This window comes from Clupea harengus, chromosome 24 (genome assembly GCF_900700415.2).
Source record: "Clupea harengus chromosome 24, Ch_v2.0.2, whole genome shotgun sequence".
NCBI lineage: Eukaryota > Metazoa > Chordata > Actinopteri > Clupeiformes > Clupeidae > Clupea > Clupea harengus.
The window spans coordinates 14,136,988-14,242,598 of record NC_045175.1 but is presented as its reverse complement, the minus strand read 5'-3'; the positions used below and the strand labels follow the sequence as shown (position 1 = coordinate 14,242,598).

At 42.2% G+C, this 105,611-nt stretch overlaps 3 protein-coding genes and 1 long non-coding RNA gene across 8 annotated transcripts; all 4 read left to right on the top strand.

The window, feature by feature from the left end:
- The first annotated feature begins 22,175 nt into the window (after positions 1–22,175).
- LOC105894087 (NACHT, LRR and PYD domains-containing protein 3-like) lies at positions 22,176–43,708 on the top strand. Its single transcript, XM_042703498.1, has 8 exons — positions 22,176–23,971; positions 25,101–25,271; positions 26,029–26,199; positions 27,586–27,756; positions 41,199–41,202; positions 41,813–42,324; positions 43,400–43,419; positions 43,653–43,708. Exons 1-8 carry the CDS (start codon positions 22,197–22,199, stop codon positions 43,706–43,708), a joined length of 2,880 nt encoding a protein of 959 aa, XP_042559432.1. The 5' UTR covers positions 22,176–22,196.
- Positions 43,709–46,173: 2,465 nt separating this feature from the next.
- On the top strand, positions 46,174–51,463 carry LOC122128734. Its single transcript, XR_006151584.1, has 4 exons — positions 46,174–46,534; positions 49,333–49,500; positions 50,948–51,061; positions 51,427–51,463. It is a non-coding gene; the product is annotated as an uncharacterized LOC122128734 (long non-coding RNA).
- Positions 51,464–52,480: 1,017 nt separating this feature from the next.
- LOC105896891 (NACHT, LRR and PYD domains-containing protein 3-like) lies at positions 52,481–74,646 on the top strand. Its single transcript, XM_031562275.2, has 7 exons — positions 52,481–52,705; positions 56,073–57,840; positions 70,920–71,090; positions 71,640–71,810; positions 73,025–73,198; positions 73,479–73,525; positions 74,069–74,646. Exons 1-7 carry the CDS (start codon positions 52,684–52,686, stop codon positions 74,605–74,607), a joined length of 2,892 nt encoding a protein of 963 aa, XP_031418135.1. The 5' UTR covers positions 52,481–52,683; the 3' UTR covers positions 74,608–74,646.
- A 7,982-nt stretch (positions 74,647–82,628) lies between these two features.
- Positions 82,629–91,573, top strand: LOC122128513 (neoverrucotoxin subunit beta-like). 5 transcript variants are annotated; one of them, XM_042703443.1, is made up of 5 exons: positions 82,629–82,692; positions 88,333–88,491; positions 89,275–89,448; positions 90,147–90,193; positions 90,724–91,573. In XM_042703443.1, exons 2-5 carry the CDS (start codon positions 88,346–88,348, stop codon positions 91,269–91,271), a joined length of 915 nt encoding a protein of 304 aa, XP_042559377.1. In that variant the 5' UTR covers positions 82,629–82,692; positions 88,333–88,345; the 3' UTR covers positions 91,272–91,573. The 5 variants fall into 5 exon arrangements, with proteins under 5 accessions (XP_042559377.1, XP_042559380.1, XP_042559378.1 ...); XM_042703444.1 differs by lacking the exon at positions 82,629–82,692 and adding an exon at positions 86,009–86,406; XM_042703446.1 differs by lacking the exon at positions 89,275–89,448.
- Positions 91,574–105,611: the final 14,038 nt, after the last annotated feature.

The following is a 105,611-nucleotide window of genomic DNA, read 5'->3' as shown; positions in this document are numbered from 1 at the left end:
TTAGGCATAGTTATTGTGTATTATTGTACATCACCAGATAACATTCTGAACTGGGTAAACTTGGCTGGCGTGTGTAGAAGCAGATGGGTGCACACATGTTGTGGTGAGATGGTGAGAAGGAAGCTTTGTCTTCTCCAGCATCCTCAGATGTGTGAGGCCTGTTGTATTTGTGCTGCCTGTATTTAGGGACATCAGTCCCTATCTATTGTAGTGGTTGTGCATATTCAGCTGTTTTGTAAATATAATTTTTTTTTTCAAGTTATATTATCAATCAGTTTGATTCCTTTCTTTCTCTTTGTTTTTGCACATGGATACTCTTAACCCCCTGGTGGTGGGTGAATTAAATGCAAGCCACTGATTTTTTTGGTCTCCATGCTCCTTTTTCCTGAAATACAATGTCTAAATAAATATTTTTAGAGAATGTAACATGGGATAGGCTTTATGGTGAAGGATATGTCTTCATTATTTGAGTTGATCAATGTTTAGTTTTTCTCTAAAGCCAAAACGAAGAGTATTCATTTGTTATTTTTCCATGTGTCAACTTTAAACACAGAACTATCTTTACCATCACATATATTGCAGTAGTACAATAAATAAGGTTACATTTCCACACAATCCATCACTGTAGCATGCAGGTAGATGAGTGAGGGCAGATGTGAGTTTGTCTCCAGAATGACTCTTCAGGCAGGTGTTGGAATGAAATGTGCTTATTTCACGTTAGATGGAAAGCGGCTCCTGTGCTCTGTGGCTTCTCACAGATCATCTTCATCTATTCAGAGAGATGTCATCTCTTCAAATAAGACCTTATAGAAAATATATCTCTCATACAAGCTGTCATCATTTCTGTTTTATTATGAAAGATTGATTGTATGTTTTTTGTCCTTGTACGCAGCAAAGGATGTGTTGGCAGTCATTTTGATAAGCTCTTTTGAGAAATCAACATTCTCTCTACTCGCTCTCTATTAGATAAAGTGTGAGGAACAATGTAAATTAATTATGCAGAAATCTAAATAAAATACACAAATGTCTTCAGACACAAACTACATGAGGGCCAAATGACATCCATTTTCAAATAGAGAAAGAAAAACAAGATGATCATAGAGATGCTGCGGGTGACAAACTATCCGGCCGTATGACTGTTTGGGTACATTTACAAATAAAGTTTTACACAAATAACAAAGAAATAATACGTTTTTTTATCTTCTCAATGAATGTCAGCAAAAGACAGATCAGTCTGCTGAATGGCTCAAGTCCAGTGAGTAACGTGTATTTCAGGCTCTTCAGGCTGCTCTCCGTCCACAGACATTAATCAATATCCATCATTCAGCAAATATTATCTGTACTGTGACTCTTAGTGTTCTGCTTGACTGCTTGTGTGTGTGTAGTATCAGTTTGAAAAAAGGAAAAGTGTGTGTGTGTGTGTGTGTTTGTAAATGTATAAGGATTTGTGTGTGTAGTATCAGTTTGATAGACCACATAATGCTGTTAAGCCAGGCTTCTCTGTCTGGGTTTGATCCTCAGGTACAGCTGTGAGAGAGAAAGACAGAGAGATGAGCTCCATTATAAGCAGTTGTTGTGGAAAATATGTGAACAGAAAAACTCATTATCCAATGTATAATAATCTGTGTCTATATTTAACAACCCATGTAATAACCAGTGTAAGTAGAACAATTAACTTACGAATGTATAAAAACCTGTGTTTAGATTAGTAACACTCTATAAAAACCAGTATAAGTAGAACACTCACACCCAGCATAACCACTAGGATATTCATGGTAACAAAATATTAAAGCTACTGTACTACTATAAAATAAGTTAGAATGCTCACTCTATGCTTAAATATAAGGCTAGGCACAGTGTGTGTAAGGAATAACTACACTGAGGGCTGTGGGGATCCTCTATATACACCCCCCCCCCCCCCCCCCCTTATACTGTATTAGACGTGGCATGGTTCCAACCCAGAGGTTACTTAGAGTACGTCTTGGTGCAGGTGGCCAATATCTGGCCATGGGGGGAGGGGAAGCAATGGTAGCTAACCGGAAGGGGTGACTCCAGATGAAAGAGATAAAAGAGGACTCCACATATGTCTGAAATTTCAATACTCCAACTGGAAGGCCTATTTGGAGGGCTATAAGTGATCTATGGTGACAGGAGAGGCACCACAAATGTATAAAACGATGTTCAAACCTTTGTGATATCAGTATAGTCTTGTAACTTGCTCATGTTTATGATGTTGGTATTGCACTGGCAAAAAAAATCTTTTTTGCTCCACACTGCAGGTTTGTTGAAGTTATTGAAGACTTTTTCCAAAACCAACAAGAACAATGAGTTTTAATCGGGTCAGAAAACAAAATATTTACCCTATCTAAGACCTACAAATCAAACACGACATTGTGATACTGTAACACACAGTAATATCTTCACATTGATATCTTCACTCTACAGCAATCACACAGACAAACAGACAGACTGACCCCCGGCAGGTTTCGGGGGATGTAGCCCTCCTTGTCCCCAGAGCGGGCCCACCACCACTGCGTCTCCTCCTGGTCCTCCCTGCGCAGGATGGTCATGCAGTCCCCCTCCCTGAAGGACAGCTCGTCCTCAGCCTCCACCTCATAGTCCCAGAGGCCATACACAACCCCTCTCTTCATGATGCCCATCTTCTCCTGAACACCTGTAAAACACACACACACACACACACACACACACACACACATTAATACACTCAGGCCATACACCACCCCTCTGTTCATGATGCCCATCTTCTCCCGAACACCTGTAAAACACACACACACACACTGACCGTAGAGGAACTGTGAGCACTGGGCGTATCCCTCCTCCATCTCCTCACACTTGTCGGCAGCCGCCTGCATGTCGCTGTGGGTGACGGCAAACACGGCCGCCCCGGACTCAACCAGGAACTTACACACCTGCACATTATTACAGGAGGCAGCACAGTGCAGAGGGGTCCTGGTTGGGGAGAGAAAGAGGGAGAGAGGGAGAGAGAGAGGAAGGGGAAGTCAGAGAAAAGGGCAGAAAAATGGAAAGAGAAAAGGAGGAGAGAGGGGTATAAAGGAAAAAGAAGGAAAGAGAGAGAGGTAAGGAAAGAAGGAGAGAACAAAAGTGAGATATGAGATGAAAGAATATTACAACATTATTGTCCCAGTACCAGGGGTGTAGTGGCCATTGGACGTGGAGGAAAACCATTCCCCCAGACTGGCATAGATGCTTATACTCACAACACACACACACACACACACACACACACACACACACACACACACACACACACACACACACACACACACTCCCTCTCCCCCTCCCTGAAGGACAGCTCGGCCTCAGCCTCCTCTTCAGGAAATGTGATCACTTCCAGGATAAGGGGAAGACTCAGTTGCTATGGCTGACATCAAGTCCAATGCATGAGCTTGCTTTCAGTGATCACGGTGATTGGTTGATGAGGACACAAGGAAGCAAGGAGCAGGGCTGGGGCTTAACGGGATGGAAGGGACTAGTTGAAGGGGAAGGGTCCTGAGGCTACACACCACACGTGAATATACAGCACTACAGCTCCTGTCCAGAGAAACAGGGAGGACCAAGCAACCAAGAGGAACAACAGTTAACAAAATCACACTGGGAAAAAGGCCAGCAGACAAACTGATACCAGCCGCTTCTTTGTCCAATACAGAGGACACTTATCTCTTCTTTTTCTAATACAGAAGCCACTTATCTCTTCCCTCCTGCATGAACACTGGCGTTGCCTTCCGGAAAAACAATGTACACCGGGCCACATGAATGCAACCACTATGGTCCACTGCAACTTAAAAACACACACATTAAACGCACACACGCACGCACGCACGCAGAGCACAGTTACATCGACATCTCACGTCTCTATGAAATAAGCTAGTTAAAGGGAACCTACTGAGCTTCAGCTGACATGGAATGCAGAATAACGTGAGGAGCAGCCGCTACGTAGGCCATCGACTCGCTAGAAACAACACAAGAACAGTGTGAACAGCATGCCTTAACAAACCAACAGGTGTTCATAAATGGGGAGGAGAAGGGTTAAAAGCACACCAGTGAGCAGTCCTTGATGGACACACAGCGATCCACAACACACAGGATGTTAAATGTGGAAACGGTACAGCAGCCTTAGACAGCTGAGACCAATGACGAGTCGTCTCCAAAGGCACCGACAAGCAAGCAGGTGGAGCTGGAGTGGCGGCTGACAGGTACGCAAGGAATCTAGAAGTGGGCAGTTCTCTCCTATGCAACACATTCCTCCCCTGACCCAGGCTCCCCCTGTTATAAGTGCACACAGGCTCTGGAGTTTATCTTAATACTTCTTGACCTGTTCGTCAATGGCAGGAAACACAAAAAGAAAAGTTTTAATAATGTCTTTCAAGTGGTTCTCTGGTTTCACAACAGAGTGGAGACAAAAGGGAAAAAACTGAACTTTTCAACTTCTCGCGGGTCAACTGAGGAGGGCGTTAGCAGGTTTCTAGTAGCAGTGAAGGAGTCAGGCCGATTTAAAGCATAGCTAACATTAGTGTGCCTGCCTCTCTCTCTGCCTCTCTCTCTCCCTGGGGAAATAAAGAGCTCAGCCCACTCCCTCTCATTCCTGCCATGTGGTTCACTTCTCGCTCTTGACGTGTTGTGGCTTGTCGTGCTTCTGTTGCACTCCGGCCCTCAGCCCCACATATCACCACCCAAGGCCCTAGAACGAATGCGCTCACACACAAGCACACACACACACGCACGCACACACACACACGCACACGCACACACACGTGCACATACACACATGACTGTCTTCAATCAATCACTAACCCAGCAGCTGGGTTACAGAAAACAACCCAGCATGAGTTAAAATAACCCAACTAAATGACCCAACAGCCTCAACCCAGCGTTTGGGTTGAAAAAACAGCTCAGCATTATTTGCAGCCACCACTGATGTGTCCCAGTCCAATCTCACCCTGCAGTCTGAGATAAAATACCTAACTTTATTTGGGAGAGACTTTGTAGGCAGCTACCAACAGGTAAACAAATGGTTAAAGGTGGTTTCTGCCATTCTGGGTAAAGGTGGTTGATATTTGAGTTCAACAGCCAATCAAATTACACCTTACCTTTCCATGTTCCTGATTGGCTGGGATCATTTATGGCTAGGGTTGAGCCACTACGTGTTTGCCTCCCAGAGTCAGGACTGTGTACAAACATGATTCTCAAGGGGTGTACACAGACAGACTGCTAGAGGACTGTGAGGAGCAATTTCACAGAAAGTATATTGGAGTAGAACTGTGGACGCACCTTTAACAAGGCTGTATTTGTGTAAAGATGGCTTTTCTGGGAAAGGACTGAAAAAAACATCTACATGTTTTCACAAACGTTCTTCAATAAAATCAGACATACAAATAAATGTACACCTTCATGTACGTATATTAAACACAAATGCATATGGAAGAAAAAGAAAGGGGGAGGGGGGATACCTATTTAGTATTTGACCTTTCTTGTTACTGTAGAAAGAGATGAGTGGGAAAGAAAGAGTTAATCATTCATGACCAGATCACTGTTTTGCCCTCGACACACCTTAACCTTCTATGACTGAACAAGTTCAGCCTGTTCTGTACAAGGAGTGTCTGAGCTTCAAGGAACTGGATTCCAGTAAAACAAGCAAACGGCACCTCAAACATACTCTTACTCTACTCATACAAGTTAAATTCACTAAATACAACTGGAAGCGCCTGATATTCAAAGGAAATGGATTTCACTACATTAAAACAGATGGGTGAAATTTAAAACACACTGTAAGTACCTTTATCCTTTATCAATGTGTGTGTATATTGTTACGGCTGGCTCGTGGGCAACATAAAAGAAGGGAGACAGACGACAAAGCTATATTTCTAAATGATGTTGGTATTTATTAAATCCATACAAAACTATAAAGAAAAGGAAGACATGTCTAGGGGGTTGATGTCTGTATGGATAGGTGTTAGTGTTGTGAGGGTGGACAGGAATGGATTCTAAGTGTGTGTGCATCAATAAGAGGAAAATATAAAATGAGGTGAGCAGAGAGAGAGAGCCACAAGTGTGCACAGGTGTGTTCATCTCCCACCCGTCCCCAGGTGTGGGTAATCAGTCAATCAGTCAATCATCCTCCCCACTGCTGCCTGCAGGCTACCCAGTCTGTAACACGTATATTCAGTATGTTTATTGTTTTCCTTGCTTTTTGTGGATACTTGAACTGAAAATGGAGGAAATAATAGTTTGATGGTGCTACACCTTCACCACTCTTTCATTTTGGGGGGGGAATCAGATTACAGAGCTTGAGGAAAACACATTTTGATATGTTGAATCAGGGGCGTTTCTAGCTGTTGAAAAGGTCAGGGACAAAGTCAAGTTTGTCTGGGGCTTGTTATTTCTTTTTTCTTTTTTTGAAGGGAGATTGGCATTGGTAGGTTGGGGATGAATATTTACCTAGATATTAAGATTACATGCATGACAAAAAAGAAAAAAAATGTGTTTACTTTTTTATATTTATATCGCCTTGTATGTGTTTTGTTCGTCAAGTTTTCTTTGGCAATACATATTTGTGTGGTCATGTCAATAAAGCGAGTCAATTTTAACCCTCCTATTATGTTCAAATTTTACCCACATCTATTATGCTTGGGGTCAATTTGACCCCAGTAATTTAAACCTCCAAAAAATTATTATAATTCTTTTTTTTTACCCAAGTTTTTGTGTCAGGTACTTTAGGTTTGTTTGTTGACTACCTAAATAGCCCTTAAAAATAAAACAATACCCCCACCCACCCTCTTTATACATCCAGAATACATGTTACGCGACTATGGAGAAATATGCAGATCCCCATAAAATCTCACTGATTGACCTAAAATTGGAAAGAGATATCCTTCTGGTGTTTTTATGGCTTCATATTATTTCTAAGTACATATTGTTGCTATCTATAACATTTGGAGTAAAAAACTATTTCTTTTATCAAGAAAAGTAACAATGTGATGAAAAAAGTTGATATTTCTTGTATATTTTATACAATTTAAACAGCCTGGGGTCAAATTGACCCCAAACAACACCTATGCGTAAAGTATGTGTACAGGACATTGAAAACATATCATCATGTTAATTTTGTCTTTACCCAGTTGTCCCCATTAAATTAGGAAAAGTCATTAAATATGAAGCAAAAAAAATTATGTCAAACATTTATTTAGAGACGTTAACATTGAATGGGGTCAAATTGACCCCAAACATAATAGGAGGGTTAAATGAGTGAGAGAGAGAGAAACCCTCACATGACAAACTTGGCCGTCACCGTAGACTAATTATTGGTGTGAGGGCTATCTAGCTTGGGCTGCCATATAGTCACGTCAGTAAATCTTTTTTTTTCTGGCATCAACATAATTTAATACATTGTAATGGTAATTCATTTCATACCATACATTGGAGATCCAGTCTTAGATTTGATCAGTCAGGATTCAAGTTGAATCGTGTACAATGGTGGCCATTCCAAGGGAGACAAAGCCTGAAGTTCCACTCATAGCTTCACCTCAGACTCATCTGATTATCCATTGAAGGATTGCTGTTAAATGCACTCTGAGAATTAGGGGTGTACTCCTATATTCAACAGGCCTTGGAGACAAAGCCCTTTGATTTGACATGGGGGAAGGTAGTGAGACCACTTGTCACACCTCACTCATCAGGATAATCTCTCTTCTCTAACCAGAAATGATTACATTCTAACTTAAGTCCAAATAAAAGTAACAATAACAACTAGGTATAAGATACATTTAATTATTGACTATGGCATATCCTTAATAACTATAAATCTTAATTCCGGTTACTTCAATTGGTACATGCCCAATGAAGGCTACATACCCTCACTCAGTGATTTACCTTGAGGTTTCTTCTTTGAATAGCCAAGAAGGCTAGATTGCTAGTGTGTGTGTCTGTCTGTTTATCTCCTCTTATGGTGTGTGTGTGTCTGTTGGGTTTATCTCCCCCTATGGTGTGTGTGAGGGTTCAGAACATTTGAGGTCTGGGAAGTGAGACACTTAGTTTACTTCACTCTTTTTGTAGATGTATCCTTTTAATGTCATATCATTATGTGTATTAGTTTAAATTGTGTTACTTGATGACTGTTTATTCAGTAATAAATCCTGTGAGATTTTGGCCTGTGTTTGGCAGTCAGTAAACTCCCTAACAGAGCTGGACCTGCGTCACAATGATACTGGAGAGCCAGCTTCTCTCAAGTCTAGTCCCTGTAAACCGCAGGCATTAAAGTTGGCGTCACACCTCAACTTACTAAAATGAGATTCCTGTTTGGGAATGTAATACCTCACATCATAACTATGTACTCAAATATTCAGGATTTAATTAAAATCAAGAGATCTCTATGTCTGCCACCACGGTATGTACAGAATGCATATCTGTCAGGCAAGGCAAGGAGAGTTTATTTCTATCGCACATTTCATACACAGAGGCAAATCAATGTGCTTGCCATGAATAAGAGCCAAAGGAACATTCATTGTAGAGATAAAGATAATTGGACGGATACAAATACATAAAAAAAAACATAATTACACAAACAGACAAAGTACATTTTAAAGGAGTGCACATTTGATCAGTTAGCAAAAAGCATCTGAGAATGGTTGGGGCTTCAGTCTAGCTTTGAAACTGGCTACAGTAAAGATGAGGTTTTTTTTCCCTTAGTAAAAAGAAGGCCTCTTAAACTGCTGTGACTGAACAAGTCACACAAGTTCTCTTCACAGAGTGCTTGAGCTTCAAGGAAATGCATCCCAGGACAAACTAAAATCTCAAAACACACTGATTAATTGGTCTCTTTCTGTGACACATTTAGTCATTCTGCCACTTTGTGCTGTTGAACTTTGTTAACCTCCTCCTATGGTGTGTGTGTGTGTGTTGTGTTTATCCCCTCCTGTGGTGTGTTTATTTTTGTTGTGTACAGAAGTGAAAGACAGGGGAGGGGGGTTGTTGGGTGCCACCCTGCACAACAAAATAATTCAAATTTAAATTCAGCAGTTTTGTTTTGTCCTTCCATAAGATTACAAAATGATGGACAGGTCTGATTAATAAGTAATTTGTATACAGCATAGAATAGCCAACTAGATGACTGGTCCCACATTATGATCCTAAATATGGCACACACACACACACACACACACACACACACACACACACACACACACACACACACACACACACACACACACACACACACAAACACACACAGACATATCTATATATACATGCACACACAGAGAGGGAGAGAATGAGTAAATCTTTCATAACAGGAATAATATGTTCTATGACACATTCAGAATAGCTTCATCTCAGGTGAAACATATCCAGGCAGTTAGGCAAGGGAGTGCCCAAAGTTATGGGCAATGGAATGCAGGACATTTCTTCAACATTAAAGCTGCACATTTGTCCTTTTCCTTTGTCCCTCGGTGAGTCTCCCACTGCTGCTAGGATGAGTGTCTCTCAGGAGAGAGAGGAGGATGAAGGTCACACTAACATACTCAGGGTCTAGTTGATTGATAAAAGACTGAAACATGCACATGTATATATTTTCACAAACATCTGTCAATGAAAACACATATACAAATAAATGTGCACAAACATGCAAAATAAACACAACTGCATTTAAGAAAATAAAGAGGGCAGGAAAAACAAAATCTGTTTCATCTTCCTTGATTCTATAGAATTTGTCTGTACAATGGAGAGAGATAAGTAGGGAGGAAAGAGTTACATGTTCACAACAAGATCAGTTGTTTTGTCTTGATACTAGGAACAAGTCAAACCAGTTCTCTAAAGGGAGTATCCGAACTTCAAAGAAATGGATTTCAGAAAAACGAGCCAGTAAAATTCAAAAACAAACTATAAGTTTGTACAAGTTAGATGTCTATTTTCCAAATGAACTTGGATTCTGGTAATACTGCACATGATATTGGTAGAGTTGTATTCTAGTAGTAGTTGGAAAATAAACAAGCTTATGAGAAGCCACCTTTAAAAACTGCGTGTTGCTTTAATCTAATTGTAGCTCTAATATAACTTATATTTACCTTATTCTTACTGTTTTTTTTTTAAAGCTGATACACAGTTATTGCACTAATGACTGAAGTTTTTAAATTTAAGTCCTATTTTCATGCCTTTCATGTTGATTTATAATTGATGAGGTCATATTGAAGGACTTTTCCAACCTAAAACTCATGTTTAATCGTCAGTATGTATCTACATATTGTTCTAGCACACTGGGTCAATTAATATATAATTGCATAATCCTTCCCTGAACTGTGCAGTACATGTAGTAATGGTCAAAGTAAGGTTTTGTGGAACACTGAAACGTTCAAAGCAATTGCATTGCAAACCAGAGAATTAGAAGAATTCCATGTTTGAAAACCAATGCAATCATGACACCTATTGACAGCTTTGCATTAATGTTAAATATCATGAACTCCAACAAGCAGACTATGATACGACAGCTTGCACTATAGCCTACTGAACAAATGTTGAAGCTTAAGACAATGTTATATGTTGCTGCTTGTCTAAAGTAGGTTATAAAAAAAAAAATTTTTAATAAATTTATAAATGACCGGTATTCCCTGTTATTATCCTATTGATTCCATAATGCAAAGGGTTTTATTCTCCTGTTTAATTCTCTTTTTACAACTTGTAAAGAAAAACTTTAGAATCCAGCATTTAGAGTAATATGAACAGCTCTGGGTGTTTACTGGCAACATAGATAATGAATCCAATAATATATCAGCTACAGAAAAGGAAGGAGGCACTCGTGATAATAAAAGCACCAAGTATGTCTTATTTTCGAAGGGAGGGGAAATCACGTGACATATGAACAACTGAACGACGCCCAGAAGCAGTGTTTTGATACATCTGCATTTCAATCATTCGACACCCCGTCAAAACGACTGTTTCGACCTTCCCATCACTACCCATTTGTTAGACAGAAAATTGCACTCCTTCTCACTTTAGACCTCTTAATTATTCTAAAAGACATTAGGCTTCTTCAGAGTGTAAATAGATGAATGATGCATTGATCAGTGGTCTAAACTGAGAGAGGCCTATGTTGTAAAACAAAGAAAACATTCTTCTGTCTCACTTTTTGCTGCACTTTTTTGTCTGCTAAACCTACACACCTGTGTGTCAATGTAAACAGATCTCATATTCCAGAAAGTGTAGGTGGTGATACTGAATCATGGCCTGAGGAAATATTGTAGCCAATATGCAGAACTGTTTCAGGATTGTAATGGATGTGAAGGATCTCTGTTTACAACAACAACAACAAAAGTGCATTATATCAAAAAAAAAAAAATCTATCTATATTGACACATTAATGCAGAAGAGAAAAATAACTGTGACAAATACCTAAAACCTTTGCACAGTACTGTGAAATCACAAGCTTTCTTGTAAAGCTCCATGTTTCTCCTATTCAGGTCTGAAGAGACTCTGTCACTACTGCTAGGATGAGTGTCTCTGAGGAGAGAGAGGAGGCTGCAGGTCACAGTAAGACACTCAGACCAGAGTCTGCACGACACAGCGGCGTGACCATGAAAAAGGACAAGGACATGGATGAATCTCTGACACTCAATGATGAACCAGCACATTCTGATGTTAGGTGAGTTAAGAAACAGATTATCACTATCTACTTTAATTTTTTTTATTATGGCTCAAAATGATGTTGCCAGAATGTCTGTTTTTTTTTTCTTCTTCTTCTTCTCAGATCAAAGAGACACAGATCTCCATCTCGTTTTTTGCCAAAACTGTCTGACATTCATTAGAATGTAATAAAATTAGGCAATATCAAGGGCAGCTATCACTTTGAAGGACCCCTTGCCTCATTTTACCTCTTCAGAATAAAATCACAGTCAGACAGGCTCAGATTAGTTTTATAGCTTTTGATAGTGATGGAAAATTGTGTTGGGAAATATTAAAGGTTATAATATAGAGGTTTGAAAACCAATGCAACCTCTTGGTCGTTTTGCGTTAGTTTTAATCATCATAATAAAGTCAAACAAATAGGCTATGAAACACCAGCTTGTTGGTGCTAAACAATTGTTGAAGCTTAAGGTTTGCAGGTTTGAAAGGAACTGAAGGGAATTTAGACTATATGTTAACCTTTTAAGTGTTAACCAAGATGCTCTGACCTTTTGCCAAGACCGGTTAGGCTGTAGAATTAGATACCATATCCAGGGTTTATGTGGAATTAATTATTCCAGATTATTAGCTTTGATTAAATCGATTCCATAATGTGAATGGTCTCGTGCGCTGGCTATTTCCCAATAGGTATTGCTATATATACAAAAAAAAATGTAGATATTGAATTCCGCATTTGGAGAAGCCTACTATGAACCATGTTTGGAGTATACTGACAACACAGATAACAAATTAAATCATGTCTAGCCTACAGACAAGGAAGGAGGCACTGGTAAGAGAAAAAAGGTGCCAGGTATCGCTCACTTTTGAACTATTTGGAGGCTTTAGTCAAGGAAAATCATGTGACGTGTAGGATTGAGAACATCTGTTTCTCACTGGACGAGTGTTGAGTTCCATAACCTGTGGTGGCGGTGCTCTTGGTTGTTCCTCCACTGTATGTGGCAGAGACTGTTGTGCCCACACTCAACTCATCGAAGTCCCAACATGTTCCTACACAAGAACAGTTCCCTCCCTTTGTAAACTGAGTTTGATTTCCCTTCGTGCTCAGAATCTGAGATTTATTTTCACAGATTTTCCATTCGAGCAATTTCACACTGTTTCCATTTTGAGAAAGATGATTGGTAAGATAAGATCAAATATTAAAGGCTGAAGCTTCCCCTTCATAACAAAGCAAAGGTATAACCTAAACTCCATAATGGGAAACATGTAGAGGTGTATCTGTTATAGAGAGGTTGTGTGTGAGAGATAAAGATAGAGAGAGATAGAGAGAGAAAGAGAGAGAGTTTCATTCTACATTGGTGCAGCTATTGTTATATAACATTAAGTGAGGGGGGGGGGTCGGTGAGAGAGAGAGACAGAGAGAAAGAGATTAATTCGGCATCGGTGCAGATATAACATTAAGGGCCTCATTTACTTACAGGATTGCGCCCATTTCAGGCGTAATTTCTGCGGGTAAAGACATAAAACTGTATTTCCAAAGGAGGCGCACCTGAGTAAAAGCGCAGATTACCGCTGCTGGGAGGGCATAAGGGAAAGCGGGTGTTCTTCACAAAGAGATGGGAGGAGATGCGTAAAGTGTGCCTAATTATGTATAAGTAACGAAAAAAGAGGTGTTTTAGCATGACATATCAGCTGCTAAATGAAAACGATGTTCCTGCGAGAAATTTGAGAAATACGAACATCATAAATGTTATTTATTTAATGTTATACGTGCCCCTGTCCACGCTACAACTCCAGTTTTGAAAAGCATGGTTTTCAGTGTTCAGGAATACGCCGTTTTAAAGTAAGGGGTTTCGTGTATTCCTACCAAACTATTTAACGGGATGCTATGGAGCAGTTAACCTGGCTATTAACTATCCTAGCTATCTCTAGCTTAGGGAACCATCTTAACAGTTTGCAGTTGCCTGTGTGTGATTAACTCATGTTAATATGTGTGAATATGAACTTGTGAACATAAACTCGTTAATATGAAGCTGCACAGGCACCCTGAGGGGTAACCATAGCAACCCAGAAACTCAATGCTCATCCATGGTGGAACACGCAGGCTCTTTCTTCCCTATTTTAGCGGAGCGCTAAATAACACTAGAGGGCGGTGTTAGGCGCAGATGACGCTACGAGGTTTTTTGTTTGATAAATAGGATGCAAAATACTGTGCGCTATATGCGGTTTGGCAAAGGCGCTGATTGCGCTGCGGTCGCAATGTTAGTAAATGAGGCCCTAAGTGCGGACACAGTCAACCATTCGAAAGATACATTTGTTAATGTTGATTGGTTTATTGTGTCTCCTTGTGTTTGTAGACACACACACAGACCTCCATCTCCAGTGCCCAGCTGTGAGTCCATGAAGAGTGACCATTCCAAGGAATACCTACCCAATTTCAGCAGTGAACCAGTCCCATCAGATCTGAAGTGAGTTATCTGCCTTTAGATTTTATATATAAGTTGTTCAGACACACACACACACACACACTGTTATGAAAGTGGATTGGTAAGATAACATACAATTCTAAAGGCAAAAGCTTCCCCTTCATAACAAAGCACAGGTATAACCTAAACTCCATAATGGAACACATGTAGAGGTGTATCTGTTATAGAGAGGTTGTGTGTGAGAGAGAGATATAGAGAGAGGTAGAGAGAGAAATAGAGAGAGAGAGAGTAAGAGAGAGAGAGATTCATTCTGCATTGGTGCAGATATTGTTATATAACATTAAGTGCGGGGGGAGGTCGGTGAGGAGAGAGAGAGAGAGAGAGAGAGAGAGAGAAAGAGATTAATTTGGCATCGGTGCAGATATAACATTAAGTGTGGACACATTAAACCGTTACAAAGATACATTTGTTTATGTTGACTGGTTTCTTGTGTCTCCTTGTGTTTGTAGACGACAAACACACAGACCTCCATCTCCATTTCCCAGCTGTGAGTCCATGAAGAGTGACCATTCCAAGGATTACCCACCCAATTTCAGCAGTGAACCATACCCATCGGGTCTGAAGTGAGTTATCTGCCTTTAGTTTTTATATATAAGTTATTCAGAATCACACACATTTTGTTATGAAAGTGGATCGGTAAGAAAAGATAAAATGCTAAAGGCTGAAGCTTGCATTTCATAACAAAGCAAAGGTATAACCTAAACTCCATAATAGAAAACATGTAGAGGTGTATCTGTTTTAGGTTGTGTGTGTGTGTGTATGTGTGTGTGTGTGTGTGTGTGTGTGTGTGTGTGTGTATGTGTGTGTGTATGTGTATGTGAGAGAGAGAGAGAGAGATGGATGGAAGGATGAATACTTTATTAATCCCGAGGGAAATTTAGGTCATCCATTAGCTTATACACTTAACTCACAAACATACATACATCAATCACAGTAAAAAACAATACACATAGGGAGAACATGTTCACAGGGAGTGGGGTGTATACAGATACAGGATAGATCTGGCCCTATATTACAGTGTGCATTGATTGTGACAGTGTTGATGTCCACGAGGAAAGTAGTGCAAAGAGTGCAGAGGGATAGTGTTCATGTGCTTGTGTGGATAGTGCAAAGATAGAGTACTTGTGCTTGTGTGTGTGAGGATAGTGCAAAGTGATAAAAAATAGTGAAGTCTGTGCAAGGGGCTAGTATAGCCAGTAAAAAGATGGACAGTGGGATGGAATATAATGAGATGAGAAGAGGAGGGGAGACTGAGGTAGACTCATGCAGAGAAGTCCATCTCCCTCCCCCTCCCCTTCTGCGTAGCGTTATAAAGCTGTATGGCCCTGGGGACAAAGGACTTCCTCAGCCTGTCCGATGAGCATGACAGTGACAGGAGTCTGCCACTGAATATGCTCCTCTGTCCATTAAGAGTACTGTGTAGTGGGTGGTGGTCATTGTCCAAGATGGTCAGCAGCCTACTCAGGGTCCTTCTCTCCGCCACTGTTGTTAGGCAGTCCAGTTCGATGCCAACAACAGCTCCTGCCTTTCTCACTAGCCTGTCTAGAGAAAGAGAGAGAGAGAGGGGGTGAGAGAGACAGAGAGGGTGAGAGAGAGAGAGAGACAGAAAGAGAGAGAAAGAGAGACAGAGAGTAGGAGAGAAATTGGTGCAGATTTGTTATATATAATTAGTGTGGACATTTACATTTACATTTAGTCATTTAGCAGACGCTTTTGTCCAAAGCGACGTACATGTACAAGGGACGTGGACACATTCATTAAATAAAACTCTCTTACACTCTCTCTCTCTCTCTCTCTCTCTCTCTCTCTCTCTCTCTCTCTCTCTTTCTCCCACTCACACACACACACAAATACACAAATATTATTATCACACTTCTTGGGCATGTCATATTATGTGAAATGTGTGTGTGTGTGTATATGTAGTTCCCTTTTGACTTTTGGGGTGTAGTTTACTCTTGCAATGGAGCCATGAGTTAGCAACTGTGAGGTTATAGCAGTGAAAAATGGCTCCTACTACTTCTTAGTATAACTGCTCATTCTGTTATAACTCAGCATGCGGTCGCTGACGTCTACATCGCCTATATTAGGCAGCAACACGTGACATGACACTCATTGTTTGCAACTTGAAATGTCTGACTATATTTACATTGAGTCAGCTGATTGCTACCCTCATCTGTTGACCCAGCTCATCTTAATTGGTATTTACCTAAGGCAAGCCATGTAGATATACATTCTAATGAAAGTCTTCAGTTCTTCAGGGGTGGGGTTCTGTGACTGTCCTGGAGGTCACACTAACTGGTGAAAACTGACATATTATGAAACAATTCACTGTCTATGTATTTCTCAAAGTAGTGAAATGTATCCCAGTTGGCTCTTATGTTTGCCTCCTCGTGAGGGTATTTATGAATTTCCTCCACCATGGGTAAAGATCTTAAGAGCTAAAATAAGTTTATTTATCAAATATTAAGTCTGCATCAGGTTATGCCTCTGCAGTGAATTGAGTGCTGAACTGACCCAGGATCAGTCCAGGTGTGGAGTGTGTGAGAGGGTACTGAGGGACCCAGTCATCATCACCTGTGGACACAGTTTCTGCAGGCAGTGCATCAGCAGCTACTGGGAGCAGCCTGGACTACCAGGAGACCAAGCCTGTCCCCAGTGTGGAAAGACATGCAGAACTCAACCTCCTCTACAGCCTTGTCTGAATGAACACACAGACATGGTAGAAAGCAGCAGACACCTGCACACTGAAAACACACCAGACAGGAGGAGAAAACCAGGTGAGGGTTTCCTGATGTTTATACTTTTATCAGATCTGATGAAGGAGTAGCTTATAAGACAGGATCCTTTTCAGCCGGCAGAGCCAGGCTAAAATAATGATTTTCGTTAAAGGAGCCAGAAAGAAAAGAAGAAAAATATATATAGTTTTAGCCAAGTTATTATTATTCTCATTGTTGTTGTTGTTGTGGCCTCCATGAGTGTAATTCACAAGAAGATTATGCACACATGCCCTGTGTGCAGCTCTCTCCTTATTAAACACAATATAAAATATATAAATAGCCATAACAGACAGATCTTGAAAATAATATCCTATCCTGTTCGAACTTTACAGTGTCATCAAGTTGAGGCGCTCGGTTAAGGTTTAGTCTGTGGCGATATTAGCAGAAAAATTGAGAAGTTACTTAAGCGAAAGAATGACAGCGCTGGTAATGTCATACTACCGAAAACTACTAAAATTCAGCGTAAATACAACCCTGATTATATTAGATTTTGTTTTGTGAATGGAGTGATGAAAGGTAGCCGTTTCTTTTAAAACAAGTTAGACGACTAGACGGACGTCAGTAAAGCTGTATTAGTGCTGTTTTTTGTGCTTTATCATTGGAGTGGTATTCTACAAGAGGACATGCTTTTCTGTGGAGAGCCACCAACTCAAACTATTGCCAGAGACAGTGCTTTCCATTCTTGCTTCGTCTTTTGTTGCACTTGCTTGATGTTTGACTGTGTTAGGAAATTTGTTGACTCACTAGTTTGTCATAGTGTCAAAGTAAGCAAATTTCAACAGGTTTAGCTTGGTTTAGCCGCATCTTGTTTGCGATTAGCAATTCCTCCGTTTTGTTGCTTTCAGCATGAAATGATTTCTAAGTGACAGTGAGAAAAGAAAGAGGAAAAGGGAGGATGAGAAGTTCAGGGAGAAATTTCCTAAGGTAACACAATATTTCCAATCAGTGGAAGTGAAAAGACATTTCTGATAATGTTTCAAGTTAATCTGATAATGTTTCAAGTTCTGCTGAGCCAAGTTTAGCTAATGGTAGCAGCATCAGTCAAACAGCTACTACAATAACAGCGCCAACTAGCCCTGCCTGCTTTGCTTCTACAAACGGTGAGCCATCATGTACCATAGATGCCCATATCTGGGACACTGACGCATGCACTGACTACGCGCATGATACTGCCATCATCACTCAAAGAATGAATCAAATGTAACAAGTTGCACTACTATTACACTGCACTCAAAACCTCATAATTCAAATAATTTACATTACATTATTTAAATCATTATATTGACCTATTTGAACCTATTTATTTAAACATCATTTTAACTTTTTTGTTTGTATGTCTGAAGCATCACCTATTTTAATTAGGCCTACCTGAGTGGTCTTGTTTGCATGTTTCATCACTTGTTTTGAGTGCATGCTATCTTTTGGGTCTATTCTGGTTTCATTTATTTGCTTGTTTCCTGTAGCAGGTGCTGATGTTGCTCTTTGTGACACATAACAATTGCTTATAAATAAGAATGGAAGATTAGCTAAAAAAGGCTGGGTGTCTGTTGGGCCCCGACCTGTTACAAATATGAAAAGATGGGCCTCGGAGTAGGAAAGGTTGGGAACCCCTGGTGTAGTGAGAGTGTTGCACCCCCCACCTCCAGTATGTGCAAAGTGTGTGAGGATAATAAATCAGTCAAACTGACACAGGACAGTCGTCGCTATAGGTTATCCATAGACTTGCACTGATAACTTGCACCGATAACACATTTATGTGCTTTTGTACAGATATAATATGTTATAAAAGTGTTATTATTAAATGACGAGTGTTATAATGCTGTAAAATTAAATATTGTATTATGTTTATTTCATGAATATTTTTAATACTACTTAAAATACATAAATAAATACTTTAATGTGAAACACATTCTTAAATACATAAAATATTAATAATCCTGAGTTTGTGATTTGCACTAGTTGAATGTATGTTCAAGTAGTTTTGGAATGTCCCTTATTTTTAGTAAAATGTATCATTAAAAAACTTAATTTTCATTATGTTTTTTCTAACTTTTAATATTGTCAAACAATTACTTGCATTGTTAGAAAGGTTTAAATCAAACTAGATCTAAATCAAATATTTTTAAAAAGCATTATTAACATTTATATCAGGCCTGTCAATTATAACTGGTACCTCAACAAGTGTAACCATGTTGCGAACATAACAAGAGGGTAATGTTAAACAGAGCTTGACTGCTAGATATACCAACTCAATATATATAAACTTGGGAGGACAAATAACATGCAGAGACTGGATGCAAGTTCTGAGAAAACACTCAATCAATGTATTTTGTGCAGGTGCATCAGCTTATATAGACAGTCACATGACACACACACCTGAAATGCATCAGCTATAATTGGGAGCTCAATTAGTTGTCAATTATTCAATTAACACCCCCACTTGATCACACATTATTGACAACCATAAATCATACAACAAAAACAAACAAACATGGAAACCAACTGCACTTAACTGGCTATACCCCAAACAGGAACATGGAAAAAGTAAGTAGTTTTGCTTTAGTAGCTGGTTTTGTCATCTGTTGGGCAATACTCCAAACATACTTTACAGTCATTAACAGTTGATCTCACAAAATGGTATTTTATATCAATGTGCTTACATCGCTGTCTGCTGACTGGATTCTTTGGCTACATAGCGGGCCTTGTACTTGTCAGATCCATCAACATTGGTTTTGAGAGTATACACCCATCTACCCCCCACTGCTTTCTTGCCCTCAGATAAGGTGGTCAGAGTAAATGTGTTGTTATCCCTCAGTGCCTTCATCTCCTCATCCATTACATCTACCCACTCTCTTGAGTTGGATGAAGTCACAGCATCTCTGAACGTCTGAGGTACATTACAAACCATCCTGTAGCAATAATCAATGTTGATCTGAACCTGATCACTCTCTATCCCATAGAAGTTCTGGCCTCCTCCTCTCTCTAGCAGGGTATCTCTGTGGAGACTGGGATTCTGGCTTGACCTCACCTGTCTGTAGGCCTATCTGGCTTGGACCTGGCCTAGCCTCTGGGATGTCATTCTGCTCGGGTTTGTCAGGGTCAGGTCTGGTTGTGCTAGACTGCACACCACTGTCATCGTCGGACATGTCATCAGTCTGCTGTCCCTCAACACAGGACATGAACCTCACCAGTCTGTGCTTCATCACCTTCCTGCTGTCAGGGTAGTAGACCATATAGGATGGACTGTTCTTGTCATAACCAACGAAGATGCCTTTGTCAGACCTTATCTCTAGCTTCTTCCTGTCCTGCCTGTAGGCGTAACACACAGTACCAAACTTCTACATCCTGGAGACATTAGGTCTCCTTCCTGTCAGCATGAAGTAAGGTGTCTCTCTGGTGCGGTTGTTGAAACATCTATTCCTCACCACTGCTGCTGTCTGGACCGCATACGGCCATAGCTCCTTGGCTAACTGGCTCTCCAAGAGCATACATCTAGCCAGGTCAAAAAGGGTTCTCCAGTTACGCTCGGCAGTGCCATTCTGGTGTGGTGAGTATAGTGCTGATGTTTCATGTCTGATTCTATTTCTACACAGTAGGGCTTGGTAACCCTGCCCTGTGAACTCGGTACCATTGTCAGACCTGATACACTTCACTTTCCCATATGGGGCTGTGTCGGCTAGAAACCTCTCTGTGGCTTCTACAGTGTCACTCTTGTGCTTTAGACAGTACACAAACACTGCACTTGAATAGTCATCAGTAAAGGAAAGTGCATACCTATACCCTTCCTTGGACTCTGGGTCAATGGGGCCTGCCAAGTCAGTGTGAACCAGCTCTAAGGCTGATTTGGCCCTCACATCAGGCTTCCTGTTCCTGTTCAGAGTGAACTTGCCCTGAGTACACACTTCACATATCATGGATTTGGACGCTTTACCCCTGATTGACATTCCATCCACAACATTCTCCAACTTCATGACATCATCAAACAAATGTCTCTCGGTGGCTACTCACGCCGGATATCTCTGTGCACAAACGTCAAACGCACCTGGGCCCATAACATTTTAAACAGAGCTTGACTGCTATATATACCGACTCAATATATATAGACAAATAACATGCAGAGACTGGATGCAAGTTCTGAGAAAACACTCAATCAATTTATTTTGTCCAGGTAAATCAGCTTATATAGACAGTCACATGACACACACACCTGAAATGCATCAGCAATAATTGGGAGCACAATCAGTTGTCAATTATTCAATTAACAGGTAAGATTGTCTAGACCAGGGGTCCAGGATCTGGACCATATTGTTACGCCAGCGCTGAACCCTGCTCCTGCCAAACCCCTTTCAACTTCAACTAATGCACCTCTGTTTCATTCACAATCACCTGAATATGAATCATATAAACCGGTCACCATTCACTCCCACTTTTTTTCTGGCCTCGCATCATGAAAGACGACACCTGCAGCAGATTGGTTGAACTCTGTTTCGATCCCGACTTCGAGGTTAACCTAGCTTTTGTCTCCCCTGCGCCTATGGCTCCCGTGTAGCACTCCTACTTCATGTCTGTTCTTTGTTTGCCCCCAGTTTAACTTCAGTGCTTTGATCGTTTTTGAATCCTTATCTTCTGTGCGTTCCCGTTTGGACAATCACCATTTCTGAGCTTGTCAAGTCATATTTATTTTGTTTTGCGTTTGTGTTTATCCCTGTGTTTTCCCTATTCCCCTGGCTTTGACTGTTCCAAATAAACCACCATCTTCCAAACATATATACGTCGCTGAGAGTAAAAGTCCCTGACATATATAGCATCTACACAGGATTTCAAGTCAATGGGATAATTTAATTAAATGCATTTAATCATTGACCTTATTCTGTTTGTCATTCAGTGGAATAATTTGTGAATGCGTTGAATTTAGATGACCAAATTTTATGTATTACTTCAACATCATTACTATAACTAATGTTTTAAAGAAAGCTAAGTGTAGTCATGTAGGACCCCAAATTATTTTGTAAATATTCATATGGCTCTTGGTAGAACAAAGACTCCCCATCCCTGCTCTAGATTATCAGTTTTAAAGTGTAGCTTTATAGCAGATCAGAAAATTCCACAGTAGTGAAAAGCAAATGGATGTCAATGATAATTTGGCTGAAGCAATCACAAATGAAAATGAATCTTGTGATTCATCATACGCATTATACTAATAGGTTTCTTCATTCATTTTTGTCCATGATAAACAGCTGATGAATTCCTGAGGAGAATTATAGATAAGCATAAAGCCAGTCTGAAGATGAGGTTTGAGAACATATCTGAAGGCATCATCAAACCAGGAGCTGAGACACTCCTCAATAAGATCTACACAGAGCTCTACATCACAGAGGGAGAGAGTGAAGGGGTGAATAAGGAACATGAGGTTTGTCAGGTGGAGTCATCATCCCGAGCACAAACAACAGAAGACACACCAATCAACTGCAATGACATCTTCAAGCCCTTACCTGGACAGGAGAAACACATCAGAACTGTGATGACCAAAGGTGTTGCTGGCATTGGAAAAACAGTCTTGGTGCAGAAGTTCATTCTGAATTGGATAGGTGGGGTAGCCAATCAGAACGTAGATTTCATATTTCCCCTTCCTTTCCGTGAGCTGAATTTGGTCAGGGGTGATCAGTATAGTCTTCACAAGCTCCTGCTTGACTTCCATCCTGAGCTGAAGGATGGTGAAGAATACAAAGACTGTCAGGTTGTGTTCATCTTTGATGGTTTGGATGAGAGTCGACTACCACTGAATTTCCAACAGAACATGATATCTGATTTAAAACAAAGGGCTTCAGTGGATGTTCTGATGGCAAGCCTCATTCAGGGAACTCTGCTTCCCTCTGCACTCATCTGGATAACCTCAAGACCAGCAGCAGCCACTCAAATTCCTGCTCAGTGCATCGATCGGGTGACAGAAGTACAAGGGTTCAATGACCCACAAAAGGAAGAGTACTTCAGGAAGAGAATCAGTGATGAGAGAAAGGCCAACAGAATCATCTTACACATTAAGTCATCTAGGAGTCTCCACATCATGTGCCACATTCCAGTCTTCTGTTGGATTGCAGCCACTGTACTTCAGCAGATGCTGGACAAGACGAAAGACATTCCAAAAACTCTGACTGAGATGTTCATACATTTCTTACTCATCCAGACCAGAAGGAACGATCAGAAGTATCAGAGTGGAACTGAGACAGATGAAAAGAAACTTCTAAAATCTCAGAAAGAGATTTTACTGAAGCTCGGAGAGCTGGCTTTCAAGAATCTAGAGGATGGCAATCTGATGTTTTATGAGGAAGATCTGAGAAAGTGTGGTATTGATGTCAGTGAAGCCTCAGTGTACTCTGGAATGTGCACTGAAATCTTCAAGGAAGAATCTGTGTTTCACCAGAGGAAAGTCTACTGCTTTGTGCACCTGAGCATCCAGGAGTTTCTTGCAGCTGTGTTTGTGTTTCACTCTTATGTGACTGAGAACCTTGAGGCTCTGAAATCCCTCCTCAGTGAAGAACACAAACCCAGTCATTTTTCATCATCTCTTAAATCAGTGCTGGGCTTACAATCTCAAGATCATCTACATGTGTTACTTAAGAGTGCAGTGGATGAGGCTTTGAAGAGCAGGAATGGACACCTGGATCTTTTCCTTCGATTCCTTATGGGCATCTCTCTGGAGAGCAATCAGAGACTTTTGAAAGGTCTACTGAACCACAAACACAGCACCTCAAAGAGCATCAAGGGAATATGTCAATACATTAAGAAGCTCAACAGGGAAGATCTCTCTCCTGAACGATGCATCAATCTTTTCCATTGCTTATCTGAAATGAATGATCATTCCATGCACAAAGACATAAAAAAATATCTGGAGTCACCAAAGAACATCAAACACAAATTATCTCCTGCTAGCTGTTCAGCACTGGCCCACATGCTTCTGATGTCTGAAGAGGTGCTGGATGAGTTTGACCTGAAGAAATACAACACATCAGATGAGGGACGCAGGAGACTGCTCCCTGCTGTGAGATGCTACAGAAGGGCACGGTGAGTTTCTGATGGAGACGGATAAACTTCTTATGAGTAACCAACTTATTTTTTTCATTGTTATTCTTGACAATATGTAAACTTGCGTTGATAAGATTATGTCCATTCCACTACAGGACTGTGCATGACTAATTCATAGTTTTGATGACATTTTTGTCTAGTGCTGAAGTACAGTATGAAACATCTAAAGATACCAGCAGATGCAGGTGTCAGGGTCATGAGATAGGAGAGTAATATTCAATTTTCTGCAGCACTTTGGTTGATAACTTGGCATAAGTTGACACTTTCCATTATTACATTTTAATGTAGCCTAAGTTTGACATTTACGGGGTGGTTAGGTCTGCCCTTTGATAACAGTAGAGTTAAAGGTTTCACACATAGAGTGGTCACTGATCTGGACTGAAATGTGGATTACTTGGATTGATCTACTTATGTGATTATGTTCAAATGATCCACTATCTCTCAGATAGGCCTACTGTAAAAGAGTATGTAGGTGTAAGTATCTGATGAATTGTGTCGATGTGATGGTTCAGACAGTTTATACAGTATGAGAAATATATTCCATAATTCATTATATGCCAATATTTTTTCAAGGTGAAGGCACAACAATTTTCAGTGTATTGACAATAAGTATAGAGCATACAACATTTTTATGTAACCTCTGTTACGTCCAATCCCAGTCTTCTATCTGAATACAGATACAGAGACATTTTTCTGTTTTCTGTTTTGTGGTTTGAACAGATACAGATACAGATGCAGATGATGCAGCTCTTCATGTAACAGTATATATCATTAATGTCTTGGTACATTTAGAATTGCTTATTTAAAACCTAGGGGTAAGTAGTGTGAACTGAGACCTGAAGAGGAATGAGAGTTGTGTGTTGCCCTTTTTTACAGGCTGTTGTGGACATTACAATTAGAGAATTGTGAGGACTGTGGCAATATAGGGGTAGACCATGTGTGTATCAGAGGTTCCGCTAGAAAAAAAAATTGCCATGTAAAATGAAGCAGTGCATTTAGACATCTACGGGAAAACTTTTTCTGCCTCCACTCTTTCATTATATTGATTTCTCAGGACACCCAGATTCTTCCAGAGTCATATTTTATGTTTTGTTTTTCTGTTTTGCAGACTTGCTGAATGCAATCTCACAGATAAGTCCTGTGGAACTGTGGCTACTGTTTTACAGTCACCAAACTCCCTGACAGAGCTGGACCTGTGTAACAATGACCTGGGAGATTCTGGAGTTCAGGTTCTCTCTAAAGGACTGTTTAGTCCCCACTGCAAACTGCAGATATTAAGGTTGGTGTTATACATGTCTTTATTGTCATGAATTTCCTGATTGGATATGTAGCCCTTAACTTATCTTATCTAATATGGCAGACTTTAACAGACTTTAGCAATATCTCTTTTGTCTGTTTTCCTTCACGTAAGATTCTAACTCAATTTCCACCTGTTAATTCCGTCTCTCATCTCTTTTAGAGATTCCGTTGTTTTTTCCCATCCCTCCAATTCTTCAAATGGAGGATGATATATAAATAGGAAATTATGTATTTTAAGTTTAGATTTAATTACATTTAAAAACATCACATAAATATGATTAGAATGACATAGGAAATAAAAAATATTTAAGCATTACAATTTAGCTTAGAAAAGCCATGACAATGAGTAACTGTTCACACCACATTTTCTTGGAAAAGTACCAGTGAACACCCTACCCTGCCTACATCACTGTGCTGAGGTGTGAACTTCTTTTGGATTGAGGGAACTGTGAGGACTGTGGCAATATAGGGGTAATCCCTGTTTGTGTGTCAGTATCCCATTACCATCATGTATAAATGTAGCAGTGCATTTAGATCTCTAAGGGGAAACTCAGCACCACTTCTACAGGATTGTTTGTTGCCTCCAACCTTTCATAAGAGGGAACTGTGAGGACTGTGGCAATATAGGGGAGGACCATGTTTGTGTATTAGTATGCTATTACAGGACACCTTCAGAAAGGCATTGCTTTTTTATAATTCCAGAGTAATATTTTGACTTTTGTCACTATGTTTTACAGACTTGCTGAATGCAAACTCACAGATAAGTCCTTTGGAATTGTGGCTACTGTTCTACAGTCACCAAACTCCCTGACAGAGCTGGACCTGTGTAACAATGACCTGGGAGATTCTGGATTTAAGCTTCTCTCTAACGGACTGTCTAGTCCCCACTGTAAACTGCAGACATTAAGGTTGGTGTTATACATGTCTTTATTGTCATGAATTTCCTGTTTAGTTATGTAGCCCTTAACAATGACTTATATTGTTATATTATCAGAGTGATAACCTGATTTTGCTAATGTGGCAGACTTTAACAGTATCTCATTTCTTTTTTCCTTACCATGAAATTCTAACTGAATTTCCAACTCTTAATTTCATGTCTCTCATCCCTCTTAGATGTTTTTTTCCCATCTCTCCAACTCTTCAAATTGACGATGATAGATGAATGCGAAATTATGTATTTTAAGTTCAGATTAAATTTAATTAAAAAAAAACATCACATAGATATGATTAGAATGATATAGGGAAAAAACATTATAATTAAGCTTAGAAAAAACATGACAATATCACATTGGAGTAACTGTTCACACCACATTTTCTTGTAAAAGTACCAGTGAACACCCTACCCTACCAAAATCGCTGTACTCAGGTGTGAACTCCTATTTTCTGTAGGTCAAATCTGTGCCACTTAAATAACTAATTCTTCTCACTGATTAAATGTCAAATTGTGAATAAATGCTTGTCACAGTCCTGGCAAGTGAAATAAACATATTGATCAGACCGAACCTCCCAGTATTTCAGCCAATCAACATAATGCTTCAGGAGCATGGAAAAGAGGAATGTAATATTATTGGATTTTGAACTCAACTATCAACAACCTTTCTCCAGAATTTTGGACTCTTCCCTAAATTTTCACTAGAGAAAGTGAATTAATGGGTTTATTTAGGCTTTCAGACATTACAAATGTTGTAATTAATCAGAAGCTCTTCATGTAATGGTATATGTAATTTATATCATGTTAAAATTAGAAGTTCATTTTTAAAACCTAAGGGAATTGGTGTAGAAAAACTAAAGTAGTGTGCACATGAATTCATGAACTGAGACCTGCAGAGCAATTTGATTTGTGTGTCACCCCTTTTTTACAAGCTGCTGTGGACATTAATATGAGGAAACTGTGAGGATTGTGGCAATATAGGGGTAAACCCAGTTTGTGTATTAGTATGTCATTACTGTTGTGTAAAATGTAGCACAACTCAACTGGAATGTTTTCCCTCCACCCTTTCATTAAGTAACGGATCGTATATATAGTTGCATGAAACTTACTGCTGGTGAAATTACTCTTTTATTTTCTTCCTTTGCGTAGAGGTACATTCAATAAACTATCACAAACTATCACCAGCGTAAGAGCTTTATCCTCATACGGGTCCATTAAACCATTACACTTTTGAAATGTATGCATGTGCATCCGCCCATAACAAAATCCGTAGCCATGCTGACAAGTTCACATTAACACAACCAAATCTGCGATACCTGCGATTTCAGAGTAATGTCTTGTCCTTTGTCACTCTGTTTTGCAGACTTGCTGAATGCAAACTTACAGATAAGTCCTCTGGAATTGTGGCTACTGTTCTACAGTCACCAAACACCCTGATAGAGCTGGACCTGTGTAACAATGACCTGGGAGATTCTGGAATTCAGCTTATCTCTAACGGACTGTCTAGCCACCACTGCAAACTGCAAATATTAAGGTTCGTGTATACATGTCTTTATTGTCATGCATTCCCTGATTAGTTATGTAGCCATTAACTTTGATTTATACTGTTATTTAAGCATGGTGATTTCACTTATGTGGCAGACTTTAACAGCATCTCTTTCTGTGTGCTTTCCTTCACATACGATTCTAATTCAATTTCCACTAGTTCATTCTGTGTCCGTCATTTCCTGTCATGACCTACACTTTTTTCCCATCCCTTCAACTCCTAAAATGTATGATGATAGATTTGTGGGAAATTACATATTTTAAGTTCAAAAGAAATTAAAATAATTACATTTGAAAAGAAACTCTTTCATATGTACGACAGTGACGTTTACAATAACCATGACAACATAACAGTGGAATAACTGTTCATATCACATGTCCTTGTGAAAGTCCCAGTGAACACCCTACCCTGCCTACATCACTGAATTGAGGTGTGAACGTACATTTTCTTTAGACAAGTAAATTCTATGCCACATAAATATCACCGTTTTCTTACTGATTAAATGCTTAATCCCATTGTCAAATTCAGCTAATTGCTCATCATGGTCCTCTGGTGGTCTGTTCTTCTCAACAATGACATCTGACTAGAATTGTGGACTCTTTTTTTAGGGTTATCATCCTTGCTCTCCAGAGTAAGTTATTAAAGTATGTATGAAGTATGAAAACAACCAAACGTGGACTCATTTGCTGATGGTCATTAGCATCTGCTGCCTAAATCAGAGACTGAAATGTGCAAGATTTTAGCTCTATGCTCCTTATAAAGTGCTATTTAAAAATGTTTTTGTTTCGAATGGTATATATTCGAAAAGTAATTGAAGAAGATTCAAGGTTCCTTGGGTGTTATTTTTACGTCTCAAGGACAACATCTTTAAACGCGACAAGACCACGCTGACCTCCGAAAGAAGTGAGTTGTGCTGCTGTGGTGTAGACCAGAGAGAATCCTCAAATGGAGAGATAGTGTGAGAAGTAGCGTTTCCTCTATAAAGAAGGGCTGGGCGAATAATCGAACTTCAAATATAGCCCACAAACGGTGATGAAGGGCATTATTTCAAATTATTTTACATTCTCAGCCATGCTTAAAGAACACAGGCTAATTGCTATATGATAAATTATAGGTCTACATCTATGGTTACTTAAGGTGTGTGTGATGCGAGTGAGGAGGTTATATGGAGTGAGGGACAGGTGCGTGGGATCAGGTGAGTGCCAGGAGTGTGGGATCAGTACTGATTGTGAATGTGCTGCTGGGAGTGAATGTGACTGAAGCTGTAGCAGAGGTGTCTGGGTTTAGAGTCAAGAACAGGGGGTGTGGTCGGAGGTGAGTTCAGTGCAGACGTGATATTAACCTTCATGATTTATAGCAGAACTGGTGCATTAGTTTTAGCTCAGTGTTCCTACAACACTGGCAACTAATTGTATGATAGCGCTTTAAGTATTACCGGCACCTGTGTTTTTTGCCTGGAAGAGGGATGTAGGCCTAATGAGATAAAGGGGAATCACCTAAGTGTAGGTTTTTATCAGCCAGAAGTGTTATTATAGTGTTAATAGTGCAAAAGAAAAACATCATTGCACCCCACAGCATTTTTCATTTAAACTGATCTTTTAAAAACAGCATGTTAAGGAGAAGCTTTAGTTATTTTACACAAACTCTGAATTGAAAAGGGGCTTGTAGGCGACTTTATGTGTAAGTCTTTGTAAATTACAGACAAGACTTATATAAATAGAAAGTCTATGGAACCATTCTACAGCGGTTCAACTCTTCTATAGCAGAGAATTCTCCAATAACAAATCCTGCTTGTTAATGATAATATACAGGGAACATAATTACTGTAATCGGTAACCAAATAACCTACTCCAACTACTACTAATACAATTAAAAATATTCTATTGAATACAATTACTGAGGGTTCAGAATTGCAGGCTCATGTCCATGCACACAATCACACTCCTTCTGAAAAACATCATAGGGGAAAGACGGATTGAGTAATATGATAAATAAGTGTGATCTCAATGTTGACAAAAATAATCGTGATTATGGTTTCTACCATAATAAAGTAAACATACTATATTGTCCAGCATGGAGAGAAGAAGAGAGTAGAGGTGTTACCCCTATCATATGATTCATAGATGTGGGAGATTCTGGAGCTCAGTCACCACTGCAAACTGCAGATAGTGAGGTTGGTGTTGGACATTTCTTATAGTCATGCATTTTTCTGATTATTTATAAGAACCATGCCAGCATAACAGTAGAGCACAAACTGTTCATCACATTTTCTTTTACAAGTGAGCATAGAGACACCCTCTAAGAGTGTTGCTCAGAGAATGGTCTAGTTGACAGTAAGAAGGTGCTGGTATTTAAACCAGTCAATCGGAGGGGAAGTTGAGTGGTTACAGTACCTCTTGGGGAAGGAGTTCAAATGCATACAGCAGAACCTGAATCCTTACTAAATCCATTTGAATGCTAATGAACATGATGTCCATTTTTGAGACAGAGGGCAGAGAACACAAACAGGGACATGGGTTACAGATTAAGATAATACGCAACAATGAAAGTCACTTCAGTTCATCTGTGACACAACAGGAAAATAGCAATATTCAATTCTATCATATTATGTCAGTTGAATAATTACTTTGGTTTTCATATTTGTGACTGAAGCGTACAATAATGGGCCACAATTCACTTCAAAACAACAACATATGAATGGCAAATGTGTCCTGACTCACTCTAATCCAATTTTGAATACAAAATGAATTTGTATATTTAAAAAGCTATATACACAAATGTTCATGATACATTAGGTTAATTGTTTTAAAGAATGTCCTATCATCTCAAGGCCCGTTTAAAGTTTACTGAGGCCCCCTTTTGGGCCCTGGCCCCTGTTGAGAACCACTATTTTAAAGGCACCAGAGCATTTCCTTTGAAAACATCAGTCCTAGTTAAAAGTGGTTCTATAATTCATTCATATTTCAATGATGTGTTTTATTATTTTTGATACATGTTGTTTTTCAGTAATGACTGCCTTTAAAGGCACTGTACAATGAAGTAATTTAGGTACTGAAGAGGTATTATGCTGATAGGGAGCTTTTTCAATTTATCTTGGAGAATGAAGTAGTTTGTATTATTTCACTGGATATCTCCATCTCTGTCTCCATTTTACACCTGTCCTTGAATAGTTTTTAGATTATATCACATTTTTACAACAATATCTCTCTCTCTCTCTCTCTCTCTCTCTCTCTCTCTCTCTCTTAGGCTATCTGATTGTCTCATCTCAGAAAAGGGTTGTATTTGTCTGGATTCAGCTCTGTCTTCAAACCCCTCCCATCTAAAAGAGCTGGATCTGAGCTACAATCATCCCAGAGAATCAGGACTGAAGCTGTTATCTGTTAGACTGGAGGATCCTGTCTGTAAACTGGAGAAGCTTAAGTAAGCCTTTATAATCAGTTTCTTTATACCTAGTGTAGTGATGTATATAAATAGCTACTTTATCAACTTTGATGTAGGTCACTTCTTTGATGTAGCGTCCAATATTGCAAATATGATTTTAAATTGTCCCTCTTGCAAAGTCGTCCAGAGGGATGATGCAAGAATTAGAGGTCAGGCAGGGAAGGTGGCAGGCAGGTAAGTGGACTCCAAAGGAATCCAGAAGTCCAAATAAATCAAAAGTAGTTATATGATAGCTAAGCGATTAGCATGAGGACTATATTTCCTCATGGAAAAATATAGAAGAAGAATTAATAGCACCTAGATTAAAAGACTTCCCTCTCACAAGCGTGAATATAAAGAGATGTACTTTACATTATGGTCAAATTTTGACATGTATTCAAGTGTTCAGGGCAGCAGAAAAATCCAGAAACTTCAAAAACATATGGTGTAAATCATTCCCATAATGGAATAATAGTCACCTTTTGTCTGGGGGAATACCTTTAATTAACAAACATTGGGTGTCTAAGGGCATCAACACACTGCAAGACATAAATGGGGCTGATACAATACTTAATTTTCAAGAGTTGATATCTCAATACAATATTGATAAACATTCTCTTTTATTTTATTTTAGAATAAGATGGGCCTGTCGGGCCTACAGGGTTCCTTGGGGGTCTGAGTTAAAGGAGCATCCCATTTTTAAGCTGGATACAACTAGGGATGGGAATCGAGAACCGGTTCCTTTTAAGAACCGGTTCCCAGTGGACCGATTCCTTGGAATCGTTAGCCAAAGTCCTTTTCGATTCCGCTATCGACATTAAAAATAATAAATAATAAAAAAAAATATAAATTTTGAATTTTTTTTTCGATTCCGATATAGATACTTAAAAAAATATTTAATTTTAATTTGTTTTTATTCCGGTATCATGTAAGTGCCGTTTAGGTATGTCACGTGCACGCAGCTTTGTTTTGTTTTAGACTGCAGCCAACATGGTGTGGTTATAGAGGTGTGGTTATAGTTCACGCAAAAATATGACCATAGGGCCACTTGCAATGCTTGCAAAACGTCTCTTTCGTCAAAGGGGGGAAAAACTACCATTACGCTATGTTATAAAATGCAGTTTTCTGAATTTGTTTGTTGATATTCTATTTCTCACTGTTAAAATACACCTACCATTACAATTATAGATCACACATTTCTTTGCAAGTGGCCAAACTTGTGAAATCGGCAGGGGTTCAAATACTTACTTTCCCCACTGTATATACATTTGAAAATCTGCCATAGGACATATGTAACGCCAAGAATAAGACATCTGATGGGATTTGCCCCAAACCCATATTGCTCTTTTTGCCCTCATGGAACCCATGGCTCCTTTTTACATGTAATGTGGGAGTGTCCAGAGGTATCTAGATTGCGGAGAAAGGTGATTGTTATGGACGTAACAGGAGTGTATATCTGTATCTATATAACATGTTTTTCTGATGTGTTTGGTTGTTTGCTTTTTTCTCATTCATTTTATATTTCAATACCAAAGACAAAGGGATTAGCCAATGAATTGGCATTGGTAAACGTAAAGACTAGTTCAAATTAGGTAAGAAATAGGCAAAATAGGCAAAATAGGCGTAACAAATATATTTACTATTCTTCCTGATTCCTTTGTTCCTTTGTCCTTGTTTCTTTGGTGTCAAAGGTCAAGGTCCATCTTTACCTGACTGCCCTCCTTCACATAATCAAACTAAAACCACCAGGGCAAAATACTACAACAGCATAAAATGCAACAAAATATGTACCAGTGCCTATATTCCTACAGCCATTCATTTTAATTACTGATTCATCAGATATACCATTTCTCTTACAGTAATACATATTCATATTTCCTTAAATTATCATTCAGTTCAAGAACTCAAAAATGGATCCTTCATCTAGAAACTATGAACTATTCAAATATTAGATGTGTGACTGTGTGTTTCTGTTACAGAACTGACCATGCTTCTGTCAGCAGAGCACGACCACGTTTGCTGAGATGTAAGTCTTAATGGTTAATTCAGTAACTGTATTTGGGATCATTCACAGACATCTGTTCTGTGTGTTCAGTCTGTAGTCTGTCTTCACTGAGTGTTATGCCTGTTGTAGCTGTAAGCACTGTATATGCACATGCACTGTATTAGACAGATCAGCTGGTGTATGGAACCTTTCACATTTGGACACTTTTTAGAACTGTACTTTTACTTCACTGCATTTGCCATAATGCAATCTATACTGTCAAGTTATCTGGTAAAATTTGTGTCCGTTCTGCCCAAACTTGAAAAAGGTCTTGGCCAACCACGGGATGTGTGACACAACTCAGAGAGCAGATTCTTTAGTCTTTTTTAATGTATGTTATGGTTAGATTGCCAGAACTGATGTTAGTCCAGTGAATCCAGGGAAAGCCAGCATATCAAAGTACGTTTTCAGTACTTCATAATTACGTTATCAGTACTCTATAATCCTTACCAATGAGCTCAACCACCCTTTGCTTTAAAATGAGACCAAGGTCAAACCAGTAAAAGCCCTGCGGGGGACAGTATGCATCTGAATGCGTAAATTGGGAAAGCATACTGTAGATAATTTGATGTAAATAGATATTCTATTGGGGTGCTGTGTTTGGAATGTAGTATGCGTGTTCCTTATCGCAGTTCACTGCGATATAACACAATGGTACATGACGTCAAGTCATGGCTACAAATCGAAGCATTTATCTATTCACGCCTGAAAGGCCGCGAGATCTGTCAGCGCGCGCTCCTGGCCCCGCCTTCCAGGAGCTCTATAATATCATTACGCGCCCTCAGATCTTCCTCGGAAAGAAACTGAGCAAGACAATCAATCCAAGGTAACACTGTACACGCCAACCTTGTTATATCTGGTTCCTGCTTAAGGAACCGAGGTTACGTAAGTAACCGAGACGTTCCTTATCGCAGTTCACTGCGATATAACACAATGGGACCCTAAACATTCCCGCGTGATAATACAGTGGCAGCCAATTACACACACCAGCTCTACTGACGCCTTTGCCCTCATAGAGGTTCATACGGCCGCTGGCGGTGAACATATTAACAGGGCAACCTTTGTCATAGGCGGCAAGGATCGCGATCCTGCGCCTGTAGGAAACCACCCTGGAGTGTTTCATGTGCAACAAACATGTAGACACCGATGAACACACTTATCATATACATCGTTCTCAGGTCAGGAGATTCAGAGATCGCTCGCCTGCAGAACACCATGAATTTAACAGGGCCACCTTTATCATAGGCGACAGGGATCCGTGATCCTGCGCCCGTAAGAAAAACCCTGGGATGTTTCATGTGCAACATAACATGTAGACACTAATGAACACACTTATCATATCTATCGTTCTCAGGCCAAGGGATTCAGAGATCGCTTGCCCGCAGAACGCTATGAAGAAAACTAGGTTCAGCCACATCTAACATATATAATCTAATGAAAGTGTGGCGAGAACTCCAGCTTGCAGCTTTGCAAATATATTCTACTGAGACGCCCTTTAGTAAGGCCCAGGAAGACGAGACCCCCCTTCTCCGGGGGATCTAAAGACAAGCTCTTATAAGACAACACGATAGCCTCTACTATCCAACGGGAGAGGCTCGGTTTTGATAGAGGTCTGCCTTTTGCGCGTGCACCGAAGCACACGAATAGCTGATCTGACTGTCTGAAAGCTCTAGTGCGCTCTGCGTAACAGCGGAGAGCGCGCACTGGACAGAGTTCATTCAAACGTTCCTCCTCTGCTGACGCAAAAGGAGGAGGCGAGAAAACTGCTAATTCAATCACCTGATTGCGGAATGGGGTTACCACCACTTTAGGTGTGTAAGCAGCATTAGGTCGCATAACCACTCTGTCACCAGCGATCGAGAACTGAAGGCACGATGGACTGACTGACAGGGCTTGCATGTCACCAACGCGTTTTGCTGACGTTAACGCCAGCAGCAGCGCGGTCTTTAAAGAGACAAACTTTATGTCCACTGTCTCCAGGGGCTCGAACGGAGGCCCTGTGAGAGCACGTAACACCACTAGCAGATCCCAAGAGGGTATGAGGTGTCTCTCTGGCACCCTGAGCCGTCTCACCCCCGCCATAAAGCGTGACGCTAGCGGGTGACTGCCAGGAGAACTGCCATTAATGCCTGCGTGGCAGGCTGAAATGGCAGCCATGTACACTTTGAGAGTAGAAGCCGCCTTCCCCTCATCAAACAACTGCTGTAGGAATTCGAGAATAACGCCCAGCGCGCAGTTAACAGGGTCGTGCTGACGCGCAGCACACCACTGCTCAAAACTGCGCCACTTCAGCGTATACAGAGCCCGTGTTGATACAGCTCGGGCACTCTGTATTGTAGCCACCACCGCGTCCGACAAGCCTGACGCTATGAGCCTGCACCTTTCAGGTGCCAGGCTCTGAGACGCCACCACTCCGGATGGGGGTGCCACACTGTCCTGTGCGCCTGCGTTAGGAGGTCTCTCCGTAGAGGCAGCTCCCAAGGCTGCTGCACTGACATATTGACCAGATCTGCCACCCACGGCTGGTTGGGCCAGTGGGGGGCTATCAATATCAATTCCCTGCCCTCGTCCGCAATCCTGCACAGCACCTGCTGGAGGAGCGGGATCGGGGGAAAAGCATATAGGGGTAGGGCTGGCCACTGGTGGCCCAGCGCGTCTATGCCTAGTGGGGGATCGTCGCCCCCTAGCGAGAACCAGAGCGGGCAGCAGGTGTTCTGCCTGTTCGCGAACAGGTCCACCTGCGCTTTGAAAAAACGCACCCAGATCTGACCTATCACTTGTGGGTGAAGGCACCAGTCTGCTGCTCAAGGATCGCCCCTCGATAACAGGTCCGCACCGTAGTTGAGGTGGCCTGGTATATGAACTGCCCTGAGGGACAGGACGTGCCTCGCTGCCCACAGGAGCAGGCGAGTCGCCCAATGGTGCAATGACGGGGAGCGCACTCCGCCCTGGCGATTTATATACGCCAAGGTCGCAGTGTTGTCCGTCCTCACTAGTACATGCTGACCACTCAGCCTGGGCAGAAAGTGTTGTAGAGCTAGGACTACTGTTCGCAGCTCTAACACATTTATGTGAGACGCGGCTTCTGTCACAGACCAGAGACCGTTCACGCCTCTCCCTTCGCAGACAGCTCCCCAGCCTTTGGTGGAAGCGTCTGTGGTCACCACCACGCGACGCGACACTATGCCCATAGTGCCTGACGCGGTGAGAAACCAGGGGGTTCTCCAGATCGCTAGGGCTTTCCTGCATCTGGAGGACACCACTACTCTGCGATGCCTGTCTGTGACTGCGTTGAGCTTCATAGACAGGTACCATATTTGGAATGGCCGCATACGCAACATCCCCAACGGGAGCGCTATAGCGGCCGACGCCATCATTCCTAACAGGCGTTGGCAGCGCAGCGACGAGACTGACTGTCCCCGTCGGAACTGGCGCACGCATGTTTTGATGGCACTTATCCGTTCTTGAGACAGCCTGACCTCCATGGAGGTGGAGTCTAAGATCATACCCAGAAAATGCGTAACTTGCCTGGGGCAGAGAACGCTTTTTTCTCTGTTTACAACAAAACCCAGTCGATACAGGTGTGCCACCACTAGATGGCCATCCTGCACTGCCGCAGCTTTTGAATGGGAAGCAATTAACCAGTCGTCCAAGTAATTGTAAACGCGTAAGCCGCGTAGACGTAATGGGGCGATAGCTGCCTCTACGCACTTTGTGAATACCCTCGGCGCTAGGGACAGGCCGAATGGGAGTGCGTTGAATTGGTACGCTATTCCTCCGAACGCAAACCTCAGATATTTCCGATGTCTGTGGTGGATCGGAATGTGGAAATAAGTCTATCGTGATAAACCAATCGTTTGGCCTTATAAACTGCACAAGCCTGCGTGGGGTCAACATTCTGAACCGTAGCGGCATGAGTGCTTTGTTTAACACACATAGATCTAATATAGGCCATTAATTCCCATCTCTTTTGGGTACGAGGAAGTAACGGCTGTAGAAGACTGCATTCCTTTCCTTGAGAGGAACTCTGCTTATGGCCTTTTTTCTGAGCAGGGAGATTATTTCTTCCCGTAGGAAGTGAGACTGTTCTCGCTGTATCACAGACTGTATTACTCTGCTGAAAGGCGGAGGGGAACGGGCGAATTGCAGCACGTAACCCTTTGAGACCGTCTTTAGCACCCATGGTGACACTGCGCATGCGCGCCAACTTTCTGCACAACCAGGGAGGTTGTGCTCTGAGTTGAATTTGTCGGGGACTAACCCGCTCATGGTCAATGAGTCTCAGCCTAGATCTACACCCACTCCGCCTAGGGAGGGGGACGAGATCTGGGGCTGCCCCCTCATGTTTTCGAAAACAATTTGGGGGTGCGATTGCACTGTGTGCATCGCGGGGGGAGTTGCACAAGCATGCCTGGGCACTGCGCCATCTGGGACAGGAGTTAGGACATATGATTGTGGTGCTTGTGAAAACCTGCTTACCGTGCTGGACATGATTTCCACATGTGAGCGACGGGCTGATTTCTTTGGAGGCGGTGTGGGCTCCACCGCTCCCCCCTGTGTGACGAGTGGCTGACTGTCACGGTCAGGGAGCCTGATGTCTCCCTCTGCCTCGCCCGCGGCGAGCGGAGTGCTGCCGCGGAGCCTGGGCTGCGCCCTGGGCAGGGCGCGCAGCTGGTTGTTGTGCTGCAGGCTGCGCTGGAGGGCGGAAGGGATGTCTCTGCCAGCCTCGCCCGGTGGATACCTTTGCTGGAGGCGCTGGCGAGCGGATCCCGCTTCTCTTCCGGCCCGGTGCGGGTGTGGTGTGTCCTGAGGAGGACGTCTCACCCTGCCACTAGAGCGAGGCATCCAAGCCTGGAATACCTCTCTGCTCTTCTTCTGTTCTTCGAACTTGGCAGCCATCGTGACCACTGCCTCCCCGAAGGTGCCCTGGACAGAGACCGGGGCGTCGAGGAGTGGTGCTTTTTCTCTGTCTGACAGCTTAGCCAGTGATAGCCACAGAGACCTCTGGGTAGCCACCGCGGCACCCATCACCCTCGCCAGTGCCTGTGCCGTGCACCGAGTTAGTCTGAGCGACAGATCCGTCGCGCGACGGAGTTCTGCCACAGACGGGTGATCTTCCCCCAGCGACAAGGCAAGCTCAGTCAGGAGCTTTGCCTGGTAGCGCTGTAGCAATGCAGCCGTATTGGTCGTGCAGGCAGCCTGCCCTGCAGCCAAGTAGGACTTCTCCGCCAGCTGAGCCTGGTGTCTGCCCACCCGCGTGGGCAGGAGAGGCTTCTGGCCGAGACGCATCATGGGGGAGGCGGGCGAGAGGTAGCCCGCTACTGCATCCTCCACCTGAGGAAAGGAGAGGTAGCCCCTCTCCTTAGCCATGTGGAGCTGCATGTAGGGCGCGAACCCCGGCACCAGGGCTCGGCCCGAGTAGGGTATCGCCCATGTCGCCTGCAGTTCCTCGTGCACCTCCTCAAAGAAGGGGATGCTGGAGGGAACTGACGTGGCGGGGCCAACATAGAACTCCCCGTCCAGCAGCGAGGACCGCACACTGGAATGAATTTCGTAGCGCCCTGAGCTAGTGAGGGTTAAGGAACCCGATAACTCACCAACCCGTAGAGAGCGAAAAGCACACAAAACTCTTTTGACTGTGGTAGAGCGTTTGAGATATACTCAGAGATGTTCACTCCGTCTTGCGAAGTTTCAAAAGAGGAAGATCTGAGGGCGCGTAATGATATTATAGAGCTCCTGGAAGGCGGGGCCAGGAGCGCGCGCTGACAGATCTCGCGGCCTTTCAGGCGTGAATAGATAAATGCTTCGATTCGTAGCCATGACTTGATGTCATGTACCATTGTGTTATATCTGGTTCCTGCTTAAGGAACCGAGGTTACGTAAGTAACCGAGATTTTTTTGTGTGTATGTGTGAGGGACCGGACAGTCACCCCACGTTCTTTTTGGGATGTGGCGACTGGACTGGGTGAAGATGTGAGGACATACAGTGCAGGAGATGGTGGTTGTCATAAAAATTAGGGCTGTGAAATGATAAAATGTTTTAATCAAATTAATCACAGGTTTTTGTGGATTAATCATGATTAATCACATATTACCGATTTTCTCGGTATATTTTTGTGAGAACAAAAAGATTTATGACAAAAGACGGATATATACATTTAACATAAAAAACAATGGTGCTGCAACTCAGCAGTTCTTTAGCAGTTCTCTTTGCTATTCCATATGGAACATTAATATAATCTTCATCCTAAACAGAATTTGGGCTTCTTAGCCATTGTATGGTTTATAAAAAAAAATGTCTTTTCTTTTTAAATCAAACAGAAATTATTTGGGCTTCTTAGCCATTGTTTTTATAGGATGGTTGAACATTTTTCTCTTTTTTGTCAAACAACCATTAACCACACCATGACACAATATAATGCCTCTAAATGCCCTTTTACAGTAGTCTAGTTAGTCTATTAGTGGTTGTTTTGTCTTCAATTGCCCAGTTGCTTGCAACAGTTTGGAACTGTTGTGCACATGCCTCTGCAAAGTGGCGCTCTTCTGTTTTCATGCACGTTAGTGTAAACGACTTTAACTTCCATTCGTCGGTGATTAGATGTGCAGTTACACCCAGGTAGTTATCGTTACTCACAGAAGTCCAGCGATCCCCTGTCAGCGCCTGATGTTTCGTAGCAGCCAAGTCATTTTCCTTTTTTTTCTTTTCAGCTTCATACAGCTCGTGGATTTTTGTCATTATTGTGCGTCTTTGTGGTGTTTTGATGCTTGAGTCCCCCGTTGCCACTCGCAAAACTTCGGTGAACCCCTCGTCCTTAACAATATTAATCGGTCTACAGCTTTTTGCAATCCATTTGGCAACTGTGCTAGTCAACTTGTCACAGGCAGACTTAATGAGGGGTCTACATTGTTCAGTGAGGGTGGTTTGGCACATTCCACTTTAACTCCCCTCGCCGACCAACGAAATCATTGCGTTGAGGTGGTACTTAAGGCTGGTATTGCTATGGTGAAACGATAACGTCTTCCCGCAGTGTGCATATCACTTTGGTTTTATTGAATGTTCCATCTTTGTTTTTTTGAAACACGAACTTCCCATTACAGCGGCGACTAATGCAGATTGGGCGGAATTGTGCGTATATTGGAAGCTCATTTTGCGCATGCGTTAAATGCATAAAAAAAATTTACTAATTAATCCTGTAATTTAGTCATAACGCGTTAACGCGTTATTTTTCACAGCTCTAATAAAAATATATATATTTATTTACTCGGGGCTATAAACCCCAACACAGTGCCCACAAAATAAACAAACAAAAACATTCAGGCCGTAGCCCCCCGGAACTCAAGTGCGTGGCACCCTGGGCACCTGCTTGGCCGATTAGGCCCAAATACTGGCACCCCCTCAAGGCCCAAGCCAGGCCCCAACTAGGCCCAGGCACTAAGCCCGAAGCTAAGTACTTCGCTAGCCACACAGAAAATAAACACATGAACTAAACACATTGACTAGGCACAGTTAACAAGACACAGAAACTACACATGAAAACAAAGACAAGGTACAAAAACAGTATCCATACATCTAGATACAAAACCAACTTCACCTCACCTCAAGTGGTTTCTTTGTTCAAACCTTTCCCGGCCTCTCATGCCTGTCTCGCCTCTCATGCCTGTCTCTCCTCACAAGGCTCTCCCTCATGAACATGAGGCACCCTTTACACTTTGGGCTTAATTAGTCCACTTAGCTCTCTTGGCGCCAACTACAGTCGTGGGGGAAGCCCGGACCCATTGTGGTGGGGGAGTCAGTCTTAAAGGGCAACAGCCCTTTTCCTGCCACAGTGAGAAGGGAGGAAATTCACCTTCTCACAGTGTGTGTGTGTGTGTGTGTGATTGTGTGTATTGGTGTATTGCGTTTGAAATGTGTAGTAGTGTGTGTGTTTGTGTGTATGTGTTTGTTTGTATTGGTGTGCTGTGTTAGGAATGTAAATTAATGTGTGTATGTGTGTGTGTATTGGTGTGCTGTGTTTGTAATATATTGTGTGTGTGTGTGTGTGTGTTGGTGTGCTGTGTTTGGAAAATGTGGTTGTATTTTTTTGTGTGTTTGTATTTGTTTGCTTTCTTGTAGTGGTGTGAGTGTGTGTGTGTGTGTGTGTGTGTGTGTGTGTGTGTATTGATGTGCTGTGTTTGTAATGTAGTGTGTGTGTGTGTGTATTGGTGCATTGTGTTTGGAATCAGTAGAAGTGTTTGTGTGTGTGTGTGTGTGTGTGTGTGTGTGTGTGTGTGTGTGTGTGTGTGTGTGTGTGTGTGATTGTGTGTATTAGAGTATTGTGTTTGGAAATTGTAGTAGTGTGTGTGTGTGATTGTGTGTATTGGTGTATTGTGTTTGTAATGTGTCCTAGTCACGGTTTAGTTATTTGCTAGATTTGTTTGAAAATTATGCGTGTGTGTGTGTGTGTGTGTGTGTGTGTGCGTGTGTGTGTGCGTGTGTGTGTGTGTGTGTGTGTGTGTGTTAGTCAGCAGCAGCCGTGACTCCTGATATTCTGATGATGATGTTCTCTCCTCTCTTCTCTCCATTTGTCTGCAGATGCCTGTGAGCTCACACTGGACCCAAACACAGCACACATACTACTCTCTCTCTCTGAGGGGAACAAAAAAGTGACAGGTGTGGAGGAGGACCAGCCGTATCCTGACCACCCAGAGAGATTTAACTGGTGGGATCAGGTGTTGTGTAGAGAGGGTCTGTCTGGACGCTGCTACTGGGAGGCTGAGTGGAGTGGGCGTGGGGCTGATATATCTGTGGTGTATAAAAGCATCAACAGGAAAGGAGAGAATGATGACTGCCGGCTGGGACATAATGACAAGTCCTGGAGTCTGTTCTGCTCTCTTAAAAATTACTCTGCCAGACACAATAATGAACACACAGACACGTCTGCCGCCTCCTCCCGCTCCAGGAGAGTAGGAGTGTACCTGGACTGGCCAGTAGGCACTCTGTCCTTCTACAGCGTCTCCTCTGACACACTCCTCCACCTGCACACGTTCCACTCCACATTCACTGAGCCCCTCTATCCTGGGTTTGGGGTTTATCAGGACTCCTCAGTGTCCCTGTGCCAGATCACATGACCTCCTCATGCTGCAGGAACACAGGAGTCACCCACGATGCTATTAAAATAGTGATATGCGTATTCTGTTTATACACCACTGCTTTGATGATACTATGCAAATGGTGATATGACATCTTTGTATATTTTGTCAATTTTCTAAATTGAATATGTGGGCTAAAAGAATTGTGCAGCAACCATATGATCTATTCTGCTTAAGGTTAAGTTATTTGCTGCATTTGTCAAAAAACTAGTCTGGGGTCTGGGTGTGTGTGTGTGTGTGTGTGTGTGTGTGTGTGTGTGTGTGTGTGTGTGTGTGTGTGTGTGTGTGTGTTGCATAGTTATTGTGTAATGTGTGTATTTGTGTATTAGGCATAGTTATTGTGTAATGTGTGTGTTAGGCATTGTTATTGTATATATTGTTTATAGTTATTGTGTATATTGTGTATTGTGTGTATGTGTGTGTTGGGCATAGTTATTGTGTATATTGTACTTCACCACATGACATACTGAACTGATTTAACTTGGCTGGCGTGTGTAGAAGCAGATGGGTGCACACATGTTGTGGTGAGATGGTGAGAAGAAAGCTTTGTCTTCTCCAGCATCCTCAGATGTGTGAGGCCTGTTATATTTTTGTATTTAGGGACATCTCTCTCAAGCTATTGTAGTCCATGTGCATATCCAGCTGTTAGATTAAGTTATATTATAAATCTGTTTGTTTCTTTTCTTTCTCTTTGTTTTTGCACATGGATACTCTAAACCTCCTGGTGGTGGGTGAATAAATTGCAAGTCACTGAATTTTGTCTCCATGCTACCTTTTTGTGCCTAAAGACCCTCAACATTTAACCCTTTGACAGTGTGTGTGTGTGTGTGTGTGTTTGTGTGTGTGTGTGAGGCACAGTTATAGTGTAATGTGTGTCTGTTATGCATAATTATTGTGTAATGTATGTGTGTGTGTGTGTGTGTGTGTGTATGTGTGTGTGTGTGTGTGTGTGTGTGTGTGTGTGAGAGAGAGGCATAGCTATTGTGTAATGTGTGTGTGGTTCCTGCTTTCTGTGTATCTGTTGTTCTGCATATGCAGACTGGTGAAAATGAAGAGAAGTAAGACAGAACCTCACAGCAGTGAAGAGTGATGTTCCGGACACAATGAAGAGTCAAGTAAATCACATGATGTTCTGCACACTGGACAATGAAAATACACTGGGCTTTTTTCCTGAAATAAAATGTCTAAATTATTACTAAAATATAACATGGGAGTGGCTTTATGTATGATTTTGTTTCCTTTTGCCTTTTTAGTTAATACTTTGTTTGTGTTCTCCTGTGTTTATGTTAAGTATCCAGAGTTAGACTCGGTGTAGTTTGGTTCAGTCCTAGTCTAGTCTCCTTCTGAGTGTTTTCCCAATAGTCTGTTGGTCCGCCCTGTTTGTGTTGATTCCCCTGTTCCCCCGGCTGTATTATACTCTGTTAATAAACGCTAATAAACTCTGTTTACACACACACACACACACTAACACACACACACACACACAAACACACACACTCACACACACACACAGACACTGTTCAAGATGCTTGAGGGGTACGGAAAGAAGCAGAAAGAGTATGAGAAAGAAAGAGAGATAAAGGGAGAGAGAAAGAGAGATGAGGGAAAGAGAGAAAAAAGAGAGAGATAAAAGATGGAGGGAGAGAGAGAAAGAGACATAGAGGGAGAGAGTATGTAGCCAACTACCACTGTGTTCATGAAGTCTCTTCTCCTGAAGACCATGAAACACACACACACACACAGACACACACACGTACATACACATACATACACACACACTCACACACAGACATTGAGTGTGTGTCTGGCGCGTGAGATGTCACTGTGGTCCACTGGTAGATAAAGGTATTAACAACACCAAGGTCACGGGTCAGGGAACTCAGCTCACATACTAATCAACATGTACATTGGCACTGTAGTGTGATTTGTGTTGGATAACAGCATCCGCTAAATGAACTCAGCTCACATTTACATTTAGCAGACGCTTTTATCCAAAGCGACTTACATATGTGCGACTTACAATGTATACACATTTTACATTTTTTTTACATTTACACTGATGGCACACTGCACATCAGGGGTTCAGTGTCTTGTTCAAGGACACTTCGACAGGGAATCGAACTAGCAACCTTCTGATTACTAAACGACTTCTCTACCACTGTACCACTGTCGCACTGTCACATACTAATCAACATGTACATTGGCACTGTAGTGTGATTTGTGTTGGATAACAGCATCCGCTAAATTAACTCATCTCACGTACTAATCAACATGTACATTGGCACTGTGCTGTGAGTTGTGTTGGATAACAGCATCTCCTACATGAGTAGATGAACAGAGTATCAGCAGCAACAACTCTTCCTCTCTCTGTCTGAGTGGGAGGGGTTAATGAGGGGGCATCTTTGTCCCTACACTCCCCCTCCCTCTGCAGCCACTGCTGCTGATACTCCTGGTATGGGGGCATGTAGTGGCTACTGATAGTATATAAATAAACTTATACTGCCTTTCCTTAAATGGGTCTGCAATCACATGTTGCGAACAGACTGCAGATCACAGCAACCACTGATGTGTCCCAGTCCAATCTCACCTTGAAGACTGAGAGAAAAGAACGAGCTTCACTTAGGAGAGACAAAAGCTGCCAACAGGTAAACAAAGAGATCTTGAGGCTGTATCTGTTAATGGATTACTATTGTGGGAGAAACAGGGTCTAGTAGATTGATATAAATAAAGACTTACATGCACATGTATATGTTTTCACAAACATCTTTCAATAAAAACACAACTGAATTGAAGAAAATAAAGAGGGGAAGAAATACCAAATCAGTTTTATTTTCCTTGATTCTATAGAATTTTGTCTTCACAATGGAGAGAGATAAAACATCGAGAACAGTTGTTTTGCCTTGATACCAGGAGCAAGTCCAATCTGTTCTCTAGGGAGCGTCTGAGCTTCAAGTAAATAGATTTCAGAAAAACAAGTGAGTAAAACTCAAAACAAACTGTAAGTTATTTTATTAATTATATTGTAGCGTGATATGGGGTAGAATGTTCGTTTTTGGGTTGCAAAGAGATTAATCGCGTGGCTGTGGCCGGCAACAGCAGAACATAAATTCGGTGTTAACCATGGGCAGAAATGGATATGAAGTGGAGACAGGACAAAGTGCTACACTATGAAAATATATTAAATGATTATTATGTCATCTAGCATTTTCTTGAATGGGGTTGTCGGGGTTGCGGTGCAAGCTCCGTGATCCGCCCCGTTCCGGCCTCCGAGTTAGAACTCGGAAAAAGGAGTTCCGAGTTGTTTCGAACGCGCCTTAAGAATTAAACCAAAAACTACGCTACAATCGACATGTGGGGAGTGTAGGGCGCAACAGCTTTGCAAAGATATTTATTTCTGAAGTTTGAGTTGTTTGCTTGTTTCAGGTGAGTCATAAAGTGATATTGTTCGTGATAAAGAGATTATAATGACTTTGTTGGCCATGCGGGGAAGGTAAGATGTTTTGATCTCGCCGGAAAGGTACGTTATGCGTGTGCTGGGTTTTGTGAAAACCTACTGGGAGCTCACGGCATAGTAGCGTGCATTTAGGTCTACTAATTTATCTGAACGCCCCTGGCTTTGGTTGTTTGTGTAGCCTACACATTCCCCACTGTCTTTTGGTTTGGGATACACAATACATAATTAAACGACGTAATTTACGAAATAAGCTGTTGAGCTAATGTAATGTTTCTTTTAACAAGATGGACCTGTTCTGTCTTGTATCTACGCCACCGCAATGAAAAGCAATGCAACATATTTCTCAGGCCTTTGTAGTTTAACCTAATATAAGAATGTGTTAATATTAGAGCTTAGAGCGCGATGACTTTAGCGATGCCTAGTCTAATTCTGCTATGAGCTGTTGTCCTTTTTTTTCAAAAAGGAAAAGGATATATACCAAATGGCGGCCGATTCCGTTCCCTCTACGCCACTATACTAGAAGTCTTGCGTATTTGCCAGGCTACCGTACGTATTCACAGAACTGTTGTAAGCGAGAACCGCAACTGACTGTACAAAAAGCGTTTGGTTCAAGTTCTTGCAACTCGGGGAGCGGTTACAGCAGATGTCAGAGATTATCGACATGCGGGGAGTGTACGGAGCAACAACTTTCCGATTTGTGAGTAGTTTGCTTGTTTCAGGTGAGTCGTAAAGTGATACTTTTGAAGTGATTATTATGGCGTCATTTTAGTGTCAAAACTCTTTCGTCTGCGCACTCAATTTTAGCAGCCGCGAGAGGGAATTTAACAACTGCGAGCGCAGAGAATGACATACGCTCTCGTGAAAACTTGATTTGCTCGCTCGAATTCATACTTTTGACACTGTGTGGGCGGGAACCAAAGCAGGACAGGCTCTTCTCTGATTGGTCCTGATTTGACAGCAGGAGAGTCTCATATTCACGACAACCGTTTACCAAAACTACATATGTCTTTGTATGGTGAAGACTGATATTTAATGACGGTCCGAAGTACCCATTAAACCTGTTTTGATTAAATACTAGTGGTGATTGTGGCATTTGACCCACGATCACTTTATTTATTCCAGGAAAAAGAGTCAGTTCTCATGACAGTCGATGTTATCTGCCAGTAGGTAACATAGCTATGATCAGGGTGTTTTCACTGCTTTCAACACTGCTAGCTACAACAGTCAGCAAGTAAAGGCTTCTTCCGATTTCTCTACGCCACTATTCATGGGCCCATGTGTCACTGTGTTTAAGCGCCGCCATATTTGTATTAGAATGATTGCGTATTTGCCAGGTTACCGTACGTATTCACATAACTATTGTAAGTGAGGAGCTCAACTGGATGTACAAAAAGTTGTATGGTTCAGGGAGTATTTTCTTGCAGTTAGGGGGAGGCGGTTACAGCAGATGTGAGAGACTTCAGAGTGGCAGCTCATGTTGCAGCGCTTTACTATATTTAAAACATATTTTTGTTCTAGGTATTTTATAGATTTTTAGGTATTTTGGTGAAATAGCATAGGGGGGTACAAATAATTCAGCAGACGAAGGGATAAATAGACCAGAGGGGGGAAATCACCCTCATCCCAACGGCCAATCGTACCCTGCGTAGTGATATTTAAGTTCAACAGCCAATCAAATCACACACCTTCCTTCCGTTTTACCTGAAGGTCCGAGACACTATTACCTGGTCCTGTTAGTCAGACTTTGTTTATTCGCAGTCACTCCCTTTTCGTCTATAAAAAGGGGCAGTAGCATTAACACACATGTAGATGGGAGAGTTGACCACATTTTGAAGTCATTAGGAGGAATTAAGTGGCGTTGAAGAGGAAAACTATAAACAATAACATGTTTTACCTGCACACACAGATGTTTCTAATATTATATTATAATATTTGTACTAATCACTACAGTAGCAATGCAAACACAAATTCCACAGTTTCATTTTCAGACTTTTCAACTAAAGGCATTACAATTAGCCTACTGTATAACTTAAGATGTATGGGTGCATCCACTGTTTAGTTAGTTTCTTACAGTCTTAAAACAAAGACCTCTCTGCTTAGTTTTTTGTTTTTGTTCTCCAGAAAAGAGGAATAACAAGACTCTCTTGTTCAGCATTGACTCCATGCTTTAGCCAGTTTAGAACATCTGGGCAAAATATAAATGTCAATATCTGTTATATTTGACATTTGCACATCACAGCACTCACCCAATATTTACGTTAAGGTTTTGATGGAAATTGATATTGCCATTAATTTATAGACTTACATTGCATTGCAGGCATGTTCTCCTGTGTTTGTGTGTGTGTGTGTGCCATGTCTATTGATAGTCTTAGTACACCTTTGTTTAAAGGCCCCAGCAGACATCCCCCTGCCCCAGGTGGAGGAATACACATTGTCCACCATTTTGGGCCTGTGTGTGTTCCTCCATAAGAAAATCCCCTCCCACTCACCTCCCCTTCCCAACCTTGACCTGTAGAACCTTCCCCAATGTTGACCTATAACCCCCAAGGTATCCTCCCATGATTGACTGGTATTTAACCTGTAACACTGTGGTGCATCTTTAGTCTTTGCCTGCCTCTACTTGATGTTGGTATTGACTCCCTGCAGGAGCACCTTGAAATACACCTCCAGAAACCTTTGATTCGCCTGGTGGTCTTTGTCTAGAAGAGTGTCGGCCTAAGAAACCCAGTCAGTTTGGTTTCAGGTTCCTGCTGTTACTAAAAATTTCAAATTTAGACTTCTTTGTAAGCTGGTTATGACTGTTGGTGAATTCATATTTTTCACAATTGGTAACAAACACTGTTGGCTTTGTGCTCCAGGGGGTTGTTCAGGCCCTGGGCTCTGTTAATCGCCTTCAGACAATTTTATTGTACAAATAGTACATTTTCTGGTCAAAACCACATTTTCTTAATTAAATACTACTCTTCATTTCAAAATGTAAAAGAAAATCTTTCTCAACCTTTCAGAAATGCTTGGCTTACTCCGGTGTGCCTTTATTTTGCCGCATTTGCACTCATTTTTGTTTTTCTGTTTGCTTTTTGGTTTTTCTCTTTTGCACTTCAGGGCTGCAAGTTTTTGAAGAAAAGCATTTTATTTTGTATTCTTATTTAACCATTTCAGAAATGCATTAATTGACTGTTAATGGTCTGGTGCACAGCAAATGAATGTTGTGTTAATCGTGTTTAGAGTTTTTAAGATGTGACTACAGATTGTACAAAAGGATGTTAGCAACTGTAAAAACAAAATGTATTTCTGTATGAAAACTGAATATGGAGGAGTTTACCATGCCCAAACTGAGCTATGCCATATCAGGTCAATAGGGAGTCTGTTATGAAAGGTTTGTTAGATGCCAGCCATTGTGTCTGTTATCAGGTGCCGAGAAACGAAACACCTTATGTATTGACATCAGATAATGACACACCATCTAATAACATTGATAACACAGTGGCTATAATGGTTTTTTTTATCTGCTGTACAGGCCTAGCGTCACAAATTCTGTAATGAATCAAGACGTAGAGGAGGCTACAGGTCACAGTAAGACACTCAGACCAGAGTCTGCACTACACAGCTGTGTGACCATGAAGAATGACCAGGACATGGATGATCCTGTAAATATGAGCAGCACATCAACACAGACCAATGCAGGGTGAGTACAGAAAGCAAAAAGCATTATCCCTAGTATCCAATCACTCAAACTTGCACAGAGACACACTCACACAAATGAGTTATCAGCTGTTAGTTTAAACAGGATTAATTCAGTCACACCAGTTGTGATATTCAATTACAGAGCCAATACTGTAATGATGATCTATGACAGAAAGAGGCAGATGGCTGATATGTCAGGGTACAATTTAAGTGCATTTAACACAGACTTTCCTGGTATCTTCTGTAGGTTATTTCACACAATACATTGCCCATTATGAATCTCTGGAGTGGTTAAGGGTCTTTTGGAGCCATTCATCATAATCCATGAGTTGTTGAGATCATGTTGAGCCTATGACCGTCAGTTGTCAGTGAGTTGATTTTTTGGGGAAAAGTCAGCTTGTAGTTTTGGTTGTAGCCAAATGGGACACATCATACGTGCTTGTCCCGATAAAAGGCGGATTAGTTTGAACAGGTAGGTGGTAATACCTGCTAGTCTCTAGGCCTGCCGCACCTCCACCGGTGCCCATTAGGCTGCGGGGTCATCAGCCAGGGACCACCGTTCGCGGATGTTTCGCCCCTTATCCCGGAACTTCTCCTGGTGGCGGGGCAGTGAACAGGGACGTCTCCAGGTCAGAGTACTTTGCCCTCTTCCTTTCGTGGGCTCCCTCCATCCCCTCCTCCCAAGACACAATCAGCTCCACAAGCAGCACCGTTCTCAGTCTTGGCCCACAGCACCACACCTGGCCTCAGTGTGGTGCTGCAGATCTCCCCTGGGAAGAAGAGCTGCCTGCCCAAGTCCACCTCCATTCTCCATTCCACACCTGATAAAACGGGGAATTTCAATAATGAAAACACCAGTATGGTTAACGGTAATGTGGGTTTAATGAAAGATCTTGAATCATTTAATCAGATAATACTTTGTGTTGTGTGTGATTGTATATGATACATTGCAGTTTGCACATTGACTCAAATGATGATTTTTGCACTTTCTCTTTGTTTTTATTTATTTATTTTAAATCCCCCCCCCCTCATTTTGTTTATTGTTTATTGTTCAATCTCTCTCTCTGTCTCTCTCTCACTCACTCACTCTTTCCATCTCTCTCTCTTTTTCTCTGTCTCTTTCTCTCTCTCTCTGTCTCTCTCCCACTCACTCACTCACTCACTCACTCTCTCTGTCTCTCACTCTCTCCATCTCTCTCTCTTTTTCTCCATCTCTCTCTGTCTCTCTCCCACTCTCACTCACTCACTCTTATCTCTCTCTCTCTCTCTCTCTCTCACACACACACACACATACATGAATAATTTCAAGCATGAATATAATTATCACACTTCTTTGTGCGTGTCAGATTATTTTCAATATCATTAAATGACTGTCTGCATCAAGACATCATTTTGGTATTTTATGAAATGTATCCTGTTTTTAGTGAACATGATGTATTTCTTTCTAGACCACAGACAAACAGACCTTCATCTCCAGTGCCCACCTGCGTGTCTATGAAGAGTGACAACTCCATGCGTAATCCTCCTGATATGAGCAGTGGGTCAGCCCCATCAGCTCTAAAGTGAGTAGAAGAGATTCAAGAAGAACATTTACAATTTGTGGTTATTCTCACTCACTGTGAGTGACCGACGCGGCACCGAGTGAGAAGGGAAATGTTCAACTTCTCACACTCACTCATTCACTTTCTCTTTTTCTCTTCCTCTCTCTCTCTCTCTCTCTCTCTCTATCTCTCTCTCTCTCTCTCTCACACACACACTCACAAACAAAAAAATCAAGTATTGCACTTCTTGGGCATGTTAGATCATTTCCATAAAATGACTGCATCAAGAACATAATTGTTTTGTCTGGACATATACTGTACATAAAACATTTTTTACGGAATTTATCCTGTTGTTAGTACTTCATGTGAACATGATGTATTTCTAGACCACAGACAAACAGACCTTCATCTCCAGTGCCCACCTGCTTGTCTATGAAGAGTGACAACTCCATGCGTAATCCTCCTGATATGAGCAGTGGGTCAGCCCCATCAGCTCTAAAGTGAGTTACCAGCCTTTAGTTTTTAAAAGACATTTAGACAATGTGGTTATACTCTCTCTCAAACACACACACACACACACACACACACACACACACGTATAAATTGATTAAAGTGTGAAAATAATTAGCACACTTCTTGTGCATTGAAGGGACCAACATTTGATAGTTAGTTTAATAAATATATTCCATAGGCAATAATTCAATATATCTGACCTAGTGGTCATTTTAGTGTTATTTGGATTTTGTGAGATTGGTCTAAACTTCTCATGTGTATTCTGTTCCTGGCCTACATGAGGTGTGAGAAAGCCGTCACAGCTTCCCCCCCCCCCCCCTGACTAGAGACAGATAATAATTAGCATTTAGGTATCCACCCATCCCTTGTTTTCCCAGAGTTTAAAAGACTGTGATTTCCAAGAGACAGTTAGTGAAGGAGATTTAGGTGAACACACTCAGTGAAATCTAACTCTCTCTCCTCCTCTGGTGCGCACCATTGAAAGAATAAACCTGGACCTGGTTTTTCATCACAATCTGACTGAGTCTCCGATACATTTGGGATATAGAAATAATTCCTTTCAGCATGCCATATTATTTCCTGTATCACAAAAGGACTATCTGCGTCAAGGATAATTATTGTGTGTGGTCATATACGGTAGAGCAAAACAAAGTCCGTCTGTGTTGATAGTTTCCATATATCTCCTTGTATTTCTATAGTCATGAGTTAGCAACTGTGAGGTCAAAGAAGTGAAACATGACTTGTAGCACTGTCTCAAAGTAGTGAAGTGTATCCCAGTCGGCTCTTATGTTGGCATCGCCATGAGGGTCATAATACATTTCCCCCACCATGGGTAAAAATCTTAAGAACTAAAATAACTTTCTTTATCAGTCACATATTAAGTCTGCTTCATGTTATGTCTCTGCAGTGAGTTGAGCGCTGATCTGACCCACGATCAGTCCAGGTGTGGAGTGTGTGAGAGGGTACTGAGGGACCCAGTAATCACCACCTGTGGACACAGTTTCTGCAGGCAGTGCATCAGCACCTACAGGGAGCAGCCTGGACTGCCAGGAGACCAAGCCTGTCCCCAGTGTGGAAAGACACGAAGAACTCAACCTCCTCTACAGCCTCATCTGGATAAACACACACACATGGTAGAAATGACCGAACAAGGTAAGACAGAAGGAGCAATGTGTATAATTTTAACCAAGATATTATTATTGTTGTGGCCTCCATTATGAGTGCAAATCAAAAGAAGATTATGCACACATACCACCTCAAACCCCCCCCCCCCAAGCAGACATCCACATCCTCTAAAGAGTGTCAGCGAACACATACATACATCAGGTAACCTCCACATAATTAAACCCATTCTTGCCAAAAGGTCCAGAGTAGCCCTCACCTCAACATTTCCTCCAGACAGATACCTGTGGATAATTGAATTATGCCATTGTGTTGATACGTTAATTCTACCCTATATAAGCTACGTATTTAGGTTTGAACTTTGGAGAAGAGAGTCTCTTGCTCCCTACAAGCCAAGGAAACAACTTTGGTGTTTTCATCAAGGATTCGCCAAGAACAGCATACTCTTTCATTATGCACACATGCCCCGTGTGCAGCTCTCTCCTCATACGCATATGCATCAGTCCATTGTGGCTGGAAAGATCTCTACTTCTTGTCTGTCTTCCTTTCAGCCATTCTAACTTCTCAAACAGTCAAAAAAGAAAGCTAAATGTTTTGAGTTGAACTTTGACTTGGATATGACCCAAATATCATCACATTATCACAACAGACATTTAGAAAGTGGCATTCATTTAGAATCTGTGGTGTAGTGGGACTGTAGCACCCCCCACCTCCAGAATGAGCGTGAGGAAACATCAGCCACAGACACAGGACAGTTGTTGCTATAGGTTACCCATAGACTTGCAGTGATAACAAAGAACACATTATTGTGCTTTTTATACACAGAAATTCCATTCCATTTGAACATCAAAGTGTTGGAATAGTGTTTCGTTAAAAGACATTGGCCTATACCAGTGGTTCTCAAAGTGTGGGGCGTGAATGGACACGATGAACGGGATCATACTGCCTATAGATTAAGCCCTAATCATAGAGATTAAAATCATACTGCCTACAGATTAAGATCATACTGCCTGTAGACTAACATCATACTGCCTATAGATTAAGCCCTAATAATTACCAGAAGACAGAGCACACTATCCAATGAAAGCAGTGCGATGAACGGGATATTCTTTCTTTGGCAATGCTTTCCTTTATAGACAATAGATTTTGATTGACGTCGGCGTATTAATTGCAGCGGCACAATTAAAAAAAATTGTTAGGGCTGTGTACTGTTCTCGCTACGTGTTTTACACGTCCAGTGTGTTGACAGTCAGTTCAACAGTCAGCCACGAGCCAGGTAGCGATCGCCTTGCTCCTTTAAAACTTATGAGTGAAACAATAATACACAAGAAACGGAAAATACTTAGAAGTTATCTTAACTAAACACAGCAAGTTACTATTAGATTCATTACACCAAGAATCAGAGCAACAACAGATTACAGCACAGCTGGCTAATTAGTGCTAACGTTAGCCACCAACGGAGTTATGAATGAATGGTGTGCTAACGGTCACATATTAGAAGTGCTGCCACGGGGCTTACCAGCATGGTAGACCAAACCAGTTTAGGGACTGAGTGCCAGCCTGCTGGGCGATCTCAGTATAACCATTCGGTCAAGTGCAGAGGCTGGACGGCAATCTACCACTGTATAATACAATATAACAGTTCTGCTACAGCGTGTCTAACCCAAGTGATTAGCCAGGTACCTCAAGACTTCACTGCTATATTGGTTTAAAACTAATTCTAGCCAGTCGTTGCGGAAACACCGTTACCTAGTAATACGTCTCTTGTTAATAATTTCTTGAGAGGGCACAGTGGGTAAGAGCATCACAATTTATTTGTCAAGTGCAAGTTGCCAACATGGACTGGGGTGTTTATTATAGAGAGCACAGTCACACAGACGAATGGAGGGGTTTATCACCTCTCGACGGGGGTTACCTGCAACCCAGAAGACCAGCATTCTCAAGTTTCTGAGATCTATGTTAAAACTAATCTATTCAGCTGTAGCAATAAGACCACTGTACCACTCAGACTGAGACCATTGAAATTAACCTAAACATGACAAAGAAATCATCTTATAATGCAATACCTTACACCTTACCGCACCCTTAATTCCATTTTCCTGCCCTTAGTTTAACCCTTGTGTGGAAAAGCACAGGGAGGCAACCAGAGACAGAGGGTGTGGGAAACCTAGGGGAACAATGCAGTTCTGGAATGTTTTTAAAGACATTATCTGTAAACAACTGACCCACACCTAATGACCAACTAGTGATAACTAAGTGGCTCGGGGAACTAAACATCGATATTTTGGGTCCATGGCCAGGAAACTCCCTAGACCTTAATCCCATTGAGAACTTGTGGTCAATCCTCAAGAGGCGGGTGGACAAACAAAAACCCACAAATTCTGACAAACTCCAAGCATTATTTATGCAAGAATGGGCTGCCATCAGTCAGGATGTGGCCCAGACGTTTTTTGAAAGGATGCCAGGGCGGATTGCAGAGGTCTTGAAAAAGGAGGAATAACACTGCAAATATTGACTCTTTGCATCCACTTCATGTAATTGTCAATAAAAGCCTTTGACACTTATTAAATGCTTGTAATTATACTTCAGTCTTCCATAGTAACATCTGACAAAACTATCTAAAGACACTGAAGCAGCATACCTTGTGAACATTTATATTTGTGTCATTCTCAAAACTTTTGGCCATGCCTGTACAATGAAAGTCCTTATCAAAAGATAGTATAGATCAGTAGCATAACTCTGTGCATGCAGAGAACTTTGGTTAATTTTGGTAGCTGGGTTTGCGAGCTAGATACATTTCATGTAATACTGAACAACGAAATGTTCATGTAATACTGAAAAACGAGAACATTTCAGAGACAGATTTTTTCACGAAGGTGAAGGCTTTAGTTAGTTTGTTTTCACTCTAATGAAGAAGCCCTATTTGGATCGTCATCACAGCTCATAACATGGAAAATCAATGCCCTGTAGTGGATTTTGAGTATTCAGCAAGATGAAACCTTTGAACTAGCTAAGAAGCAGTGGGATAATTCATGAATGCAGTATTATAATTTAAATGACCAAATATTATGTGTCACTACAACATCATTACTGTATATGATATTTAAAAGTAGGCTAGGTGTAGTCATGTAGGACTACAAATTACTTTGTAAATAATCACATGGCTCTTGGTAGGAGAAAGATTCCCCATCCCTGCTCTAGAATATCAGACAGGGTTTTAGACTTATCAGAAAATGACCATCTTAATGTGTAAGGAGCAACAGTAGTGAAAGGCAAATGGATATTTGTGTCTGGCATGTCAATGATAATTTGGCTGAAGAAATCAAAAATGACAATCAATACTGCAATTGCTAATACACATGATACTAATAGATTAATTTTTGTTCATTATAAACAGCTGATGAAGTCCTGAGGAGAGTTATAGATAAACATAAAGCCAGTCTGAAGAGGAGGTTTGAGAACATATCTGAAGGCATCATCAAACCAGGAGCTGAGACACCCCTCAATAAGATCTACACAGAGCTCTACATCACAGAGGGAGAGAGTGAAGGGGTGAATAAGGAACATGAGGTTTGGCAGGTAGAGTCAGCATCCAGAGCACAAACCACAGAAGAAACACCAATCAACTGCAATGACATCTTCAAGCCCTTACCTGGACAGGAGAAACACATCAGAACTATGATGACCAAAGGTGTTGCTGGCATTGGAAAAACAATCTCAGTGCAGAAGTTCATTCTTGATTGGATAGATGGGGTAGCGAATCAGGATGTACACTTTATGTTTCCCCTTCCTTTCCGTGAGCTGAATTTAGTCAGGGATAATCAGTATAGTCTTTACAAACTCCTGCTTGACTTCCACCCTGAGCTGAAGGAGCTGAAGAATGATGAAGAATACAACAACTGTCAGATTGTGTTCATCTTTGATGGTTTGGATGAGAGTCGATTACCTCTGAATTTCCAACAGAGCATGATATCTGATTTCAAACAAATATCGTCAGTGGATGTTCTGATGACAAGCCTCATTCAGGGAACTCTGCTTCCCTCTGCACACATCTGGATAACCTCACGACCAGCAGCAGTCAGTCAAATTCCTGCTCAGCGCATCGATCAGATCACAGAAGTACGAGGGTTCAATGACCCACAGAAGGAAGAGTACTTCAAGAAGAGAATCCGTGATGAGAGTCAGGCCAGCAGAATCATCTCACACATTAAGGCATCCAGGAGTCTCCACATCATGTGCCACATTCCAGTCTTCTGTTGGATTGCAGCCACTGTACTTCAGCAGATGCTGGAACAGGACAACACCCAGGAAATCCCCAAAACTCTGACTGAAATGTTCATACACTTTCTACTCATCCAGATCACAAGAAAGAATCAGAAGTATCAAAGTGGAAAACAAACAAATAAAGAGCAGCTTCTGGAATCACAGGAAGAAATTATACTGAAGCTGGCAAAACTGGCTTTCAACAATCTAGAGAATGGCAATGTCATGTTTTACGAAGAAGACCTGAGAGAGTGTGGCATTGATGCCAGTGAAGCCTCAGTGTACTCCGGCATGTGCACTGAAATCTTCAAGGAAGAGTCTGTGTTTCACCAGAGGAAGGTCTACTGCTTTGTGCATCTGAGCATCCAGGAGTTTCTGGCAGCACTTCATGTCTTTGTCTCCTACAGCAATCAGATGAAGACCATAGGGACATTTTTCTGCTTGGAAGAATCACTGAAGTTGGCAGTAACCAAAGTTTTGGAAAGCAGGAATGGACACCTGGATCTTTTCCTTCGCTTCCTTATGGGTATCTGTCTGGAGAGCAATCAGAGACTTTTGGGAGGTCTACTGAACCACACACACAACAGCTCAGAGAGCATTAAGAGAATGTGTCAGTACATTAAAGAGCTCAATAAAGAGGATCTCTTCCCTGAAAGATGCATCAGTCTTTTGCAGTGCTTATCTGAAGTGAACGATCATTCCATGCATGAGGAAATTCAAGAGTACCTGAAATCACCAAAGGGCATCAAAAATGAATTGTCTCCTGCTCACTGTTCAGCACTGGCCCACATACTTCTGATGTCTGAGGAGGTGCTGGATGAGTTTGACCTGAAGAAATACAACACATCAGATGAGGGACGCAGGAGAATGATCCCAGCCCTGAGGTGCTTCAGAACAGCACAGTGAGTTTCCGTTTCAATATTTTGAATTTCATGCTCTTAAACTGTTTCACATCAGGTGGGTTTTTGATGTTATTCAGCTCATATAATGTTTGTTGGTACAATGTTATACACCTACTGTTGCCCAAATATGAATATGAACTCATTCATTGTTGCCTTGCAAACACTGAGTTTAATTCTAAATTTAAATCACTCTCCTTTTGGACAAAGTGAAGGTTTATGCCTTGTGCTACCACAGCACACAAAGCGGAGGCAGGCAACCACGTTAGTTAACAGGGTAAATAAATGTATTAAACCAACTCTAAGTTAACAAAAGGGGAACATGGATACATGTTTGTAAAAAAGAGAAAGCTGAGATGAAGAAAGAGAAAAAAAGAGTGGGAATCGATGGCGAAGTAAGGGGATGTACGGATGTTGGCATGACAACGGCATTGTTTAAAAAGAGTAAATAATGTTAGTAAAAGTCATGCCATGAATGTGGTGGGGTGTGTGTGAGTGTCCAGAGTGTATGTATATGAGAAGGATCTGAATGCAAGATCAATCTCCAGAGGAGAACTGCTTGGCTTATAAAGGCCACATTTCCCAGGGCCATCATCTCCTTAGTGCCCTAACCCTACAGTCCAATGCCTTGCCACTGCATAAACTAATTGGCCACTTCATGAAGATATTACTGTCAAAGGGTATCCGTGTCGAGGGTCTTTAGTGAAGGCACAAAGACAGCAGGGAGACCAGGCTCTGTAGTTGGTAAATTTATTTTACCTCCTCCATGTGCATAATCCACAATAAAAAGTATGTAAACAAAAATACTGGTATAAATGAAAACAAAAAGATATTTACAAATGGTATATGTACAATCACTAGTACAAAGTTGTATACCCGCTCTCTATACTGAGGCTGTGCGCAAACATCAGCCTCACGCTTCTGGAATCCATACAGCCGAGCATCAACTAGCGCACTATCAAACTCTTATATAACGACGTTCTCACCACAGAAGCCCCTTCCTACTACTTTGCCAACCCTTTTAACGTTTAGCTGAACTACCCATAATTGGCCCATACTACCATAGGCTCAAACCACAGGGGTAAATTCAGGTGAAATACAATACACATTAAACAGAGTTAAAATGCTACCAATAATCATTTGAACTCAATCAGTCCTTCACAATAATGATGATGGCAGGTATACATCACATTCACAATGGTAAACCTTATAACGGAAGTAATTGATTTCGCGAGGGAGAAACTATGTTCCTCGCGAACCTGCCCAGACCATAAATGCGTCCCAGGACGGGAGCGCACTTCCTAATACAGGAAACAAATGTAATGGCGACCAGAACTCATCCCAGCTCGTTTGGTGAACCAGTAACGTAGGTACACTATTTTACATCATTTAGTATATATTCAATGACAACGGAATGGCAGTGATTTGACGGGGCTATATGCAGACAATATCACGAAGATTTTAAACATCAGTAACTTGTGTGTGTAGTGAAATGTTTGGCATGGTGTCAGTGGTAGGTGTGCACCCTTATGCTTTCACACACGCCCGCAAAGATGAAAGGGATGTACATTAAGCATGGTAGATGTGTCCGTTGACGTTTAAAGGAATACTGAAAGTCGGTTGTGTCCGCCATTAGGACACGGGGAGGACGCGCTTAAGAATCGCGTCATCACACACCCCCCTCCTTATGGTTGGCCCTCCTCGTAGAGGCGGGACAAGAAGTCGGCAGTGACATTGTCCTTGCCGGCTTTGTACTTTATAGTGACACGGTATGGCTGCAAAGACAAATACCACCGTGTTATCCGGGCATTACTGTCCTTCATACGATGCAGCCATTGTAGTGCCCTGTGATCAGTCTCTAGCACAAACTCCTTACCCATCAGGTAATATTTGAGGGTGTCCACGGACCATTTAATGGCCAGGCACTCTTTCTCCACAGTAGAGTACCTGGTCTCTCGAGGGAAGAGCTTACGACTGATGTAATGCACAGGCCTTCGGTCTTCCCCCTCACCCTGCAGCAACACGGCCCCAAGCCCCACTCCAGAGGCATCGGTTTGGACCGTGAAAGGCAGGTCAAAATCAGGGCTCTGGAGCACAGGACTGTGACACAGACTGTCCTTGAGGTCCTGAAAAGCCCTGTCACATTCCTCAGTCCAAACAACTTTGTTGGGACTTGACTTGCGGGTCAAGTCCGTCAGCACTGCAGCCCGACTGGAGAAGCTGGGTATGAACCGCCGGTACCACCCAACCAAACCAAGGAAGGACCTCACGCCCTTCTTGGTCGTGGGCGGCGGGCTGCTTTGTACAGCCTCCACCTTACCCACCTGGGGCTTGAGGTTTCCTCCCCCCAGGACATACCCCAGATAGCAGACCTCCGGTCGAACCAGCTGACACTTCCTGGCATTAACTACTAGCCCCGCATCAGAAATCCTCTGAAAAATATCCTTTAAGTGCCGCAGGTGCTCCGCCCATGAGGAACTATAAATGACCACATCGTCAATGTAGGCAGCGGCGTAGTCTTCAGCCCCTCTCAGTACCTGATCCATCAGACGCTGGAAGGTTGCGGCTGCTCCGTGTAATCCGAAAGGCATGGTGGTGAAGTGGAACAGCCCCGTCGGCGCACGAAAGGCAGTCAGCGCCTGGGCCTCCGGTGTCAGAGGTACCTGCCAGTACCCCTTGCACAGGTCCAGCGTGCTGAGGTATTGAGCCTTTCCGAGCCGCTCCACCAGCTCATCCACCCTTGGCATCGGATAGGGATCGAAGGCAGAGATGGAGTTGAGCTTGGAGAAGTCCACGCAGAAGCGGAGACTCCCATCCTTTTTTGGCACCAAGACGACGGGACTGCACCATTCACTGCGTGAAGGCACAATCACTCCCATCTCCAACATTGCCTGAACCTCCTGTTTCATAGCAGGGATCAGTCTTGCAGGTACCCTATAAGAAGTCTGACGCACTGGACCTGGTGATGTCAGTCGGATGTCGTGTTGGATCACGGTCGTACGCCCAGGTTCCTCCCGAAACAGACCCTCAGGGATGATCTGCAGCAGCTCCTCCTGTTGATGACTGGCGAGATGCTCCACTGACGGATACGAAGCCTCCTCCCCCGCAGTAGGGAAGTACTGCTCTTTGAGCTCCTCCTCCTCCTCCACTGCACGGGCCCACATCAGGTCACTGGTGGCTCCCGGCCTTGTAATCCACTCTTTGAGAAGGTTCACATGGAACACATTCTTTGTCCTACGCCTGTCCGGCATGGCGACTTCATAGGTCACTGGACCCATCTTCCGCAGCACCTCAAACGGGCCTTGCCACCTTGCCAGAAGGCTACTTTCAGAGGAAGGCAGCAGCAGAAGCACTTTCTGCCCCGGATTGAAGGTGCGGCTACGGGCAGTCCGGTCGTACCATGTCTTTTGGTGTATTTGGGCCTGGGCCAAATTGTCATGGGCCAGGCTGCTTAGGTCCTCAAGCTTGTCCCTCATCTTGAGCACATAACTCACAATGTTCATTTGCTCCTGAGGACTGTCTCCCAGCCAGGCCTCTTTGAGGACATCGAGGGGACCTCTCACCTGCCGTCCATAAAGCAACTCGAAGGGAGAGAAGCCCGTGGAAGCTTGAGGGACCTCTCGGTAAGCGAAAAGAATATAGGGCAGCCACTGATCCCAGTCAGCTCCTGTTTCGCTCACAAACTTCCTCAACATTGCCTTCAGTGTTTGGTTGAAGCGCTCAACTAGTCCATCTGTCTGCGGGTGGTATGGTGTGGTTCTTATACCCCTGATACCTAACATAGCATACACCTGCTTCATAAATCCAGAGTTGAAGTTAGTGCCCTGATCTGTTAGGATTTCTCTGGGGATGCCCACCCGTGAAAATAGCTGCAACAGACAGTTTGCTACCTGTCTGGACTTTATGTTGCGTAATGGAAAAGCCTCGGGATAGCGAGTAGCATAGTCACACACTACCAGGATGTAGCGGTGCCCTGCCCTGCTCTTGTCTAAGGGACCCACTATATCCATGGCGATCCTGGTAAATGGCACATCAATAATTGGCAAGCTCACTAGGGGTGCTTTTGTGCCTCGGTTTGTGCGTGCCATGAGCTGACAGGTAGGACATGACTTACAATAAGCTATGACTTCCTGGTATACCCCAGGCCAGTAAAAACGGCTAACAAGCCTGTCTAGGGTTTTCTGCTGCCCTAGGTGACCTGACCACGGGATGCTATGGGCTAGATGCAACACTTTGGCCCGTAGACCCTTAGGGACCACAAGCTGCTCTCCCTCAGTACCCACACGTATCAGCCTTCCTTCTCTCAGCACATAAGACTCCTTGCCACACACTGCAGCCCTAGGAACCTCTTCTTCGCTCCTTAATTTATTAAACCAAGAACTTAAGGAAATATCCTCTCTCTGCTGCAATCCGAAGTCTGTGACATCCACCACACTGTCATCAAGTGGTGGAAGGGGCAACTGTTCCTGTATAGGAGTACCTAAAACTTTGTCCCTCCTCTTCACTGACTTTGGCTTTCTGCCTTTAGGGAAACTCTGTGAAAAAGGTAACCCCTGCCATGACTCTGTATCAGACTGGCCGGCCTTAGCTTGGGCCCTAGTTATCACATTACCCTTTGCTGGGGATAGATGGCGCTGTAACAATTCAGCCAACACTGGAACATCCTGGCCTAGAACAACAGGGTAGGGGCAGCTATCCATTATACCAACATTCAGTAGATAGCTCTGCCCTTCGATCTCCACTTGAACGTCAGCAGTCTGGTGCTCGCTCTCATCCCCATGTATACAGCGCACCAGCACTTTTCCACATCCCTTCAAACCCTCTGGACCTAAGCACACTCTTTGCATGAACGACTGAGTACTGCCTGAATCTATTAGAGCCTTCCATTGCTTCCCTCTGATTCTCACTGGCACTAATGCCTCAGTAGAGCTTGATGTTATCGTGGTGGAGCTAGTATATGGGGGGTAACACAACCTAGCTTCCCTAACTGTGGCTAGGGGACATTCTGGCGAGGTATGACCGGGCTGTCCACAGCTATGGCAGATTATGCGTGGCTTAGGGTTAAAGGGTGTCTTATTTGAGCTACTAGACCTCCTAAACTCACCACCAACACCTCCCACAGACTTACCAGCCGGCTTATGCTCAGGCTCCCGCTGGGCACCCTGATACCGCCGGGTTGATGGACCATGGCCCCGTAGCTGGTAGCCTGTTTTGTATCGCCGGGCAGCAATGAAGGCCTCTGCCAGGTCTGCAGCCTCCTTGGATGTTTGTGGGTTGTGCTCTTTGACCCACACTTGTAGTTCGGGGTTAAGCATCCGGATGAACTGTTCGAGAACAATTGTATCCCCAATCTGTGCCTTAGTTTTCTCCTCTGGGCACATCCATTTCTGAAATAAGTCACTCAGTCTAGCTTGCAGCTCCTTGACTGTTTCGCCTTCCAGGAAATCCATGGACCGAAATCTGTATCGATATGCCTCAGCGTCAATTTCAAATTTGTCAAGGACGGCCAGCTTAATTTTTCCGTAGTCCCTGGCATCCTGTATGTCCATCGCCACATAGGCGGCACGGGCCTTCCCCGTCAACAATGGAACTAAATATAAAGCCCAATTGTCCTTTGGCCACTGATTTGCATAGGCAATCCTTTCAAACGTGGTTAGATAATGCTCAATGTCCTCATCCTCCACATAGGGAGCCATTTTAGGAGGGCGCCATCCATAGTTCACTGGTGGGGCAGAGCTCACCTGTAATAGTCCTTCAGACACCGGGCTGACTGAACGTGACACTGCATGTCTCGTGCTTGGATGGGGGTCAGACCGAGGCGCGGACTCTTGTGAAGGACCTACTGCTCCAGCAGAGAGGCGGTCCTGCTGCTCCGTGCTCACCAGTAACTGCAGCTGATGAAACTGATGCTGCAGTGAGTCCCATCTATGGCTCTGTCGCTGAGCTTCTCGCTCATTTCTTTCCTCTCTGTCCTGCTGTGTCTGGATAAAGGATGTCAAAGCTGACTCCAGCATAGACATGCGATCCTCTGGGGCCGCTGACTGTGGTCGGGACGTAGTGTCATCCTCCTCATGCTCTGAGGGGGGCGCTGCAGTGGCGCCAAAGTCAGACCTACTCCGGGTAGCCATACGGTGTTGTCGTCCTCGTCGGTACATGCTGCTCTTGTGTGCCGACCCTAGTAGACACTGGATCCCACCGCTGCCACCAAAATGTCAAAGGGTATCCGTGTCGAGGGTCTTTAGTGAAGGCACAAAGACAGCAGGGAGACCAGGCTCTGTAGTTGGTAAATTTATTTTACCTCCTCCATGTGCATAATCCACAATAAAAAGTATGTAAACAAAAATACTGGTATAAATGAAAACAAAAAGATATTTACAAATGGTATATGTACAATCACTAGTACAAAGTTGTATACCCGCTCTCTATACTGAGGCTGTGCGCAAACATCAGCCTCACGCTTCTGGAATCCATACAGCCGAGCATCAACTAGCGCACTATCAAACTCTTATATAACGACGTTCTCACCACAGAAGCCCCTTCCTACTACTTTGCCAACCCTTTTAACGTTTAGCTGAACTACCCATAATTGGCCCATACTACCATAGGCTCAAACCACAGGGGTAAATTCAGGTGAAATACAATACACATTAAACAGAGTTAAAATGCTACCAATAATCATTTGAACTCAATCAGTCCTTCACAATAATGATGATGGCAGGTATACATCACATTCACAATGGTAAACCTTATAACGGAAGTAATTGATTTCGCGAGGGAGAAACTATGTTCCTCGCGAACCTGCCCAGACCATAAATGCGTCCCAGGACGGGAGCGCACTTCCTAATACAGGAAACAAATGTAATGGCGACCAGAACTCATCCCAGCTCGTTTGGTGAACCAGTAACGTAGGTACACTATTTTACATCATTTAGTATATATTCAATGACAACGGAATGGCAGTGATTTGACGGGGCTATATGCAGACAATATCACGAAGATTTTAAACATCAGTAACTTGTGTGTGTAGTGAAATGTTTGGCATGGTGTCAGTGGTAGGTGTGCACCCTTATGCTTTCACACACGCCCGCAAAGATGAAAGGGATGTACATTAAGCATGGTAGATGTGTCCGTTGACGTTTAAAGGAATACTGAAAGTCGGTTGTGTCCGCCATTAGGACACGGGGAGGACGCGCTTAAGAATCGCGTCATCACAATTACTCACTCTTTTTACAGAGTAATGTTTTTTATATATTGACATTTATAGCATAAGTGTTAGCTAAAGCAGGGGTTCTCAACCATTTCTACTTCAAGGCCCACCTCTTCGTATTTGTAACAGGGTGGGGGCCCAACAGACACCCTGCTTATTTAATCTATATTCCATTCTAATTAATAAGGCACTGTTATGTGTCACAAAGGGCAACTTCAGCACCTGCTACATTTGGGAGCCTAGAAGTTAATACAAGAAAATCTAACTCTAGATATTGCACTATCAAAATTGTATTGTGCACCAGAAAACAACAAAACCACACAGAGCATTTTCAGTCAAAAGGGATTTATTATCCAAAATAATTTATTTGCAGTAGGCCTAGGCCTGTTTGTGCACAGCAAACAAGCAAGTTCATAAAACCTGAATAGACCCAAAAGATAGCATGCACTCAAAACAAGTGATGAAACATGCAAACAAGACCACTCAGCTAGGCCTAATTAAAATAGGTGTTGCTTCAGACATGCAAACAAATAGGTTCAAATAATGTTCAAATAAATAAGTCCAAATAGGTCCAAATAATGATTCAAATAATGATTTAAATCTGTCGCTGCAATCTGTTATCAACATAAATACCACCAAGCATTCCTGGGCAGTGGTTTGAGTTGGTAGCTCTCTGCAGAGCTCTTGTAGAATACCGCTCCAACAATAACGCACAAAAACCAGCAGTAATGCAGCGTTATTGACGTCTGTCGACTCGTCTAACTGTATTGAAAAGAACGGGCTACCTTTCATCCTTTCCTACCTTTCATCCTTACTGTTTCGTTTGGAAGTGGTACTGTCAAGAGTTTTTTCACAGCATCTTCCCCAATCATCTCGCGGCACATATCTACCGCAGCTGGCAGAAATAGTTCCTCTGCGATAAAGGTCTTCTTGGTCTGTGCCACACGTCTAGCTCACTAGTAACTTGCCTTCACAGCACTCTGTCATGCCTACTTGTTGAGTAATCCTCGACTGTTGGGAAAGATTCAATATACTGAAAAATATGGACTGTAAAGTGTCTAGTGTAGCCATTTATTTGCAGATTCTTTTCCATTGTTCTCAATGATGGTCAAATATTAGTAGTTAAAGATGCACTATTTCTATTTCTTTTCAGTATTCCAAAGTGAATAAACTGTGGGAGCACAAGAACAGTGAGCGTCTAGCAGCGATTGTCATAGACATATACATGTATGTATGTCTATGGCGATTATAGCGTAACTAACGAGATTCTAAGTAACATGGAGACAACTTTTTTTGCTACTCCACATAGATCATAAACCCTTGAATATAAGAAAAACGACTCAGTGATATCGGTTGAGAAATATAAATGCTATAGTGCTATTAGCACATCGCAGCAACGGGCTGAAGCGGTCAATGGAGCGTCTATGTATATATGTCTATGTGTAATGTGTGGGCAGCACGGTGGCTCAGTGGTTAGCACTGTCGCCTCACAGCAAGAAGGCCCTAGGTTTGAATCCTGGTCGTTCCAGTTCCTTTCTGTGTGGAGTTTGCTCCGGGTACTCCGGTTTCCCCCACCATCATAAAGACATGCATTGCATCGTATGAATATGAATGAATGTTGGTGGTGGTCGGAGGGGCCGTAGGCGCTGATTGGCAGCCACGCTTCTGTCAGTCTGCCCCAGGGCAGCTGTGGCTACTGATGTAGCTTACCACCACCGGTATGACTGTGTATGAATGATTACTGGACTCTGGACTCTGTAAAGCGACTTCGGGTATTTTCTCATCATTATTGTATTAACATATGGACACAGATTGCAAAGAACGTTTAACACTTGAGTTATCTTCTGAAAGTACATTAAAGAACCACTGAAAGCCACATAAGCACTGGACTAAATGCCCCAGAAAGATTTTTCCTTTTTTTTTTACATGCACTTTGCTTTAATTTTACTATTTGTACAAAGGAGTCCTATACTGGCCACTATTGCTTAGTGTCACGCCCGGCTTGGCTGTGCTAGGTCTGCCTCACTCAAAGCCCTGGTTAATAAGACTTTGGGCTGTTCCTCTCCCTCCGGTCTACAGGGGGCGCTGTCTGGTCTGGCCAACGTGGCTAGATGGCAGCTGATTGGCGGGGACATTTAAAAAGAGTTCCTGATATGAATTTGGTCTCTGATCCTCTCTGATCTTCTCGGCTAGCTCAGGGCCTGCAGCTACTGGGGTTGGCTGCAGTACTTTTTCCTTAGTCCCCTCTTCTATCCATTTTACATAAACTATGCTGATCTGCACTACATTGAGCTTTACTTTTTCTTGCCTCCCATTGACTGACTTTTTGTAAGTATTTGATTTGGTTATTTAAATAAACTATATTTTAGTTATCTCCCCATTTATGTTATCTCCACTTTGAGCCATGTGGACGTAACATATGGGGGTTCGTCGGCCACTTGATCCCGTAAAAAACTTCCGTGAGTAGACTACTGTGATTCCCACTTCTGGCTGTTGAGCGTAGTGAGGTGTGTAGGGCTACGTCATAAGTGGGCATTTTGTGAATAGAACGTAAATTGGCCTTACATGCCGCGTGTTTATTTTGGGGAGTTCCACATGTATTGTTAATAGTTAATGCTTTGTTTTGGGACAAATTGGGGAGTAATTGTGCAACTTAGTTGTTTGCTTTGTTTGGCGAAATGTGCTTGTGCTTGTGGAACTGGACAACAAAGTAAAGAGCAAACGTTTTTCCCATTTAGAGCGCTCAGGCGTTTAGGTTCCAGCAACTGAGTCTGGGCTGGAGGTCACCGCCGTGGAGTAAGGCTGAATTGACTTTGGTCGGGATGGCTAGTTCTCCAGCGGTATTGGTGGGTGAATTTTTTTTTGCTAATCCCCAGCTCTCGGGCTCCGTCAGAAGATAGGTTAGTTAGTCGGGGGTAAATATTTAGGGAAAAGCTCTGTTGTTGTTGTCCTGTTGCATGAGTTGCACCACTTTGCATTGATTGTTTGTAAAGGTGCGGTTCAATAGCACAGTGTTGATCGTTGTTTGGTGATCATTGTAAAAATTATTGCGATGACTACGCTCAAGGCATTTTTTTCTGCTCCTTCGGAGGCCAATTGAGTAGTGTGGCTGAGCATTATTCAATTGAGGTGACATTGCCGAGGTCAGCAAAGAAGCAACAGCTGGCAAATTGTATTCATGAACCGTTAATCGATAGGCAAGTGCTGTCCGTTGAGAAACGGAAAAAATGGAAAAAAAAATATTGGATGCTCAAGAGAGAGAAAAAGATCGGTTGTTGGAGCTAGAAAAGCTTAAGAGTTTAGAGCAAGAGCGCGAGGTTGAGCGTACCAGGCTGACGCTGGTAGCTGAAGGAAGGCTCGGTAGACCTTCTACGCAATCTGGCCTTGCTGCTATGGTTAAGTTCCTGCCTAAATTCAACGAGCGTGAGCGTGAGCCTGATGTGTTCTTTTTGCTATTTGAAAATGTTGCTGGTGATCTGAACTGGAGCGATGAAGAGAAGATCCTGTTATTGCAAACTGTTTTAGTTGGTCGTGCCCAAAAAGCGTTTGTGGCTTTGCCTTCTGAAGAGAGAAAAGTCTATCAATTCGTTAAAGATGCTGTGTTAAGAGCGTACTAATTAATTCCTGAAGCTTATAGACAGCGTTTTCGCTCTTGGAAAAAAGCAGATAGACAAACCCATGCTGAACTTGCCAGAGACCTCACCAGTAGTTTCACTCGCTGGTTGACTGCTGAGGGTGTTGGTACATTTGATGCGTTGCGCGACCTAATGATTTTAGAACAGTTTAGGAATACTCTGTCAGATAGAATTGCCACTTACATCCACGAACATCAAGTGAAAACAGCAGCAGAGGCCGCTGTTCTTGCTGATGGTTATGCTCTGACACATAAGTATTCAGTCCGGGAGTGCACTCCGCGTTATGACATGAATTGGAGGGAGCGTCGCCCTAGCCGTTCTGATGCGGGTCCTCCTGGGAAGTTTGAGCCGGTAACACCAGTAAATAGAATCAATTCACGAGAGTTTAATGCAGAGAGTACATGCAATTACTGTACTGAACCAGGTCACTAGAAGATAAATTGTCCGATTTTGGCTGAGCGAAATCAGACGAAAGGTAACGGGTGCAAAGTGGGCCTCTGCTCATCTTCTAGTCCTGTTGCACGTTCAACGGTGACTCAGTTCACTGCAGCAAAAACTTTGGCTCGTGAAAAATGTACACTGTCCATCGAAACAGCTTTGGGAAACATGAAAGGTGTTCAGAACGAGGAAACATCTATGTCCGATGTTGGGGTTTATGCTCCGTTTGTCACAGAGGGGTTTGTCTCGTTGGTCGGAGCCTCTCGTTGAGTTCCGGTAAAGATTCTGCGAGATACTGGCGCATCGGAAAGTTTAATTTGCCAATCTGTCTTGCCTTTCTCCTCTGATTCGGATACGGGGAGTTGTGTGTTAATTCGGGGAATTGGCCTTCAGTCATTTCAAGTGCCGTTGCACAGATTTCAGTTGTTTTCTGGTTTTGTGAATGGTGACGTAACCATTGCATTGCGTCCATCTCTGCCAATATATGGAATTGATCTGATCGTGGGGAATAATTTAGGTCGTGGTTGTGTTTTTCTTGATCAGGTATCACCTCCATCTGTAGTTAAGACTGAGGCTACACCGCCATCTGAGCCAGATGAGTGTCTGAAAATCTTTGTAAAATCTTTTACGACATGCGCTGTGAGGAGCGAAATGGCCCGTGCGCAGGTTGCTCAACCGTCTGAGGTATCGAAGAACACGTCTGCTCAGGTGTTTATGCCACAGTTTCCAGCACCTTTGTCTCGTCATGACAATGTGGTGGCTCAGAAAAACCACCAGAGTTTACAGAAATATTTTGCCTTGACTGCGAATGACAAGAATTTGGATCATGGTTACTTTGTGCATGGTTACTTTGTGCATGGTTACTTTGTGCGTCGGTGACGTTGCTTAGAAGGTGGTCACCGACTGCTGATACTGAGGTGGCAGATCAGGTCTTGCAGGTGGTGATGCCTGAAAAGTTTTGCAAAATAGTCCTGAAAACAGCTCAAAAGAAAATGAAGAGAAAGTATGATCTGAAAGCAGAAGCTCGTGTCTTTAAAAGAAAAAAGAAAAAAGGCCCTTGTCCTTATCTGGGCGCTCTGACATTTCAATGTTGGTGGTGGGGTGATATAAAATTACAAATACCGTGATAGAAGATTTTGGCCATATCGCCCACCCCTAGCTCAACGTCGTCACCTCCATTCACAAAACCAAATCTAATATAATCAGGGTTGTATTTACGCTGAATTTTTAGTAGTTTTCGGTAGTATGACATTACCAGTGCTGTCATTCTTTTGCTTGAGGATTTTTTCATATTGCCACAGAGTGAACGTTAGCTTAACTGAGCGCCTCAACATAATGACGCTATAAAGTTCGAACAAGATAGGATATAATTTTCATGATCTGTCTATTATGCCTATTTATACATTTTATATTTTGTTTAACACATCGAATACACATCATACATTTTATTAATATGGTTCTCAACTTAAAATCAGTTCTTTGTGGAAAATTAGATTCAACTTGAAACATTTTCACGGCCCACTAGAAAGCACTGTGCGTCCCAGTGGTTGAGAAACACTGAGCTAAAGCATTGAGTGAACTTAGGTTGGGTTAACCTGACTACTTACTACCTGTATTTACAGTGTGTATATGTAGAAGTACAACACAACAAAGACAAAATTAGTAGCTAAATATGTCTGTTTATAAAAAAAGATACTAGAGTTCTTTGATCATATAAATAGTATGTGTTAGGTTTAACAATGTTTCTGTCAGTATATTTGTATATTTAAAAAAAAAATATGCCTTTCGATGCCGTCTTGCAGACTTGATGGGTGTAAACTTAATCAGATGTCCTGTGAAACAGTGAAGAGATCTCTGCAGTCTGGCAACTCCTTGATACAGCTGGATCTGAGTTGCAATCCCCTAGGAGATTCTGGAGTTAAGATTCTTTCTGCAGGACTAACCAGTCCCCACTGTAAACTGCAAACCTTGAGGTTTGTAGACCATTATATTGACATCATGTATTATCTGAGCCTTAGATCATTGTGGGCATTCCTGTGTAACATCAACAGTTTGTCACATTTCACACGCAGCTAAAGCTCAAAAGCAATGTAAACATGCTACCTTCTCCATAGTTTTTAAGTGTTTTCTCGTTACTTTTACGAAAATTGGTGAATTCCTGTTAAACCTGTTGTTTTTCGAATACTTAGATATCAGGATTTACAGAAAACGGATTTGGCTCCCTGGCCCCACTATCAAGACTTTTTTTTACTAAAGTACAAACACCAGATGATTTCAACTCTATAAAACAAACAAAATTAAGTGATATTACCATGTATGACATGAGTTGTAGAACACCTTTTAGATCGAGTGATTTCCATGAGCATGATTAATCTTTGGCTCCTTTTGGAGACATTGCGATCATTTTCACCAAGGTTTGTTTGGTGAAAAGCTGCCCTGCAACTATAATTTTCTACAGAATAAACACCAAGCTCCCCGGCTGTCTTTTCCCATGGTCTCATTTATCATATATTGTGTTACAGACTTGGTGACTGTAAACTCAGTTATGAATCCTGCAAGATTGTGGCCTTTCGTCTGCAGTCAGTAAACACCCTTATAGAGATGGACATGGGTCACAATGATCTTGGAGATTCTGGAGTCCAGCTTCTGTGTAAGGGATTGGCCAGTCCTTACTGTGAACTGCAGATAGTAAGGTTGGTGTTAAACTTCATCTTACTTTTAAGAAAATTCTTTTTAGATAATCTTAATAAATTAAGGCCCTTCTGAAGGACATTAGCATTGTATCACATTATTAAAATAATTAAGAAATCAGACTTCTTGCATTCCTGTACTCATCTGTATGGACAGAAACTCATGTACTTTGTGATTTTAGTGTCTAGCTATTCCATTTGAGCTACAAGTGGTGGCAACATTGTGTAGTTAAGGTTTTCATTAGTTTCGCTTAAATCATAATTTAATTGATCTATTTTTTAATTATATTGCCTTTTGTTTGAAGTTTATGATGGGTAATGTCACCATAGCCTGGATTTAATGCATGAGGCTTCACATCTTCATTTTGGTTGAAAGCAACACAATGCGAAAATGTACAACTTCTTGTTTTCAAGGAACTAGTTTTGTTATCTTCAATTTAATTTGTATGATGTATGGTCCTCAACTATAATAACACCATTTAGCATGCTTCCAGAGCCAACTGTTTGGTTGTTGGTTTGCTTTTAAGGTGGATAGTTTATGGGTGGGTACCTAGTAAGTAGTTAGTAGGTAGTTTTAGGCACAAAGCCTTCAATGTTGCAACATTTAGTTGAACTATTTTACATTCCAACCTATCTTTTCAAATGATATCCAGCTAGGGGGCTTTGATTCACATTTATGATATCTTATCCTGGAGGCAGTCTTGTGAGCATGGACGACAGTTTGTGCTTTTCAATAGTCAGAATCAGAATTCTTTTATTGGCCAAGTATATTTATTTTCACATACAGGAAATTGACTTGGTGTGGTCTTCGTAGTAATGAGAGTGTTGGATTTTTAAGTTGTAATGGCAGGATTAGAGTGACTATTTCTTCCACACCCAATCAGCAGTTTAACAATAGCAGTTATTTATTTACTTTAATGTCATTTTATTCTCATTGAGCTCACAGGCAGAGCCCTGTAGCACTCTTGTAAAGTTGGTAACTGGCACTGATTTTGCACGGGAGAAAGGGAACACGTGGATTAATTCAGAAATTCACAATAACAATCAAACAAACAACAGATCCTGTTATGCATATTGCCTACGATCCTGATGGCTGTGTAGTCCATACTAGACTGTCCCTTTAGCTGTTTTTAATCACACCCTCCCTGTATCTCTACTCTGCTTGAAGGTGACTCTGGGGGTAACTCTCTCTCTCACTCTCTCTTTCTTTTTCTTAGGCTGTCTGGTTCTCTCATCTCAGAGGAAGGCTGTGGATTTCTGGCATCAGCTCTGTCTTCAAACCCCTCTCATCTAAAAGAGCTAGATCTGAGCTACAACCATCCTGGAGAATCAGGACTTAAGCTGTTATCTGCTAGACAGGAGGATCCTCACTTTAAACTGGAGAAACTTAAGTATGTACAGAGAATCTGCACATGCAGGATACCTCTAGTTGCATTATTACACTTTCCATCTGAATAATCCAGATTTGCATCTGTGTTTCATAGTCTACTTTAAATTGAAGATTTAGAAAGTAACGGCATGTCATAGACAACCTGGTGGAGAAGCCTACATATAGAACATGATGGGATTGGAGATGTATTTCTCTCTCTCTCTCCCTCTCTCTCTCTCTCTGTGTGTGTGTGTGTGTGTGTGTGTGTGTGTGTGTGTGTGTGTGTGTGTGTGTTTTCTCAGTGCGGACCACTGTGCAGAAATCAGACTCAGACCAGGTGTGCGGAAATGTAAGTCCTCAGGTGTTTCTCCAAATGTAGTTAATGAGATGCCTTCAACCTGCACTTGACAATAGATGCTACATTTGTTGGTTATTTCAGTTTTGACTAAATCAAAAACTGACTCTGGAACTTGGCTGCTTGGTCCTAATGATCTGATCTGATATGACGCTCAGTCAGTCTAAAAATTAACTTAACTCTAAGGTTTTTATTTTGAGGAAATGTCGTTAGATGGCAAACATTTCTGACCGCATACTCGTACAACTGATATAGCAGATAGAATTTCACTATACTTTTAATTTTTTACATTGGATGCAATACAATTTTGTACCTTCCCACAAACATAGTAACTGCAAACGTAATAACTAGGCAACAGTTATTACATTTGTTCTGAAGTTATTACGTTTGTGGGATTATTATGTTTAAAAAGTGCAGATTTGTATTACGTTAGTGGGAGTAACATATGTGTGTGTGTGTGTGTTAGTCAGAAAAAGCTGTCACTCCCCATATTCTGATGATGTTGTTCTCTCCTCTCTCCTCTCCTCTTGTCTGCAGATGCCTGTGAGCTCACACTGGACCCAAACACAGCAGACAAAAATCTCTCTCTCTCCGAGGGGAACAGAAAGGTGACACGTGTGAAAGAGGATCAGCCGTATCCTGACCACCCAGAGAGATTTGACAGGTGGAATCAGGTGTTGTGTAGCGAGGGTCTGTCTGGACGCTGCTACTGGGAGGCTGAGTGGAGTTGGGATGGGGCTATTATAGCTGTGGCGTATAAAAACATCCAGAGGAAATGGCAGAATGATGTCAACGCACTGGGTTGTAATGACAAGTCCTGGAGTCTGGACTGCTCTCCTAACAGATACTCTGCCGGGCACAATAACAAACGCACTGACATACCTGTCCCCTCCTCCCGCTCCAGAAGAGTAGGAGTGTACCTGGACTGGCCAGCTGGCACTCTGTCCTTCTACAGCGTCTCCTCTGACACACTCTTCCACCTGCACACGTTCCACTCCACATTCACTGAGCCCCTCTATCCTGGGTTTAGGGTTTGGGATAATAACTCCTCAGTGTCCCTGTGCCAGATCACATGACCTCCCCATGCCACAGGAACACAGGAGTCACCCACTCCTATTCATAATAATAATAATTGTCAGGTTTTAATGGCACACACAACACGTGCATTTATGGAGGCCACACACACAAACACAGGCCTGAGGTTGCAGTGAATATATTCTCTGACTTTATCCCATCCTGGACCGTCCTTCCTCCAGGACCTCCCAGGAGCAGTGGGCAGCTTGTAACCACCCGGGGACCAAGTGAACCGTCCGTCTTTGTCAGGGACGGACAGGAGTGTTCTGTTCTTTTTGCATGTTTATTTCTGTTGGGGTTCTTAGTGGAGGAAACACCTTTTGAACACGGGGAGAACATGCAAACTTCACACAGAAAGGCCCGGGAGAAGCGCCCCAAGCGGGAATCAAACCCATGATCTTCTTGCTGTGAGGCGGCAGTGCAAGCACCTGAGCCACCGTGCCACTAATACACGTGTGTGATGCTGTGATGCTATGGAAATAGTGATATGTGTATTCTGTTTATACACCACTGCTTTGATGATACTATGCAAATAGTGATGTTGTATTTTTGTATATGTTTCACATTTTCTGAATTGAATATTTTTTGAATATTTTTGAATACTTTTCTTTGTACGTTTAACCATCAACATTTACTTCTACATTCATTATTGTACATCCCCACATAACATTCTGAACTGGGTTAACTTGGCTGGCGCGTGTAGAAGCAGATGGGTGCACACAATTGCTGAAACCACACCAAACATTATACTCATGCGGGAGGGCATAGTTAATGAGTAATGCGTGTGTGTGGCATAATTATTGTGTAATATGTGTGTGTGGTAGGCATAGTTATTGTTTAATGTGTGTGTGTGTGTGTGGTTCCTGTTCTCTGTGTATCTGTTGTTCTGCACATGCAGACTGGTGAAAATGAAGAGAAGTAAGACAGAACCTCACAGCAGTGAAGAGTGATGTTCTGGACACACTGAAGAGTTGAGTAAATCACATGATGTTCTGCACACTTGACAATAAAAATATTCTCTTTTTTTCCTGAAATAAATAAATAAATACAATATTTTTTAGAGAATATACCTTGGGAATGGCTTTATTGTGATGGATGTGTCTTCATTTTGAGTTGATGGACTTTTTTCTCTCCAAAGCCATAGCAAAACAGTGTAGGAATTTGTTCGTTTTTTTACTAATATAATAACTAAGATTAAAATGCAACACTGTACAACACTACAATAATGAACAGTAATTACATTACATTTTAAGGAGAGGAACGTTGTGGTCAAGGAGGTCAACCCTCCACCACTACTGAGGGTGCTAACCATGGTGCTAGCAACATCAGTGACATAAGCATGGTCCGAGAAAACCAAAACTGCTGAATCATCTACCTCGCATGTTTGGAGTCCAACAAAGGAGTTTTTGTAAAAGCTGGTTGGAACAGTTTGCATGGTTGGAGTACAGTAAGGTCTTGTTAGCTGTGTAACATTAATGAATGCTGTCTGATTTGTTGCATGCATTGATTGCCCTGTGTCGCTGATGACTCGTTTCGGTTGATTAGCAACGAAGAGGCCCTTTTTTGTCGATGATTTCTACTTTTTGCCTTTTTTGGATTTTTTTGGAGCCGCCTTAAAAAAGAGACTCTTTAGCCTAGGACGAGCAGTCTGTCTGTGTGCTAGGTATACATAAGGTTCTATGTGATTATTGTTTGTGAACTGAAATAATATATACCTTTTTAACGCATTTCTGACTCTTTGACTGTTTTAGTTAATTCTATCTGCTATTCCAAGATTAATTTCACTCTGTCTGACATGGTAGTGGTCACCTGGTGCCCAACTTTAACCCCCACTACCAGACGTGTTTTAAAGTAAGCGAAGTATTTGGGACTGCGGACTCTATAACATGCTGTATGCATTGCGTCAGTGACCGTCGCAGATGAACGCGGCTACGTGCGCGTCCGTCAGAAGTAGCCTAGATAATGATAATAATAATACAATCGGTTTGTGTAGCGCTTTTCATGTACCCCAAACCACTTTAGAGAGCAAACATGTAAACAGATGATAGACAATATGGTGGGGAGGTGTTCTAGTAGAGAACCATGTGACACATAGGCTATCACCATCATTTCATAGCACCCTCGCTAAAACGCAGAGCTCCCCCATAGCACCAGTAGAAAAAAATGTCTGGTGCCACCACTGGATAGGGGGCACTAGAGTCACTCTGACAGAGAGAGGATGGGTTTGTGTGTGTGCTGCTGACAGCCCTAAAGTAAGGGGACTGCAAACACATGGCGGCCCAGACTACAGAACACAGCAGCCACTGATGTGTCCCAGTCCAATCGCACACTGAAGTCTGAGAGAAAAGATATCAGCTTCACTTTAGGAGAGGCAGGTGAAGAGTTAATAAGATATCTGTACAAGGATGGCCATTTTGGGACAGACAGACCTAAGACAGAGAGAGGATGTGTGTGTGCTGCTGACACCCCTAAAGTAAGGAGGCTGCAAACACTTTTCATCTCATCTTAATTGATTCTATGGAGAAAGATTTTAAAAAGAAAGAGATAAGAGATGAAAAAGTGATAAACATTCATGACAAGATCAAACATGTTTGCCCGTGGTACTATTACACTCCTGTGACTGAACAGTAATTAATATTAATGATTTAATGCCGTTCCACATTAAATGTATTTCCTCAATATAGATTTCAACATAGTAACAATAGTAACACCTGTGCATTTTCCATCAAGACTAAACATCCTCCTAATGAAAATAATAACATTAAAAAGTTATGGTTCCCAGGCCTATCTCACCCTGAATAAAGAGAGATAAGAAATACGTTGAGGAGAGGCAGCCCCTACCAACAGATGAAGAGAGTCTCTGTATGAGGCTTTATCTGTCAGAGGATGGCTAGTCTGGCAAAGAGAGATCTAATTGGCTGTTAAAATACACATAGATTTTTCCCCCACACACATTAATGAATAAAGATATACAATTACAAATACATGACACATGCATGACACAAAATAGGAGAAAACAGGGTTAGAAATGCAGTAGCGGTGTGTCACTTCTGAAACTGAGGAGGCCCTTTTGAAACTGCGGGGTGAGGTGGTGTTTACTTCCTGATGCAGGGCTTGACCATGAACTCACAGTTGTGTCTTTGTTTCATCAAGTCAATTTCATGTTACACACATATTACAGACCCTTACTCACAATAAAAAAGATAACCCGTTTCAAAATACTATCCCATTTTTTGACAGTGGCATTTCACTGACTAAACTCAATGGAGGACATTCAGTTTAATAGTTGGTCATATCTTTGTGACGGCGTGACTGTGTTTCTGATCTGTTTGGTGTGAAGACAACACCTTCCTCCTCCCACTTGCAATTTACTGCATGTTCTCATGGAAGCACATGTGTGTGCGCGTGTGTGTGCGTTTGTGCATGAGTGTGTGTGTGTATGTGTGCATGTGTGTGTGTGTGTGTGCATGAGTGTGTGTGCATGACTGTGTGTGTGTGTAGTGTGCGTGTATGTGTGTGTGCATGTGTGTGCATGTGTGTGTGTGTCAGTGGGATGATTCAAGGCAGAGACCCAGATGGAGATTTCCAACAAGTTTTCCTGAACAGAAGTCCAAAGAACGAGACCAAAGGGAGAATCCAAAAAGCCAGAAACAGGTCAGAACAGGTTACATCGGATCAACTATCCACATAGACATGAATCCAAAAGACAAACAGGCAATGTGAGAAGGATCTTAGATCAAGAATGGCAAACGCAGTAATACGGCTCTCTGGAGTAAACAGAACCTCACAGTGAGACAGATGAGGTGAGTGAGGTCTTTCAAAAGCCCACAGCTAATTGGGGAACAGTCTACAAGTGATGATATTCAGTTATTAAAAAGCCCACAGCTAATTGGTGCTGATGTCCAGGTGTGGCCGGGCAGGACTGGAGTGGGCGTGGCTGAGAGGTTCTGGTTAGCCTGATGAGGTGATACAGTGAGAGAGATGGAGGGATGAATGTGAGGTGGGGAAATACAGCACACTACAAAATGGTAAGTGTGTGTGTGCGTGTGCGCGCGTGTGTTTAGGTTAGTCAGCAGCAGCGGAAATTCTCCATATTCTGATGAGGATGAGGATGTTCTGTCCTTCTACAGCATCTCCTCTGACACACTCACCCATAAAAGCATCCAGAGGAAAGGAGAGAGTGATGACAGCTGGCTGGGACATAATGACAAGTCCTGGAGTCTGGACTGCTCTCCTGACAGATACTCTGCCTGGCACAATAATGGACACACTGACATACCTGTCCCCTCCTCCCGCTCCAGAAGAGTAGTAGACATACCTGTCCCCTCCTCCCGCTCCAGAAGAGTAGTAGACATACCTGTCCCCTCATCCCGCTCCAGAAGAGTAAGAGTGCACCTGGACTGGCCTGCCGGCACTCTGTCCTTCTACAGCATCTCCTCTGACACTGAGCCCCTCGATCCTGGGTTTTGTGTTCATTATGGAGTAATGGCTGTTAGTTATAATGAATCTTATGCCACCTCAGTGTCCCTGTGTCAGATCACATGACCTCCTCATGCTGCAGGAACACCTCTTCATATAGGACTGTGATGCTGAAAATATCCAAACATAAGGTTGATGTTTGATTCTTATTTTTACGCATTTTTAAATACATTTTTGTTTCAGAATGTTTCAGCAACAATAATATGATGTATTCTGTTCTCCTTATGGTTTACTTTTGGTTAGTTGTTTCAAAATGGTGAACTGGTCTCTGTCTCTGTCTCTGTCTCTGTCTCTGTCTCTGTCTCTGTCTCTGTCTCTGTCTCTGTCTCTGTCTCTGTCTCTGTCTCTGTCTCTGTCCCTCTCTCTCTTCCCATGTGTGTGTGTGTGTGTGTGTGTGTGTGTGTGTGAGAGAGAGTGTGTGTGTGTGTGAACTAGTAATATATTGTAAATGTTAATGTCTAATTGTCTCAGGTCTTGTCTGATGTGTATCTGTTATTCTGCTCATGCTGACCGGAGATGAGAAAGAGAGAAATGGAACAGAACATATATAAACTGTATTATTACAGGCTCAAGGCCCACATGGTAAATAAACAATACATACAATCAATAAATTACATGTAAATATACAAGGAAAGAAGGGCTAAAAAAGGCACTCATGCCAGTGTTCCCAGATCTTAGATGTATACTTGACAGAGCTGCGGCCAGGGTCTGTCATCAGATCAATTATAAAATGTGTAGAGAAGTCCAGCCGACTCATGAACTTAAAAGTAAGGTTCCTCAGCAAGGCCATGAAGGTGGTAAGACCCATATTACAGAACAGCTGACTGGCTCTAGTACTCCTGGGTTTCTTCAGGAGTATCCTAAGACAGTCATTATAGGCTACTTTCAATTTATGCAAGCTCTCCTTCTTGTAGTTCACCCAGAGTGGAGCTGTATAGAGAGGGGTGCAGTAGGCTCTAAACAAATTAATTTTAACCTGCTAGCCTCAAGAAGAGCTCTAACTATATTGTTGTAAATATCACACAAGCATGCACCATGGGAGGTGTCATCACAGTTCACATTAGTGCCACATATGGCATTCATGGGCAGATATACTTTACTCAAAAGTTCATCAGACCTGAAGCAATCTTTGAGGACATCATCATTAGATAGTTTATCCCAATCTATCTTTACATCGGTGTTGTCCTCATGCTTAACCAGCTTGGGAACATTTAATACCATGGCAATGGGGATATGGTCAGAGGTGGCTAACCCATAACAAATCTCCATATTTTCCAATGAGGCATGAGCATCAACAGTGGAAACAATGTGATTTAGCCTCAACGTCGTATTCCATGCTTCACTAACATAAGTGTAGCTTGAATCAGGCAGGAGAACTTTACTTGATATTACTAAGTTAGTGTCGCTAGTGAACCTTAACATACTGTATGTTTAGCAAACAGAGACTTATTATCTGACAGGTCTGCATTATAATCACCCAAAACATAAATGCAAGATCAGTCATTATCCTCGATAAAGGATTGTACAAATGCAAGCCTGCTCACAAATTCATCAACATGATCATAAGATTCATATGGAGTAAAAATATTGAGAATAATACAATTATTTCCATTAGAATTAAACTCTAGCCCAATGGCCCAGTCCACATTTAAATGTAAAACTTTAACCACGGAGTCATATTTCATATTCCATAGAATCGCCACTCCTCCAACAATCCTACCTCGGACATCTCCATTGACGTGCCCACGGAGCCTGACGCGCCAGCACCAGGAGGATGTAGTCCTCCTTGTCCCCACAGCGGGCCCACTCACCCTGGTCCTCCCTGCGCAGGACGGTCATGCAGTCCCCCTCCCTCAGCCTCCACCTCATAGTCCCACAGGCCATACACCACCCCTGTGTTCATGATGCCCATCTTCTCCTGAACACCTGTAAAACACACACACACACACACACACACACACACACACACACACACACAGGCCATACACCACCCCTGTGTTCATGATGCCCATCTTCTCCTGAACACCTGTAAAACACACACACACGCACGCACGCACACACACACACACACACACACACACACACACACACACACACACACACATTAATACACTCAGGCATACACCACCCCTCTATTCATGATGCCCATCTTCTCCTGAACACCTGTAAAACACACACACACACACACACACAGGCCATATACCACCCCTCTGTTCATGATGCCCATCTTCTCCTGAACACCTGTAAAACACACACACACACACACACACACACACACACACTGACCGTAGAGGAACTGTGAGCACTGGAAGTATCCTCCTCCATCTCCTCACACACACACACACACAGTATTCCTCCTTCCAAATATGTAAAAGTGACATAATATAAAAATTTGTGAACTCACTAAATCATGAAAATACACTCCAATATGTTGGCACAAATATATGACTCATTTCCCCATTTACTGTGTAAATACATTCCATTGACTGCCTAGTTCATGTCACTTCAGGCTACACGTAAATGCAGGGAACAAATAAAGTTAACCAGACTATATTTAATAAACAAACGTTACCGCCCACAATGCAGCCTTCAACAAACAGACAAGACACGCCTGAAAGATAAGGACCACACCCCAGAACCCATTAAGGCAAAGTAAATACAAACCCACAAGAAGGATTTACTTTACCTTGCATATAAACATCAGAGAGAGTGTTAAGGCATGGGGAAAATGGAGTTCAAATCAATGACTGTATCGGATGTTTTCTAGGCAGTCTGGGTTTTTGCGCCTCTGCCTGGCTCTTTAAAGAACCCATTTATTTCCCTGCTCATGTCTGTTCTGCTGTTGGATCCCATCTACACCTAATTATAACAGCAGATCTGAGATCAGTGTCAAAATTCAGGCCACAGTACAATACTTAAAGAATGAATATGATGACTATAGATGTGTCTGTGTGGTTGGGTGGGTCTCTAGTGTGGAGACACTGTCTGAGTTGTTAGAGAAATCACATCACAATCACATTTGATGACAAAATATTTCCCTTTTCCTTTCAACTCTGCTGCTGGGTTCCACATACACAACATTGTGGCTGCAGATCTGAGATCAGTGGTGGTGTGTGTGTGCCTATAGGAGTTGATCTGATGACACTAGAGGTGAGAGACTGACTCCAGATCAGCCTGCAGGAGTTAATCTGATGACACTAGAGGTGAGAGACTGACTCCAGATCAACCTGGGTGACATTCACCCTCTGATGGCCTTTTCAGACAGTGATCAATTGTCCTTGTGTGGATTGCTGGGTTTGTTGTTACTGTGAGTTTTACTGTGACTGTATATAATAATTACATAATAAATTAACACCCTGATCAATGTCTGCACCCTGAGCTGACACATATAACCCAAAGGTTCAGTCCCAAACACTTACAGCACTTAAACTATGTTACTGTTTCTTTAAGGAAATGAACTCGAGGCTGAAGGAGGGTGTTCTGTTGGAAACTGTTATCTAAGCAATAAAATCCTTTTATAACGTCTTGTGCGGAAACAAAGTTCACTCTGAAACATTTAACAGCCAGTACAGGTGGAACAGGTCTTAGGTGGTTACACTGATCTCAAGGTAAGTGCATTTATTTGTTTTGTTGTTCAATTGATCTAAATTTGTCTGTGCTAAGGCCAGAGAAAGGGGAACTCTGTCAATAATCCGTACAGACACAGGTTATTTAGAAAAGTATAAAAATAGTCTTTATTAATACATGGTTTTAAAAGTGTTGGTTTGGTTGGTCAACAGTAAAATAAACAACAAGTGAATACAGGGGGGAATCGCCAAGCTAACGGCACAGGAGCCAGAGAAGACAATGAGAACCACAAATAGAAGGGTTAGGGTCCCAATCACACGTGATCACTGTCTATAGACACACTGCAACTAAATGTCACTCTGATAAACTTGATTTAAGGACTTTATGCTTCACAGCAACTTCCTGTCACACGTCTAAGCTACACATTAAGTGCAAGAGGGGGAACTAGGGAGATTGCCTTCTCCAAAAGGGCCCTGTATGCTACCCTGGCTCCACCACCACCGAGGCTGGCTACACGAGAGGGAGGGGGGACAAAACAAAGGAATAAAGAAACCACTCTAGCCTGTGATGTACAATAACTGCACTCACTTACAATACTCGTTACAATCAACAGGCTAGAGGAAAAAACAAACCAAAATCTAGTTAAGCAATAAATCACCACCACAATCATACGTGTAGAGAACACCAACTAACAAATCCCATTGCCGTTAAACACGTCTGCCGCTCACGTTAGTCAGTGAGGAACACTGCGTTTGTAGCAGGTACCCCACGGCAGCCACAATACCCAGCGGGTGCTGGTGGAAAACAAACACACATGTTACCGTCCGTCAGTTAAAAACAGTGTATGACAACAGTTATGCTGGGCGTTACATCATCGTACCTTGTATAGGGAAATGGTCACGCAAACACTTGTAAAACACGGTCGGGTCAGCTCCCACACACACACGCTATTAAAACAAACATTCCTTAGATTGCTAACCGCAGTGAAATCAGCATCAAGAACGAAACGCGTCAACATACCTACTCACAGCAAGACCGCACCCACAGCATGGCTTCCTCACACCGGTGCCGGCAGCAGAGTGACAACATACCGTGTAAGGACCCCCAGGTGTCTATATATACGCCTGCCTCTAAAGCATTTAGATGGCCTACCAGATGCCCACTCCACCCCCCAATTAGTGACGTGATTGGCACTAGGAAGACAGAGCATTCACACGCTTCCGTTGGAATGCGTTGATCCGTCAGGGTTGACGGATTTCCATTCACTTTGAATGGGGTGACGTCATCCTTTGCCGAACTGAATTATGGCTCCGTTGGGTTCCCGTGCGTTGCGTTTCATGCTTTGCTTGCGGGAAGAGTTGAAGAATGTTCAACTTTTCGAGAGGCAATGCATGCGTCAGCCAATCAAATTGCCTTTCATGCATAACTGACAGCACAGGCGCTAGCCAATCAGATCCCGTATATGCTCACGTCTAGAAAGCGGCAAGCTCAAAAAAAAAAAAGATGGCGACCAAACTCCGTAGATGGTCGTATTTGTACCCAAAAGTTGTTTGTTTGACTTTTTTTTGCTTAGATTTTTTAAAAGTTACCGAGAAATAGACACTGTACAATGTAAAAAAAAACCTTTATTGTAACTGAAAAATACGTCTGGATTTGCGAGGTGTGTGAGCACCCTACCTAATGTTAGCATGCTACTGCTTACAAGGTAAACAGCTTGCTAGTGGCATGATTGGTTTGTTGACCTGTCAATCTCACTATAACGTCTCTGGTATCAACAGAACCCCATGCGCCAGACTCCTCCTCCGCCATCCGTTGGCGCAACGCATTCCAACGGAAGCGTGTGAATGCTCTGTAACAGAGCATTCACACGCTTCCATTGGAATGCGTTGATCCGTCAGGGTTGACGGTAGTGATGGCAGCCTGACACTGAAGCGCCGGAACGTGCTTCATACCTTAAACTACACCAACCATAAAACCACTGCTTCGAAGGTTGCTTTGGTACGGAAAAATCACGTGACATATTACGTGCGAAACAGCAACTGCTTGTTTCTCCGAATGAACCAGCTGAGTGGTTCACAGCGCCACGCACGAAACAGTCAGTTGCCTCGTTTTGAGTCTGAATTGTAGCGCCTTCAAAGCATAAAAACTTCAGCGCACAACATTGCGTTTGGTTCGTAGTAGCCTATCTCATTCTGTGACAGTCATTACGTTCGTATTGATTTATCATCATTATGAAAGCATCTAGGAAGAGAGGTCGTTCTGACATGTGGGAACACTTTATTCTGATCGCTCATGATAAGGTGCGCTGGCTGTTAAATATTTAGGCTATAGGAAAAGTAGACTATATCAACAGGCTCAGTCCAAAAAGTATAGAACAAATAATGTTTTAAATCAAAATCTTTGACTGTTCCCTATCTAACATGGTTACACAAGCACACCCAACTTGTGCCATATTTGTCCCGCACATCCTTTCCCCAAGCACTCTCTCTTCAATAACACAATATACAAAAAATAATTAATCTTTATTTGTAAAAAAAAAATTATATCACAATCTTTGTATACGGGTGCATGTGTGTGTGTGAGTGTGAGTGTGAGTGGGGGGGGGGGATTTGGTGCGTGCACACTAGATTGTCATTGTTTTAAAGATTCGTGCCACTGTCTAGCTGGGCTAATTTAGTTGCAGCCTTGGTACATCACCAGGAGAGGTCACTGTTACTGAAGCTTCAAGTAATGAACCGATTTTTGAAACAATGTGCCTAATGGTTCAATGCTTCACCAAAGCTTCATTTGCCCATCACTAGTTGACGGATCTCCTTTCACTTTGAATGGGGTGACGTCATCCTTTGCCGAACTGAATTATGGCTCCGTTGGGTTCCCGTACGTTGCGTTTCATGCTTTGCTTGCAGCAAGAGTTGAAGAATGTTCAACTTTTCGAGAGGCAATGCATGCGTCAGCCAATCAAATTGCCTTTCATGCATAACTGACAGCACAGGCGCTAGCCAATCAGATCCCGTATATGCTCACGTCTAGAAAGCGGCAAGCTCAAAAAAAAAAAAGATGGCGACCAAACTCCGTAGATGGTCGTATTTGTACCCAAAAGATGTTTGTTTGACTTTTTTTTTCTTAGATTTTTTAAAAGTTACCGAGAAATAGACACTGTACAATGTAAAAACCCCTTTATTGTAACTGAAAAATACGTCTGATAGGATTTGCGAGGTGTGTGAGCACCCTACCTAATGTTAGCATGCTACTGCTTACAAGGTAAGCAGCTTGCTAGTGGCGTGATTGGTTTGTTGACCTGTCAATCTCACTATAACGTCTCTGGTATCAACAGAACCCCATGCGCCAGACTCCTCCTCCGCCATCCGTTGGCGCAACGCATTCCAACGGAAGCGTGTGAATGCTCGGTGTGAATGCTCGGTCTCGGTCTGCTGTCCACTGATTGCTGTCCTCTCCCTCCGTTTTAGCTCCACCAATCCGTGAACCTCGGACGTGATTGAACGCAGTATTTAATGCAGACGGGAACTTATCCATAGGAGGGTTTTGTGAAGGGAGCACCGGAATCCACGAGCGGCCTGGTTGCATTTGAGTGGCTACGTCTTTTGATGTTGGTATAAAGGAGCGTTTTTCCTCCGTGGCGATTGAGCCTCCCAAGCCAGCTCTGCTACAGGCTTGTTTTCCACCTGGGGAGTTTCTCCATCAGGCACGCAGGGTTCCTGTGCTTCCTCGCCTGTTTCAGGCTTCGACCTCCGGAGGTATTGCTATACTTTGTATATGTAACTGGGCATCGGGACCGGCCTAGCTATTGTTATTTTGACGTCATTGACGCTGCCGGTTTCCGTGAGTAGCCTGTGTGGTTTTCAGGTTTGTGACCGATCCTCGTTAGTCACAGTGGCAGTTATTTATACTATTTATTGCCTGTACTTATTTATTAGGGACTAGTGGATTGCCCACTGTCCCTTGTTGGTATTTTTGTATCTGTTTTTACTATTGTGACATTAAATTGCAATTTATTATACTCTTGCCTATTTTGTGTGTGTGTGTGTGTTTTAACCAGCCACAAGCTTGAACGAACCTGTGCTAACTTAATTCATTATAATTACTGCCCTTCTGGGCTGGCGTAGTCGGCTACTTCACTATTCCCTAGTGGTAATTCTTAGTATTTGCCTTTTCGGCCCCTTACACAATTACTGTGGGCTATCTGGTCACATGACTCTGTTAATCATTCTCATGCTCTGGCAGTGGGCATGATTGCTGGTTCCAAACACCTTTGGTGATAAGATAAGTCATATGTATTATCTGTGTATTAGTTCTAGTGGACCACAATGACAAGTACTGTAGCTATCTCTACCAAATGATGGCTCGACGACTGATGTTATAAAACTGTTGCGTTTCTTAAACTGTATGAAACACATTACCTTTAACACCGTAAGAGCTTGTCATCTCTTTTAGTAGAGTAGCGAACCTTAAACCGTCAAGAGTACTAACTGGCAGTGACTTTTCAACGGGCAACCTATACACCTCTAAACATCCAGGTCACATTAACAAAATAAAAGTCTTTCGTTTTAACAAAATACAATTCTTAGTATCTAATATTAAAGGTCCTTTGTACCACATTTGACATGCAAAATATAACATTTCACACTGGATAAACAGGGTCATCTACAAGTACCTGAAAATGGCTTTGCTGCATGTCAAAATGGTTCAGCTGGAGATTAATCTATTGCAATTGATGGGTTTTTTAAGTCTATTTTGCGAGAAGACAGAATTGTTTTCTAGCAATAATTTGATGAGTTTTCTTGCAAAGGGTTGGTTAGGCTAAACTGACAGTCTCCTGAACATGGTATTACATGCTGCTGTGTTTAGTAATGAGAAAACTAAGAGCTCTTTATCAATCCTGTTTGACATTTAGGTGTCTTTGAATGTGTGACTCGTTCTGGTAGACTAAGGTTCAAAGGTCAGTCAGGTCAGGCAAATGGTTCCTTGAAACCCTGACCGAATCCAGGTGTAGTATGGATAGAACTCTGTGTTTTACCAGCTAATCTTTTTATGTTTGTGTAGTGTAGGAATGTCCAGAGTTAAATATTAATCTACACTCTTTCCAATCTTTCATACATGGATGTCCATTTTTCCTTATAATAATGTCAAAACATATGAAGCCACAGAATTAGAATTCTATGGTGGCAAACCAATGTAACAGCAACACCTCTTGGCCATTTTGCATTAGTGTTAAACATCATAATAAAGCCCAACAAGAAGGCCATGAAAAAATAACTTGTCCGTACTGAACAATGGATGAAGCTTAATGTAACTTGCAAGTGTATCCTAGTCAAAGGAAAATATTATTTTTTACCAAAACGTTCATGTAGGCCTATAGGGGTTATTGATGACAATAGGACCAGGAATCACCACAGCCTTTCTCTGTGTAGGCCTTTGCTGAAGTCACTTATGTATTAACAGTTAGACCTACTTATTCGAATCCCATTTAAAGAAGAGGAGAGTAGCGTAGAGGATGAAGTGATATTTAGCCTTTTTCAATCTATTGTTTTACTTGCTTTAAATTAGCTAAAACACCCCTCTAGTAAATGAACACAATATATGTGTGGATTATACAGGGCTTTTACGTCATTTCAGTTTATTAACTAATTCTGTATTACATTTATTCTGCCGTTCTGGCCGAGTGAGACAACTGAAATGAATCAAGACACGGAGGAAGCTGCAGGTCTGAGTCAGATACTCAGACCAGAGTCTGCACTACACAGCTGTGTGACCATGAAGAATGACCAGGACATGGATGATCCTGGAAACATGAGCAGCACATCAACACAGCCCAATGCAGGGTGAGTACAAAAAGCATGAATTCACTCACTCAAACACAAACTTACTCAAAGACACATGATGATGCAAAATACTCTATATTGTTTTTCGTAATTGTTGGAAGCCATAATCATAACATACATTTAAATTTGCTTAAGTGCCCAGCCCTATTACAATACCTTCTGGAACTTGAAGTTGCCTTGGTGCAGATATTGTTTTATACCATTTAGTGTGAACACAAGTTGATTGGTTTCTTGTCTCTCCTTGTGTTTGTTGACGACAAAGACAGACCTCACACTCTCTCTCTCTCACACACACACACCGACACACAAACACACTAGGACCAAAACAAATTTGAGATGAAATGCAGTTATAACTGGCAGTGAATAAGAGTTTCCATCATATAAACTTTTCACAATGACTGGCGGGGATTAGAGTGCACTGCAGCAGCCAAACCTCTTTCTGTCACATGCAAGTACTCATACCCAACAACCTAATCCAACCAATACTGCCCAACCAACGAATACAAATGTTCATGTATTTCATTGTTTTAAATAATCTTCAATCATCTTAAGGCCGCCCTTACAGCACCCTGAGTTGCCCTTTTGGGCCCTGGTCCCCCTGTTGAGAACCACTATTTTAAAGGGCACGAGAGCATTCCCATTGAAAACATCAGTCCTAGTTAAAAGTGTTTCTGTTTTTTTTGAGTAATGACTGCCTGTACAATGAAGTAATGTAGGTACTGAAGAGATATTATTCTGATAAGGAGATTTTTCAGTTTAACTTGAGAATTCTCTCTCTTTTAGGCTCTCTGATTGTCTCATCTCAGAAAAGGGTTGTATTTGTCTGGCTTCAGCTCTTTCTTCAAACCCCTCCCACCTAAAAGAGCTGGATCTGAGCTACAATCATCCCGGAGAATCAGGACTGAAGCTGTTATCTGTTAGACTGGAGGATCCTGTCTGTAAACTGGAGAAGCTTAAGTAAGCGTAGAAAGACATCCCAATGTTGTACTTTTCTGCATTATTCGTGTGAGATCAAATCAGTTTCTTCATACTGAGTGTAGTGATGTTTTTTCGAAGATGTATTTAAATAGCTACTTTATCAACTTAGAGGTAGGTCACTTCTTTGATACAGCGTCCAATATTGCAAATATGAATTTAAACTGTCCCTTTTGCAAAGTGGTCCAGATAAATGATCTGAGGATTAGAGGTCAGGCAGGGTAGTGGACTTTAAAGGAATCCAGAAGTCCAAATAAATTATATGGTAGCAAAGGGATGAGTCAATGAATAGGCAGTTGGTAAAAGGTAAAAACTAGTCCCAATTAGACAAGACATAGGCAAAATAGGCATAAAGAACTATATTTACTCTACATGTTCCTGATTTCTTTGTTCCTTTGTCCTTGTTTCTCTGGTGTCAAAGGTCAAGGTCCATCTTAACCTGACTGCCTTCCTTCACATAATTAAACTAAGAGCACCAGTGCAAAATACAGCAGCATTCAATGCAATAAAATAATCACCATTGCTCCTATAGCCATTTGAATCTGATTTATCAGATACAACATTCATCTTACAGTAATACATATTCATGTTTCCCTAAATTATCATTTGAACTAACAATGAACTATTCAAATGAAAAAAAATGGAAGAAGAGTATGTGTGACCGTGTGTTTCTGTTACAGAACTGACCATGCTTCAGTAAGCAGAGCTCGACCACGTTTGCTGAGATGTAAGTCTTAATAATAATTCAGTAACTGTATGAATTGGGATCATTCACAGACATCTGTTCTGTTTGTTCAGTCTGTAGTCTCTCTTCACTGAGTGTTATGCCTGTTGTAGCTGTTACCACTGCACACTTCACAATGATGCACAGCAATGTTCGTGTATGTGTGTTTGTGTGTGTGTCTGTGTGTCTGTGTGTGTGTGTGCGTGCCAGGGTCACAGCAATTAATGAGCCCAAGGCATTCATTTCCAATATCAAATACTTTGGGAAGTGTTCAGCTCTTAAGAAATCTAGAAAGTAAGATTAAGATGTTTACAAAGTGTCTTTAACACTCCTCAGAGGACAGTAAGGGGTGGGGATGCATCCAAATGCGTTATTTGGGAAAGCACAGATTGTGTGTGTGTGTGTGTGTGTGTGTGTGTGTGTGTGTGTGTGTGTGTGTGTGTGTGTGTGTGTGTGTGTGTGTGTGTGTGTGTGTGTGTGTGTCGGCAGCAGCTGTCTTTTCTGATGAGGTTATTCTCTCCTCTTGTCTGCAGATGCCTGTGAGCTCACACTGGACACAAACACAGCAGGCAGATGTCTCTCTCTCTCTGAGGGGAACAGAAAGGTGACACATGTGAAAAAGGAGCATCCGTATCCTGACCACCCAGAGAGATTTGTCTTGTGGGATCAGGTGTTGTGTAGAGAGGGACTGTCTGGACGCTGCTACTGGGAGGCTGAGTGGAGTGGGAGGGGGGCTTATATAGCTGTGGCGTATAAAAGCATCCAGAGGAAAGGGGGGAGTGATGACTGCCTGCTGGGACATAATGACAAGTCCTGGAGTCTGGAGTGCTCTCCTCACACATACTCTGGCAGTTACTCTGCCAGACACAATAATGAAGACACTGACATACCTGCCCCCTCCTCCGGCTCCAGCAAAGTAGGAGTGTACCTGGACTGGCCGGCCGGCACTCTGTCCTTCTACAGCGTCTCCTCTGACATACTCACCCACCAGCACACGTTCTACTCCACATTCACTGAGCCCCTCTATCCTGGGTTTGGGGTTTGGCATGACTCATCAGTGTCCCTGTGCCAGATCACATGACCTCCCCATGCTGCAGGAACACAGGAGTCACCCACTCCTATTCATACACATGTGTGATACTAAGGAAATAGTGATATGTGTATTCTGTTTATACACCACTGCTTTGATGATACTTTGCAAATAGTGATGTTGTATTTTTGTATATTTTCTGAATTGAATATGTGGGTTAAAAGAATTGTTCAGCAACAATATGATGTATTCTGCTCTCCTTAAGGTTAAGATATGTGCTGCATTTGTTTGAAAATGATGCACTGGTCTGGGGTGTGTGTGTGTGTGTGTGTGTGTGTTTGTGTGTGAGAGAGAAAGAGAGGTATAGTTTTTGTGTTGTGTGTGTGTCTGTGGTAGGCATAGTTATTTTGTAATGTGTATGTGGTTCCTGTCACCTGTGTATCTGTTCTGCAATAAATAAATAAAATGTCTAAATAAATATATTTAGAGAATATATCATTGGAGTGGCTTCATGGGGATGGATGTGTCTTCTTATTTTGAGTTGATTAATGTTTTGTTTTACTCTAAAGCCAAAACAGAGAGTATTAATCTGTTCGTTTTCCATGTGTCAACTTTAAATGCATGAATGACTTGTCCATCACATGCACTGCTGTAGTATAATAATTAAGGTTACATCTCCACACAATGTATCACTGTAGCATGCTGGTAGATGAGAGAGGGCAGATGTGAGTTTGTCTCCAGAGTGACTCTTCAGGCAGGTGTTGGAATGAAATGTGTTTATTTCACGTTTAGATGGGAAGCTGCTCCTGTGCTCTGTGGCTTCTCACAGATCATCTTCATCTGTTCAGAGTGATGTCAGACATGTTCTTTCTTCAGACATGACCTTGGAGAAAATACATCTCTCATACATGCTGTTATCATTTCTGTTTTATTATGAAAGACTGATTGTAAGTTTTTTGTCCTTGTATGCAGCAAAGGATTGATGGCAGTCATTTTGATAACCTCTTTGTGAAATCAACATTCTCTCTACTCTCTCTATTAGATAAAGTTTGAGAAACAATGTAAATTAATTAAACAGAAATATAAATAAATTAAACAGAAATATAAATAAACTACACAAATGTCTTCAGACAAACTACATGAGGGCCTTAAAAATGACATTCATTTTCAAATAGAGAAAAAAAGAAAAACATGATGATCATAGAGATGCTGCAGGTGACAGACTATCCAGCAGTATGACTGGGTACATTTACAAATAAAGTTTTACATAAACAACAAAGAAAACAGTGTTCATTTTAAAATCTTAAACGCAGTCATTATCACAATCATCATTGTTATACTTCACCAATTCTCTCCCACTCTCTCCAAATTTTACAAAGAAAAAACAAGGTTTTTTATCTTCTCAATGAATGTCAGCAAAATAAACTCTTTTGATCAGTCTACTGAATGGCTCAAGTCCAATGAGTAACGTGTAGTTCAGGCTGTTCTCTGTCCACAGACACACCTGTTCATGTCACACTTTCATCAACTGTTCCATCATTCAGCAAAGATTCGCTGTACTGGGACTCTTAGTGTTCTGCTGAACTGTGTGTGTGTAAATGTATACGTGTGTGTTTGTGTGTAATGTCAGTTTGATAGGCCACATAATATTCTTAAGCCAGGCGTCTGGGTTTGATCCTCAGGTACAGCTGTGAGAGAGAAAGAGAGAGAGAGAGAGATGAGCTCCATTATCAGCAGTGATATTGTAACACAGTAATATCTTCACATTGATATCTACAAGAATAGATATGAATACTTTACAGCAGTGTTTCACAAACGTTTTACAGTCTCCAGCAGGGGCGGCTTGTCCATAAGGGCGATTGGGGCGACGCACTGCCTAGTGTAAATGTAAATGTGGGCGAAATGAAAATCGCCCCAGACCTCTCCCATTGACTCCCATGTTAAATCTATTTTTTTTTCACAACAGAGCTCTCAATGCATTCTCTATGGCTTCCGGGAGGGCTCGCCCCTCCATGTCGTGTCATAAGTCATGGACAGAAAAGCCTATACGAACGTCATACAGCTTCGACAGAGGCATATTCTGTCAAGATGGCTGGCCCCTGTTCAGTGCAGCAACTCGATTCGCTCTTTGACAGAAACTCCTTTTTAGTCGGCGTACTAATGAATATAAATTGACAACAAAACAATAAGGACTTGTATCCATTCAACAAGTTTCTACAAAGGAAGGGAAATCCTACATCCAAAAATTGGAACGAAAGAAAATCACGGTCGTGAAGTGGCTAACGCGGTCTGTATTTCTATATACCACTGTCACTTTTCATAGGTTTCACAGTGTGTTTCACAGTTCGCTTCTTGCACTAACACTGAATTATTTTTTATGCGATGACCTATTTTGCTTTTGTAAGCCAATACTTTCAAGATCAGTCAATAAATATTGTTGGTTTTGACTTCTTTATGTTGTTACTGGACATATCATGTGTCCTGTTAAGCTACTGTATGTTACATCATACAACATTTGAGACACGTGGATAATGAAAAAATGGGATAATTTAATGTGGAGCCACATCATGTTTGCTTATGAAGGCTCCTGGATGCAACTTTCTTCCATAGCTTTCCACCTGTAACTTCCTACTCTGGCTATGTAGCAAGATGGGACATACTACTGTTGTGTGCTGCCGATAGTAGACAAAAAGGTATTGCTGTATGAGTTGATCAGCTAACTTAATGTACCTACTGAATGGGTCGCCTTAATCATTATCAAAACAAATTGCTCCCCCCCAGAGAATTTTTTCAGGAGCCGCACTGGTCTCCAGCTATGTACCACCCCACGCCCCATGCTGTCACCGTCAGGTGCATCCTCGATAGTAGGCCTTCTACTAGTAGTAGCGGTTGGTGTTTCTCTGGACCGGGGATGAACTCTTTTTAACCATTTATCCATTTCCGTGCAGCAACCGGAATGAGCTCCCGCTTCTCTACACAGGGCATCAGCGAGTGGAATTCTGACGAGGGAGCTAAGGAGTTGTGCCTATGTTTTGACTAACCTATCTGTAGCTATTTTTATATTTCGCTGAACACTACAATGTATACATGAGTGTTGTGGCACCACGATGGGCCAGCTAGCAGAGGGGTGTGGTGTTCCTGTGGAGGTCTGGCTGCCACACCACAAGATGGCTGCCATTTGCACTACATCTCCCAGAATGCAGCAGGACCCAACCAGGTGTAGGTGCTTAAGGCACCTGATTGAAGGAGTGTTTAAGACAGGTGGTGCCTGTTGTGTAGGAGAGAGCCGAGAGAGCCAGGAGAGCCTGGAGAGCCTGGAGAACCTGGAGAACCTGGAGAACCTGGAGAACCTGGAGAACCTGGAGAACCTGGAGAACCTGGAGAACCTGGAGAACCTGGAGAACCTGGAGCACCTGACATGCGGGTGAAGCCTTTGTTGAAACGCTTGCTGAGGCGCTTGCTAAAGCGCTTGCTAAAGCGCTTGCTAAGCCGCATCCGGAAGGGGGAAGGCTAGCCCCAAGCCGGGAAGGACCTGGACGGATGAACGGAGAACTGACAAGGAAAGTAACCTGAAGTTTATGTTTACTGTACAACCCTGAAGGAAGAGGGACAAGGAACATTTTGTGGTGAACTTTTGAGTTGGGTGTGAAGAACCTCCCTTTGCCTTTGTTTGAAGAGAACCCTTGATTGTACCTGTTTGTGTTAGAGTTTGACTTTTGTGTTTGTGGGAAGAGATACCCCAGTTGTACCTGTTTATGTTTAGTTTTAGTTTTCTGAATAAAAAACAGCTTTTAACCTCCCCTGTCGACTGATTCCTCAGTTTACTGCACTGCCCACCCTGCAACCTGTTACAGTGTATTTTTGGCATTGCGACTCGACTATTCAGACTATTTAAGATGTTGTGTCTATTTATAGGTCAGTTTGAAAATGTAATGGGCTGTTTCACTTTAAAAATGCGAATGCGTCCCTTTGCGTACCTCTGGGGGTACCATATACACAGTTTGGGAAACACTGCTCTACAGCAATCACACAGGCAGACAGACAGACTGACCCCCAGCAGGTTTCGGGGGATGTAGCCCTCCTTGTCCCCACAGCGGGCCCACCACCACTGTGTCTCCTTCTGGTCCTCCCTGCGCAGGATGGTCATGCAGTCCCTCTCCCTGAAGGACAGCTCGTCCTCAGCCTCCACCTCATAGTCCCACAGGCCATACACCACCCCTCTGTTCATGATGCCCATCTTCTCCTGAACACCTGTAAAACACACACACACACACACACACACATTAATACACTCAGGCTATACACCACCCCTCTGTTCATGATGCCCATCTTCTCCTGAACAAACACACACACACACACACCACACACACCATCTGTCAGCTGGAAATGTATGATTGAGCTCACAACCCAGATCAGTCTGAGAGTAAAGTGTTCCTGCAGCTTAACTGCTAGAGTAAGGTGATATCAACAGCAGGGTCAGGGTCACGGGGTCATGGGGTCAATACCCCGAGAGCAAACAGGCTATCAGGCTGTGGGAATCTCTGCAGTCTCTGCTCTGTACTGTAACACTGTGTAGTTTCAGTGGAACAGTAAATAACAGATCTCTGCCTGAGAGACGAAGAACAAATGAACTTATTTAAATTTAAAATCTAAGAGTAACAACATCCAGAGACTGAACATACTGGATGTATATCTGTATGTATATAATGTATATATGTGCGTATAAAATGTATATCTGTGCGTATAAATTGTGGATCTGTACGTATATAATGTATATATGTATGTACATACTGCATCTGTACGGTATAGTAGATCTGCACTGTGCTGTGCTGTGTCTCACACACACACACACACAGGGCAGACAGGGTTATGAAGTGGAGACCCAGGACAAAGTCCTACACTATTAAAATATATTAACTGATTATTATGTCATCTAGCATTTTCTTGAATGGGGGTGTCGGGGTTGGGGTGCAAGCTCCGTGATCCGCCCCGTTCCGGCCTCCGAGTTAGAACTCGAGTGGTCTCGAACTCGCGGTGAATGAAACCAAAACTACAATCGACATGTGGGGAGTGTAGGGCGCAACAGCTTTGCAAAGATATTTGTTTCTGAAGTTTGAGTTGTTTGCTTGTTTCAGGTGAGTCATAAACTGATACTTTTCGTGATAAAGAGATTATAATGACTTTGTTGGCCAGTCGGGGAAGATGTTTTGATCTCGCCGGAAAGGTAGGCTACGTTATGCGTGTGCTGGGTTTTGTGAAAACCTACTGGGAGCTCACGGCATAGTAGCGGCTTTGGTTGGCTGTGTAGCCTACACATGCCCCACTGTCTTTTGGTTTGGGATACACAAATATATGGCGTCATTTTAGTGTCAAAACTCACACACGCGAGGAAGCGTGTATTCAAGCAACTTTCAGGTTTTCGCGAGCGTGAATTTCGGCTGCGCACTCAATTTCAGCAGCTGCGAGTTGAATCAGGACCAATCAGAGAAGAGCCCGTCCTGCTTTGGTTCCCGCCCACAGAGTGTCAAAACTCACGCCCACACAGTATCAAAAGTCATAACTCGAGCGAGCAGATAAAGTTTTCGCGAGAGCGTATGATAAATTCGAGCGAGCAGATCCAGTTTTCGCGAGAGCGTATGTCAGTCTCTGCGCTCGCAGTTGTTGAATATCCTCTGGCAGCTGCTAAAATTGAGTGCGCAGACGAAATTCACGCTCGCAAAAACCTGAAAGTTGCTCGAATAGACGCAGCTGAAATTGAGGAGGCAGCACAGTGTAGAGGGGTCCTGGTGCGGGAGAGAGAAAAAGAGAGAGAGGAAGAGAGATGGAGGGAGAAAGGGAGGAGATAGATGGAGCAGAAGGGCAGATACATGGAGGGGGTGTGAGAGAGAAAGTAAGAGAGAGAGAGAGAAAAGGAGGAGAGAGAGGGGTGGACAGGAAGTCTCAGTGGCACAAGCCAATCCCAGCATATCAGCATAGCACCAAGGTAGGAGCACAACAAATGTGTGTGGTCTCTACAAATACACCACATGTACACCACATTTTGTGTTCAGTTCATCAGCATCTGACTGGATAGATTGCATTGTTTCCCTCTCACAGGAGAGGCAAATAGAGCAATGACAAACACACACACACACAATTTCAATGACAGTTTCTAATTAAATTAACAAATATATTTCTTCATGTATTGTATGATTATGATTTTTTTTTTCAATCTTTGACAACAATTATTAGCCTATTAAAAAAATATTGGACCATTAACTTTAGTCAAAACGACATTATGCTACATCTTCAAATTCAATTAGAAGAGTTGAATATTGCATGATTAAGAGGTTAACCACTTACTCTGAGTTAACTTAGCCAGGTTTGTCACCAAACTACGTACTTTGAATACTCCCCAGGAAGTGACATCGAAAGTAAATAGACAGTTGGTGTTGAGGAAGCTGTGTTATAATCCAAAAGCGCAAACCGTCTCGATTTAAGGTAAGCGAAATGAATGCATAAACTGTGAAATCATGTGTTTTTTGTTAATGATTTAATTCAGTGAGTTTTGTCAGTGTTTGAGATATTTCAGATGCAAATTTGTAACTTAACTTTGATCGGCAGACATTTATGTCACGATAAGTGTTGAGAATCTGGGCTGAACGCTACATTTTACCGTTAACCTACGTTTTTAAATCGACGCATTAGCTACTAACTGTTCCAGTTACACAATTAGGAAAGTACACGGAACCCAGGCATCCGCATAATTCAAAATTAAAGGTAGCCTACTAGCCGAGACTCTAATCCAATAGGCTACACTGTTTCTGATAAATTGAGCGAATTGCCCCTGACGGTCCTTCAGCCGTGCGTTCTGTGTGTGCGCTCAAAACTCCAGTGTTCGCAGCCTATACAGTCCTAGCTCTGGGAAAGAAAGGGAGTTGTGTAACTTTGTTTAGCTGTAATATTGACAACCTTTCGCCAGAATCAAGGAGACTATTTTTAATCCGAGTAGGCTATAACTGAGAAGAGGTTATGGTGGAGAGCTGAACGCTGCTACTCCGAGGGAGTCTACGTAGAAGTACGAAGGTAAAACATGTAGCTGTGTAACATATCCTGCTTTCCATGTTCCAAACCCCAACCTAAACTGTCAACATGAATAGGCTATTGTTTAATAGGTTACACAATTTCAGCAAATCTTCAGAAACACACAAACATAATGCGCATGGATATAAACATGTTGCCTATAGTGACAAAAAAGAGGAAGAAAGAGTTAAACTCACATGATGCAGGTTTTACATCAAGTCACATGCTTCCCCCATTTGTCTACTGTATGTGTCCAGGTTTCGCCGTAAAAGGAAACAGAACAGAAAACTCAACAATAATAATTCGAAATAAGTTCATGTATGTGTTTATGTGAATCCAATGCCCAGTGTGTCATATTCATTGATAGACAGTAACTTCATTAGAAGTGGGATTTCTGTGACTCGTGATAGGGTTACACTATCAGTTGAGATTAATATGTAAGAGTGTGAGGAATACACAGTATGATTAGTAGTATTACAGAGTATGATTAGTAGTGATACACTATCATAAGAGGAGATTCATATGCAAGAGTTTGAGGAATACTCAGTATGATATTTAAACAGTGAGATCTTGACTGTTGAATATCATCTGCTTCTATTATTTCTGCCATTAGGAAGAGTTTTGTGTGTTCTTAGTCCATTAACATCAACACATATTCTGTCATTGTTACACTTTGCTCTGATGTTTGTTTACCTTGTTGCTGTAGCAACACTGTATTATTGCAGACAGAATTTAACAGAAGCAGAAGTCTAAATGAGAGAAAAGTGTGTGTGTGTGTGTGTGTGTGTGTGTGTGTGTGTGTGTTAAAATGGACAAAAACAACTTTATTGGTTTGTTTTTTGTCTCATCAGTGATAATTCAGGGCTTGTGTGTGTGTGTGTGTATGTAAGTGTGTATTTAGAGTGTGCATTTCTGGCGAAATCAAATTATTGTCTTTCCTCCTTGGTCAGGTTTGCACTCTTCTTAGCCTAATATCTCTGGCCTAAATATCTGAAACTAATCAGTAATGTAGGTGTGCTTCAGGCAATTATGACAGACAAGAAAATACAATTAATATCTTTTCACTAATGAACATATTCGAGTGAAACTGGAATCTGAATTAAGACTGGAAAGAAGGAGTAATGTCATCAGATTTCAGATGGCAACTTCGATTAAGTTATCACAGGAAATCCCATCGATTATGTGTGTTTATGATATGTAATCTCAGTCCTTTACGTTATTTACTGCTAGTGATTACATACACCAGTGGCTCTCAAACGTATTCTGTCATTCCCCACTTTGAACAAGGGGGCCTTTTCAAGCCCCACATGTCCCTCATTGCTCCAATAAAATGGTAGGCCAATCTTAAAATTGTATCTTAATCTTAATCAATAACAAATAACATCAGTTCACAAATAGCGAAAAATCAATAACAAATAACATCAGTTCAGAAATAGAGAAAATAAAAGTGCAATGGTGTCAATCCTTGCCTCAAATGGGCAAAGCTTAAAATTGTCAAATAAATAACGTCAAGTTCTATATCTTAATCAATAAAAAATAACATCAGTTAAAAAAAAATAAAAAATCAACTGTTGTGTTATCATAAAGAGTGAAAAGCCTAATTAAAAAAGATACTAGTAATGAATTGTGGATTGCTGGAATTAAATGGGTTTATAATTCAGTATCAGCTATTCTGTGGTGTGAGGTGTACGTGCTCAATGCAGCATATCACACGTGCATGCTGTTTCACTCTCTGTCATCTTTGGACTTGTGTGTTGGCCTGTTCACAAGCCTGTTCAGTTTTTGTTTTTTACGCTTGTGTTCTATTTTAATTTGAACTGTGCCTGAACTTTCACTCTGGACAACAGTGCAGACATATAGCCAGGTACCTCTTTATCAGGTATGTTATGTGCTGTTTACTTCCTATATGCTCATATATATGTATATGTCATGGAGTACCGTGCAAACAGGGATTGTGGTATTGAGTTTTGCATGATACTCAGACAGCCAGCAAAGTTAACATCTTTTTTGAGCCTGTAGCTCTCTGACTGCTACCTGTTGTGACTGTATGTGTTAGCTTGGTGGTGGTATTTGTTTAAGACAGGTGTGCTTGGGGTGTAAGCTTTATTTCTTTCCAGCAAATGTTGTCTGTATGTTTAAGGTCATTTTTCTGAAGGGTTCAGTAAAACATTACACAGTCAGTATAGCAGACAAAGTTACATATTAAAATCATGAAGTTAAACTTAATATCAGCATTTCATGAACGGCACATCCAAACAGGGGTGTTCATATTTGTATGAATAACTTCTTTGTATGAGTTAATTAATTTAGTAATGAGTGTGTACTGTCTCAGGGGAGGGGTTAAGCCTTTATAGGATCTTGGCTGAGACTAACATGCTTGTGGTAAATGTACACAATACATACAAACTTAACATGGTACTGTATATACATGATACATACAACATTGGAAGTGGATAAGGTGGGGAGAGAGCATTGAAGTATTGTAAAACATTTTAGGTTAATATTACAAGGGTAAGTAGAGTAATGGAACAGAAATCGATGTTGTTGGTGGAAATGATTTACATTGCAGATGACGGTAGCACAGAGTATGGCATAGAATAAGTGCATGACAGTGTGGTGGAGGTGGGTAGGTCTAGGCAGAGGGTTTCTGTAAGTAGATCAGGTGGAGAGACCACAGCAGCATCCCACAGCAAAGATAGGCTAGCCTAGGAGGGGAAGAAAAAGACAAAGTGAGTGGGTGAAGTTTGGCTGCCAATATGCGTATATGTACCGAATGGATATGGTGATGAGGAACAATGTTTCTACAGCCATCAGCATCTGCAAGCAAAGGTCATGCTATTGATGCTATAGTACAACAATAAGAGAGAGATAATTTGATTTGTTAACATCAATTTGATAAACAGAAAAAGAGAAAAACATTAGGTATACAATTAACATAGGTAATATGTCCACATTATCAATATCAGCATTACCAAAATATGATATAGAAGGAGAGGGAGAGGCTGCCTGGCAAGGTGTCTGGGAATTATGTTGTGTTTAGTTATGGTTGGCAGACATGGTACTTGCGCATTTTAGTTATTCAAGGATGGCAAGGATGGCAGGATACACAACAGTGCACAACTGTCTGGCGACAGCGGCAGGATCTGTAAGAGCACTCATTCACAGTTCAACGTGCACTGTCTGTAGCCCAGTTTTATTGATATTGGTAATTTGACATTTGAGGTATGTTTAGTTATGTTGGCTGGCTTGGTGCATGGGATTTTAGTTTTACAAGCATAGTAAGGGTGGCAGGAAACAACAACAGCACACAACTGGCTGGCGACAGCCGCACCACGAGCCGCATGCTGTACCCGGGATCCGTAGTACAACATGCGCTGATTGTAGCCCAGAACTCCTTTGGTGACACAATGGACACTACAGGCTGCATGGACATACATGTATACATTAATGCATAATAACGCACATACATGTATACACACTGTTAGGTGAAAATTCACACAAGTTTACCTCGGACTCCAGAGTTGTGTATAAGTATCAATATGCATATCGGGCTCACATGTCCTGGGAGACAAGAGAGAAGCACAGGCTCACTCTCTTCTTGGAGGATGAGAGAGAGCCCAGGCTCACTCTCAGACTGCAGCAGACGAAAGAGAAGCAAAGTTCATTACACAAGGTTCATATAGTGTTAGATTTAGGTGAATTTCATATATCAGACCATAACTTCACATACCAGACCAGATGTCAAATAGGCCCCATTTTTAGTTTGCATAGCACCACGCCAGAGCCATCAGGCTTGGCTGTTGACCCTTTGTCTATGTTGAGGGCCATCAGACATGGTTCATGGCCTTTGTGTGTCTTGAAGCCAGAGCTATTAGACTCTGATTGTTAGCTTTTGTCCGCTCACGACAAGATGGTTGAAGCCAAACATATTAGCATCTATATGGCCCTACATGGCCATAGCCCTTGATCAAAGCTAGACCTCCCCTTTGACCTCCAGACACACCCACCCCCTCCCCTAACATTACGTCTTGTCTCATATGTTAATTCTACACTATAAATGTATGTACATTTCTGTAATGTAATAGAAGACTTTCCTCGTAACGGAAGATCTTTCTTCACAGAAGAAGACGCTGCCTCGTGGCATGCTTCCGGGTTGTGCCGAGGTAACTGTGGCTAGTTTCGGAATAAACCTATTATTTCGCTAAGCCGTCTTCCACAAGTCTCTTACCCTGAATGACCCTGGCAACTTCAACAAGGAATTAATCAAAGAACAGCATACTCTTTCAATAGATTGAAGTTAGCGTTTCTCTGACTCCAAAGCATTGTGTCAGCAGAGATAACCATGTGGTGGGTGTTCCACATCCGAGGTCATCCTGCTATACTTTTTGCAACGTAATGCATCAGCAAGGCAGAAAATAAGGACTACTAGATCTTCCTTTCAGTCCTCGCTTACGCACATACAGATAGGAAAGCCATGTTTCAGCACACAAAGGCATATGATTAACACATACTTGATTCAAGTCAGAGTTTCATATTTCTCTATCACACACACACACACACACATATGCACATATGCACATACATACACACTAATGCATAACAACACACACACACACACACACACACACACACACACACACACACACACACACACACACACACACACACACATGCACATGCATGTATACAATGTGAACGCTCAGCGTTCCAAACGACACGACGAGGGTGTTTTTTCAGTAAAACAGGTTCATTTATTAACTCTTAACATTTACAAACTTAGGTAATCAAACGTAACTCAAAAGCCACAGAGTTACTACAACCTTTCCCTCATCAGTCCTGCTTCACTCTCTCTCTGACTCTCCACTCTCTGATGTACTAGTTATTGCTCAGGTGCCAAACTAGCCTAACCATTTGCACCTGAGCTTGCAATCAGTGGATGGCCTGACCTCCCTAGTCACCAGAGCACCTCCCCAGGGTCCTAGAGCCTGCCCAGTACAGCCCTGGTTAGGGAATTCACCATGTTTAAACCAGGTGGGACACCAAGTGCAGCTTGGGGTACCACAACACACGGATGCATAACAACACACACATATGCACAAACATGTTACACACTAATGCATAACAACACACACACACAGACACATATGCACATACATGTATACACACTAATGCAGAGGTCTTCAACCGGGGGTCTGCGACCCCCAGGTGGTCCGCGGAGGTACTGCAGGGGGTCCGCCAAATGATTTCAGTCCAAAAGACTACATAAACATAAACAGAACATAAAAATTGGTTTCTATTCCTTAAAAAAAATACATAGGCTACCCATGAGTCTTCACGCGATCATTTGATCATAATGGCAACATATGCACTTTTAGCTACATTTAGCTATCTAGTGCCAAAAGACGTTACCTACCATAACCATACAATTTGAAATAATTGATCGTTTTGGAATTTCTCGGAACAAAAGCTCCTCGTCAGACACCACTGATGGCGGTTCAGATGATCTACCTTCAGAGGATGCCAACACCCCTTCCATGAACAGCCAATAGCGCAAACAGGAGAAGACACGTAAATATTGAGAGAATTATCTGAAGTTTGCCTTCACCTACAAAGAGACCGATGGTGAAGAATTAGCAGTGTGCGTGGTTTGCTCTTCTGTGCTATCAAACGAAACTATGAAACCATCAAAGCTGCAACGACACTCAAAGACAACCCGTGCTCACTTGAAAGAAAAAAAAACATTTAATATTTCCCGTTTAAAATCTTGAGGGCCAGCAGACCTTGATGAGACAATCAGCCAAAGTGTGCGAGCTAGCTTTAAAAGCCTCTTATCAAGTTGCATTACGTGTCGCTCAGACCAAACAGCCATACATAATTGCGGAAAGTTTAATATTGCCAACAGCAAGTGATATGTGCAAAACAATGTTTGGGAAGGATGAGTACGTTAAAAAACTGAAAAGCATCCCAATGCCAGCCCTATTGATGAATTGGCAGCTGATGTGAGGGCACTATTAGTCGCAAAACTCCCGAAGGTAGATTATTTTGCACTACAATTAGATGAATCCACCGATGTGTCAAACGACGCTTAGCTTTTAGCTTTTTTGTGATTTGTCGACCAAATTTTCAAAGGGATCGACAATTTTTCCGTGAACATGATATACCCTGGCCAAAATGTGTCGCGATGTGCACAGACGGTGCAAAAGCCATGTATGACGCACTGCATGCTTCATAGGGAGAATGTTGTTGCCAAAGACATGAATGATGAATTCTCAAACATCAGATCTCTCACTAGGTATGAGATATTTCATCCATACTTAAGCTTCTCAAGCTACTCAATTATTTGTCCCTCCCTAATTGAATACAGAGTGATGGCTAACTGTAAGGGAGAAAAAATGTCAATAATAAACAGAATAAATTGAAACGAGTTGTGTGTCACAGATGATTTGTAATTCTGTTCAAACATGTGTAGGGGAGTGTGTGTGTGTGACTGACATTAGTTCCAAATAAATGATATGAATATCAGGCCCAAATTTGGGGCGGCGGGGGTGGGGGTCCCTTCTCAGTGTCTCCAAGGGGTCCTTGGGCTGAAAAAGGTTGAAGACCCCTGCACTAATGCATAACAGCACACACACATATGCACTCTTGAATAAGTCAATAGTAACAGGATGATCAATAGCCTAAACCCTGACTGAAGGCAAACTAAAGGGCTCAATCACCCCCCACCACCACCACACACACACACACACACACACACACACACAGCAGACACACACACACTTCCCTTTTCTCTAAAACAACGGTACTTCCCAGAAATGATTGTGTTGTGAGGTGTACGTGCTCAATGCAGTGTATCACAAGTGCATGCTGTCTCACTTTCTGTCACCTTTGGACTTGTGTGTTGGCTTGTTCACATTGTTTTCACAGTGTTGAACACAATTTTACTAACACCAACAGGCACAGACAGTGGCTAATTAGCGTCATCCCATTACACCTACACAGGCTAGAGATGGAGTGAGAGAGAAAGGAAGAGAGACAGAGGGAGTAAGGGAGGAGAGAGAGGGGTGGACAGGAAGTCTCAGTGGCACAAGCCAATCCCAGAGAGAGCATATCACCTCCAGCACCAAGACAGGAGCACAATTAATGTGTGTGACCTCTACAAATACACCACATGTACACCACATGTTGTGTTCAGTTCATCAGCATCTGACTGGATAGATTGCATTGTTTCCATCTGACAGGAGAAGCAAATGGATTAATGACAAACACATGCAATTTAAATTACATTTTTAAATGAAATGAAATGGACAAATACAGGGTTTTTCCTGCATA

Coding starts and splice junctions, on each gene's coding strand:
- LOC105894087 (XM_042703498.1), top strand. CDS start 22,197: ATGAGGTTTGAGAACATATCTGAAGGCATCATCAAACCAGGAGCTGAG. Junction 25,272..26,028: donor TGCAAACTGCAGATATTAAG/GTTGGTGTTATA, acceptor TATGTTTTACAG/ACTTGCTGAATGCAAACTCA. Junction 42,325..43,399: donor CAGGACTCCTCAGTGTCCCT/GTGCCAGATCAC, acceptor CTGCATATGCAG/ACTGGTGAAAATGAAGAGAA.
- LOC105896891 (XM_031562275.2), top strand. CDS start 52,684: ATGGTAGAAATGACCGAACAAG. Junction 52,706..56,072: donor GGTAGAAATGACCGAACAAG/GTAAGACAGAAG, acceptor CATTATAAACAG/CTGATGAAGTCCTGAGGAGA. Junction 73,199..73,478: donor TTTAAACTGGAGAAACTTAA/GTATGTACAGAG, acceptor GTGTTTTCTCAG/TGCGGACCACTGTGCAGAAA.
- LOC122128513 (XM_042703443.1), top strand. CDS start 88,346: ATGAATCAAGACACGGAGGAAGCTGCAGGTCTGAGTCAGATACTCAGA. Junction 88,492..89,274: donor TCAACACAGCCCAATGCAGG/GTGAGTACAAAA, acceptor TCTCTCTTTTAG/GCTCTCTGATTGTCTCATCT. Junction 90,194..90,723: donor TCGACCACGTTTGCTGAGAT/GTAAGTCTTAAT, acceptor TCTTGTCTGCAG/ATGCCTGTGAGCTCACACTG.